At 45.4% G+C, this 121,896-nt stretch overlaps 5 protein-coding genes and 1 long non-coding RNA gene across 13 annotated transcripts in view; 3 read left to right on the forward strand and 3 right to left on the reverse strand.

The window, feature by feature from the left end:
* The window catches only part of LOC309539910 (putative E3 ubiquitin-protein ligase HERC6), a 112,934-nt gene extending 92,121 nt beyond the window's left edge, over positions 1-20,813 (forward strand). For all 4 annotated transcript variants that reach the window (XM_082236347.1, XM_082236345.1, XM_082236346.1 and 1 more), the window contains exons 6-23: positions 1-39; positions 1,439-1,584; positions 2,176-2,249; positions 3,721-3,848; positions 4,966-5,025; positions 5,588-5,684; positions 6,859-7,048; positions 9,535-9,686; positions 10,101-10,217; positions 10,950-11,060; positions 11,829-11,999; positions 13,217-13,363; positions 15,044-15,210; positions 16,665-16,731; positions 17,527-17,597; positions 18,722-18,905; positions 19,042-19,144; positions 19,990-20,813. The exon at positions 1-39 is cut by the window's left edge and continues 89 nt beyond it. In XM_082236347.1, coding sequence (XP_082092473.1) covers positions 1-39; positions 1,439-1,584; positions 2,176-2,249; positions 3,721-3,848; positions 4,966-5,025; positions 5,588-5,684; positions 6,859-7,048; positions 9,535-9,686; positions 10,101-10,217; positions 10,950-11,060; positions 11,829-11,999; positions 13,217-13,363; positions 15,044-15,210; positions 16,665-16,731; positions 17,527-17,597; positions 18,722-18,905; positions 19,042-19,144; positions 19,990-20,204 — 2,239 coding nt within the window. In that variant the 3' untranslated portion in view covers positions 20,205-20,813. The remainder of the gene's footprint in view (positions 40-1,438; positions 1,585-2,175; positions 2,250-3,720; positions 3,849-4,965; positions 5,026-5,587; positions 5,685-6,858; positions 7,049-9,534; positions 9,687-10,100; positions 10,218-10,949; positions 11,061-11,828; positions 12,000-13,216; positions 13,364-15,043; positions 15,211-16,664; positions 16,732-17,526; positions 17,598-18,721; positions 18,906-19,041; positions 19,145-19,989) is intronic.
* Positions 20,814-23,645: 2,832 nt separating this feature from the next.
* On the forward strand, positions 23,646-62,529 carry LOC309539915 (E3 ISG15--protein ligase HERC5-like). Of its 3 annotated transcripts, none has more exons than XM_082236360.1 (23): positions 23,646-24,935; positions 27,537-27,669; positions 27,872-27,948; positions 29,906-30,127; positions 31,372-31,463; positions 32,866-32,996; positions 37,502-37,635; positions 39,236-39,312; positions 40,976-41,079; positions 42,693-42,752; positions 43,778-43,883; positions 44,895-45,078; positions 46,542-46,705; positions 48,010-48,108; positions 48,438-48,530; positions 48,615-48,719; positions 55,073-55,216; positions 56,550-56,716; positions 57,394-57,460; positions 58,164-58,246; positions 59,708-59,891; positions 60,380-60,479; positions 61,694-62,529. In XM_082236360.1, the coding sequence occupies exons 1-23, from the start codon at positions 24,677-24,679 to the stop codon at positions 61,906-61,908; spliced, it is 3,000 nt and encodes a 999-aa protein (XP_082092486.1). In that variant the 5' UTR covers positions 23,646-24,676; the 3' UTR covers positions 61,909-62,529. The 3 variants fall into 3 exon arrangements, with proteins under 3 accessions (XP_082092486.1, XP_082092488.1, XP_082092487.1); XM_082236362.1 differs by having other exon boundaries at positions 43,781-43,883; XM_082236361.1 differs by having other exon boundaries at positions 39,239-39,312.
* Positions 50,679-50,967, reverse strand: PIGY (phosphatidylinositol glycan anchor biosynthesis class Y; the record flags this gene model as incomplete). The annotated part of the gene is made up of 1 exon (XM_082236819.1): positions 50,679-50,967. One exon carries the CDS (start codon positions 50,965-50,967, stop codon positions 50,752-50,754), a length of 216 nt encoding a protein of 71 aa, XP_082092945.1. The 3' UTR covers positions 50,679-50,751.
* PYURF (PIGY upstream open reading frame) lies at positions 51,011-52,870 on the reverse strand (the record flags this gene model as incomplete). The annotated part of the gene is made up of 2 exons (XM_082236813.1): positions 52,653-52,870; positions 51,011-51,152 (listed from the first exon to the last, which is right to left on the reverse strand). Exons 1-2 carry the CDS (start codon positions 52,853-52,855, stop codon positions 51,011-51,013), a joined length of 345 nt encoding a protein of 114 aa, XP_082092939.1. The 5' UTR covers positions 52,856-52,870.
* A 936-nt stretch (positions 62,530-63,465) lies between the features above and the next one.
* HERC3 (HECT and RLD domain containing E3 ubiquitin protein ligase 3) lies at positions 63,466-119,543 on the forward strand. 3 transcript variants are annotated; one of them, XM_082236341.1, is made up of 25 exons: positions 63,466-63,623; positions 77,974-78,238; positions 84,990-85,149; positions 86,139-86,215; positions 88,016-88,237; positions 92,298-92,389; positions 94,085-94,215; positions 95,540-95,700; positions 97,513-97,589; positions 98,068-98,192; positions 99,691-99,753; positions 101,306-101,417; positions 102,506-102,695; positions 103,382-103,545; positions 104,777-104,890; positions 106,742-106,765; positions 106,852-106,941; positions 107,582-107,752; positions 109,130-109,273; positions 109,994-110,160; positions 111,135-111,201; positions 112,062-112,144; positions 112,946-113,129; positions 115,029-115,131; positions 117,893-119,543. In XM_082236341.1, the coding sequence occupies exons 2-25, from the start codon at positions 78,013-78,015 to the stop codon at positions 118,099-118,101; spliced, it is 3,156 nt and encodes a 1,051-aa protein (XP_082092467.1). In that variant the 5' UTR covers positions 63,466-63,623; positions 77,974-78,012; the 3' UTR covers positions 118,102-119,543. The 3 variants fall into 3 exon arrangements, with proteins under 3 accessions (XP_082092467.1, XP_082092469.1, XP_082092468.1); XM_082236343.1 differs by having other exon boundaries at positions 99,694-99,753; XM_082236342.1 differs by lacking the exon at positions 63,466-63,623 and adding an exon at positions 72,142-72,272.
* LOC309540166 lies at positions 98,952-100,853 on the reverse strand. The gene is made up of 2 exons (XR_014223090.1): positions 100,327-100,853; positions 98,952-99,582 (listed from the first exon to the last, which is right to left on the reverse strand). It is a non-coding gene; the product is annotated as an uncharacterized lncRNA (long non-coding RNA).
* Positions 119,544-121,896: the final 2,353 nt, after the last annotated feature.

Consider the following 121,896-nt stretch of genomic DNA (forward strand, 5'->3'; position numbering starts at 1 on the left):
CTCAGTTGAGGGTCCAGTTTCTCATCTGGTGTGTGGAAGGTATGTACCATAGCTTTACTCATATGTAAATTTGGTCTTACAGGGGACACGGGTGGTGCTGTGGTCTATACCACTGAGCCTAGGGCTTGCTGATCAGAAGGTCAGCAGTTTGAATCCCTGCAATGGGGTGAGCTCCCGTTGCTCAGTCCCAGTTCCTGCCAACCTAGCAGTTCGAAAGCACGCCAAAAAGTGCAAGTAGATAAATAGGTACCACACTGGCGGGAAGGTAAATGGCATTTCCGTGTGCTGCTCTGGTTTCGGTGTCCTGTTGCGCCAGAAGCGGCTTAGTCACGGTGACCACATGACCCGGAAAAACTGTCTGCGGACAAACACTGGTTCCCTCGGCCTGTAAGGCAAGATGAGTGCCACAACCCCAGAGTCATCTGCAACTGGACTTAACTGTCAGGGGTCCTTTACCTTTACCTTTTTTAACGTTGGTCTTGGTCCTGACATCATGCAATACCTGCTTGCTGTCTATTGACACTTCTGCTGTGTCTGCATATGTTTCAGGAAGTGGGGCAAGCTAGTAGACTGCCATGAGGGTGTCGGAGCTGGTGAACATCTCATTTCCTGCTTACACCGATTCACCCTACAGAATTTCACCTGGATGGGGGTGTTTTGTGAAAGTGAAGTGGCACATCAGTGAAATTGTAAAGCACAGATCATGGGGAATCTGTGTCTCTGCAGATGCTGTTAGACTACAGTGCTCGTCATTGCTGGCCATTAACATGCTGGCTAAGCAGCTCTGGAGGGCTACAGGTTCCCCATCCCTGCTGTAATGGGACATGGAAATCCTGGCAAGCAAAAAACCACACTTGTCAAAATCCATTGGTATGATGGAAAACGAGCAAGGTCCCAACTAAAGAAGAATGGCAACTTAAGCTGATGGAATATGCGCAGCTTGCAGACTTGTAGAATAAGAGAACATATGTTTAGAGAAGACTGGAAAATGTTTATTGAATATATGAGGGGAAATTATGTACTCTTGAAAACGTTGGCAGCATTAAGATAAATTCAACAGGGTAAATAAGTTTTGATAGACGTAAAATGAAATACTGAATGGTTTAGTTTATGTAAAATATGCAGGGATTTATGGTATGCATAATGAACCATGGAAAGAGAAGAAGGGGATGTTTAAATGAGTATTCTGAATTGTAAAACAGAAAATTATATCCATTGCTGTGAGCTAACATAGCATTTTACAATTACCTTTCTGTACACTTTATTTTTACGTACACTGCTTAGAAATGCTAATGACTGAGCGGGACATGAATGTCTTAAATAATACAAAGGGTCATTTAACTGATACAACAGAAACAAGAGCTTCACTATTGGACCTCAAGTCATGTTCTGTAAGGTGCATCACAGATTAAACTTACACTTTTCTCCCCTCAAACAGCTATCACACTGTTTGTATCTCTGCTTCTGGGCAACTGATATCTTTTGGACGTGGACCCCAGCAGCAGCACAATGGAAGCGGACCGTCTTCTAGCAAAAGCGACGGGAGACGATGTTTTAACATCAGTGCTCTGGTTTCTCCTAATGGTACATCTTTTCTCTTTCAAAAAATAAATTAATTGATTCACCTGCGTTTCTGAAAATTGTACAAAAGACTTAGAAAATAAAAACAGCAACAATGTTTAGAAAAGAATCTGGCTCTGTGAAGACTACAAACATACTCTTCATTATTAAAATGTATATTTAATACTGAATCTACTGTGGTCTGTATCCTGTATCAGGGATGTGGAATCTGTGTGCTTGTGGATGTCGTTGGACTCCATTTCCCATCAGCCCCAGCCAGCCTGGCCAATTGGCAGGGAACTGTAGTCCAGCAGTATCTGCAGGGCCATGGGTTCCCAATCCCTTTCTTTCTGACCCAGGAGCCACCTACCCACAGAACTGTCTTCCCCAGATTCAAACCCAGTTTATTGGTCGTCCACTGCTGCATTAAGCTACTGACTCAGGGCTTGCACAGCTTCTCCTGATTAAATAGTCTTTTGTGGATACCCCAAAATGGTCCCTGTAGAATTTGCTTTGATGATCCCAGGAGAAGAGGGAAGGGAAAGTACCAGGAAAAGAAGCCCAGTTAACATGGGTTGAGCACTTAGGGCTGATCCGCTTTCATGTTCATTGCAGAATTGCTGGGTGTCCGAGTAAAACGGATTTTTGCTGGCCCATACGTCACCTTTGCCACAGTGCTTCGGAAGCAGGTAGATGGCTCACCTTTTCTGTATATTCTGTTGACTTTGGGGTGTTTTCTAAAGGATGGGGGCACAGCCATAAATAGCTTGTTCATGTCGGCTTTCAACAAGCCTTCTCAATGGAGGTTTTTTATCCCAGTGGATATCTGCATTGGATCTGATTTGATTTTATGTATATACAGTAGAACCTTGGTTTTCGAGTGTCTTGGAAGCCAAATGATTTGGAACCCGAATGCTGAAAACCTGGAAGTTGAATGCTTCCATTTGTGAACGCGCCTCAGAACGGCTTCTGAGGCGCATTCCTCCATTTTCTCCCATCAAAATTGCTGTCCGCCTATTGTGCCTTGGTTGTCAAACGTTTTGGAAGTCAAACGATCTTCTGGAATGGATTACGTTCGACAACTGAGTTTCCACTGTACTGTTGTTCTCTTGAGCTCTCTTTCTGTGTGTGTTTTGAGTTTTTAAATATATTTATAGAGCTGTTTATATATGTTTTTATTCTATTGCAAAGCACTTCAGGATGGCTCATAGGAAGCAATGCATAGAGAAATAAAATAATGCAGCAGCATACTTCTAGCTTTGGCGAACTGCTAATAATAACTTTAGTAATAACTGAAGATAATGAGGCTGAAACTCTTGAGTTCAAACCACAGCTTGGGCCTGAACTCACTACATTGTGGCTTGCCTAAGGTGTTCAGCCTTTTCCTCTTTCTCTGCTTCTACGTTCCTCCCCCTGACCCCAGGTGCAGTATGGGAAGAATAATTCTGAGCTTCCTAACCAGGCTGTTTATAAGGATTGCTGAGATAATTCTATCTGGAGTATATTGAAACCTATAGATACACTTGCACATTCTGCATGGCATTTTGTGAATTGTCCCAGTATTCAGCTATAACAGTGAACTGCAGCTGTAGTTTTCACTACAGCTAAGTTTTCACCAGCTGATCTTTTAAACCAGGCTTCCTCAAACTCGGCCCTCCAGATGTTTTGAGACTACAATTCCCATCATCCCTGACCACTGGTCCTGCTAGCTAGGGATCATGGGAGTTGTAGGCCAAAAACACCTGGAGGGCCAAGTTTGAGGAAGCCTGTTTTAAACTATTTGGACCAAATTTGAGCGGCCCGTACCTCATCCCAAACCTGTGCACCGCTTCTGGACAAAACATCAGGAAGAACTTTCTGATGGTGGGAGCTATTCAACAGTGGAACAGGCTCCCTCGGAAAGTGGGAGGGGGACTATCCTTCATTGGGGGGGTTATGGGCAGAGGTTGAAGGACCATCTGCCTTGTTGAGATTCCTGCATTCCAGGGGGTTGCTGTAAATGACTCTTGTGGTGGGAGGTGTCCCTTCCAACTCTACAATTCTGTGAAGATGATCTCTGTCCCTGTTGGGCTTCTATTCTCAATGATTAGCCATGTGACACTGGGGGATACTCTCTGATATGACATTTTGTTTTGTATGTGACGTGTTTTTGTTTCAAAGGATTCTGCATATGCAAATACACCCACCTCTATGGAAACCTTGCCAAAGATTAGCATGATGGACAGGGCACTGATGGAGAAGTGGTTGTTGGCAACAGCTGAAAGTGTGACGCGGCAGACGGCCAAAAGGTTGCAGTCTATATTTTCTTTTCCTTTAATGGGAGAAAAAAACAGAGCATAAACCTTCAATCCTGTTTTTATCAGGCTTTACAACTAAGACATCGTTGGAGAGCCACTGTAGACAGTTCTGCTTTCTGTCAATAATGGCATTCTTAATTCTATTATTGCAACGATCCTTTCCAAAACATTAGACAGATTTACAATTTATTGTATAAGCCGGATGATGATGATGATGATGACGACGACAACAACAACAACAACAACAACAACAACAACTTTATTATTCATACCCTGCCCATTTTGCTGGGGCTGTGGTTCCCCAACTTTCCCCATCACGGACCACTTGAAGATTGCTGAGGGTCTCAGGAGACTACTTAAATATTTTTCTGCCTGTTGTTGCAGTGCACCGTGCTTGATGCTGTCTTATTTTTTATTTCTTATGGCAATTATATCTTGTTGCATTACAACTTGGAATGCCATAGGCTGTGAATCAGTAAGATACAATACAGAAAGTAAAAGAAGCAGTAAAAATGCAATTAAAAATCGATGTGAATATATATAATGCAATGGAATCCACATGAACACAGACACAGCTGAATTACACTCATGGACCCCTAGTGGTCTATAGTCCACAGTTTGGGAACCCCTGCTGCAGACAATTAATTTTATGATGAGTCTTACTTGGGTGTTGGCAACTGGATGTTCCCTTGCTTCTGTTTATGACAGCATAAACTGTGGCCCTCCTGATGTTGCTAGACTACAACTCCCATCAATACCAACCATTGACCATGATGTTTGAGACTAATGTTATTTGGGAGGCCAACAACCTATGGAGAACTGCAGGTTCTCCATCCCAGATTTAAGCTCTATTTAGAATGCAATCCTAAGCGTACTTCCTGGGTCCTGCTTCCAAAAACATAGGATTAATATGTTAATATGGAACACTTCATAATCCAAAAGTATTAACATAGCAATTACTAGGGTTCCTGTAAGCTGGATTTTAAACTATTTCTAAATGATCCACCGGTACCCCCAGACAGAGTGCTTACATGAAATCCAACACGCCTGTAACCAGGCTGACTTGTTGCTGGTTTTTAAAATTGGTTTTCTTCCCCTTTTTCTGCAGAGAAATCGAAGCAATATTTTCTTCCTCTCCTTGTTTAGCAGCAAGTTTTCTGAAACCACGGTAAGTAGTCTTCACTGCATGGGATGAAACATGCAGAAGACGCCCGGATGTTTTGTAAGGAAATTATTTTGATTTTCTTACATAGTCATACCTCGGGTTAGAGATGCTTCGGATTGCGCATTTTTGGGTTGCGCACCATGCTGAACCCGGAAGTGCCAGAACAGGTTACTTCCGGGTTTTGGCACATGCGCAGAAGCACTAAATTGTGCTTTGCGCATGCACAGAATCTCAACCCGTGCGTGCACCGATGCGGTGCTGCGGGTTGCGAACGTGCCTCTCACACGGATCACGTTCACAACCTGAGCATCCACTGTACAGTGGTACCTCGGGTTAAGAACTTAATTCATTCTGAAGGTCCGTTCTTAATCTGAAACTGTTCTTTGCCGGAGGTACCTCTTTAGCTAATGGGGCCTCGCGCCGCCACCGCGCGATTTCTGTTCTCACCCTGAAGCAAAGTTCTTAACCTGAGGTACTATTTCTGGGTTAGTGGAGTCTGTAACTGGAAGCATCTGTAACCTGAAGACCACTGTATAAAGTGTCAAAATGGTAACTTTACCCCCAGATCTGCCATGGAGACTGGCTGCTGCGTAGCAGTGGATCTTCGGAAAGCGAGAGAAATGCTTGAGGAACTTGCTACAAGGGACTGGATTGCTGGCAGGGTAAGGGAGGAAAGACCCCTTTTTCCTAGTGTCAACATTTGGGTTTGAGTGGTCCTCCCCCCCCAGTGGCGAGACTGGTTCCCATGGAGACTTGTAGGGCAGAAGGCGAAGAGGCCGACAGTATGTGGAGACAGAGCCAACCATTTCGAAGTTTGTCTCCATCCTTCTTCTCCCTCTTTGAGTTCTATAAGGAGCAACACTGGGACCAAGGAGCAACTGACTGGCAGTGCCACCCCTTAGACTGATTTTCCTTAGGCTTGTAATCTCTGATGGATTTCGAAGAGCATGTGCACAATGGGTGATAACATGCACTCTGTTCTGGATGCAAGCGCCTTTTTTGGGGAGGGGGTGCTGTTCATATGATATCACCCCCCTGTCCCTCTTGTCAGTCTAAAGCAGCTGGAACGGTTATGATCCAGTTTGTGCTGAGAATGCCCTTCTCAATGGCTTGCTGCATACGTGTGTACACTGAGAGTGCTTTCTCAGGTCTACTGACATTGCGGTGCAGTGACTTAGTTGCCTCTAAGTCTAATCTAATCAACCTCTAATCAACACAACAGTTTAAAACCCCCTTATTTGAAAGAGAGAGAGTATTAAAAATACCACGTTAAGGACTCGGCTACATTGGTAAAGAAACAGCAATTTGAATGCGCTATAAACATGCAACACCAGATGGTGCTGGAGAGCAGGAAATTTCAAAATGTGGTTTTCCGTAGAGATTTTTTCCTTTTGTTATAACAAGCTAATTTCTGACTTACTTATAGTGTGTCCCCCGCCCCGTGTCTAGATCCACCTTAAGTGAGGGGAAGAGAGATCACCGTTGCACACTAGTTTGAAAACATGCCCGCCTCTGTGTACAGACATCAAGGATGTTAGTACTCAACGGTGTGTACAATTACAAACAGCTACGTGCAAAAGTGCCGTGTGCATTACAATTGTACACAGCCTTGGCTTCTGTTGGGTTGTTTTGCTGCTGCCCTTTGAACTGTCTAGCCCTACAGATGTCAGAGCCAATAGGAAGGCCTTAGCAGTGTGCTCCAATTCCTACATGTAAAGTTATTTACAAAAGTAAAGCTAAAAAGAAGTTAACTGTAAGGAGGTAGGAGCTGGTGTTTGCAATCCATACCCAGTTAAACACGCTGTTTTTCTTTCTTTTTTGCAAAATCGGCTGTAGATCTTTTCTTCTTTGCTGGACAACCTGATTCCTGCCCTTCCACTGAACTCTCCTCACCAGGAGGCTCTCTCCAGCTTCCTCCTGCTGCCTGAGTGCTGTGCAGCGCTGGAAGCCCAGAAGATGCAGCATTTGGCTATTCCCTTTGCAAAGGCTGTCAATGGCCTGAGCAAACGCTCTTTGGACATTCTAGGTAATTGGAGGGTTGGTTTCCTCCCCACCAACTGGTCACATGAAACCGCAGTTTAGTGTGATATCGGTATGTGGTCACGATGTGAGCCTGGATTTCCAAAATGTGACGTCCCATGGGTTTGGAACAGGCTAGAGGTAAAAATAGGCTCCCAGGAAGTCCTTAGTGCAGCAGTTCTTCTTGCTTAGGTAGTGTCAGGATACTGCCATCGGAACAGGGTGGGGAAGCAGAGGGGTAGTTGGGTTACAGGGATCCTCAGAAAATCTTGCAAAGCAGTTCCTCTTCCTGTGGTGAGGAAAGCCACACCTCCAGCGGGGAAGAGGGGAAAGGACCAGAGGATGCTGCTGGGAGCCTCAGCACTGCTCCACGCCCACCTTGCGCAGAGGTGTAAAATGCAAAGAAGGAAGGAAAAGGCTGGGGGTGACGAAGCTCTTATGCTGGGGGAAGACCCGGAAATGACCACTCCTGGATTCCGCTAGCGACTGAGGCAGACATGACCTTGTGGCTCTGCACTGTAAATAGTTTTGCACCAAAATAAAACCTGTAAAAGACAGGTCGGAGTCCTGACTGGTTACTCACGAGCAACCACCATTGCCATCTGACAGGTAGATATGACAACTGTTGGGAGTATGCTCATGAAAAGCTAGAGTCTTGAAGGGACACAAACCTAAGCAGTTCTTTTCGTGGGGTATGCATGCGTCCTAAGAAGTAACATATATTTGAAGCCCCTGCAATTAGCAATTCTGCAAAGAAATTCTGGACTCCTGTGACCTGTGTAAATCTTGCTCAGGGTACATTTGCTCCCATTTTGCATTGACCAGCTTAAGTCGTATTTTGCAATTCATCCTTGGTTTACTTGCCATGGGGAGGTTCAGATAGTTTTGCTGAGAGCTGAACTCCCATGTCCAGCTGCTGCAAGTCTTGCTTGGCCAGCTTTTGAGATTTTGGTTGGCATTGCTGCCTGCACAATGCCACTCGTTAAAAACTTGCAGCATCTTTACAATGAAAGCGCTGATTCCCAGGAACCATGAATCTGTCTTCTCTTGGGCTTCCATAGAAGGATAGCAGACACAGTCCTGTCTGTCTTAGAAGCCAAGTTGACATCATTCCACTGTCCTTGCACAGAACTTGGTGTGGATAATGGAATTCTATAAAATCCAGTGATTTATTTGAGGAATGGAGATGGGAGTTTCTAGGTTCATAACGGTCGGAAGTGAAGCTTGCAAGTGAGTTGGTGTGCCTGATGAAATGGGGTCAGCTTCAGTTTTGAGGCAAAATGCCCTCGAGGAGACCCCAGTGTTGCCCCACCCCCAAAGATTTCTAGATATTTTGATGAGAAGCAGAATGCCAAGTGTGGTGCAGTGATTAGTGTGTCAGTCTTGGACCTGGGAGGCCAGAGTTCAAATGCCCACTCAGACATGAAGCTCACTAGCTGACCTTGGGCCTGTCGGCATGCAGAGGGCCAGGAGGCCAGCTGGTTATCCCCGGCTGGGCCGTCTCCTTCCAGCCATCCCACTCCTTCCAGCCATCCCACTCCTTCCAGCCATCCCACTGCGAAGACCATCACCTCTGCTCCGATGTAAATCAGCAACCCGGGCTTCTGAGCCAGGGCACACTATAAGCAGATCAAACTGCTCACACAGAATAGGCGTGAGGCTTGTGGAAGCATACTACAACTACAGATTTATTAAGCATAAATCAGGACAAAGAAACATGTCGTCTCTCTCTCATGTCATCTCCCAGTACGTTTCAAGCACAATTCAAAGTGTTGGTGCTGACCTTTAAAGCCCTAAACGGCCTCGGTCCTGTATACCTGAAGGAGCGTCTCCACCCCCATCGTTCAGCCCGGACACTGGGATCCAGTGCCGAGGGCCTTCTAGCGGTTCCCTCATTGCGAGAAGTGAGGTTACAGGGAACCAGGCAGAGGGTCTTCTCGGTAGTGGCACCCGCCCTGTGGAATGCCCTCCCATCAGATGTCAAGGAAATAAGCACCTATCTTATCTTTAAAAGACATCTGAAGGCAGCCCTGTTTAGGGAAGTTTTTAATATTTAATGCTGTATTGTTTTTAACACTTGATTGGAAGCTGCCCAGATTGGCTGGGGAAACTCAGCCAGATGGGCGGGGTATAAATAATAAATAATAATAATAATTATTATTATTATTATTATCATGTCAGAGAGAACAGCAAAAGCAAAAACTATACACACAACGGAAGTTCCCAGCATACTGTGCTGGAATGTGAACAGATATGTGACACGTAACAATCCCATGTCTGTTCCTTAAGGTGGAATGGAAATGTCGACAGGGCCTGCACTGCCTCTCAGCCTAACCAACCTCAGGTAATCTGATGCACTTTAAATAAGAAGTTTGTTGCAGCAGGACAACAAGCAGAAGAAAACAGGACTGCTTGTGTGGGGAAATATTCCTATCTGAATAGTGAGCTGTGGGGAAGTAGAACAAGATTTGCATGTTCTTTTTCTTCTTTCAGAAAAATGTTGGTCCTTCTTGCCAGCCTCGCATTTAGACCGAATAGTTCAGATGCTGAAGAAAGTGGTGCTCTCTCAGCTGCCCTGTTACTCATATTACCCTGCCTGCCAGGTGTTGTTACCTCTCCTGGAAGTCCTGAAAAAGCTTTACAAGGTAGGCAACATCTTGTAAATGTGGGCTGATGATCTGGTAGCTATCGTATTTTTCTCTCTATAGGATGCACTTTTTCCCCTCCAAAAATTAAGGGGAAATGTGTGTGTGTCCTATGGAGCGAATGCAGGCTCCTTGGTTTCAGGGATAGCAACGCGAAGCCTCCAGAGCGCGGAGGGAGCGCTTGGGTTCCTTTTGCTGAAGCCGGGAGAGCAAGACTCTCCTGTCTTCAGCAGAGAGGGAGAGCTGCGCAGCGCCCCCTCAGCCAAGCGGGAAGAGAAATGGAAGGGGCACCTTGTTCTCCCCCTCTAAAACAAGGTGTGTCCTATGGTCGGGTGCATCCTATTGAGCGAAAAATACGGTATTTCTAGGTGTAAAATCATACGGACCTCAACCTTCTTCTGCTTGTCCTTCAAGGTCAACAAGAGGGCTAACTGCAAGCTCCCGCTAAGCAACTTCTACATTGATGAAATCCGTCAAATAATTAATCCCTTTGCAGATTTGGCAAGGTGGCATGTATGGGTGGAAGCCATGGTAAGTATGATTGCTTTGTGTCAAAAAGCTAAGAAATGCCAAGCTCGTGTATCTTGCACAAATTTGATAAGGGTGAGAGAATTTATTTCATTTTGGGTTAGAACGTTGAATTATTTCTAGTTCACCTTCAAGTGCAATCGCTTACATGTGTTTTTTGCTCTTAAAATCTTGGGGTCTAAGCTTAAAGATCATTGGGAAAACTAAACAATTCTCATTCCAGTGTGCATGTTTTGATGTTCTATTAGTCTGAACTTTATTTTACATAGCAGTATATGTGAAATTACATATACAGCAGCTTGTCACATTCTGAGGATCCTTTGGATGAATTGAACTGAACGTGAGCCGAACTAGTTTGTTTTGTAAAGGGCAGAACACAAACTGAAGTCGGCTCCTATTTAGATTTTTGTCCCTTATTCAAAGTGAACTTTCCAAAGTGAAGAAGCTACCTTGTTTGAGTTAGCTGTTCACACGTTAATAAACAGCATCCATTGTGGAAGGGTAGCCATTTTGTATCAGTGTAATCAACGTTTGAATCACACAGGGATGAAAGCATTTGAGAATTGTGGTAATGGCTGCCATATGGCAAACGACACCATCTTTATTCTTGCCACAGAAAAGTGTATGTGAGAGAGTCAAAGTTGGGTGGAGACCAAAGACTGCTGGAAAAGGGAGTATGTTTGTTTGACCTACCACATGAACCCATTCTTTTAAACAACATTCTTTCTTTGCAAGAAATTGGACAAAGAGGACAACTGTCCCATCTCTTTGTGCTGCTTTCCTTTTGTCTACAATCCGCTGACGAAGATGGAAATATTTGATTACGAGTCTTATAACCTGCAAGAGGTAAGGGTGATACCTAAATGATTGTTAACCCAGCCTTGCTCTTCTACTATTTCTTGTGAGACGAAAGGCTACGGTGGATTTGGTTCTTATTTTCCCACTCTTCTTAGTGTGCAGGAGTCTCTGCATGCAGAGACGGGTGCATAATGGAGGAACAGAATTGTGTTTGCTCCTCCAGGCCATTAGCTATGTGGAAGTGACTCTTCCAGAGGACAGGGATGGGGAACCCTGTCCGAGGGAGGGCAATATATAAATTTAATAAATAAAAAAATGTATGTTTGTCTCTTCCCCCATCCCTCCAGCTCATCATTTAAGTGTTTTGTGCAGCCGCAACTGGATTTTAAAAAATATAACCTCCCACTCTTCTCTCTCATTGGAATTATTTCTCATTATGCCTTTCATTCCTTCAGGGACTCCTGCCTGCCTTGAGTTTCTTTCCCGATTAGTATATGGTACTTAGCAATTTGTTATGTACTGAAGTTCTCACTCTGGGCCAGCAGGGGGATACTGTAGATAGATATGCAAATAAGGGATCGAAAGTGACGTTCAGTGATTGGATAGTTTTAGAAAATTGTTACAGTTACATTGTACTGGAGCTTTATATAAGCAGGCTGACTGAACCCTTCAGTTCAGTTCTGTTCTGGCCTCTGAATAAAGAAGAGCTGTTTGAAGAATCGGTATGCCGTCTGATATGTCCACCCACAACTTAACACAATGAATGCCTACCTAGCTTCTCTGAAGCACTTATTAAATATGTGCCGCTTTCCGCAGATTGTAAAGGCCAATGCTTGTGATACATTGGTACGCAATAAACTCCTGAGAAAAGGCGAACTCCCTAAACTGCCTGTCTTCCCTTTGAGGGTACGACGCAAGAACCTTGTGGAAGATACTTTGCGCAAACTGAGTCAAGTAGAGGACATTAGCCTGAAAATGCAACTCTTGGTAAGCTGCCTAAGGCCTGCTAAAGTAATGCATAGTCATGTTGTTCAGGGCTAAACTCTGGAACTAGGTGAAACGACCTCAATGACTAGGTCTGGATTGGGCAAACTGGGGATATTCCGACAAGGAAAGACAATCCTAATATCAAATAGCATGTCACTCAGCTCTGGACAAATTTGAAGCACATTATTTGGTGAGGTTTGTTTGTTTCGTTTGCTTTTATTTTTTTACATGTGTGACGTTGTTTTCCTGGGTGCTGCCTATTTCCATTTCCACAACTCTGGGCGGCTTTCAACAGAATATTAAAATACAATAGTCAATTAAAGATTAAAAGTTTCCCTTAAGAGGGCTGCCTTCAGATGTCTTCTAAAAGTCTGGTAGTTGTTTTTCTCTTTGACATCTGGTGGGAGGGCGTTCCACAGGGCGTGTGCCACCACCAAGAAGGCCCTCTGCCTGGTTCCCTGTAACCGCCAGAAGGCCCTCGGAGCTGGACTTCAGTGTCTGGGCAGAACGATGGGGATGCAGACACTCCTTCAGGTATACTGGACCGCGGCCATTTAGGGCTTTAAAGGTCAGCATCAACACTTTGAATTGTGTTCAGAAATGTACTGGGAGCCAATGTAGGTCTTTCAAGATGGGTGTTATATGGTCTCGGCGGCCGCTCCCATTCACCAGTCTAGCTGCCACATTCTGGATTAGTTGTAGTTTCCGGGTCACCTTCAAAGGTAGCCCCACATAAGCGCATTGCAGTAGTCCAAGCGAGAGATAACTAGAGCATGTACCACTCTGGAGAGACAGTGCACAGGCAGGTAGGGTCTCAGCCTACGTACCAGATGGAGCTGGTAAACAGCTGCCCTTGACACAGAATTGACCTGCGCCTCCATGGACAGCTGTGAGTCCAGAATGACTCCCAGGCTGCGCACCTGGTCCTTCAGGGACACAGTTACCCCATTCAGGACCAGGGAGCCTCCACACCTGCCCACGTCCTGTCCCCCAAAAACAGTGCTTCTGTCTTGTCAGGATTCAACCTCAATCTGTTTCCTACAGCCCCAAATATATCCCATCTTATATCTCTCCCATGTACAGACTCCTGAACAGGGCCTCAAAAAAAGGGGCCCCTAACAATTAAAGATTGGGTGGCCTAGTAAATGTGCTTTTCCTATTTTCTGTTCTCTCCTTTTGTGAGGTTAATATGGTTGGTTTTTATTTTTGGCTTGTAGGTTGAATTTGAAGGCGAGATGCCTGGTCACGAAACCGGAGGGGTCTTGTTTGAGTTCTTTTCCTATGTGTTTGAGGAGATGGTGCAGCCAGACTATGGGATGTTTATGTGCTGTGAGCAAAACTCCCCCATATGGTTTCCTTCTAGGGTAAGTATTTCAGACAGAGGACCTGGCCGAAACAAACATCTAGGTCAGACGTAGGTGACACCCCCCAACCCCTTTTTTAAGCCAGTGGGCACATTCCCTTCTGATGTCCACATGCCACAGGTGTGTGGGGCCAGAGGTGAAAGTAGACAGAGCCCAAATGAAATTTTTATTGCTTTTCTACAGTAGGGCTGTGTACATACAGTGGTACATTGGCTCTCAAATGGCTTAGTTGCTGAACAAATCGGAACACAAACGCTGCAAACCCAGAAGTAAGTGTTCTGGTTTGTGAACATTTTTTGGAAGCTGAACGTCCGACGCGGCTTCCGCTTGAGTGCAGGAAGCTCCTGCAGCCAATCGGAAGCCGCGCCTTGGGTTTCGAACGGTTTCAGGAGTCAAACGGACTCCCAGAATGAATTAAGTTTGAGAACCAAGGTAGCACTGTCCTATTCCTCTGAAGCATACTCAAAACACATTCTTTCCTTCAAAGGATTCTGGGCACTGTAGTTTGCCCTCACAGGGTTCCAGTGCCCAACAACCCTTAACAAACTACAGTGCCCAGAATTCTTTGAGGGAAACATAGGCGCCGACTCCATGGGGCCTGAGGGGGCCCAAGCCCCCTCAAAAATTTGTTTGGGGGGGCTCTGCCCCCCCAATAATCTCGGGCGCCCCTCCAGCATCAATCCCCACACCCGCGCCGCCAGCCCCCGACGGGCGCCCCCTCCCCGGCTTGCCAGCTCCGCGGGTGCTCCGCCTCGCCTGCCAGCTCGGCTCCCTCCTTCCCTCGCGCAGCTTGTTTTGAAATTCCCCTTCCAGCTCCGCCGCGGCTCGCCCGCTCCCTCCGCCCTCGCCGCCGCCTCCTCCTCCTCCTCCAGTCCCCTCCCCTCGGCTGTCCCCGGCACAGGCTGCCTCACATACGCGGCTGCAGGCAGCCCCCGGAATGGAGTCCCCGTGCGTGGAAGGGAGTGGCGGGCGCGCAAAAGGAGAGAAAGCCGCCGGCGCGCGGAAGGGGCCGGTGGATGGATGGACCGGCGGGCGGCGGAGTCACCTGGCTGGAGGGAGGTGGTGCGCAGCGGAGCTTCCAGGAGCGGCGGCAAGCATAGGTGCCGACTCCATGGGACCTGAGGGGGCCCGAGCCCCCTCAAAAAATCGTTTGGGGGGCTCCGCCCCAATAATCTCGGGCGCCCCTCCAGCAGAGCACCACCGCCGCCCCTCCCCCAGCCAAAAATGCACAGGGTCGGGCTGCATGCCTCCTGCCCTCCCTCCCAAGCAAAAGCTCCACCCAATTTCCTTCGGAGCTGATTAATAGGCGCAGCACGCTCTCCCCTATTCGCTCACGAGGAGGCGGCGCCACTTTATTTGCATATTCATGAGCTTATTAATTATTCATGAGCTTTCGTGGGCTCCCCCAATGTTTTTTATAAGTTGGCGCCCCTGGAGGGAAAGAATGTGCTTTAAAAGTATGGTGTGTAGTCAGCCCCAAGCTACACTCACATCCCCCTCTGTATCCTCCCATACAGAGAAACAAGAGTTCTAGGACACATTCCAGCCAGGTAAAATAAAACACTCCCAGGATGTCGCTCTGCCGCTGGCCTTGGTTTGTCCATAACAGACCAGTTTCCTTCTTAAGGTACATCTGCCTTAGAACATCCAACCCATTTCTGTGATCTTGTATCCTTGCAGCCCTCGGTGGAGAAGAATAAATATCTTTTCTTTGGGATCCTCCTCGGGCTCTCCATGTTCAACAGAGTCACTGCCTACGTGCCTTTCCCGCTTGCTGCCTTTAAAAAACTGCTGGGCAAGAAACCTACCCTTGATGATCTGAAGGAGCTAAGCCCTGTCTTAGGGAGGTAAGTGGCTTGAATTCTTCCCACCTTTTCCCGTAGTTTCCAGTTTCTTGTTTTGCTTGGTAGGACCAGGCTGAGTCTCCTAACTATAGGATATTCTATCCATTTAAACTTACAAAGGCCGTGTCACATTCAGCCCCAAGATTCAGCCTCCACAAGTAAAGGGAACCTCAGTACTGTGAGATGATTTTAGGCAAGAGTAAGGAAGTTCTGGCAGCCTAGATGTTGCTACATGGCAGGCCCTGACCATTGGACATGCTGACCACCAGGAGTTTGGGGAGTCTAGCAAAATCTGTAGGGATGCCTCCACCCCTGATTTGAAACAAAATGATGCAAGACATGGAAGTCACCAATCAGATCTTCTGATATTTGTCTTGTTTTGGTTCCCCACCCCCACTGAGTTCTTATAGTACCTTGGGAAACAGTTTAGGTAGGAAGAAACTGTGTGTGGAAAGGGTTAAATCCATTGCCCCACTTGGAGGCACTGCTGCAATCAAAACAGGGCTCCCCCCAAAAAGCCTGGCATCAGGCTATTAGAAACCACATAAGCCACTTAGTTGTCTAACAGGTGCTCAGTTGAGCATCTTACCTATAGACAAGAACTTGCTGCTTCAAAGGAAGGGTTTTCAGGAACAATTGTACTAGGGCCTCCTAGGAAGATTGGGACCGCACCATTTCAGTAAGGAATTTACCACCTCCTGGAGCCAGACAGCCATCTCTTCCCTGCCAGATGCAATGAGCCCAGGAGCAATGATAGATTGATTGACATGTGCTTGATGAGGTATGTCCAAACACATGGACATACACTTGGGGCCCTAAACTGAGAATCAAAGAAGAAAATAAGACCAGATGGATGGGGAATTTCTGAAACAACAGTGGGATATTAGCTCTGCCCAAGGCATGATGGAGAACAGCAATAACCAGGAAAAGATAGACATAATGTTTTACAAGGACAGGAAGAAACATCACGGACAGAATCATTGCCACACACAGGAAGAACAAGGATATAGTTTGAGTGCCTCACCTGTACTTTTATAAATCATTTAATGTGTCAGTATGAATGGAAGTTGTTAATATTGCAATTGTTATATAAGGGATTGTTATTGTGACCGGAGTGTAATTGAAATTAATAAGATTTTGGAACACAGAAATAAAGTAAATGATCAAGCCATCAATTCTAGTACGCAGGGTACCACTAAACTATATAACTTGGTATCTGAATGATTGGTACAGTATTAGTAATTGTATTATAATTTGGCATTGTTACAATGAGTCTATTACTGGATTATTGTAATTGAAAGCTAATAAAAATGATTATAAAAAGAAAGAAAATAAGACCAGATGGGTTGGCCTTTCCCACTCTTTTAACTGTTTGAGTAAGGCTTCAAAATATATGCTGTAAACATTTTAGGGGTAAAAATATATCCATTTCTATTTCCTTTTGTTTTGTTAACAAGGAGTTTGCAGGCAGTTCTTGATTATGAGCATGATGACTTCGAAACAATCCATGAACTGACTTACAATGTGAGTACCTAAAAATATATATATATTCTCTTCTTGTGACGTGGTCACCGTGTCTCTTTCACCTGGTAATGTCTAAGAATCGCTTGTCTTTTAAGTTAACAGCAAGCAAGCAACTCCTGAAATGTGCTTTGCCTCATTGGCTAATTTTCTTCTTCTTCACCCTACTCCATTGTGGTATATTCTGGAGTGCTTCTTCCTGCAAGTGATGGTGGCTCTTTTTTGGAATGTGGCTAAAATATGATATAAAAGCAACAGTCATGGGAATTCATTAAAAAAAATCAAATGGTTCTCCCTAGAAATATAGCTGTTTCAACAGAAATACAATGGTACCTCGGGTTAAGAACTTAATTCGTTCTAGAGGTCCGTTCTTAACCTGAAACTGTTCTTAACCTGAGGTACCACTTTAGTTAATGGGGCCTCCTGCTGCCACTGAGCGATTTTTGTTCTCATCCTGAAGCAAAGTTCTTAACCCAAGGTACTATTTCTGGGTTCACGGAGCCTGTAACCTGAAGCGTCTGTAACCCGAGGTACCACTGTATAGCTATTTCAACAGGCGTGGTGCTTGTACCTGGTCCATGAACCCCTAAAATGGCTTTTAATGACTGCATCGTTAGCCAAAAGCTGTTCATAGAATTCCCTGTAACTTAAAGGTATTGTATGAAGCTTATCAAGTGTTAAGTGACAAAATTACAGTGTGTGTGTGTGTGTGTGTGTGTGTGTGTGTGAGAGAGAGAGAGAGAGAGAGAGAGAGAGAGACTTTGTTTTCAGTACCTTTCCTTAAACATATATTTCCAGATATCTTGGGACAACGTGGATGTCGACTTAATTCCAAATGGCAGTTCGGTCGCTGTGAACAATTCAAACAAGTATGTGATGATGCCCGAGGATGTTGGCAGGAAATGTGTCAGGGTGGGTCTGAGGGCGATTGGCGGGTGAGGGATGGGACCACAGCTGGAATTTGTTTATTTTGTTAGGACTTTTAAAGACACTATTGTGTTTTAGATTCATAAAACTTCAAAATGACATGATTTTATTAGTGAGGGTTTTTTTAAAAAAACCTTTTGACCGTGAACTACTTTGAAGAGGACCTTTGAAAAGCAGTATGCAGGTTGGACTGTTATGTTGGTGACATCTTACCATATTTTTCGCTCCTTAAGATGCACCTGACCATAAGACGCAACTAGTTTTTAGAGGGGGGAAACAAAAAAAATAATATTCTGAATCTCAGAAGCCAGAACAGCAAGAGGGATCGCTGCGCAGTGAAAGCAGCAATCCCTCTTGCTGTTCTGGCTTCTGGAATAGCTGCTCAGCCTGCATTCGCTCCATAAGACGCACACACATTCGCCCCTACTTTTTAGGACGGAAAAGGTGAGTCTTATACAGCAAAAAATACGGTACATTTCAGATTTTCAGTTCGCCCTATCCCCAAGGACTCCACGTGTGGATAACAACAGTCGTTCGTCGATATCTGCAAGGGTTCCTTTCCCCAAAAATCCAAGTCAAATAAGTGGAATATAGAAAAGGAAAGCAGTAGCTAGGCTAAAGGAAGAGACACAGGTGTTTCAATCTGCAGTTAAAATAGCCCTAACCATTTTGAATTGCATCTCCTGGTCTGCTGCCATCTTGATCAAGACATTGTTTCATTATGGTGTCTCCCCGGCCATTCAAATCTTCTGGGCCACTGGTACATTTTACATCACGGTATATCCTAGTAGGCCCAGAACATTAATTTTTAGGAGTCCCTAATAGCTCTGTTAATGATCCTGGCAAAGGAACTTGTACATTGCTATTAAGTGAACATATGCAAACATAGTATGATTGAATAGAGTGCTGGATTTGGACCAGGAAGACCTAGATTCAAATCAGAGTTTGCCTGTAAATGGGTCTGCGGCCTTCTGGTGGCTGCTAAAGTATCTATCTATCTATCTATCTATCTAGGCAGTCAAATTACCTACCCACTTATTAAATATTTTACCCTCATTTCTTCAAGGAAGGAGTTTGTCAACAAGTATGTGGATTACGTCTTCAACAAATCAGTGGAGGGAATTTTCCAAGAGTTCAAGAGAGGGTTTTACAAAGTCCTCGATGAACGGATGGTTGCCTTCTTTGAGCCTCAGGAACTGATGGATGTGGCGATTGGGAACGCAAATTATGACTGGGAGTTATATGAGAAGGTTGGTGGAGAGGGGTGGGGCGTGTGGAACTACTTGCTAGGCCATCATTATATTGGGTTTATTTTATTTTTTTCAAGCTTCACTTATTCATCTTTCGCTTTGTCTGATTTCATTTTCCTTCCCCTTTTCTGTGAAGAACACTATGTACTGGGGGATATACAGTGAAACACACCCTACCGTAAGGATGTTCTGGAAGGTTTTCCACGAACTCACTTTGGCGGACAAAAAAGGCTTTCTGTGTAAGTATCCCATTCGCAAGGCCCAACCTTCAAGCGGTCATTCATTGAAAGCCCCTCTTTTTCTGGAAATGAACTGGTGTGAGCCTGTCTTTCAAGCATTGCGCTTGAAATCCTGCACTGAAACCTCAAGTGATTCTCTTAATTTGTATATAGAAACAGCACTGGACCTAATGGTCAGGGGTCCCTTTACCTTTACCTTACAGATGGTTCTTAAATTTGGAATTTCCTTAATTTGCACAAGAACACAAAGTTCTGCTTAAGGAAACAATAAGCATGATTTACCCCTGTTGAATTTTCTGCCAATAGGAAGAGGTATCAGTCGGTCACATTTCCCTTCCTGTCCAAGCTGCCCTTCTGCTCCAGTTCCAAATGAGTAGATTTCCCCCAGGTCCGCGATGTAGACAAGAGTATGCTACCTGTTCACAGAATTAAAGTTGAGTATGTTATGTACTGAAGTTCTCACCCTGGGCCAGCAGGGGGATACTGTAGATAGTTTTCACTCAGGTCCACATATGCAAATAAGGGATTGAAATTGACGTTCAGTGATTGGATAGTTACAGAAAGTTGTTACAGTTGCGTTGTAGTGGAGCTCTATATAAGCAGGCTGGCTGAACCCTTCAGTTCAGTTCAGTTCTGTTCTGGCCTGTGAATAAACAAGAGCTGTTTGAAGAATCGCTGTGTCGTCTGATACGTTCACCCACAACTTAACACTTTTGATCAAAACTCTACTGGGGAGGAAAGACAACTTGCAAAGCTAGATTGTAGCATTAAAAGATGTTTGGAATGGTCTGAATATTTTCTGTTTGTGCCCTTGCATTGTCTAATCCTCCTCCTTGTCGATTTAGTGTTTGTTTTAGGAAGTGACCGGGTCCCTGTGGTAGGAATGGACTCCTTGAAGCTAACAATCCACTCGCATAAGTCACTTACAGAAGAACATATCCCTGAGGCCCAGATCTGCTTTCACCTCCTTCTTTTGCCACCTTATTCAACCACAGGAAAACTGAAGGAGAAACTTCTCCAGGCTATTGAGAACAACCGTGGCTTTGGCAAGCAACTCTAATACAGGGACTTGCAAGATGTGTAGCTTTTGTCTTCAAATGAAGGAAAGTTTGTCTTATCAGGCAGTCTGCTCACTGGCCTTTTACCTGGCCTTTGGTCAGTTGATTGACTGATTTCTCTCTCCCCACACCCACAATTTAAGAAAAAATATTTTAGACCTTAGTATAGCCTGCTTCTATGTGTAATCACATCCACAGTGGCCTCATTACTCCAGGGCTAATTCATCCACCCAGTTATTTCCTAAATTGTTATATTCCTGTAGTTTTCTTATTATCCCACTTTCAAGGTGCATTTTAATGATTACTTTTAAAGGTACCATTGCAACAACAGCACAGATATTTTAATGTGTGAACAGACAGGCTGGTGCCTCACTCCATTTGGAGATGCAGAATGTTATCTTTTATTGTTCTTATTTATTTATATGTACCAAAATGTAAGTGAGAACACAGAATAGTTTCAAATCAGCACACATTATTCCGGAAAGAGTACTAAAAGCAAAGTATATTGGAATTATAGACTTTCAGGCAAAACAGACTGTTCTAAACTGTGTGTTTAATATTTTACGGTAAAAACCCTGCTAAATAAATTCTTAGCTGCTTATTGTCTCCTTTCTTTCCAAAGTGTCACTGTCTTAACTTGACCCATATGCAGCTAGTTCTATTGAAGCAATCTTCAAAGGATCATATGGGAATTTCTGTTTACAAGACAATTGAGGAACAGTTGAGGGAGCTTGGGTATGTTTAGCCTGGTAAAGAGGAGACTGAGGGGAGATATGATAGCTATCTTCAAATATCTAAAGTGCTGGCACATGGAGGATGCAGCAAGCTTATTTTCTCCTGGTCTGGAGGGTAAGACACTAACCCATGGGTAGCCAAACTAAGGCCTGGGGGCCGGATCTGGCCCAATTGCCTTCTGGATCCAGCCTGTGGACGGTCCCGGAATCAGCACATGGATCGGAATGGGGATTCTGATCGTTTGGACTGTGCCATTCCCTCCCTCCCACACACACACCGCGGTGGCAGCGCCTCCTCCCTCCCTCCCTCCTGGTTTCTCCTCGCCCTGCCTAGAGGATGAGGGGTATCCAAACAAACCCCTGCATTGCAAAGAGAACGTCAACAATGTCTAGGCAATGTCTTGGTCATCGTGTTGCCTAGAGGAGGAAAGGGGTGTCGGGATTCACAGAATGCTTGCTGTGTAAGATAGTAAGTCTGCAGGCTTGAGTTTGCTAGTTGATGCAACAGGCTGATGCAATACTTTCTATGGAGGTGCTGGGTCAGAATGACTCAGTAGTAATGTGCTGACAGTTGACTGTATTAATTGCTTCTGTAGATATTTGTAGATAAAGGTAAAGGGACCCCTGACCATTAGGTCCAGTCATGGCCGACTCTGGGGTTGCGGCGCTCATCTCGCTTTACTGGCTGAGGGAGCCGGCATACAGCTTCCAGGTCATGCGACCAGCATGACTAAGCCACTTCTGGCGAACCAGAGCAGTGCACAGAAACGCAGTTTACCTTCCTGCCGGAGTGGTACCTATTTATCTACTTGCACTTTGACGTGCTTTCGAACTGCTAGGTTGGCAGGAGCAGGGACCGAGCAACGGGAGCTCACCCTGTCGCGGGGATTCGAACCGCCAACCTTCTGAGCGGCAAGTCCTAGGCTCTGTGGTTTAACCCACAGCACCACCCGCGTCCCATTTGTATATATAGCCCACAATAAATAATACTGTACTGAAGAACCTGGAACTCTGAGCATTTCTGCTAAAGCAACGCAAAGAATTCACGACAAGGGGCTGGGCTTTGTTGAGCCGCGGTTGGCTGAGCGCTATTTTAAGCAGCCCCTCTCCGGAGCCCGCCCTTTCATGCCGCTCATTGTCCCTCCACCGCCACCAGCCCCTGCCGCTCACAAGGCACAGGTAAGCAGCCACTGGGGCTTGTCCAGTGCTGTGGAGAAAGGAGGGGAGAGCTGGTAGGGGGGGATTATCCCCCCCAATATAGTCCTGCCCCCCACAAGGTCTGAGGGACAGTGGACTGGCCCCCTGCGGAAAACGTTTGCTGACCCCAGCACTAACCAATGGATTCAAGTTCCAAGAAAGGAGATTCCGACTAAACATCAGGAAGAACTTTTTGACAGAGCAGTTTGACCATGGAACTGACTCCCTTGGAAGGTGGCGGACTCTCCGTCCTTGGAGGTTTTTAAACAGAGACTGGATGGCCTTCTTACATGGATGCTTTGGTTGAGATTCCTGCATTGCAGGGAGTTGGGCTACATGACCCTTGGCATCCCTTCTGATTCTTTCATATAAAATCAGGTTGGTGACTCTTGAATGGAGAGGATGGGACACAAAGCTCAAATTGGTAGAGCATGAGCCTTTTAATCTCAGCATCGAGGGTTCCAGACCCATGTTGGGCAAAAGATTCCCAGATGACCCATGTGGTCCCTTTCCAACTGTACAATTCTATGAATTCGACCACTGCTAAACTAGCAGACCACTTGCAACTCTGCCACTGCCTTTAGCAACCCCTCTCTCTCTCATGTATGGGGGGGGAAACAAACACCTCATTCATTTTTATGTCTCCACTTGAAGGGGCAGGAACCACCAACTTGGGGTCCTCAAGATGTTCTCGAGCTACCATTCTCGGCCCCAGCCATTAGGGCTAGTGATCGTGGAAGTTGTAGTTCAACAACAGCTGGAGACACCTCATTGGTTATCCCAACTTGGCAAAAACCCTTGTCATATTTTCTGCTGTTGTGTTGCAGCAGCACACCTGCCCTGCATACAGAAGATCCCAATTTTATTTTTGTCAGACTTACCGTATTTTTCGCTCTATAACACGCACCCAACCATAACACGCACGTAGTTTTTAGAGGAGGAAAATCCGTAGGCATGCCACCCGTAGGCATTCCCTCCATAACACGCACAGACATTTCCCCTTACTTTTTAGGAGGAAAAAAGTGAGTGTTATGGTGCAAAAAATACGGTAGTTAACTGGGTTGGGTAGCAGTTGTTAAAGAGAGTTGTCTGAGAGTCACTGCAAGTCAAAGTAGGCAGGATGAGGCTACATGGGCCTAAGGCAGCTTCCTGGGGACAGAGAGGGACAGGTGAACCATTCTGGGTCAGGCCTGCTTTCACAGCGGTCAACCAGATTGCCAATGAAAGCACGACCAGAATGCAACAGTACTGTCCTTATTTGTGATTCCCAGCTGCTGGTGTTCAGAGACATTGCCTCTTGACAGTGGAGGGGAGAACATGCCCATTTATTTATTTCATGAGATTTGTATACATGAAACCTCAAATCAGTTTACAGAAAGAATAAAACAAAGGATCAGAAAACGCTTAAAAACAACCACCTAAAGCATTATAAATAATTAAAATCAACGATAAAAAAAAGTTCATGTCAACATTCTACATGTCTGTGTCAAAAAGAGTATTTATGAACAGCGGTCCCCTTCTCAGATGCATGAACCTTGAGTTGCCATATACAAATGATTGAAAGTGGGTAGAGAGAATGTAAACAATGAGGTCAGAGAGAAATTTAAAAAGTATACAGATAATTAGGAACTGGCAGTGTTCATTCACAAAACTGATTTTTGTTGATAACACAGACAACCTGGCATAAGTTGACCTGATTAACACGCATGGCATGAATTTATAACAACCTTTGTCCCTGTTCGATTGACAAGGTGACAGCACTGAACCTCTTAATAAATCAAACTGTTGTTGTCTCCCTTTGAAGTTCAACTGTATAGAAACAGGGCATATATTTCTTCATAGAGAAAGGCATCACCTCAGTGACAATGCCACAGCAAGCAATGTTCATTTTTCTTACGGCATGCTTCTTTTGCGAAGAGCAGTGAGAGCCTGTTGGCACAGCCTTTACACATTCATTATACTGCATAAGCTTTTGTGAGCTGCAATCCATAGATATATCTGATTGGGTGAACTGTTGTCCACAGACAGTTTTTACCTTAATAAATGTGCTAGTCTTTAAGCTGGTGACACCAGACTCTTGCTTGTTCTGTTGCAACAGGTTAACAGGGCTTCACTTCTGGGATTTGCAGAGAGAGAATCTTTCTCACTGTCAGCAGTAGCAGCAGCAGCAGCAGCAGCAGCAACGGTTTCTGTTTCCTAGGAAGACCCGCCTCCTACTCTGTTTCGAAAGCAAATGCGTAAACAGAAACTAGAGAGAAACAGCTCTCTCTTTTTTTGGCTCCTTTCCCCAAGAAGTCTCACTCTTTGGCATTCCTTAGAGCAGAACTCGGGTGACAACTCAGAGAGGAGCATCAGCCATCCATCCAGATTGCTGACATCCTGAACGCTTGTGCTCCTTTTGCATCTTTCAATTCTGGCCAAAGTCGGAAACCTTTCTCTCTCTGGCAGAGACACAACAATGGTTTGCGTCCCAGAATAAAGGGCTGGCGCTGGTGGTCCTAGTTCTGAGAGTGGACTGCCTGCGAGGAAAACCGGGAGAGAAGATGACAAGGAGGTCCAAAAGCCGTACGCCCAGGACTGAGGTGGGCACCCGGTCGGACTTGCCTCCTCCCTCACCCTTGCGATCCAAAGCCTTGCTGCTGTTCCCAGAGGCTGTGGGCTACCATCCCAGCCTTTGCAAGGAGGACCCTGGAACCATCCGCCAAGTCACCTGCAAACAAGGCTGCTTGGCTATAGTGAAGACGGACAGGACTGTCATCGTTTATGACAGGGCAGGGGACGGAGGATGCCAGGGGGGTCCCAGTGAGTAGCTCATGACGTTTGGGAAAGTTGCTTTTCACAAAATAATAATACTAATAATACTAATTTATTATTTGTACCCCGCCCATCTGGCTGGGCTTCCCCAGCCACTCTGGGCGGCTTCCAACAAAGATTAAAAATACATTAAAAAAATGTGTGCATTAGGCGGAATTGCATGTACGTGTACATTTGAGACTAAAATGCTGGTGAATTTCCGTGAGGATTTTTAAAATAAGAAATTGCAGACTTATGTGGAGATTTAAGACTGGAAAAGTGGGGGGGGGGGAGAGAGATGATAAACTGGCAGATTCTCTAATTGCTAAGGTGCTCTCTGCACTATGCATTTAAAAGCACATTTATACCATAACTTTCCCCCAAACAATGCTGAGGACTGTAGTTTAAGACCGCTGCAAGTTGATAGGAGACCACCTCCACTTGGAGCTATAATTCCCAGCACAGTTAACAAACTACGGTTCCCAGGATTCTACGGGGGAAAGCTATGACCGTTAAAGTGATATAAAAGTGTTTTAAATGTATGTTGAAGGATGTGACATCTCTTGAGCCAGTGTGGTATAGTGGTTAAGAGCGGTAGTCTCGTAATCTGGGGAACTGGGTTCATGTCTCCACTCCTCCACATGCAGCTGCTGGGTGACCTTGGGCCAGTCACACTTCTTTGAAGTCTCTCAGCCCCACTCACCTCACAGAGTGTTTGTTGTGGGGGAGGAAGGGAAAGGAGAATGTTAGCCGCTTTGAGACTCCTGAGGGGAGTGAAAGGCGGGATATCAAATCCAAACTCTTCTTCTTCTTCTTGGTCTCATTTGAAAGGAAACTCTCCAGTGATTTGCAGGCATCTGATGTACGTAGCCCTTCTTGTGTTTCTTTTTTTCCTCGACATCCTATCAACTCATTCCTGTCATCTGCAATATGAGGTTTACATCAGCACCAGTTTCACTTTCTATTCTGGAGTCACAGCAAATGTCCAGCTCATGTCATCATCCGCTGGCTTGTGCAAATAACGGTTGTTGTTTTTTTACAAAAAGAGAAGGAAAGAAAGAAAGAAAGAAAAAGAGAGAGAGAGAGAGAGAGAGAGAGAGAGAGAGAACAGACTAGGCCTTTAGCTAGAACAGCCACAATGGAAATATAGGAAGCTTAAATTGTTTAAAGCTAATTGTACTGAATGTTAACAAAATAAAATTTAAGTTTTGTTTTTGTTTTTTTAAATAAGGGCTTAATACTTATCAATTATCCTGGTGTCTTTCAATTCATTTTCCATATTGGAAGACAGGGTCAAATTCATGTCTGAATGGACAATAGAGAAAAAGTACTAGGACCTGCAACATAATTTTGTGTGGAGTGCTTCTGTTCAGGTTTCCAGCCGCCTCGTTCTTTTTCTCTGCACACACCTCAATGTTAGTCAGTTCTGGGGTGTCCCCTCTTAGTTTTTTCCCCAAAGGGTTTTTTTAAAAAATTAAAAAAGGTACTTCTTCCCACTGTACATACTTCCCCACCTAATGCATAGATCATGCCATTTGTTTTGAGGGGGAAAGCACCAGACAGCAAGCAGTATTTGTCAAGGAACTGCAGGGTCAATATGGACTGAGGGTGACATCTTGTGAATGCTGTTTCAAAAAATAATAATACTAATAGCAATGGGAGATTTCTGGATGTGGAGCAAGTGGTAATGTGAACATATCCTTCGTCTTAGAACTGAGCAAGCACTCCCTGCATAGTTAGAAGGTGGAATGATGGCAAAGACTATGAACATCCAGTTAAACTATGGAACTCATTGCCACAGGAGGCAGGGATGGCCACCCACATGGATGGCTTTAAAAGAGGATTGGACAAATTCACAGGGGACAAGGCTGTCAGGAGCTTGTCCTACACTCAAGTAGGACCCTGGCAGAGACACATGCCCGACTGGCATGTTCCCTCCCTCCTGGTCAATCGTTTGGAAGCTTCAAAAGCTTTCTTCAGCCCGAAAATCAGAGCGACCGATGCCAACAGACATCGGCAGACTTAGGGATCCGCAGAGTCTTCGCAGCTTGCGTGACAGACCTCAGCAACTTAGCATTTTGGCTAATCTACTTTATTTACATATAGACACACACGGAGCACTGCAACATGGCTCCCTCTCTCTCTAGCATCAGACAGCAAAGAGAAAAAGAACAAAGGACAATAGTCCCACTTCACGGAACACAGTAACACAAACATCCATCACTTCCCACTTTGTGGAGTCAACATATATACTGTCATGTGATAGACAACAATCCCATGACTGCAATCATGGAGCAGGAATTCTAACAAGGGCTGCCCATGACTACTAGCCAGGATGGCTATACTCTGACTCCACAATTGGAGGCAGTACTTCTTCTGAATATCATGTTCCTGGAAACTGCAGGAAGGGAGGAGCGTTCTACTTGAGGGTTTCCCACAGGCATCTGGGAGGTCACTGTGAGTAAAGGATGCTGGACAGGCCAGTTGCCCTTCTTATGTTCTTATGTTTCCACGTTGTCAGTCCTGCTGAACACCAGCCACCACTGGCGCTCCTTTAAGTGTGATTATGCATAAAAACAATTTCTGTGCTTATCTTGTTCGATCTTCCAGAGCGTATCAAGTTAACCAAGGGAGCCAAGGTAGATTTGCTAGACGGCGAAGCATCTCACCTGCTCATTCTCTCATCAGAAGGAAAACTTTCTGAGCACAGTATTGCATCCAGAGGTGTTCATTCAAAGCCCAGGTAGGAAACCTGAACTTGACTGACTGACTGGGGTGTTGTTGTTGTTTTTAAAGCAGCAGAATTATATTGAAAAATAATAATAATTCCTTTGTGATCCACACATCTCAATAACGCATGTTTACACTTGAAATACTTGCTTGGATTATACATGAGAAATGTCATTATTTGATTGGCACTGTTTCTACTTGCTTTTTGAAAACAGGTTATTGAAAGAATTGGGAGACAAACGCATCGTCCAAATTGCATGTGGTGACCATCATTCCCTGGCATTATCAAAAGGTACTGAAAAATTCTCACACAGCTTCCTTGGGTGTTTTGGTTGTTGTTTTTTTGAACATATATACCCTGCCTTTCCGTTCCAGCTGGCGTACCCCAGGTAGCTCACATCAACTTTTGCAAAGCCCTCAGCTAAAAGAAATTAAATCCTTGAAAAAGACAAGGGATGTGGCTAAAGAAGAAAATCAGCTGCAAGTGCAGGAAGCTTGTGGCTTTCCCACATGCATCTGGTTGGCCACTGTGAGAACAGGATACTAGACCAAATGAGCCTAATCCTGCAGGCTGTTCTTGTGTTCCTGGAGCCCGGACATCAACAAATCATACCCTGATCAGGCCAAAGGGCTGCTGCAGATTTTGATGTGGGAAATCATTAATCCCAGCTATTCCTTCTGAGCTGCGTTCTGAATGGTACACTGTTTCCATAAAATTCTGTGTAGTGGGGGCACATCGTGACCTCTCAGTTTCACCTACCTTGGGGGGAAAACATGTTTCCCAGAGATCCTTGGAGGAGGGGGTGAGATAGACATAGGAGGGGGCAAGTGGGTGGGCTTGTATCTCCCCCTAGCAACTAGCTGTTCCTCTGTTCCTCTCTGCCCCATAAAGGTAAAGGGACCACCGACCATTAGGTCCAATTGTGACCGACTCTGGGGTTGCGGCGCTCATCTCGCTTTATTGGCCGAGGGAGCCGGCGTACAACTTCTGGGTCATGTGGCCAGCATGACTAAGCCGCTTCTGGCAAACCAGAGCAGCGCACGGAAACGCCGTTTACCTTCCCGCCGGAGTGGTCCCTATTTATCTACTTGCACCTTGATGTGCTTCCAAACTGCTAGGTTGGCAGGAGCAGGGATTCAAACAGCCGACGTTCCAATCAGCAAGTCCTAGGCTCTGTGGTTTAACCCACAGCGCCACCCGAGGGCCAAACCAGATGTTACATTAGCACATGTAAGTGCAGGGTCCCTACTCGGATTGGTAAGAAAGTGTAAAGTCAGTGGGTCATTAACCCATTGTCCCCCTCCCTCCTAGGCTTCTTCTGATTTGGATTGAGGGTCCAGCCCCTAAAATTTGCACAGGGAAAAAAACTCCCCCCCCCCGTTCTATTTTTTTTACAAAAAGAGGTACTGGAACTCACCATGAACATCTCCAACATACTCTCAGAATGGCAATGGCACTCACCTGAGAGGTGCCGGAACTGAGTTCTGGCTGGGGGGAAAAGCCCTGGTTTTCCCTACCCCACGCAAATTGCAGGTACAGAGCCCCCAATCTGGATCAGGACCACAGAGGGTGGGTATGTTAAAGGGTTAAAGCCCGCCACCGCTGCCACCGCCCAGCATATAAAGTCATAGATCCATAACTAAAATGATGTGCAATTTGGCCCTGAGATCAACTGGTGTGGACCTTAGTCACTAGGTAGGGTTTAGTGGGTGTATACATGCCCAGTGCTTTTTTTCGGGGGGGGGGGTGCGCAGGGGTATGCATACCCCTAAACATTTTGTGAATCTAAGTTTGGCCTCATTAAGGGGCAGTATTTCAATACGAGTAGGAAAATGAGAGTACCACTAAATGTTTTTTTAGGGGGGGGAATCTCTGTATATGCCATCTCAGAGATATAGAGTGGCCCAGACCACTTCCAGCTTTTGAGGCCCTAGCTATAGTAAAAACTGAAAATGCTGACCCCAAAAACCAGTGTGTGTGTGTGTATACCAAATGATTAATGATTTTTCCAGTCTCATTCTATGCAGATGCATTACTTTGCAGCTCTAAGGCGAGAGTGTTTTGCCCTGGTGCTCACATAAGCACATTGCAAAGCTTACCGAATGCCAAAAAATGAACAATTTGATGCCCTTTTGAGCCTGAGGCCCAAGACAAATGGTGCTCCTCCACCTCCCCGCCCCAATTGTCCCATTATATATATATAATGGCAAATACATCTGTTGTACTTCCTTTTGTATGTTGGGTTAAGGAGGAGAGCTCTTTGCCTGGGGTCAGAACGACTACGGCCAGGTTGCAGCGGGAAGGGAGATCGATGCTGTTAAGGAACCACGACTTGTGTGGGAGCTCGGAGGCATCCCTTTGGCCAAGATTGCAGCTGGATCTGCTCACAGCGTGGCCCTCTCTGTGTTTGGAACTGTCTATTCTTGGGGAAAGAATGCTTTTGGACAGCTGGGCCTTGGAGACACAGAAGGTAAGGAAAAGTGCTATCCATGTGGTTGAATCTGAGGAATATTTATGAAATGCTGGGCTTATATGGCTAGGGCCCAGGCTACCTGGAAGACCACATCTCCCTACTGGTGTTTCTCAAACTTGGGCCCCCCAGCTGTTGTTGGACTACAATTCCCATCATCTCAGTGGTCAGGGATGATGGGAGTTGTAGTCCAACAACAGAGGGGGACCCAAGTTTTAGCAACACTGCTACAAGCCTACCTGGATGTTAAGATCTTTGGGTGAGCCCCTTCTCCCAGTCCCATCAACATCAGAAGCCCGGTTGGTAGTGACACAAGAAGGAGACTTTACTGTGGCTGCCTCCAGATTGTGGAATTCTCTTCTCCGAGAAGCTTGACTGGCTCCCTCTTTGTTGTCCTTCTCCCAAGAGGTTAAGAGCCTATTCAGACGTAGCCATTTGAAAACTAAGGTGCAGGTGATTCTGATGACCAGGCTGCTGTCAGGGCAAAGTGTACTTCTATGCTGTGTTTTAGCCAAGAGTCAGATTTCATAACAACTCATTCCCATAGCTGGAATAAATGCTTCATTTGCCTATACATACAAAATGGGATTCCTTGAGAAATGGTTTATTTGCATTCTATATTTGGTTTGCGGCGTTTGGGAGCGAAAACATTCAAGAGCTAAGCTGTTTGAAAACCAAGGTATGACTGTATATGCATATAGCTATTTATTTGTTTAACGTATTTGTATCTCACTTTTCTCCCAAGACAGCTTGCAATGTTTAAAAACATCTTTATGAATACAAAGTAATGAAACATTTTTCTTTAAAAGCAGGGAGGAGAGTTTTTTCAGCTCAAGGGCCACATTTCATTTTGGGAACCTCCTGGGGGCCACTTGCCAGTGTTAGGTGGGTGGAGCAATGTACAGGACTTAACATTTGTGCAGTCGGCCACATTCCATGCATGCAAAAGTCAAGAGGTGTCTACACACAGACCCACACAGACTGTTCCATCCCACATTCAGTCACACTGCATTATCACAGTCCAAGGCCACATTCCCACCAAGCAAAAGCACCTGAGGGAGTAGAGTCCAAGCTACCAGACTTGAGCGAAGGGGTGGCCTGAAGAGAAGCAGGTGTGGTCTGAGGAACATCCCAAGGGCTGGAGAAGAGAGGCCTGAGGAACCTGAGGTTTTCCAACCCTCTTTGAAAGGATCTCTTGATGCCCTCTCAAACTGGTTCCATTTCACTTTTTGTTCCCATTTCAGACAGATGCTCCCCTACAATCGTGAAGGCCTTAGAGCATGAGAAGACAATGTTTGTTTCGTGTGGCGGGGAGCATACTGCCGTTCTCTTGAAGGTTTGCCTAGTTGCCGTTGTTTTAATTTAATAATAATAATATATAATAATAATAATAATAATAATAATAATAATAATAATAATAATTTATTATTTATACCCCGCCCATCTGGCTGGGTCCCCCCAGCCACTCTGGGCAGCTTCCAACAAAACACTAAAATACAATAACCTATTAAACATTAAAAGCTTCCCTAAACAGGGCTGCCTTTAGATGTCTTCTAAAGGTTTGGTAGTTATTTTTCTCTTTGACATCTGGTGGGAGGGCGTTCCACAGGGCAGGTGCCACTACTGAGAAGGCCCTCTGCCTGGTTCCCTGTAACTTGGCTTCTCGCAGCAAGGGAACCACCAGAAGGCCCTCAGCACTGGACCTCAGTTTAGTTTTGCTATCTCCTTTACACTCGCTCTCTGAATCATCTCTGAGAGGTTACCTTAAAAAATAAAAAATAAAATTAGAAGATGTTTGTGGCACATCTTTGAGAGAAGAAAGGGCTAAGGAATAAACCCTACACAAATCTGGATTGGAGTCCCTAAGATAGTTGCACATCTCCTTGTGGCAACACCTGCAGCCAAGCTAGTGCCAAACGTATTGCTGTGCTTTCCTTTGGACCACATCAACCTGTCATCTGGGCAGCCCAGGGCCTCCATAGACAGCGCCCAGACTTGTGCCCTAGTGCTGCTAACACAGCAATTGGACTACACCAGGAGTGGTGTAGTGGTTAAGAGCAGTAGTCTCATAATCTGGGTTTGCATCCCTGCTCCACATGCAGCTGCTGGGTGACCTTGGGCTAGTCACACTTCTCTGAAGTCTCTCAGCCTCACTCACCTCACAGAGTGTTTGTTGTGGGGGAGGAAGGGAAAGGAGAATGTTAGCCACTTTGAGACTCCTTCGGATAGTGATAACTAAAGGGTAAAGGGACCCCTGACCATTAGGTCCAGTTGTGACCAACTCTGGGGTTGCGGCACTCATCTCGCTTTATTGGCCGAGGGAGCCAGCCAGCTTCTGGGTCACGTGGCCAGCATGACCAGCGAACCAGAGCAGCGCACGGAAACGCTGTTTACCTTCCTGCCGGAGCGGTACCTACTTATCTACTTGCACTTTGACGTGCTTTCGAACTGCTAGGTTGGCAGGAGCAGGGACTGAGCAACGGGAGCTCACCCCGTCGTGGGGATTCGAACCGCTGACCTTCTGATCGGCAAGTCCTAGGCTATGTGGTTTAACCCACAGTGCCACCTGCGTCCTAGGATAGTGATAAAGCGGGATATCAAATCCAAACTCTTCTTCTTCATTATCCAACTGCCTTGCCCACCTTCATAGAAAACTTTCTTATCCCCAGCTTTGTAAACAAGATATGTTTATGCTGATGCATCTCACTTCTCTCTCTCGCTCTATCTCTCCCACCAAGGATGGATTAGTCTGCACCTTTGGAGATGGCAGCTGTGGACAGCTTGGCCACAACTCTAGGCGCAACGAGCTGTTACCACGACTTGTAGCTGAGCTGTTTGGTGCTCGGGTGTCTCAGGTGGCCTGCGGAAGGTATGGCACTTTTTATGGAGATAATGTTCTATCAGCTGCGGTCAGGCAAAGACTTCTCTGCCTTCCAATGTCGTAAAGTGTCTTACCCGGGAGACCCGAGTTCGAATTCCTAGTCCATCATGAAGGTCACTGGGTGAACCCATGCCATCCACCTTCTTTCAGCTCAACCTCCCTCTCAGGGTTGTTGTGATGAAGGGGGGAGGGAAGGGAGGCACAGAGAACTATGTATGCCACCTTTGAGCTCCTTTCTGGAAACCTAGGATATAAACGTAATAATAAATAATATGAATGACAAGTATGCCAGGTTCTAAAAAGGCATACCCCAGGATCCCTAGGGATCTGCAAGCACCGATTCCCTGCGTACTGGCTCCACAACCAGAGGAATAAATTCTGGGCAATTCCAGGTGGGGTATTCACAAAACAGCCTATAATCCTCCTGGCCTAGGAAATCATGTGGCACCAGAGAGCCTATCTGATGCCACTGACTGATATAAATCTGTCAGGCTGTGCGTATATTGCTGGCTTAAAATGCAGCTAGGATGTTATTTTTCTCAATTCAGATTGAAGCTAGTTTGGGTTAGAAATGCATCAAAACACAGTATTTCATTTAAAAAAACTACCCAAAGGGTAGATATGAATTGTGGTGAAAATCATATTCATATCACTTCCCAAACCAGTGGTGGGAGCACATTGGATGCAGAGGAAACAGGAGTGTCCACACAGCCCTAGTCTGGGTCAGTGCTGGATATCCGTATAAGCTAAACAAGCTATAGCTTAGCGCCCCACTCTCTTGGGGGGCTCCCAAAAAAATTAAAGAAAAAAACCCTGGATGTACATTTTCCAAAATATAAGATTAAAAAAACAAATAAAATAAAACCTACATACAGCAACAGTGTTTTGTGTTGTGCAGGCTCCTGTGATGTAAGTAATGGGCCCCGCCTGCTCCCTAAACTATCACTGGTTTGCTCATTTCTCTATATAGGGTGCCTACATTCTGCATGGACTGGTTGCATGGCAACATGAAGCATGCAGCTGCAGACTGCAGTGCAGCACTGTTGAATGTAGGTCAAGCTGTTGTACCTAATATTAAAGAGTGCTTGTAGACTGATGATCAGGCAGCATAGACTAAGGGTATGAGTCTTATGCCTACTGATTGATTTCATGTAATACATAATTTATTTATTTTGATCTCATTATAAAATTACTTTAGGGGAAAAAAATTCATCTTTATTATTTAGTAGGCCTATATAATTATTTACTAGTACAGTTCCCTATTACCTCCACTTGCTACTATAATACTATAGATAAATATTATAATTATGTTAAATATTTTACTTTCACTATTAATATTCTTCTTCTCTATTGTATTTCAGTTCAACCATTACTTTGATAAAATACATATTTTGTAATGTGCTAATGACTTTAGATACGAAAAATTAGCATGTAGCATATATCCAACACAAAAAACAGCGACAATTTGTTGTTGACAACGGACAGCTGGACATATAAAGGGCCCCATTACCTTCAGTAGCTTAGGGCCTCATCAAACCTAAATCCAGCCCTGGCCTGGACAATGTGTTGCTGAGGTCAGAGTTTCTCTCTGTACCACCACACTACTGGCCTTCAGCTTGCTTGACTTTCTAATAATAATAATAATAATAATAATAATAATAATAATTAATACCCTGCCCATCTGGCTGGGCTTCCCCAGCCACTCTGGGCGGCTTCCAACAAAATATTAAAATAAAGTAATGCATCAAACATTAAAAGCTTCCCTAAACAGGCCTGCCTTCAGATGTCTTCTAAAAGTCTGGTTGTTGTTCTCTTTGACATCTGGGGGGAGGGCGTTCCACAGGGCAGGTGCCACTACTGAGAAGGCCCTCTGCCTGGTTCCCTGTAACTTGTCTTCTCGCAGTGAGGGAACCGCCAGAAGGCCCTCGGCGCTGGATCTCAGTGTTCAGGTAGAATGATGGGGGTGGAGACGCTCCTTTAGATATACTGGACAGAGGTCGTTTAGGGCTTTAAAGGTCAGCACCAACACTTTGAATTGTACTTGGAAACGTACTGGGAGCCAATATAGGTCTTTCAAGACCAGTGTTATGTGGTCTTGGCGGCCGCTCCCAGTCACCAGGCTAGCATTCTGGATTAATTGTAGTTTCCGGGTCACCTTCAAAGGTAGCCCCACGTAGAGCTCATTGCAGTAGTCCAAGCGAGAGATAACCAGAGCATGCACCACTCTGGCGAGACAGTCTGCGGACAGATAGGGTCGCAGCCTGCGTACCAGATGGAGCTGATAAACAGCTGCCCTGGACACAGAATTGACCTGCGCCTCCATGGACAGCTGTGAGTCCAAAATGACTCCCAGGCTGCGCACCTGGTCCTTCAGGGGCACAGTTACCCCATTCAGGACCAGGGAGTCCTCCACACCCACCCACCTCCTCTCCCCCCAAAACAGCACTTCTGTCTTGTCAGGATTCAACCTCAATCTGTTAGCTGCCATCCATCCTCCAACCACCTCTATTTTTTTGAATATAATATTTTATTAGGTTTTATCAATAGAAAAGTTTAGAAAAATACAAAAACGAAAAAGATACAAAATACAAAAATACAGACATTAAACACAAAAAAGAAAAAGAAAAAACACATATAAAAGGAAACAAAAATTCCCTCTTTCTTAATTTCTCATCTTTAGTTAACTTATTTTCCTGACTTCCTCACGTCTCCCATTTTTGTATCCCTTTTAAAAATTGGTTCAGCAAATTCATGTCCTATTAGTTTATCTATTATTAATCCAATCTTACATTTTACCTTGTTGCTAGAACCCCTGCAATTCGTTTCAATGTCATCAGCATTCAAAAATTTTACAATATTTCTGCAAATAAGTTTTAAATTTCCTCCAATCTTCTTCCACCAACTCTTCTCCCTGGTCTCGGATTCTGCCAGTCATTTCCGCCATCTCCATATAGTCTATTAGTTGCATCTGCCATTCTTCCAAGGTGGGTAGGTCTTGTGTCTTCCAATGCTTTGCGATGAGAATTCTTGCTGCTGCTGTAACATACATAAAGAAAGTTCTATCCTTCTTTAACACCGATTGGCCAACTATGCCCAGGAGAAAGGCCTCTGGTTTCTTCGGGAAAGTATATTTAAATACCTTTTTCAGTTCATTATATATCATTTCCCAGAAAGCCTTGATCCTTGGGCACGTCCACCAAAGGTGAAAAAATGTACCTTCAATTTCTTTACATTTCCAACATTTGTTATCGGGCAAGTGATATATTTTTGCAAGCTTGACTGGAGTCATGTACCACCTGTACATCATTTTCATAATATTCTCTCTTAGGGCATTACATGCCGTGAATTTAATCCCGGTGGTCCACAACTTCTCCCAGTCAGCAAACATAATATTATATCCTATATCTTGTGCCCATTTTATCATTGCAGATTTTACCGTTTCTTCCTCAGTATTCCATTTCAACAGCAGATTGTACATTCTTGAAAGTATCTTAGCATTGGGTTCTAACAATTCTGTTTCTAACTTTGATTTTTCTACCTGGAAACCAATTTTTTTATCCAAGTTATAAACCTCCCTTATTTGAAAGTAATGTAACCAGTCTCGCACCTTCTCTTTAAGTTTGTCATAACTCTGCAATTTCAGTTTGTCACCTTCCTGTTCTAAAATTTCCCAATATTTTGGCCATTTAGCCTCCATGTTGAGTTTTTTCAAAGCTTTCGCTTCCATAGGTGATAGCCACCTTGGGGTTTTACTCTCCAAAAAATCTTTGTACCTTGTCCAGACATTGAACAATGCTTTCCTGACAATATGGTTCATCCCCCAACCACCTCTAGACACTCACACAGGACCTTCACCACCTTCACTGGTTCTGATTTGAAAGAGAGGCAGAGCTGCCTCAAAGTCTCACCCAAACTGCAGAGCACCCCTACAGATGCCAATTTGTGTTTGGCAAATTTTAAAAACGAGATGCCTCTGTGGGGTTTTTGAAATAGCTGGGTGGTTATTGAGGAGTGGTAGAGGAACATGAGGCATTAATTCAGGGTGGGGGAAGCTCAGCCCCATGTGTGGGGCAGTATGCAGTGTTTGGCCCCCAATCAGGAATTGCTACCAATAAAAAATGACTGCCCCCAAAGCAAAGGTAGTGGGAAAATTAAAAGCAACCGCTGGGTTCAACTTGAGTCAGTTGCACTTCTGCACATAATCTGTTAAGTTGTGGGTGAACATATCAGACGACACAGCGATTCTTCAAAGAGCTCTTGTTTATTCACAGGCCAGAACAGAACTGAACTGAAGGGTTCAGCCAGCCTGCTTATATAGAGCTCCACTAGAACACAACAGTAACCATTTTCTGTAACTATCCAATCACTGAACGTCACTTTCAATCCCTTATTTGCATATGTGGACCCGAGTGAAAACTATCTACAGTATCCCCCTGCTGGCCCAGGGTGAGAACTTCAGTACATAACATACTCAACTTTAATTCTGTGAACAGGTGGCATACTCTTGTCTACATCGCGGACCTGGGGGAAATCTACTCATTTGGATCTGGAGCAGAAGGACAGCTTGGACAGGAAGGGAAATGTGACCGACTGATACCTCTTCCTATTGGCAGAGAATTCAACAGGGGTAAATCATGCTTATTGTTTCCTTAAGCAGAACTTTGTGTCCTTGTGCAAATTAAGGAAATTCCAAATTTAAGAACCATCTGTAAGGTAAAGGTAAAGGGACCCCTGACCATTAGGTCCAGTCGTGACCGACTCTGGGGTTGTGGCGCTCATCTCGCTTTATTGGCCGAGGGAGCCGGCGTACAGCTTCCGGGTCATGTGGTCAGCATGACTAAGCCGCTTCTGGGTAACCAGAGCAACGCATGGAAACACCGTTTACCTTCCCGCCGGAGTGGTACCTATTTATCTACTTGCACTTTGATGTGCTTTAGAACTGCTTGGTTGGCAGGAGCAGGGACTGAGCAACAGGAGCTCACCCCGTCGTGGGGATTCGAACCGCCGACCTTCTGATCGGCAAGTCCTAGGCTCTGTGGTTTAACCCATGGTGTCACCCGCGTCCCAGAACCATCTGTAAATTACAATAAAGACAGTGGCTGCTGCTACCATAGGCGCCGACTCCATGGGGCTTGAGAGGGCCCGAGCCCCCTCAAAAATTCGCCCCCCCAATAATCTCCGACGCCCCTCCAGCAGAGCGCCATCGCCGCCCCTCCCCCAGCCCAAAATGCACAGGGTCGGGCTGCCTGCATGCCTCCTGCCCTTCCTCCCGAGCAAAAGCTCCACCCAATTTCCTTTGGAGCTGATTAATAGGCGCAGCACGCTCTCCCCTATTCGCTCACGAGGAGGCGGCGCCACTTTATTTGCATATTCATGAGCTTATTTATTATTCATGAGCTTTCCCGGGCCCCCCCAATATTTTTTATAAGTCCGCGTCCCTGGCTGCTACTCATCATCCTCTGAGCCCAGGGAGAAGTCCCTCTTCATTTTCTCTTTCCCTGATGGTAACAAAGTACAGAGCCATTGGGGTGACTATGGGGAAGGGGTAAATGGTCCAGTTGCACCTAACAGTAGCAGGATAATGCCCTACTGAAGCAGGGAGTGGCCCTCAGGGCAAAATTTTAATGGTAGCTTTTGAATTTTTCTACCCTTCTAATTTTGTCACACCTATAGCTTTGCCGGCTTGTTCACATAAGTGGAATCTACACACACGTTAAAAAACGCTGTGAAGATGCTTTTTTAAAAAAGGTTTTGAAAAATACATTGAATTTGCCATAGCTCACTGTCGCCATCTAGCGTCACATTTGTATACTGCACTTTACAACACATTTAAAACGTTTTATTTGCACCTGCATAGCTGAGTCCCTAGTGGTTAACTATATGCCCATGATGTTGTACGGATACTGCAAGAAACTTGCATGCATTCAGAGCACTGATCCCACAATAAACAGCCACCTGGAAGCTCCTCCATCTTTTTGACTTGCATCTATAATTGTCAGTTTTAAAGGACAAGCTTTTGCTGTCAAAATGTGTTATAAATAGCTTTTTATGGTGGTTCATGGTTTATATAACTAAATTCAGATGACACAGTGTGAGATCTCTCCTCGCTGTACTGAGCTATGCTAGAATTCCTAGCCAAACTTCTATATACCACGTTGCAGATGGAAGAGTTCTTAACAATAACGGATGGCTACTTGAATGGATGGCTTCTTTATGATCTGTCACCCTAGGGGACACGTCAGAGGAGCTGGTTAAAATCATCGCTGGAGAGAACCAAAGTATTGTACTTCTTTTAAAGGAAAAGGTAAGCAAAATTTGAGGATCTCCCCTCCAAAAAGAAAAGAAAAGAATGTTGTGTGTAATTGCAAATGCCAGAATTATGGTTGTGGTTGCTTGTGTGTAGTTACCAGAAAAAATACAAACCATCCTTTAATCTAGAGATGGGGAAGCTTTGGGTCTCCAGATGTTGTTGGGCCTCAACTCCCATTAGTCCCATTCAGCATGGGACCAGGGAATGATGGGAGTTGTGGTCTAACAACATCTGAAGAGCTGCGTGTCTCTCTCCTCTGCTTTGATCCCATCCAGTGCCAGCCTTGCCATTAGAAAAGGAGAACATTTGTCCAAGACTCCAGGCTTTGTAGGAAATGCTGCTTTGCCAGCTGTTCGCATCTGGACCCAGAGTTGTATCCAGGGTTCCAAAACATCTTATTGGTTATCCAGACAACTGGCAAACTGCTGTCTCACCATGTCTTGTCCTTCACATAACAGCCCCTATTTTAATAATAGCAATAAAAGGTAAAGGGACCCCTGACCGTTAGGTCCAGTCGCGGACAACTCTGGGGTTGCGGCACTCATCTCGCTTTATTGGCCGAGGGAGCCGGCGTACAGCTTCCGGGTCATGTGGCCAGTATGACTAAGCCGCTTCTGGCAAACCAGAGCAGCGCACGGAAACACCCGTTTACCTTCCCGCTGGAGCAGTACCTATTTATCTACTTGCACTTTGACGTGCTTTCGAACTGCTAGGTTGGCAGGAGCAGGGACCGAGGAACGGGAGCTCACCCCGTCATGGGGATTCAAACTGCCAACCTTTTGATCGGCAAGCCCTAGGCTCTGTGGTTTAACCCACAGCGCCACCCACATCCTAATATAATAATATCATATCATATCATATCATATCATAGCAATAATAATGTATTCTGTACAGTCAATGGTTCTATAACGTTGTTGTTGTTAAAGACTAACTTACTGCTTTACCGTTGATGTGAGACAGCGGTGGAACACTCAGGCACAGAAATAAACTTCTCACACACAGATGTGAGCGTGGAGAGGAGCTAAAGTTGCGTTGCTTGTCCCTGATCACACAGTTGGCAGCATCCATTACCCAAGAATGTCTTTGGCATTGATCCAACCACATTCCATATACAAAAATTCTGCAAATGCAGTATCGGAGGGAAGAATCACATTTTCCATCTGAAGCAACAATCGCATTTCCCCAGCTACTGAATATACCATAGTATACCCAGTATGAGGGAATGTAGGAAGCTCCTTTCTACAAAGCCAAGCTATTGTTCCATCTAACTCCGTATTGTCGACAGACAGAGCCACTGACAGTCGATCAGGCAAGAACCTTTTCCAGGTCACTAGGGATTGAACCAGGAACCATTTGCATGCAAAAAACAAAACAAAAACGCGCTGTGTCACTGAGTTACTGTCCTTCCTCAAAGGAGGACAACTGCCCTAACTTTCTACAGTGCAGTTTAAAGTCTAGCTTTTCACTTTGTTCTAATGCCATGATTTTTACATTATCCCGGTTGCACTGCCCACATGCAGGAATAGAGACACAGACTCTCACACATTCACCCAGCCACTATTTCCTGTGGGACTCTGGCCCAATGACAGATCACCAGAGAAGACCTCTTAATAGGCTTCTGAGAGAATTTCATGTTCTTTTGTCTTATTTTGCACAGAAGTCATACGCAAATTTAAACCGAACGATTGCCAGAGTGGAGGAGGAAAAGACAGAGAAGTGGGTTTCTAATTCGGATCCCAATTGCTGGCAGACTATGAAACAGTAAGTAAATACACACACACACACACACACACACACTATGCAGCAAGTGCAGGAATCTAGCCATCGTTAACTTTTGAAAGATTTGTTTGAAGCATGCCCCGGTCTCATTTTAAACTTTGTGGGGTTAGCCTTAGAAATTCCAATTTAAAAGGCAGGTTTTATGCACTATATCATCGTTGCACAATGGACTGGGGTGAAGGATGTAGTCTGTTGGGGCAACTTCTAGACAGTTGCTGTTTTGTGGGTGGGCTTTGATCACAATGAAAGTGGACAACAAACCCATTTTCTCAAAAAGCAAACAGACTTTGGGCAGTAAAGAAAGTGATGGGAAATGCCCTGGGAAGTGTGGTGTAACAGTTGTCAAATAATCTCCCTGCATGTTTATGCTGCTGTGGCGCCTCTCCCACCTTTTTGAAAATTTCAGCATTGTATTTCAGGCTTGATTATTGTAACTCGCTCTACGCGGGGCTGCCCTCGAAGCTGACCCAGAAACTCCAGCGGGTGCAGAAGGCCGTGGTGAGGCTCCTTACGGGGTCCTTGCTGCGGGATCACATTCATCCAGTGCTTTAGCAACTGCACTGGCTCCCTGTGGAGTATAGGGTCAAGTTTAAGGTGCTGGTTTTGACCTTTAAAGCCCTATGCGGCCTAGGACCCATGTACCTACGGGACCGCTTCTCCTGGTATGCCCCGCGGAGGACCTTAAGGTCCACAAATGACAACGTTTTGGAGGTCCCAGGTCGCAAGGTGGTTAGATTGGTCTCTACTGGAGAGCCAGTGTGGTGTTGTGGTTAAGAGCGGTAGTCTCGTAATCTGGGGAACCGGGTTCGCGTCTCCGCTCCTCCACATGCAGCTGCTGGGTGACCTTGGGCCAGTCACACTTCTCTGAAGTCTCTCAGCCTCACTCACCTCACAGAGTGTTTGTTGTGGGGGAGGAAGGGAAAGGAGAATGTTAGCCGCTTTGAGACTCCTTCGGGTAGTGATGAAGCAGGATATCAAATCCAAACTCTTCTTCTTCTTCTTCTTCTTCTTCTTCTTCTTCTTCTTCTTCTTCTACTACTACTACTACTACTAGGGCCAGGGCCTTTTTAGTACTGGCCCCGACTTGGTGGAACGCTCTGTCACAAGAGACTAGGGCCCTGCGGGACTTGACATCTTTCCACAGGGCCTGCAAGACAGAGCTGTTCCGCCTGGCCTTTGGTCTGACCCTTATGTTTCCCTCCCCTTATGGTTTTGATCTATGGGCTACTTTTAAAATGAGGCTGCATTTTAAATTGCATTTTAACCTGTATCTTAAATTGGTTTTTTTCTCCCCTATTCTGTTTTTACTGTAATTTTACTGGTGTTAGCCACCCTGAGCCCAGCTCTGGCCAGGGAGGGCAGGGTATAAATAAAATCATCATCATTATTATTATTATTATTATTATTATTATTATTATTATTATTATTTCCACTATAGCTGGGGGAGAGAGGGTGAATCCTTGTCCTGCAAAGCAGGGACTCATCAGGAAGTTTAAAACTTAAATCAGATGTCCTTTGTCCAGTTGTACCTCTGTTGCGAGTCAGTTTCTCAAAGCAAAGTCTGAAAGATCGCTTTCTTCCTTTCCAACAAACAGGGATGTAAAGTTGATCTTCTCCTCAGCAGCTTGCATCAACGGAAGCTTCGTGGAAAAGAGGTAAATGGCACTCATTTGAGGACCAGTCGTAAGGACACAAGAAGAGCTTGATGGATGAGGCCAGTGGTCCACCTAGTCTAGCATTTTGTTCTCACCGTGGCTACCCAGATTCCTGTGGGAGGCCTGAAAGCAGGACCCAAGGGCAACAACACTTTCCCCGCTTGTGATTCCTGTTGGTGGCGAGGAAAAATAAAATAGGTCTAAAAGGAAAATTTCTGGATGCCAAAATTCAGGTTGGGGCAAGTACTCTAGTGAGAGAACCCCAGCAGAGATTTAAAAATCACAAAATATGCAGCCAAGTAAAGTTTGGAAATATACGCTATTGGACATTTAAAAGATGCCCTTGTGAGTTCCAAAACGTCCCTCTCCCCTTAGCATAGAAAAAGACCACACATTTGGTAAGCTTAAAATGGTGTACTTACAAACTCCCCAAAGGTCAGATTCATATGATTTTCCATACAGCATTCAGAAAAGGTTGCACAGGCAGTAAAACTGAGCTTAGTTACACTGGTGAAAGTTCCTAATTTATGGGTATAGGAATTGCAAAAATAGCTTGTGAGAGCCGTGGAGTCTGAGCTTCTTTGGTAGACTGAAGGGGAACAATAGGTTTGATTACCTTCCTCCCAAGGAGAGGTGGAGTGACCTAACTAAGCCTGGTAGGACAGCTTACTCTATGGCATTAACCCCTTCATGCATTAATTCGACTTAAGCATGTTGGTTATAGGAGGTTGGTTATTTGACAGTTCTCAGCAATTGGCACTCAGGGGCATACTGCCTTCAACAGTGAAGTTAGAACATAGAAATTATGGCTAGTAGCCATCAATATTCCTCTCCTCCATGAATTGTGTCTAATCCTCTTTTAAAGCCACCTAGATCCAAATTTATGAACTAGGGAGAATGTGCTAAACACAAAGCTAACTAGAGCCCCTTTCAGATATTCACACCCACATATAGCTGAAAGTTTACGCAGTTTGCAGATTTCCACAAACAAGGGAAGGGATTGTGATCTGCCTGTTTCTTTCTAGCAGAGCGAAACATTTCAGGACTTCTCAGGAGGTTGCGGCTGTGGACATGTCCGCTGTGTTACTTTTCCATGAGAAGATTTCTACTAAGCCTAAAGTCTTCACAGCGGTAAGATATGGAATGCAGAGGCAAACAGTGTTTCTTGACTTTTATCCAAAGGCAGTAGTTTCCAGATAAATAATGTAAGAGCAGACAAGCCTACTTATGACTGTTACAAGGAAACCACTATTACCAAGGTTTTCACTTCAGGATGTAGGATAGTATTGGTTTAGTTCTAGGACAGGCTTCTCCAGGCTGGTGCTTCCAGATGTTTTAGAATATGACTCCCATGGGCCCAGCCAGCATGGCCAGTGGTCTGGGATGATGGGAATTGTAACCTGGCAACATCTTGAGGGCACCATGTTGGGAAAGCTTGCCTAGGACTGGGATAGTCAACATGGAGCGCACATGTGCATGCACACACTCTCACTATGGAGAAAAATAATGGTAAGAGCTGGGACCAAATATCCATTAAATACAAAAGTACTGTCTTCAACAATTTTGTGTAAGCTTACATTTATAGAAGGTACACACAGTGATCATTCACAGCAGTAGTTGGTGGCAGCCAGCAGAGTCATCCTAGCTTTGCTGTGTTAATACACCTGCATTGGGACAAGAAACCATTGTCTCAATCTAACCCTAAACTAATAGAATCAAACTTCTTGATGGGTTCTAGGTCTCCCTTTGAAATCCCTTTGGTGAAGAATGTCATCTTTCAGGCTGGCTGCAGAATGACCTGGGAAAGCAAAATATCCCCTTACTGGTTTCTGAGTTTTGCTGTTTCTCAGGCTAAAGTTACTGAAGACTATGACATGGAACCATAGATTTGTAGAGTTGGATCCCATGCAATACAGGAATTTGCAGTTGTCCCATACGGGAATCAAACCTGCAACCTTGGCATTATCAGCACCACGCTCTAACCAACTGAGCTATCCAGCTGGAATGGTGCACCAAAGACTCTTGGGTCTACCTCTGGTAGTTTATGCTGAAGCAAAATGAAGTTTGTTTCCTTCTGTTGAACTAAACTTACTACAAGAAAGTAAACGTTTAACTTTTATATTCTTCCTTCATCTCTTCAAGGTGATAAATGCCCTAAAGATACTCCTGCAGTCTGTCCTTGACTTCCCTGGCTCTCCTGAAGCGCTCAGAGTCTTCCTCATTGTGCCCATACTCTTACGGAGGCAGGACAGCCAGTCAGATCATCTCCTCCTTGAACTGGCACAAGCCGTATGGTTTCGCCCACAGAAAGAGAAGCAATTGCTTGGTGAGGCGGGTTCACTAAGCTTGGTAACTTTGCTTCATTCCAGAGGTGGGGAGCATGTTGATGGGCCACACCTCCCATCAGCACCAGCGAGGCCAGTGCTCAGGGATGCTTGGGGCTACAATTCAACAACATCTGGAGGCTACAGGTTCTCCATCCCTGTTCTAAACGCATTCTGAAAGGCTCTTGAGTAAGTGGGCTTCTGGAAGTTGAGGACTGAGCAGCGCCCAATCTTAAGATTCAGCGTTGCCCTTGTAGAACTCAGCTGGGATGCAGACAGAACCAAAAGAAGTTGGCTCTGGTTCCAACTACTGTTTGGGCTCCCTGCCTTTCGCCCTGCCAGTCCCAATGGGCACCAGCCTCCAGTACGTACCTCTCCAGAGCCCTGAGGTCTTGCTTGTGGCCCCACCAATGGGCATGGCCTATTGCGTAGGCAGGGCCTTCTCTGTGGCATCACCCCGTTTGTGGAATTCCCTCCCTGTGGAACTACATGCCCTCCAGATGCCCTTTGTACTGTGCATTCGTGATGCTGTCAGGGAGGTCATACGCAGGCCTACTTTCAATACCGTTTGCGCCTGTGAAAGTTGCAGAATGGCCACACGGCTTCATTTCCCATCAGTGCACACACCCTGTAACTTTCTGTTAAAATCCTTTAACTTTTTCAAACCACAAGTGGTTTGTTTTTTCCACTGCTTTTGCTGTTCTGTAACCTCTCCAGAGATGGGACGCGGGTGGTGTTGTGGGTTAAACCACAGAGCCTAGGACTTGCCGATCAGATGGTCGGTGGTTTGAATCCCCGCGATGGGATGAGCTCCCGTTGCTCGGTCCCTGCTCCTGCCAACCTAGCAGTTCGAAAGCACGTCAAAATGCAAGTAGATAAATAGGTACCGCTCCAGCGGGAAGGTAAACGGTGTTTCCGTGTGCTGCTCTGGTTCGCCAGAAGCGGCTTAGTCATGCTGGCCACATGACCCAGAAGCTGTATGCTGGCTCCCTTGGCCAGTAAAGCGAGATGAGCGCTGCAACCCCAGAGTCGGTTACAACTGGACCTAATGGTCACGGGTCCCTTTACCTTTACCTTTAAACCTCTCCAGAGAGCAGTAATGCACTAGCATTGTGGGAACACCTCAGAACAAGCTAAAGCAGAATAAATTTACCACTAATGTGCTATCATCATGCATTGGTCTGGGGAGGCCCAATACTTGTCCCTTTCCATGGTTTGGCATCATCTAAAGACACACCTGTTCTGTCTTTCGGGGTCTGAAGGAAATTCTGTGCCTTTTTAGTTTTGGGGTTTTTGTCTGCTGCATGATGAAAGTGTTTCGGTTGTTGTTTTAAGCAGGTGGTTTTAATTTATTTTTTTTTTAGATTTATTGTTGTATTTAGGTATTTGACTACGCTGTAGACCACTCTGGGAAGAAGGGTAGTCTAGGAATAAACTAAGACAACAAAAGTTTATTTCTTTACAGAATCTTTGTGGGCCAACCTAGAAATTGCCTTCTTCAAGGATCTGGTGTGCATTTATCAGAGGCTTGCAACTGCCAAGCTGTCTTCTCTCATTGAATGTAGAAGATATCCTGAGGAAACACTCCAAGTTGTTTTGCTTCTCCATGTCCTCCGAATGCTTTATGAGGTAGGGAAGCGCTTGAAATGAAGGCGTGAGGCGTCACATGAGAGATCTAACTGGTGAAGGGACCAGCTGTTATTGTAAACCAGGGAACCAGGCAGAGGGCCTTCTCGGTAGTGGCGCCCACCCTGTGGAACGCCCTCTCATCAGATGCCAAAGAACTAAACAACTATCTGACTTTTAGAAGACATCTGAAGGTAGCCCTGTTTAGGGAAGCTTTTTAATATTTGATGAATTATTTTTCGCTGGAAGCCGCCCAGAATGGCTGGGGAAACCCGGCCAGATGGGCGGGATATAAATAATAAATTAATAATAAATTATTATTATTACATTATATTATTATAAACCATGTAAATGGTCCCAGTGTCAGTCCCCAGCATCTCTAGGTGGAGTTGGGGCGATCCTGTCTGGAATTGCGGGTGCTGCCTGCTGGTCAATGTTGAAGCAAACAGAGCTAGTCTTGAGTATACACACTGCTGCCGAAACACTGTAAATTGATGGGCCATTCGCTTGGCACCTCACTGTTCTTTCTCGTCCCCATGGTGGGAGCAGAGGAGGCCGAGGACCACATCCTGAATCTCTATGGCATACCCTTCCATTAGGAAGTATAGCAGTAAAGTCTTTTAACTTTCCTACTAATAGACACACTGTGGCATGTCTAGAACAGTCTACGTCTTTAAAAAGCCAAGAGGATCTTGCTCAGAATAGCTTCTGCATGGTGACTACTCCATTCAGTAACCAGCTGCTATCAGGAAGTCTTGAGGTGGGGCAGAAACTTCATCCACCACCTTGGAAATGTGAAATCTGAATTCAGCAGGGGAATCCCTGCTCAGGGTGTGAGAATCTACTGCTTTTGGGGGGTACACTGGTTGGACTTGGAACTAATGTCTTCCCAATAGCTGGATGAACCCTTTGAAACTCCCTACAAAGCTCACCTTACTACAGTGGTACCTCGGGTTGCAGACGCTTCAGGTTACGGACACTTCAGGTTACAAACTCCGCTAACCCAGAAATAGTACCTCGGGTTAAGAACTTTGCTTCAGGATGAGAACAGAAATTGCGCTGCAGCGGCGGGAGGCCCCATTAGCTAAAGTGGTGCTTCAGGTTAAAAACAGTTTCAGGTTAAAAACTGACCTCCAGAACGAATTAAGTTCTTAACCCAAGGTACCACTGTACATCCATATATTTCCTATATTCTTATGAGTTGGTTAGCTGGTTTTATTTTTGTATTAATTGAAGCTACTAAGTTATGGTGTCTTTCTTTTGTAATTAGCTAATTTTGGTTTTTAACCCTACACTTACAAATGCAGGTAAATTGTAGAAGAAGCTTCAGAATCCAGGAAAGCAACTTCCAGATCCCTGAAGTGATGAAAATGCTGGCTTTTCCAGATATTCTTAAAGGAGCTGAGGTAGTTTAACATTCAAGTGTTATGTTACTCTTGCCATCTCGAAGTTGTTTTCCAGTGTATAAAAAAAAAGAAAAGAAAGTCTCTCTCTCTCTCTGGATAAACCAAACTTCCTTTACATCCTCACTAGGAAGTTATATTTTTAAAAAATCAGTAATTGGCAGATCCTTTTTTTGAGAAGGGCAAAAATGAAAGTGCTAATTTTACATTTGGAACAAAATGTATTTAATCTTCAGAGAATAGAGCCATGTTTCCATATTCTCCACTTTCTTCATACTGATTTTTAAATACTTTTATCTCATGTTGTAAATTACTTCTCTGTGTCATTTCAGTTGCTCAGAGAACTCTTTGAGTTCCCTTTTATCTTTGAGATGGAAGTTAAGGTTTTCCTGCATCAAGCAACATGCAACACTCTAAAGATGATGGTATGTATACCCCAAAAATATTACATAGCATGTAGGGTCGCAAAACACTAACAACTAGTAACACCAACATTTGTATCCTCATAGGCAAATTTTGGCATGACCAGTGAACTACTTGTAAGGAGAAAACATCTGGTACAGGATACCTGGCAGAGTTTAAGAAATGCAAACAGAGATCACCAAGCCCTTAGGGTAAGAAACCAAATTTCATACCTATACTCATGACTGTGGAACATTCATTTAGGTGCATTGTGAGTATTTATGATCAAAAGACTGCATACATATTCCCAGATTTTTAGAGATCCATGTGGACAATACACTCGCACCTTGCTGGGTCACTAAGCTACTTCTATGGGAACAGAACAGTGGACTTTAGCCAACAGGTATAAAGAAGCATTGCAATTTCATCATAGAATATGCACAAGTGATCACTAAGAAAGCTGAGTTGTTAGTCAGGGGTATTGTATACATGAATCCAACTCCTTGAAGGATTCCATCAGTGGTGTCTCCGAAAAATTTTACACATCACTTGGGAAGACAGGTGTACTAATATCAGTGTACTGGAAGAAGCAAAGATCGCCAGTGTTGAAGCAATGATTCTTCAACATCAACTTTGTTGGACTGGTCATGTTGTGCGGATGCCTGATGATCGTTTTCCAAAGCAACTACTCTATTCCGAACTTAAAAAGGGAAAGCATAATACTGGTGGTCAACAAAAGAGGTTTAAAGGCTGTCTCAAGGCAAATCTTTAAAAATGTAGTATAAACACTGACAACTGGGAAACACTGGCCTGCGAGCGCTCCAGTTGGAGAACAGCCTTTACCGAAGGTGTCATGGGCTTTGAAGACATTCAAACTCAGGACGCAAGGGAGAAACGTGCTAAGAAGAAGGCACGCTTGGCAAATCCACACCGTGATCAACTCCCGCCCAGAAACCAATGTCCCCACTGTGGAAGGATGTGTGGATCCAGAATTGGCCTCCACAGTCACTTACGGCCTCACTTTTAAAACCGTGTTTATAGAAGACACTTACTCGGCTATGAGTGATCACCAGAGAAGAAGATACATGAATAGAATAAAAAGACAGGCAGCCTTCTTTAAAGCAAACTCAAAGTACAATACTAAGCAGTGCGTTTGTTTTCATGGGTACTTTACCTGCTATTCAATGTCATTTTAATCTACACTAGCTCAGGTGTCAGAATCTCAATTCTGCTGCATGCATGAATCCAAAGATGTACGTGTGACAACAGCGCAGCTTTTAAGAGTGAGAGAAACCCCGAGCCTTAGCCATTATCACCATGTTTACTATTAGATAGACAATAACCTGAGAATTCAAGAGTTGGCACACCTGGAGCCATCTCTTACAGTATCTAATTCCTGTATGCAAGACCCTTCTGCCACAGAAATATTTTGCATCTAGAGCACACACTAGGCCAGGCTTCCTCAAACTCGGCCCTCCAGATTGAGACTACAATTCCCATCATCCCTGACCACTGGTCCTGCTAGCTAGGGATCATGGGAGTTGTAGGCCAAAAAACATCTGGAGGGCCAAGTTTGAGGGAGCCTGCTCTAGGCAATGCACTGCTTGTCAGCATTAGGTAACATGTGACCATTATACAGTGGTACCTAGGGTTACATACGCTTCAGGTTACAGACTCTGCTAACCCAGAAATAGTACCTCGGGTTAAGAACTTTGCTTCAGAATGAGAACAGAAATTATGCTCTGGCGGTGCAGCGGCAGCAGGAGGCCCCATTAGCTAAAGTGGTACTTAAGGTTAAGAACAGTTTCAGGTTAAGAACGGACCTCAGGAACGAATTAAGTACTTAACCCAAGGTACCACTGTACAGCTCTGCACAGAGCTTTCCCCTGCCCCAGGGACCAGAAAGGATGCATGACTGCATCTCCTGTCGCCCCATTCACACAAGCCGACCCCTACAGCAGCTGTCCTCTTGTGCATGTGTCAGAAAGGAAATGAAGAATGCATGAGATGCTGTTGACACAAGGCTCGCCTGCCTTGCTCCCTTAACCGCTTCATCGGCTAACTTAGTGTGCAATGTTCTAACAGGCACTTAAACCTTATCCAAGCAAGCTTAGCGCACACTGCTCCTAACTGATCATTTCAGAGCCTTGGGACAAAACATTAGCCGTGGATAAAGAAAGCCAAAACTACATTCTTTATTTGACACCCGCACCCCAAGAGGTCTGACGCACTTCCGAGCCTAAGCTAGTTGTGGCGGAAGAGTTTAAGGCCCATCCAGGTCCAAAGGTGGAAGAACACATAAACTGGGATCGTAACCGGAAGGAGCAGGCTGTAGAAACACAAGCTGCTTGTGCTAGTGCAGCCCTGGGGAAAGTTTTCATCCACGCTGGCCGAGTAAAACAGACCCGCTAAAGACAAGAGTGGGATGAGCACGGTCATTGTAGGGAGTGACAGGAACATTCTTCTTCCGCTTGTGCTTGTCTTTACGCCCAAAGATAATTGTCTAGGCCTGCCCAGGCTCCTCTTCCTGCTTCTCTTTGCCAATCATCCTTGCAGCCTGGGGTATCATATTAGGAATGCCATCAGTGATGGGGTAGGCAATACCCAGTTCTTCGTTAATTAGTTCATTGGTGGATTCTTCGTACCTAGTAAATATAAGCAAATACTGCATAGGTCAGACTTACTGCTTTCACTGGTGTAAAGTATATTATTATTATTTACAGAAAGGCAAACTCAAAACCAAAACTAAAAATGAGTAAAAACAACCTAAAATGCTCACCAATTATATATCTATATCTGTATCTATCTATCTAGATAGACAGACATATATATATAGATACAGACATGAGAATGATCCAACACAACTCCATCCCACTAAAATATAACCAGAAAATTAAGGTCCCTAAGCTTGGGTGAATAAAAACATTTTTGCCTGGTGCCTAAAAACAAATAAAGGTAAAGGGACCCCTGACCATTAGGTCCAGTCGCGGATGACTCTGGGCTTGCAGCGCTCATCTCGCTTTATTGGCCGAGGGAGCTGGCGTACAGCTTCCGGGTCATGTGGCCAGCATGACTAAGCCGCTTCTGGCGAACCAGAGCAGCGCACAGAAACTCCGTTTACCTTCCCGCCGGAGCGGTACCTATTTGTCTACTTGCACTTCGTGTTTCTGAACTGCTAGGTTGGCAGGAGCAGGGACCGAGCAACGGGAGCTCACCCCGTCGCGGGGATTCAAACCGCCAACCTTCTGATCGGCCAGTCCTAGACTCTGTGGTGTAGACCACAGCGCCACCCGCGTCCCTCCTAAAAACAGATAATAATGGCAAATGCTAATACTATAGAAAGAACGCATAATGGGCAACTTATTATTCCGATATGTTATGGTCATCATGTTTGGTAAGCCAGCGGCTTACAATTTCACATCTTATAAGAACATTTTCTGCATTTGCTGAAGGCTCCTCCCCCAACAATATGGGGGGTGGGAGGAGGTTTGCTGCACTTTCAGAAAGATGCAGGTGAGATCAGTTGGGCCTCCCTGTTGCCATGTGCCAACCGAATGTTCTAGAATAGGCATGTCACTGTCGCGTGATTTTACACTGCACTGTTACCTCTCAGGAAACCTTACCCTTCCCTTTACTGATCTTGTCCTACAGGAGTTCCCGAGAAGCTCCTGACCTTAGAAAAACTATTCTCTCTTGGCCTCAGTTCTCCACCTGCAATATGGATATAATGCTGGGCTGCCCCTGCAGGGCTGTTGCAAGAACTTGCAGCAAGATGGGGCCTGTGAAACGCTACGTCCTTTCTAAAGTGCCGTATCCTAACCGCGCATTGCATTGCAGTGCGCGCGCGCACGTTAACACTGAAGCCAAAGGCGCTCGAGAAATTTATACCAAGGAACCGCTTTTTGCAGAAACCGATGAAGGGCGGCCTACTAAATCTAATAAATAAGAAAGCAATAAAAAGGAGGCGAGGGCAAGGTGGAAGGTGCATTCGGAAAGGGAAGGACGCAAGCAAGCGGAGAAGGGCAGCTGTAGGCGACACGGGTTTAAAATTGAAGCGAGGGACCCGGGTTGCAAGAACGTCTGGAAGCAGAATGACAAAGGCCTTTGCAGAGGTGTAGAAATCAACGCCAAGGCAGCCGGCTAACCTGAGCGGCTTCTTGGACAAGGGGCACGCGAGGATCTCCAGCAGGGCAGGGTCGAAGGGCGGGCGCTGCTGTCCTTGGGCGCCGCCCGCCTTGTCCTCGCTCTCGGCCGCGGAGCACCACGCGCGCCGGGCCGCTGCCGCTCGCGCCGCCTGCCCCCTGCGCGGAAGGCGAATCAGGAGCCGGAGCCCGGGCAAGGCTTGCATGGTCTGCAGCTGCGCCCTGACGCTGCGCTTCCGTCTCTGCAGCGCCGAGGCCAGCCAGGAAGGGCAGAATCGTTTCCTGGGTCAGGCGATCGCTGCTGCTGTTGTCACATAGGGGGAGAGAGGGAGTCTGCGTAGTAGGTTCCTCGTAGTCGATCGCGCGACTGCTAGGTGGTGCTGAAGGACTGCATACGCTGCATAGTAGTAAGCCGTGGAAACTTTTGTAGAGGACGCCTTTCAGAGTAAAGCGCAGGGCATTTGTGCATTTACTTGCAAGGAAGCTTCGTTGACTTGGAGTAAGATGCATGCAGGGGATCGTGGCTGCTGCATTTGTGCGTTTACTTGCAAGGAAGCTTCGTTGACTTGGAGTAAGATGCACGCAGAGGATCGTGGCTGCTGCAATTGTGCGTTTACTTGCAAGGAAGCTTCGTTGACTTGCAGGAAGATGCACGCAGAGGATCGTGGCTGCTGCATTTGTGCGTTTACTTGTAAGAAAGCTTCGTTGACTTGGAGTAAGGCGCGCGCAGGGGATCGTGGCTGCAAATCCCAATGCGGGCTTGCTTTTCAGGAAGCCTCTTGGAACCCCCTGGAACTTCTGAGTAAACGTGCATGCATTCGACAGGGGCTCCGCCGCTGCAATCCTGTGCATAAACTTGGCAGATCCTAGGCATGTTCCTTCCAAAGTTTGCCCCACTGATTTACGTAAATGGGTCTTTCTCCCAGATGTGCAGGGCATTGCAACCATACTTCAAAATGAATGAAGAGAGGGGGACTTATTATTTCTGGGTAAACAAATCTAGGCTCGGATCCTCAATACCTGAGTAGCTACAGTCAAGGATTGCAGCTTTACATGGGAGCAAGTCCTTCTGATATGAGTGGGGCTTATTCTGAGTAAACCTTTGTACGATCAGATAGCACAATTTATGCAAAATCGATTTAATACATGGATGGGGAAGTAGTGTCCCTCCAGATGTGGTTGGATCCCAATTCACATCAGCCATAGCTTGCAAGGTCATTGGTTTGCATTATGGGAATTTTTGGAGCCACGCTTTCCGCATCCCTGAAATCAATCAAGCCTCTTCCAATTTCAGCTGGCTTAAGGGGAGTCACGACAACTCAGACACAGTTTTACATCTGCACAGTCCTCTTGTACCCCACACTGTCACAGGAGGCACAGCTAATTGGTAAAAAAAATGTTTTTACCAAGTTATTTTGCTAAGATGGCTGCAGTCATTCCTGGATTGAGAAAGCTGGACCACCATTGTCCATGCATTGGTCACCTCAAAGTTTGGTTACTCTGCAAGAGGCTCTAGGCAGCTGCCCTTGAGGTTGGTGTGGAGGCCACAGCTGCTGCAGAACATGGCAGCTACAGATGGCTGTGCAGGCAAATGACTGCCAACGTATAACACCTTGCTCACGGGATTTGTTCAGGCTGCCAGGTGAAGTTCAGGGATGTTCACCCAAATGCAGAAGGCCTGTACAAGTCAGGATCAGATTATTTATGCAAACCTTATACAGTGGTACCTTGGGTTAAGTACTTAATTCATTCTGGAGGGCCGTGCTTAACCTGAAACTGTTCTTAACCTGAAGCACCACTTTAGCTAATGGGGCCTCCTGCTGCTGCCGCACCGCTGGAGCACAATTTCTGTTCTCATTCTGAAGCAAAGTTCTTAACCTGAAGCACTATTTCTGGGTTAGCGGAGTCTGTAACCTGAAGTGTATCTAATCTGAAGCGTATGTAACCTGAGGTACCACTGTACCTTGCATACCCAGTAGGTCACTGCACTCTGTGGGGGAGCTTCTCTTGCAATTCCAAAGCTTTCAGTAGGCCAGGCTTCCAGTGTTTCTGCCCTGAGATACAACAGGTGCCCACTTTCTGCACTTCCCAGAATTGCAGAGTTGGAAGAAGAAATGGAATATTTTTTGCCCTGGTGAGCTTTCACAGATGGATGAATGGGTTTGTATTTTTTTTTAATGCTGTTTTCTATGTGTTTAGTGGGTGTTTTTTTTTACTAGCTTATTGCATCTTGTATATTGCCTTGAGAGGTATATGTGTGAGTGTAAGACGATAAATAAAAGAGGATCTAATTGTGATGGACCACATAAAGCTGTTAGTGCTGCTTGAATTCGACAAAGAAGCACTGCCCACACTCAGTCTTTGTAAGAGAACCACTCCTACAAATTGCATATAAATAATTTGCTGGGTCGCCCCCCCCCCAGGTGCGTTTTGAAGGTGAACCAGGGATTGATGATGGTGGGCCATCCCAGGAGTTCTTCACCATCATCAGTAGGGACCTTTGTGCTCCAGAAGAACAGATATTCAGGCACTTCGAAGAATCACATCTGATTTGGTTCTCCCACAAGGTATGTATGGTTGCACTTCCATGATGTGCTTAATTTATGTTGCGTCCCCAACATAGAGTTTTTCTGCAGGATCAGATCTCAAGGACCATCAGTTCCAGAACTGTGTTTCCAACAATGGCTATGCAGATGCCTCTGGGGCCTCACGAGTAGGGCTTGAAGGCAATAGCCATTCCTTGTTTTTTGTTCCTACATCTGGTACTTACAGATATACTGCCCCTGTCAGCGGAGCTTCCATTTAGCTAAGATAGATAATAGCCTTTGAGAGATGTAACGGTAAAGGGACCCCTGACCATTAGGCCCAGTCGTGACCAACTCTGGGGTTGCGCGCTCATCTCGCTTTACTGGCCGAGGGAGCCGGCGTACAGCTTCTGGGTCATGTGGCCAGCATGACTAAGCTGCTTCTGGCAAACCAGAGCAGCGCACAGAAACGCCGTTTACCTTCCCGCTGGAGCGGTACCTATTTATCTACTTGCACTTTGACGTGCTTTCGAACTGCTAGGTTGACAGGAGCAGGAACCGAGCAACGGGAGCTCACCCCGTCGCGGGGATTCGAACCGCCGACCTTCTGATCGGCAAGTCCTAAGCTCTGTGGTTTAACCCACAGTGCCACCCGCGTCCCTTGAGAGATGTACGCCTCCTGAATTTGCTACCACTTTTCAGGCCATCACATGGCGGAAAGAATAATGCTTCTCTTATACTGCAATTGGCTTCCTAAGTCTATTTTTCTTTTCTTTTCTGAACTGCAGTTTATCACCTAGCCCAGGGGCCAGCAAACTTTTTCAGCAGGGGGCCAGTCCACTGTCCCTCAGAACTTTGGGGGGGATGGAAGGACTATATTTTGGAGGGGGGGGTGAACAAATTCCTATGCCCGGCAAATAACCCAGAGATGCAATTTAAATAAAAGGACACATTCTACTCATGTAAAAACACTCTGATTCCTTGACCATCCGCCGGCCAGATTTAGAAGGCGATTAGGCTGGATTCTCCCCCCGGCTCCTAGTTTGCCTACTCATGACCTAGCCTGTATTGTCAAATGAGGGCATACGGGAAGGGATTGTCTCTGCACAGGATCCAGATTTCAGAGCACCAGTGTTGCGCACAGATCCAGATATTATGAGCCCAGCTGCTTCCATAGCTACTTCTCAGTGGCATCTGGTTCCAGGGATGCAAGTCAAGTCTCATCAGCCTCAACCATTGGCCATGTTAGATGGGGCTGATGGGATTCAGAGCCCCCACACCATCGGGGTGGGGGTGGGGATATAGGTTCTACATCTCTGACCTAATCTGCATTTTCCAATATATGCACATATATATATGTTTTTTTTCAAATTAGGTACCAGCGCAGGAAGACATATATTTTCTAATCGGGAAGCTGTTTGGGATAGCTCTCTATAATATGAAGATAGCTGCTTTCCCTTTCCCCCTTGCTCTGTTCAAGAAGATGGCAAACATTCAGCCAACTCTGGAAGATTTAAAAGAGCTCTCTCCTGTGGTAGGAAGGTATGGAATATTCTGCATGTCCATGTGAAATCGCCTTGTGAAGAAGTACCCTTCCTTGTTTCATTACCAGAATTGCAGGGTTTACTCTGGGGTGACTAACCTGTGTTCCTTCAGAGGTAGTTGGACTCCAGCCCAGCCAGCATAACCAGTGGCCAGGACTGACCATTCGCATCAGGAGGAACACGGGTTAATCACTCTTGGGTTAGATAGACCTTATACAGTGGTACCTCGGGATGCGAACGCCATCCATTCCGGAGCCCCATTCGCATCCTGAATATAACGTAAGATGCAACAGCACGTGCGCGGGTCGCGTTTAGTCGCTTCCGCACTTGCGCATGACGTCATTTTGACTGCGCATGCGCGAGCGGCGAAACCCGGAAGTAATGCGCTCAACCTGAATGTGCTCAACCTGAAGCGTATTTATCCCGAGGTATGACTGTATGTTGAAATCCTTTTTGCATAGTGGGGCATAGACTACAACTACAGTTTTAAACTCGCTTATTTGGAGGGCTGCAATCCAAACCCCATTTCCTTTGGAGGGTAAATTCAGTAGGATGTTTGAGGCGGCATGGTTAGGACTGTGCTAAAAATTCCCTTCAAATCAGTCGGAGTAAATGTCAGCAAATACATTTAGGATTGGAACCATTCTATTTCCCCTTTTCTCTTTTACCCATTAGTAATCTTCAGGCAGTCTTGGATGAAGATTATGAAGATGTCATTGAAAACATGATGTTGGATTTCACAGTAAGAGATGTTGATAATCTAACAATCCCTCCCTATGTTTCTCCCATGCACATGCGAGCAAGCACATTTCCTTTTTTGTGGCTGAACGGAAAGTTTTTTCATCCATTAACAACAACAACAAAATCAACCCTACTTTCCCACTCTGAAACATGCAAACCATGCAATAAACATTACAAATCATAACAGTAAAAGTACCTGTAGTCTTATGGTACTAAAACAGAACGATAGAACACTTTTTATGAACCCAACTTTACAGGATAAAGGTTGCGGGTGTCAATTAAAAGCTCAGATCACTAGAACATTGGGAGTCTATAGTGGGGTGAAGGAGCATTTTGCTATTGAGTGTCGTAATTTATTGGGGGCCGTACCTGAGCCAAAAGTTGGATGGCTACCCCATTTTCTCTATTTCTCCTACCCCCTTTTCTATCTCTGTCACCCCCTTTCCCTTTACGAGATTAGCCCAAGGGTTGCATGTTGCCACATCTTCTGCCTAAAAGACAATAATTCCAGAATGAGGGTGCCACCACAAACAAAGCCCTCCTTTCATTTGCCCCCTCTCAGAAGATGACCTTCATTCCCAGGTAACCCAGTGCAGAAGGCATTCCTACAAACTGCTTACGTGCCTTTACACAGTACCCAGCTTTCAAAATAAAAGAACGGAATGGCTTAACGACACACGTTTGTTTGTTGTATCCCTTTTTAGATAACAGAAGAACGTGATGGATCCATAGTTGACGTTGAATTGAAAGAAAATGGTGCGAACGTTCCAGTTACCAAGTGCAACAGGCAAGATTTGTTAAGTCCTCTCCACCCCACCCTGTTTTTAATCAGTTATACTTGGACAGAACTATGTGTTGCAATGAAAACTCTGGGTTCTCAGTTCTGTGTTTCCCTTATAATGCTAATGGAGGGTTATCTGGAGGTGGCCAGAATGAATCTGGCGGTGTGTGGGTGGGTTCTTCATTGATCCCCCCCCCCCCGAAAATGCTCCTGCTGGAATGTTTCCTTCCACCCCTCCAAAATCACTAGTGAGACTGGCTGTGCTGGGGGATTTGCAGGGGAGAAATGGCAAGCTCGGGACTGGTTAAGCACCCCTCTTTCCTTTCCACCAATGCTCCCCCGTAACTGGAAACCAGGCATTTGTCGATGCCAAAACACAATACAACAACATAAATGCTCTTAGATACCTTTCAGGGGTCAAAGCTTTGTTTCAGCAAAGCCGGTGGCTAACTCAGATCTTTGGTTGGGCGAGGGGGGAAAGCAACCACATTTAGTCCTGGGGTTTAAATCACCTTTCTGCTAAAGATGCTAGGTAATGTTGTTGTGAGATTGTGCTATCCTCTGTGGCCCCTTTGAGCTTGAAAAGCTCCAGAGATGGTACCTGGTACCTTTGCCAGAGGGGAAAAAGCATAGGTCAAGGTCCCAGGGCCATACATATGGCAAAACATAATAATCATGGATGTTGGATGTTGAATCATATGGGTGATACTCATGCATGCTTATCGTAACCCACTGCTACAAATTGTCCATGGTTTCACTGGCTCCAGGATGGCTGCTAGAGGAGAAAAGGCTGAGGAAGCCATGAGCAAATCTTAGATGGAAACTTTTCAAGACTTTCAAACTTCACACACGTTTTTAGGGGAAGGGGGCATGGAGACCTGGAATGCCCCCATCTGACATTCCAACAATCAGGTGACATGGTTGTAGCAATAATACTACTTAGCAGTTATATAATTTTTTTCAGATACCTACCCCAACTCACATAAATTGCCTTCTGTATTCTTGGCAACAACCCTCTAAACTCGGGTTCAGTATAATCTCCTCTGATTTATGGGAAGCTGAGAGGGTGGTTTCCCCGAGGACACCCAGTAATTTAACAGGAAAGGCACAGTTCAAACCAGGGACTTTCCAATTCCCAGCTCAGTCGCTTCGGCTGCTGTTCTGTGCCAGCTTACCTGAGGTTGGCACCATTGAATTCAGTGGGACTTAGTTCTGAGTAGTCAGGCTTAGGTTTGAGCCGAGAGCTGATCTCACCAGATAGTATGGGCACAGTTGCTTTCTGCAGACTCCCTAAATATACTCTCTTCAAAAGTTAAGAACTCAAGTTACACTGCTTATCTGTTTCATGAACTGGCGAGAGTTTATTTCGATACTTTTACATCTGTATGTATAGACCACTTTGGGTCCTTCACAGAAAATCAGGCTATAAATATAGTAAATAAATGAACCGCGTTAATCTGTTTCCAGGAAAGAATACGTTGATGCTTACGTGAACTACATGTTCAGTACTTCAGTAGAAAAGCAGTTTGGGGACTTCGTGCGTGGATTTAAAACAGGCTGCCCGAATGAAATTTGGAAAATATTTCTTCCTGCTGAGCTCCGTGTCGTTCTCCTTGGACATACAGAATATGACTGGGAACAGCTAGAAAAGGTAAAACATAAATTTACCCAGGGCTCAATTGACTACTGGATGAAATATGCTATAGGAAAGGGATTGGGATGCCCTGACACTGTTATGATTTGTTTTTGTGGTTCTGCATAATTTTATTTATGTACATTGTTTAGAGGTATTAATTATTTTACTGAAATTGTGGAATTTTTTATTCTTCGTAGTTGTAGTAGTAGTATTGTCCAATTGTGAATGTAGAATTTGTATTGTATTGTATTGTATCAATTCATTTGGCTGGGATTTAGAAACAGCTTAAGAGATTTCGGGTCAAATATGAAGAAATATATAAAGTAACTAAATATTTAAAAAGGCAAAATAAAGGGAATGTGTGGAGCAGCCCTCAGATTCCCTGCACAAAGTCATAAGGTGGACTGAAATATCTCGCGGAATTATGTTGGGCAACAAATGTTGATTTATGTAAAGAGAAACTGAAGGATTAACTGCAGGGCTATTTTTATTTCCTATGACAGAATGCGAAGTACCATGGTTATGAAAGGTCGGATGAAACAATTGAGGATTTTTGGGCTGTGTTTCATGCTCTTCCTGAAGAAAAGAAGAAGAATTTCCTCTGTAATAACGTATTTCTTTTAAAAAGTCAAAATGAATCATTTGTTTGATATTAGAATAGGAGAAGATGATGCCAATATATTTCACATCTGGCAAATACTGCACCAGATTTGGTTTCATATAGTACATGGGTCTAAAAGCAAGTAAGGTGTTCCAATAGGGACACATTCCAAATATTCCTTACTCAGATTTCAACAGGGATTTCTATAGGTTATTTCCAGTATTGGGCTATTGTTAGTCTGCATAGACTTGAAAGCCAGACATCACTCAGCCCTAACACACATCATTTGTAATATATTGCCAGGTCAAAAATTATGAAACCAGTATCATAATAAGGACTTCAAAGCAGTTTGGGACGATATATCAATATATCGCCCAGCCCCAATGGACATCCTGGATTCTCACCTGCCAGCTAACCCACAGAAATAGACAGGAAAAAGAAGCTGCTGAATTACAACTTATTACCCAACTTAAAACCATATTCGATTCTCATCTCATTATACACGATAAAGCATTTTTCACCATCTCACCCCTTGCTTTTTTCTGTAAGACCAATTGCAATCGTTAACAGTCGCACCAGGTTTACCACACCTGTCAGCCAATCACCCATTCCCACTACCTTTCTGAGTAATACCCTTCCCCACCCTCTCACTATATATAAAGGTCTGGTGACTTCCATTTCAGTGTATCTGAAGAAGTGTGCATGCACACGAATGCTCATACCAAGAAAAAACTTAGTTGGTCTCTGGTGGCACTGTGGGTTAAACCACAGAGCCTAGGACTTGCTGATCAGAAGGTCTGTGGTTCAAATCCCTGTGATGGAGTGAGCTCCCGTTGCTCTGATCCCTGCTCCTGCCAACCTAGCAGTTCAAAAGCACGTCAAAGTACAAGTAGATAAATAGGTACTGCTCCAGCGGGAAGGTAAACGGCATTTCCGTGCACTGCTCTGGTTCGCCAGAAGCGGCTTAGTCATGCTAGCCACATGACCTGGAAGCTGTACGCCGGCTCCCTCAGCCAATAAAGTGAGATGAGCGCTGGCTGCAACCCCAGAGTCGGCCACGACTGGACCTAACGGTCAGGGGCCCCTTTACCTTTAAGGTGCCACTGGACAATTTTTTAAAATTTTTTATATATATTTCCACAGGGTTGGGTCATCATCATTATTTGCTAAGATGCGTTCTGGCTATGTGTTGTTTAATTTCTACCATCTCTTCCAGCTTTTCTCACAGGGACCGACTGCTTCCCAGCTCATGGAATGGAACGATTCACAGTCACTATTGCGGATTTGAGAAAAGAAGATCCAGACCTGTGGTACCCTGAGGCCTCCACTTGCTACCGAGTCTTGCATCTTCCTAGATACAGCAACAGGGATGTTCTCCAGAAAATGCTCCTCATCGCTCTAGAGAACTATGAAAAATTTGGCCTCTCTTAAAAAGCCTGGGTGTAATTTCGCTGTCCTCTGCACCCCACCTCGAAACTGCTGTCGTTTCCCACAATTTGCTTAAGCAGCTCTTTCCATACAAGAGATATAGGTCACTGAAACAGTCCAGCAGAGTGTATGGTTTAGTTTTTATTAAGTTTATGAATCGCTCCCCACAGCCAATGGAAGTCTGTGTTGAAAATGTATTGGCACCAGGGAGAGCATTCCATATTTTTTTGGGGGGTGGGGTGTCAGCACATAAAAGGCCTGTTTCCTTGTTGTCACCCTTTGAACGTCTCTTGTAGGGAGCATCTAGAGAAGGGCATCAAACGTTGACGGGTCCAGTATGGGGAGAGGTGGTTATAGAAGTATTGGGCTCCTCAGCCACAGAAGGGCTTGGAAGTCAGAAGCCGCCCTTTGAATTGGGCTTGGAGACAAATTGGTAGGCATTGGAGATGGAGCAGAACCCAAGTTGCATTTCCACCCAGCTCACTGGGTGACCTTGAGCCAGTCACTCTATTTGTCACCTACCTCTCAGGGTTGTGGTGAGGATAAAAGCTGAAGGGGGCCATGTTCACTGCCCTGTGATCCTTGAAAAAGTTATAAATAAATTATATTTTCATGCAAGTCGAAGATGCACTCTGAGTCTGCTTTTATCTGGAAGGCAATGGAGTGTATTGGCTTTGCTCTACCTTTGCTTCAGATCCTAGTTGCTGGCAGGAGGGAAGAGGGCATTTGGGCTCATCTTTTGCTTGCTGGTTTCCCTCAGACATCCGGTTGGCCACTGAGAGAGCAGGATGTTGGATTGAGTGGGCCATTGGTCTGGCTCAGCAGACTAGTCTTATGTGTACTTGGTGAAGACTGGAGTATAGTGGTACCTCGGGTTACATATGCTTCAGGTTACATATGCTTCAGCTTACAGACTCCACTAACCCAGAAATAGTGCTTCAGGTTAAGAACTTTGCTTCAGGATAAGAACAGGCGCGGCAGCAGCAGCCGGAGTCCCCATTACCTAAAGTGGTGCTTCAAGTTAAGAACAGTTTCAGGTTAAGAATGGACCTCCGGAACGAATTAAATACTTAACCTGAGGTACCACTGCACAGTGGTACCTTGGTTTACAACCGCTTTGGAATACAACCGTTTTGGATTACAACCACGTCAAACCCGGAAGTGCGTGTCCCCTTTTTGGATTACAACCCATTTTTTTGGGAGGCCCCATTGGTGAAAGTGCGCCTTGGGTTACAACCTGTTTTGGTTTACAACCGGACCTCTGGAACGGAGTATGGTTGTAAACCAAGGTACCACTGTATTGTGTCCAGTTCTGGACACTACTATCATCTCTAGCTAGCAGGACCAGTGGTCAAGGATGATGGTAACTACAGTCCAAAAACAGCTTGGAGACCCATGTTTGGGAAACCCTGATGTAGAGGACTGAGAAATAAATTCCAGATGTACCGTGAGGGCAACAGGTTAGCTACCCTGGCTGCAGACAGGCACAGCCCTGTGTTGCTGAGTCAAAGGCAGAGATCTGTGAGGTCACTAAATCGGCAACAGCTGCTACAAGCCTTTGTGAACTCATTGGCTTAGCCATCCTTTGCTTGCAAGCGGCAGAATGAAACACTGGCCTCTGTGAGGCTGGTGGCTTGGCTGGAATTCGGGGGAAACACCTGACTGAGAAGTCACCATGTCATCTTGAGCATGGTCAGTATGCATCGTCTTGTGTTCAGGTATGAGGCAGCACAGGTTTTAAGAAAACAGAAGGGCAAGGTCATTTAATAGGTGATTTCTACGTCATCTAGTATTTCTCCAGCAAACAAACTGGTATGTTGGGGGAAAGGCATAGGGCACAGCTTGGGAACCTGTGACACTCCAGACATTTAATTTTTATTTATTTATTTATTCAACTTAAATGCCACCATTCATCAAAAGTTTGCCAGGTGCTGTACAACATTAAGAACACATTTTATGGAGCATAATAAAAATACCAGTAACAAACAGAATAATAAAATAATAATAGGGCTCCCCCACCCAGCTTTAACAGCCATATATTATTTACTGGCCAAAGGCCTGGGGTGAAGAGGGATGTTTTCACCTGCCACCTAAAGAGATGTAATTATGGCATCAGGCATGCCTCTGGGGAGAGCATTCTGCAGACGGGGAGCCGCCAAAGAAATTGCCTTTGATGTGATGCACTCCAACACCCATCAGTCCCAGCCAGGATGGCCAATAGGGAAAACTGGATTTGTAGTCCAACAACATCTGGAAAACCACAGATTTTGCATCCTTGGTGAACAGCACAATGAAGGAATAACTTTGTGTGTGTCTACAAAGGATACATTTAGGGGTAGCAAAAGAAGTGGTCTCCACCCTCTATTCGAAATCTTACGTGGTTATATATGACCTGTATCGGAGACTACTGACAAACTGGAACGTGTCCAGAGGAGGGCAACCAAAATGGTCAAAGGCCTGGAAACGATGCCTTATGAGGAACGGCTAAGGAAGCTGGGCATGTTTAGCCTGGAGAAGAGGAGGTTAAGGGGTGATATGATAGCCATGTTCAAATATATAAAAGGATGTCACATAGAGGAGGGAGAAAGGTTGTTTTCTGCTGCTCCAGAGAAGCGGACACGGAGCAATGGATCCAAACTACAAGAAAGAAGATTCCACCTAAACATTAGGAAGAACTTCCTGACAGTAAGAGCTGTTCGACAGTGGAATTTGCTGCCAAGGAGTGTGGTGGAGTCTCCTCCTTTGGAGGTCTTTAAGCAGAGGCTTGACAACCATATGTCAGGAGTGCTCTGATGGTGTTTCCTGCTTGGCAGGGGGTTGGACTCGATGGCCCTTGTGGTCTCTTCCAACTCTATGATTCTATGATTCTATGACTAATGTACTGTTTCTACAGATTTTGGTATCTTTTGGTATGTAGGTATCTTTTGTCAACAAGTCTGTAGTCCTATAATTGGGAACAAGCCCCACTGAACCTGGTGGGTGTTCCTTCCAAGTACAGTGGTACCTCGCAAGACAAAAAACTCGCAAGACAAAAAGCTCGCTAGACGAAAGGTTTTTCCGTTTTCGATTTGCCTCGCAAGACGAATTTCCCTATGGGCTTGCTTCGCAAGACGAAAACGTCTCGCGACTTTGTTTCCTATGGGAAACCGTGCATCGCAAGACGAAAAATTCGCTAGACGACAAAACTTGCGGAACGAATTAATTTCGTCTTGCGAGGCACCACTGTATCTATACCTAGTATTGGGCTGCAGGGATGCGGCTTTATAGAGACTCTGTACAATCATAGCCCTATTTAGCTGGGAGCAAGCCCCAATGAATTCAACAGGACTTCTGAGTAGACATGGTTAGGATCGCAGAGTTATTTAGAAAGGAGCACCACCGAACTCAGTCTTAGTGGGAGACCCTTTGTTCAGCTTCTCTTCCATTCCATCGTCCTCCGGAAAACCTTCCCAAGGGTCCTCTAGTACAGCCCATTGAAATGCAGGAATCACGGCTACATAATCCCTGACAGATGGCCATTTTTCCATCTCCACCGTATTAGGCAGTTGGTCCCTTACCTTTCTTGCCCTGATTTGGCCACAGTGATCCATGCGACGGTCACCTCCAGGCTTGATTATTGCAACTCGCTCTACGCGGGGCTGCCCTTGAAGCTGACCCAGAAACTCCAGCGGGTGCAGAATGCTGCGGTGAGGCTCCTTACGGGGTCCTCGCTGCGGGATCACATTCACCCAATGCTTTACCAGCTGCACTGGCTCCCGGTGGAGTACAGGGTCAGGTTTAAGGTGCTGGTTTTGACCTTTAAAGCCCTATGCAGCCTAGGACCCATGTACCTACAGGACCGCCTCTCCTGGTACACGCTGCGGAGGACCTTAAGGTCCACAAATAACAACACTTTGGAGGTCCCGAGCCTCAAGGAGGTTAGATTGGTTTCAGCTAGGGCCAGGGCCTTTTCAGCACTGGCCCCGACGTAGTGGTGACAGTGGAACGCTCTGTCACAAGAGGCTAGGGCCTTGCAGGATTTGACATCTTTCCGCAGGGCCTACAAGACAGTTGTTCCGCCTGGCCTTTGGTTTGGACTCAGTCTGACCCTTATGTTTCCCTCCCCTTATGGCCTTGATTTGTCAGCTATTTTAAAATGAGGTTGCATTTTAAATTGCATTTTAACCAGTATTTTAAATTGGTTTTTTTCCCCCTCCCTCTCTTTTCCCCCTATTATGTTTTTACTGTGATTTTATTATTGGTGTTAGCCGCCCTGAGCCCGGCTCTGGCCGGGGAGGGAGGGGTATAAATAAATTTATTATTATTATTATCATCATCATCATCATCATCATCTAAGCTCTTGTTTGAAACCCACCACTGAAGGAGAACCCACCTCCTTCTGAGTCAAACAGCCTTTACTGTCAGAAAGTTGATGCTAATGTTTCGTCAGAATCTCTTTTCTTGTAACTTGAATTCATTGATTTGGGTCCTACCCTCCAGAGCAGGAGAAAACAAGCTTGCCCCATCCTCCATGCGACAGCCCTTCAGGTGTTTGAAGATGGCTATCATATCACCTTTCTTACTTTTCTTTGTCATCTGAAGGGCTGTGTCACCACCCTTTTCAAATTAGCTGCTTCTGATGCGTGTTTTGAAATATTGTTGGTTTAGTCCTAGCGTGTGTTCATTTTACAGTATGTGCTTTAGTTTTGGGGGTTTTTTTGGCTTGCTTTCTGCATCTTATCATCAGACATGGTTTCAAGTACTGCCAGACTGTAGCTGTCGGCAACTAGGATGAGACTGAGGTTGCAACTTGAATGTTAACATGGGGATCTCTGATGTGTTCTGTTGGAATGTTTGTCTTTCATGACAGCCTGTCCACATTATGTCAGGACATTATGAGCATTTTCGTTTCCTCAGCGTGCTGCGTCTGATTCAAAATGGAAAGGAAGTTATCGTGTGCATGCTTATGAGCACGAATTAAGTACTTAACCCGAGGCACCACTGTGCATCTCCTTCATGAAAGTTGTTCAATGGGACTGGTACTCAGGACCCTGCGCAATGGGGCATCCTGACTGGCAGAGCTTTCCCCATATGAATAAGAGATCTAGGTGCATAGAGACCCTTCACACGCTAGCCAAACATACTGATGGCAAGGATGCATGACTGCTGAGACGGTCTTGCAATCCCTTAAATCTCCTGTTACAGTGGTACCTCGGGTTAAGAACTTAATTCATTCTGGAGGTCTGTTCTTAACCCGAAACTGTTCTTCACCTGAAGCACCACTTTAGCTAATGGGGCCTCCTGCTGCTGCCGCGCCGCCGGAGCACGATTTCCGTTCTCATCCTAAAGCAAAGTTCTTAACCCGAGGTACTATTTCTGGGTTAGCGGAGTCTGTAACCTGAAGCGTATGTAACCTGAGGTACCACTGTACTTCTGTTGCAAACAGTCACAACGCTCCGTTTGCCTGCATGTAGCTTTAAGCGAATTGCTTTTCGCATCCCTTGCCACACACACACACACACACACACGGAAGTGCCAACTGAGGAAAACGCTTTTTACATCTGGCAGAGTGGACTCTATCGTCCGCCAAAAGCTTATGCCATAATAAATCTGCTGGTCTGCAAGGTGCCAAAGGCTCTTTGAAGTTTTTGGTATCAGAGCTTAAATGATTATAGGTCTATTTACAGGTTAAGATCGCTTCCTTCTCCTAGTCTGTTGCAATGCAACTGGCCTATAGGAGATAAAGCTGATGGGTGGGTGGGGGTGGGGGGAGAGACTTTATAGGCCATTAAAACCTTCCCTCCATAATCCCTGTTCCTGTAAGAACTGCCTCTTTGCAAGCAAATTGAAAAGCCTGCGGCTCTTTTCTTCTTAAATGGTTTTTGGAACGGCTTAATCTCTGCTTTCACTAATACATTCTGCCTAGTGCAAAACAAATGAATACTATATTACACTATAGGAGAATCAATGCATAGGAAATCGTTTCAGGTGCAAACTACTCTACAGCTGTTGCTATCTACCAGAGACAAGCCCTCTTTTCTGGATCCCGTCCCAGAAAAATCACTGGCCCCATTTTTGCCTTTTTGTTCGGGTGAGCTTGTTTCAAAGAAGCATTCAAGATCCACCTTTCTGGAAAGGTTAGACAGGCAGGGGGGCACAGTCTTTGTATCGTACCGTACAGCACTTTCAGCACCTCCTTCAGTTCCCTGACTCGGAAGCAGGAAGAACTCTGGAGCAATGGGATTTGCTGAACAAGTGAATAGTTACCAAATCATCACAAGTTAAGTAGCACGGAATCAAAATAGCTAGGCACGCAAACGCCACACGGCCTGTGGCTTAGCAAAAGTACACTCACGGTTCAATTAAAAGTTGATTTACAGTGTAATCCTGCGCATATCTACTCAGATGTTCAATGGGGCTTAGTCCCAGGAACATGTGGGTACAGGATTGCTGCCTTTAAGATCAATAAAAGCGAGAAATAAGAAAATTTCACGAAAGAACACAGTAATTTCTAGCTAATCCGGGCTCAGATGCAATAACTAAAAGCTCCTCCAGGTTAATTGACTATGCATCCTGATTTGTTTGCACAAAAAGGTGTTTTTTCTAATCCTTTACAGCCCAGGTCTCATACCCGCTATCACAGGGGTCAGCAAACTTTTTCAGCAGGGGGCTGATCCGCTGTCCCTCAGACCTTGTGGGGGGCCAGACTACATTTTGGAAAATAAAAATGAACAAATTCCTATGCCCCACAAATTACCCAGAGATGCATTTTAAATAAAAGCACACATTCTACTCATGTAAAAACACACTGATTCATGGACTGCCCGCGGGCCGGATTTAGAAGGCGATTGGGCTGGATACGGCCCCCGGGCCTTAGTTTGCCTACCCATGCGCTATCACTTCAGCTTGGAGATGGATCTCTCCAAGCCCTACCTAGAGATGCCACTGATATTTCTGCATGCAAAGCTCTGACCTTTCCCTAAGAAACGGACTTTGTACCATGCATTTAAAGCACGTTTAAAAATAAGTGCAGCCATGTATTCATGCCCTTCCTTGAGCCAGTGAGTCATGCCTGGCGTTCCCCTCCAATTAACTCAAGAGCGCTTGCCTCCAGCTCTTCCCCTGCGCCTGAAGGGCTCTCTTCTGATTCATTTGTTTGTTGTCAAGCTGAACCCCCGGCCTCAAAACGACATTGCACATCTGCCACATTATTGTACATCAGAACGATAAGTGCATTTTGCAATCCTTTTGTGTCGTGCAGCCCAAACCTGTAACTTTTGTCCTCAGAATTAAATTCTACTGGGTTAAGCATATGCACAGGATTACAGCTTTCTAGCAGGCTTCTGTGCATGTTTACCAAACGTATGCCCCACTTTGTTCAATGGGGCTTTACTTCCTAGTAAACATACTTAGGGTGTCAGCCTAAACACTCCAGGTCTTTATATTTTCCTTCAAATGCAAAGCTAAAATTTTCATCCATGCTTCTATCCAGAATACCCAGCAACCGAAGGGCCCTGCAAGAAATCATTAGCAGAGGAATCCTATACATGCCTACTCAGAAGTAACTACCAGAGAAGTGGGCATAGGTTTGCTACCCAAGTATCCAGTGCATCATTTCTGAGTGTTGCTAATGCAATATAAAAATGCAAGAGCCATTTAAGAACAGACTGTTCCTTCTAATCAATGCATCTCTCTTATTCAGTTAACAAGCACAGCGAATTCAAAATATAGGTTGTTGGTTTTTTAAAGCATCCCTTGCCAAAATATTTAGCTGGAATATGGCCTGGGGATAGATTTCAAACTCACCTGGAAATTAATTCTCATCAGCTGAGGGGACATTCTTTCACCTATGGTGGACTTGTCCAAGATTGAAGGCCTTCTGGGAAATGATTTATAACGAGTTAAAAAAGGTGTTTAAGTACACCTTCCCCAAGAAACCGGAGGCCTTCCTTCTGGGCATTGTCGGCCAGAAGGTGTTAAAAAAGGATAGAATTTTTTTTATGTATGCTACAACAGCAGCAAGAATCCTTATCGCTAAGCTTTGGAAGACCCAAGATTTGCCCACACTGGAGGACTGGCAGACGCAATTGATGAACTACATGGAACTAGCCGAGATAACTGCAAGGATCCGAGATTTGGGAGAAGAGGCAATGGAGGAGGACTGGAAAAAATTTAAAGACTACCTGCAAAAGTACTATAAGTTATATGAATCTTAAGATGCCGTATGACTTTGAATGTTAGCCCCAGCAACGAAAGTTTAATTATTTATGAAATTGGATAACATTTATGAAAGAATCAAAGTTTAAATGGGTAAAAATGACAACATGTTATATTTTTAGAGTAAATGGAAAATAAGAGATTTAAACTTAAACTGCAATTGAAAATATAAAGAAACACACGAAATAAGGTTATAATTTGCTGATAACTTTATTGTCAAGAATGCACTATGTGGGAGACGTGGGGAAGTCCGATGGAAATTTGACATAAGTTGTTGAAATGGTTGTGATTTTCTGTTTTTTTTTCTTTCTTTTTATTCTTTATGTTATTTCTCTTTTCTGTTTTATCTGTAATTTGGAAAAAAATGCAATAAAAATAATTATAAAAAAAAAGAAATTAATTCTCATCAGAAGTTACTCTTTGTGGCACGGCTTATACAGTATAGCAAAGTAACTTGCAGGAACATAAAGGTGTTCATTGTCTACTTCAATTTATCAACCTCCTTGGAGCTTATATGCAATCAGGCTCCCTGCTGCCTGTCTCTGTCAGAAGTATTGTTAGAGGGCTGGGCTGTGGATCACCTGCCCTTGTTCCAAAAATGATTTTAACTTTACTTCCAGGGCTGGTTCACATACTGTGCTGTCCATTCACTTATCCTCTTAATTTGCTCTGGGACCAACATATGCAGCTATACATATGCAGTGCCGTGCTGAGTGTGTCGAACTAGGACCTGGCAGAATCACGTTCAAATCCCCACTCAGCCCTGAAGCTCACTTGAGCCTATCAGACTCTCAGCTTAACCTATTCCACAGGGTTATTGTTAGGATAAAATTGGGGAGGGTGGGGAGAGCCACATTGAGCTTCTGGGAGGAAAAGTGTGCTATAAATCTAAGAATCATTAACAAAATTAGCATATGCAAATTGGAGCCTCAGGCCCCTGAGTCTTTTGAGTGTTTAGCAGAGCCTCTGTACACTGAATAGGGGCGCGGGTGGCGCTGTGGGCTAAAGCCTCAACGCCTAGGGCTTGCCGATCGAAAGGTCGGCGGTTCGAATCCCCGCGGCGGGGTGCGCTCCCGCTGCTCGGTCCCAGCGCCTGCCCACCTAGCAGTTCGAAAGCACCCCCGGGTGCAAGTAGATAAATAGGTACCGCTTACCAGCGGGAAGGTAAACGGCGTTCCGTGTGCGGCTCTGGCTCGCCAGAGCAGCGTTGTCACGCTGGCCACGTGACCCGGAAGTGTCCCCGGACAGCGCTGGCCCCCGGCCAATAAATGTGAGATGGGCGCACAAACCCCACAGTCTGTCAAGACTGGCCCGTTCGGGCAGGGGTACCTTTACCTTTACCTGTACACTGAATAGTTATGATTAGTCTCTGAGAGAACTGCCCTCTGACCTGTCAAATATTTCCATCTAAATATAAAATCTGCACACTTTTAAGTAACCTCCTGCTGCCTAGTTTAGCTTGGTGCCAGTAATAGTGGTTAAGAGTGTCGGACTAGAACGTGGGAGACCTGGGTTCGAATCCCCTACTTGGCCACGCAGCTCACTGAGTGACCCTGGGCTGGCCTCTCATCTTACAGGGGTGTTGTGGGGAATTAAATGAGGGGGAGAACAAACCAAAAAAGTGGGATATAAATGCAAACAAATATCTCAGTTGGTTAGAACATGGTGCTGATAACACCAAGGTTGCAGGTTTGATCCCCATATGATACAGCTGTATATTCCTGCATTGCAGGGAGTTGGACTGGATGATCCTCAGGGTCCCTTCCAACTCTACAATTCTATGGTTCTGTGAAATAAATATACAGTGCAGTTGCACCAGCACAATATGGACTTCACATTTTCCTCCAGCGCCTCTAGGGTTAACTGTCAGGCCGCCTCTCTCCCCCCCCCCTCCAAAACTAGAACTCTGGGCTCAACCTACCCCTCCTTCCCCATGTCAGCCTCTGGTGGAAGCAGCGATTGGTTCAGCCGGAGAGCCTCCGCGGCTCCCCATTGGGTGCGGCTCAACACGTCAACCACGTAAAGGCGGGGCTCGCGCTTGGCTCTCTCTGCTGGAGGAAGGAAGCAAAACTTCGTTGTTATTGTAAGCGCGCAGCAGGAAGCAGAGCACAGAGGTGGCGCCTCCGTCTCCGCACCTGGGACTCCCGGGGCGCAGCAGCAGCCAAGAGCCGGTGAGCGTTCCAAAGGCGTTGCTTTGCGTTCCCCGGGCGCTGCGTGCGATCCTGTTGTGCTGTCGCCTCCTTTTTTTGCAGGCTTTTTTATAGAAGGGGGGGGGGTAGCTCCCTTTCGCTCAGCTTGGATAGCGGACGCTTTGCAAGCTTCCCGATCTCTTTGCGTCGTGCAATTCAAGCTCTCCCATTAGATCAATGGGATCTTTTGCCTCCCGGGTATAAACGGGGGTGATAGGCTTGCATTTGGGGGGCGACGAATAGAGAGACCCACAGCAGCCTCCTAGCAAACCCAACTCCTTTCCGATTCCTGTTAATAATGGCCTCGCTGCCGCCTTTCTCTTTTTCTCCAGACGGGGCGGGTGGAACGAGTAATAATTTCATTTAGCACTCCACAGCCCTGGAGTGACAGAGCCTGACTTTGAGCCCGCGATCCAATACGCACACTTAACCTGAAGGGGTCAGTCGTATTAAGAAGAGTCCACCCCACCCCTCTACTGGATCAGGCGAAAGGCCCACCTCGTCCAAACATCCGTCCAGGTAGCACTAAGACGCCCATGAAGCACGGCACGGGCGCAGCCTGTGGGTCTTGCTGCCGAGTTAGGCGTGCCTAGGCTTGGGTTGGTTTGAAGACTGGAAGATGAGGATACCCCCCCCCCCCGTATTGTCACACGGGGCCCCCAATAATCTCCCTTTCTGCGCTTGATGCTCCCATGCAATGGGGCAAAGAAAGATTGCTGGCTGCGTGTTGCGCATCCGTGCAATATTATTTCTTCCCCCTTTCCAGCAAGACATTTTATTCTACGCGGCCACTGGCACCGATGGATGGGAGGCAGCTACGAGATCTAATAGCAACCGTAGCCGGGGGAAACCCGGAAAATCCTGCGCAAGCCATATACGGTCTCCTTGCATCTCGGCTGCTGCTGCGCAGGAGAACTTCCCGCTGGATTATGCCCGCAGGTTGGCCGTAGAAAGAGCTCTTGGGAAAGCAGTTATTACCCTCGGACTTTTAATTTTATTTTTTAAAAAATGGCTTCTTAAATTATTTGCTGGCCTTTAAATGATTTTATTTTGAAAGGTTGCTAAAGATCCCCTCTGTCTGTGACGTGTGTGTATGTGTGTGTATCGAGGGGTGGGTGGGAATGACAGTCAAACCGCTATTTCAGTAACTCTTGCACCGCGATGCAAGTCATGGCAAACACCGGGCAGTATGTGCAGTTGCGTGCATTGGAAAGCAGAAATCCTAGAAACCCGGACAGCAGGAATCGGGGCTTTCCACGTCACCCGGGGCAGATATTTGGAGGCTAGTTTCCGGGACTTTGCGAATGGAGGTGATGACGGTGGTAACAATCGTGGACCCGCGCCTGTTTCCCGGTTACCCTCCGCGCAGTAGGACCGAGGAGGTGTGCTTGCTTGTTCCCTCCCACCAGCCGATTTCCAGTAGCTCAGGATGAGCTCATTCCAGTGCCTCTTTGAAGCATGCAAAAGAGAATACAGCAAAGCACTTTTGCAAATCGTCTCCCCCAGGCTGAAAACCTTAAAAAAAAAAAAAGAGGAGGCATTTCCGGGGGGTGGGAGATGTTCAGACGTGGTGGGCGCGGCGTATTTTTGTCGGGGTTGCATGAGGAAGAAGCCAACGATGGCGATTGCTTGAAACCCCAATCCTGAACGTCTCGAATGCAAAAGGGGAGAAGGAAGGGTGGCGTCGCTTTTTCTGTTTGCTTTTCGTGATGGGTCGGCTGCCTTTGAGGGATCCCGCAGCCGGCGGAGAGGCACCAGGCGACCGGCTGGCTGAAACATAAGCAGGGAGAGACACGTGCCCGCGTGCGCACGTGCCCCTTCCCTGGGCTTGCAAAGCTAGCTGGGGTGTGTGTGTGTGTGGCTGGCTGCGCGTGCCCGCGCGTGTTGGCTGTACGTGCTTCTGCTGGCGTCTCCGTGCATAGACAGGCATCCTCTGACCCCTCTTCATTCCCCCCCCTCCCATGCCTCTTTCTTTAGCAGAGGCTAGTTTATGGGATGCATTTGAGCAGGCTGTCAGCAGAAAAGTGGAGCTCTCCAAATCTTCAAGAGTTTGGCAAATCTCAACGTGTTTGTGGCATTACTGTTTGCATATAGATGCCCTGGCAGCTTCAGCTGGCAGATGCACACAGAGGTTTATTAGAAATAGCTGAGAGACAGGGATAGGAGTTTCCTGAAAACTCGTTCATTGAGCATTCATCCCAGGGAGACTTATAGATTGCCTGCTTAGGTTAGTAATAAGGGGCAATATTTATTTATTGATTGAGATTGTTTTTCAAAAAATACATAGAACTAGGGAAAAAACATGTCTGAGTTCCTGAGTTATTGAATATTTGGGGGCAAGTTGGGGTTATTGGTTTGTTTGTTTGTTTGTGTTCCTGTTTTTTATCATGTATTTGGTGGTTTTACATTGTATTTTTATGTTGTGAACCACTCTGAGATTTGCAGTTGAAGGGTGGTATACAAATTTATAATAACAGGTATCCAAGGCTGCAAAAGGCTAAATAATATTTCACTTGCACCTGGTGATGTATTTATTTTTTTAAAGGTAAAGGTACCCCTGCCCGTACGGGCCAGTCTTGACAGACTCTAGGGTTGTGCGCTCATCTCACTCTATAGGCCGGGAGCCAGCGCTGTCCGCAAACACTTCCGGGTCAAGTGGCCAGTGTGACAAAGCTGTTCTGGCGAGCCAGCACAGCACACGGAACGCCGTTTACCTTCCCGCTAGTAAGCGGTCCCTATTTATCTACTTGCACCCGGGGGTGCTTTCAAACTGCTAGGTTGGCAGGCGCTGGGACCGAGCGACGGGAGCGCACCCCGCTGCGGGGATTCGAACCGCCGACCTTTCGATCGGCAAGTCCTAGGCACTGAGGCTTTTACCCACAGCGCCACCCGCGTCCCTATTTTTTTTTTTTTACATCCCTGCAATTACCAAGGGTTGGTTCATCAAGATGATTCTCCTTAAAGTGTTAGGTATGGCAGCTAGTTTCGCCTGAGCACAGGCTGACCTTTTAAGGAAATCACTTGTTTCCAAGTAATCCACACTGTTTTCACTCTGGGGCCTGCAGCTCTAGGGCTAGGTAGCATCACACTCATGGCCTGTTTTGGCCTAGGGGTTGCCATTTGCCGCCTTCGCTGCTAGTGTTTGGATATTGAATTAATACTGCAAGGAAATGACTCGTATATTAAGGACATCTCAGTATTTGCTTTGCTTTTTAAGGAAATAACTTGCTGAGAGCCTACGGTTGTGCTGCCCATAGAACAGAGGTTCAGGGATATTGCTGTTGGCACAAGAGGAACCTCAGTACAGTGACCTGGCCCCACTAGAGTCCTGAAACAAAAGTGAATGCTTCTTCTGTTTCAGCATCTGCGTAGGGAAGGAGCTGTTACATGATGTAAGGCAGTCTCCTTCAACCTAGTGCTCTCCCAAAGCATAGGAAGGCCACCAAGTTGCTGAAGGCTGATGTAGGAGGAGTATAGTGTAGATTGGGTGCAAAACCATGGTTTAGTTCTACACAAGTCATCTATGGGCCTGTGTAAAGGTAAAGGGACCCCTGACCATTAGGTCCAGTCGTGGCTGACTCTGGGGTTGCGGTACTCATCTCGCTTTATTGGCCGAGGGAGCCGGTGTACAGCTTCCAGGTCATGTGGCCAGCATGACTAAGCCGCTTCTGGCGAACCAGAGCAGCGCACAGAAACGCCATTTACCTTCCCGCCAGAGCAGTACCTATTTATCTACTTGCACTTTGACGTGCTTTTGAACTGCTAGGTTGGCAGGAGCAGGGACCGAGCAACGGGAGCTCACCCTGTCACGGGGATTCGAACTGCCGACCTTCTGATCGGCAAGTCCTAAGCTCTGTGGTTTAACCCACAGCGCCACCCGTGTCCCTATGTACCTGCCTGTGTACTCCCTCCTTTATTGTGGCTGCAAGGAAGAAATCAGAAGAACCTGCCTACGTTTGCAACTAACCAGTTTGTTTGGTCCCAATGGGATAAACTGTGGTTGATCTTAGCTAACAAACATACATATCGTGGTTCCTGATTTTGGCTTTTTGGAATCAAAGCAATCCATAGTTCCCTAGTCTGGACAAAACAACAAACTGGCTATTTGAAAATGGAGGCAGGTGCTTCTGGTCTCCACGCTGCAGAAGTGCAATGGGGTTCTCATGAGCCCGAACCTTGTTCACTTAGTATGGCAAGCCGTACTCTTTCCAGATCAGCTCAGAGTGTCCAGCCCTACTTAACTTGCCCTATGCAGGCTGTCGCTGCCCATGTCACAGCCTCTACTTATACCACAGCAGCTGTCGTTGCATAGCTTGCCCTGCCTTCCTCTTCTCCCCCTGTTAAATAACTATGTTATCAGTGGCCATTACTTCCCCATCAGCAAATAAATTGCTAGACAGCATTCTGCATGGGAGCCAGCCCTGAATGCATAAGACTGGAATCTGGATGCTGACAGTGTCTCCCACCCCACCTGTTCCAGGTTCCTTGGCTATACCATGGCAGACAGCTTCCCATGGAATAGCCCATTTGGTCTGGGGCAGGGGTCTGCAACCTTTAAGACAAAAAGAGCCACTTGGACCTGTTTTCGAAGAAAAAAACAAACCTGGGAGCCGCAAAACCATTGCGACATTTAAAACAAATATATCTCCGGAGCCGCAATCTGACAGCGGGCGGGAAGGTGACGTCAGGACGGTGCGTGACTAACGCACGCACCGCCCCCATGCGATGTCACAGCCAGTACAGTGCCCGCCACAGTGGGGAGTGTCGGGGCGCACAATGCGCCTCCTCCCCTCGCTAGTATCCACCCCGGAGCCGCAGCAAAGGTGTAAAAGAGCCACATGCGGCTCCGGAGCCGCGGGTTGCAGACCCCTGGTCTGGGGTGATGTGCAGTTGTTATTAGGAGCATCTGCCTTAAGTTCAGATGCTGACCTGCGGTGAAACGTGAACACCGACGAGGACATGAAGTGCTTTCCATGTAGAGAGAGTTGTGGAAGGAACAAGCCGTCAATTTACATAACAAAGGCACTGTCAACAGAAACAAATTTGTTCTGGCATTAATGTCCCAGCGAACAAGAGCGTTGAAGTTTTATTTGCTGCTGTGGCTACTCTGCCAGCTGGCAAGCTGCATTCAGAGAACACTCGCCACCGAACATGGTGGTATTTGTGTGTGTTGTGTTTTTGACTTCTGGAAAGGGGGGGGGGGGTTGTATTAGCAACACGTGATCCATCACACCAAGTTCTGAAGGTGCAGCATGGAGGATTATTATTATTATTATTATTGCACTTGGTTTTCATGTGTATTTTGCTTACCACGGTGCCCTTTGGGTTGCTAATTTGGTTTTCGATTGTGGATTATTAAAAATTATTTGATTTTTAATCAGTGTTTTAAGATACGTTGTATACTGCCCAGAGGCCCGCTCCCCTATCCCAAATATTAGCAGTATATAGTAAATTGCTTAAATAAATGAAATTGAAACTGTTAGAAAAATAGTTTGCCGCTGGGCATCTTTCAGGAAAGTTATTCCATGGAATGGAAGCTGCAGAAGAGAACTACTGCTCCTTTGTTTGCATGATGGGACAGGAAATGGCTCCTTTTGCCAGCATCACTTCCTGTGGTCCTGTTTGCCTGGTCTGCAGATGATTCCTGATTTATGGATTGGTTTCCCCTCTTCTCCTCCCTCAGGAAAAAACCAAGATACATGACTTGCTAAAAGAAGAGAAGATGTTATGTTGGGGATATTGGTCTTTGGGACACCCTGGGGAAGGTAACGTGCTGCAAGCGATAATCACCGAGCCCCGGAGCAGCGGGTTCATTCACGAGAAGAGCGTCAAGGAAGTGGCTTGTGGCGAGAACCATTCTATCTTCCTGCTGGAGGATGGCGAAGTGTATACATGTGGCTTGAACAGGAAAGGGCAACTCGGCCACGAGAGGGAAGGAAGCAAGCCAGGTAAGGTTGTGTCACCACACCTGCAGCCAGGTGCTTGTTCACATTTAATGAAATAGCTCTGCTGGTAGCTGGTTCTGGGGTTCAGGTTTGGCTTGTCTATGCTACTCCTTCCATTTTATTATTAATTGTACCCCATCGTGGGAGGTTTATACTGAAGGGTGACCTAGAAATTATATTGAAATAGGAGTACAGTCTGGCAATGACGCCAGCCTGGAGGTGTATAGGGCAGGGCCACAGTCCATTCTGGGTAACCTCCTGGGGGCCACATGCTGGTGCTGAGCAGTAGGGATGGGTGATAATAGCGACATATCATCCGAAACCAGTTTGAAGTCCATATCGTGATCATCGGTTTTCACTATTTTTGACCTAGCAATATATTGCGAATCATGGTGTGTGTGTGTGTGTGTTATGCATAAATCACAGCATGGGGGGAAACGTGATGTCACCCAATGCCTCTCCATAGCCCCATCCTTATTTCAGACGTCATAGAAGCATGGAATCAAAAGAGTTGGAAGGGACCACGAGGGGTATCTAGTCCAACCCCCTTGCAATGCAGGAATCTTTTGCCCAATGTAGGGCTCAAACCTACAGCTCTTGAGATTGAGTCTCATGCTCTACTGACTGAGCTATCCCAGGATATATTAGTATATTTCGGATGTTTTCCTGGTGATACATCGCGATGCTGAAAACCAAATATTGCCCAGCCCTGCTGTTCGCTTCTACATAGTTCCATCTTTATTTCAGACATCGTCATATATTGATATAAGGATGTGGGTGGCGCTGTGGGTTAAACCACAGAGCCTAGGACTTGTCGATCAGAAGGTCAGCGGTTCGAATCCCCGTGACAGGGTGAGCTCCCATTGGTCGATCCCTTCTGCCAACCTAGCAGTTTGGAAGCACGTCAAAGTGCAAGTAGATAAATAGGTACCGCTCCAGTGGGAAGGTAAACGGTGTTTCCGTGCGCTGCTCTGGTTCGCCAGAAGCAGCTTAGTCATGCTGGCCACATGACCCGGAAGCTGTACACCGGCTCCCTCAGCCAATAAAGCAAGATGAGCGCTGCAACCCCAGAGTCGGCCACGACTGGACCTAATGGTCAGGGGTCCCTTTACCTTTATATATTGATATGTCGCAATGTTTAGCTGGTGATGTATCACAGTGTTAAAAACCCAATATCGCCCAGCCCTGCTGAGCAGGCAAAAGTGGGCTAGAGCAAGAATCATAAATGTCATCCTCGTGTAGTAGGCTAGTTTCTCCTCCCTCTCTGTCCTGCAGGAGGCACTGTCATAGTTCAAGGGCACTTTCCCACCGTGGATCAGGGCCTGTGAAGGGAGAGGTTTCCGAAGGCCAGGTAGACAGGCCCCAGAGGCTTTCCTGACAGTGTTCCATTAGTTCTTGCGGCTGGTGCTGGGAGTTTCCATTTCAGCCACCGGCTCCTGTTTGGCTCACATTTCATTCTGGCTGATCCCAAAGTAACCTTTGACAGGAGATAGTAGGCTAGTGTGTCAGGAGAGTGTCGTGTTCAGGTGATGCTGCCTGTCCCTTTACTCTTGAACGAAGAGATGCGTATGAGTTTAGTTTGGTCCATACTGCTGTCCAGATGCTTACTAGAAGGCTAGCAGCCCCCCCCCCCCGTCTGTGGCCATGTCTGCACTATATATATTTCAAGTGGAATCATACCACTTTAAACAGTCGGGCTTCCTACAAAGAATCCAGACAACTTCAGTTTAAGGCAGCTGAGAGCTGTTACCTTCATAGAGCTACAGTTTTCAGAGTTCCCTGGCAATAGGAACTGGTGGATAAACCACTCTGACCACCTTTAACTGGAGGGCCACAGCTTACAGATTCCTGCCTTCGAGGGTCATGGTTCAGGGATTGGGTCTGGGGGGTGGGACTTTTTAGTCTTGATACTCCCACCATGGATAGGGGATTGCCAGTTTGGCAAGTATGCCTGAGATCCCTAATTGTTGTGTAAAAATATCTGGGTGGGAGGTAGAGGAAACTCAGGTCGGAATTACCAGTGAAAGTATACTCTTGGCTAAATTTAGCTTGTGCTTTTGAGTTGCAACCCAAAAAAGTTCTTTTCACAAACTTCCTCTTGCAGATTTTCATTCCTGAGAAGTTTGCTCTTGAAATCCTGTTATTCCATTTCTGTTCCATCTTCTTGTAGGGATTATTTAATCTGCCCCAAGCACCATGTTTTTGAAACTGTTTGTCCTTAATGTGTTTGCAGGGTGGATTTTGGGAGGCTTTGCCAGCTGGCTGTAACAGACTGTGCTTTTTTCCCAACCAGGATGCAGAAAGTTTTCTGGCTTGGTACTGATACGCATAGCATTTGCACTAACTAGCTGGCAATCTGGTCAAGCTCCCAGGTTTGAACTGTGTGCTTCCGAGATCATGATAGTGACAATTCATTTCTCACTTTCTGCACCAAATTGTCTCGTACTGATTTGCGTGATAAAAATAGCAGGAAACTTTAAAATCAGGTACAAAAACACATAAGACTTAAAACACTTATCCATAAATATATATACATCAAAGGAGCACCCCAGTTACAGGCATGAATACAAAAAGAGGTCACAGGCATTGCTTGTTATTCTCCCAATTAAGGAACAAAGCCCTGGGTAAATAGAAATGTTTTTGCCTGGCACATAGAAGAAGAAAAAAGAGAATGATATCTGTCAGGGAACTGACATCGGAGCTAGAGGCGGAGGGAAGGCTCTCAAATGATGCTGGAGAAGGGCCCAGCCGGGAGAGAGGCAGCTCCGCAGATGGGGAAGCAAATCAGCGCAACACCAGGGATATAGAGGGGCTGATGGGGGAATCGGCGAGAGGGCTCCAGGAGTCTTCACCGGACACCAGCGGGGAGAGCACGGGTCCTCCGCTACCCACGCCCACCCTGCGCAGAAGACTTCCGCGCAGAGAGAGCAGGAGGAGACTGGGTGTCAAACAACTTTTATGTTGGAAAAGATTTAAGAAACGCCCACTGATGGATTCTGCTAGCGACTGAGGCAGCCACGAAGTGAAGGGCTGTCCAGACTGAAAGGTTTAGCAAGGCAACATAACCAGGAGAGGCGGCAACTTATGCACGAGCAACCCATACACATTGCAATATCACTAGGTGTACTTCTTTGGAGAAGAGTGTACCACAAGCAGGTAGACACGACTGAAAAGACCCACACCTCCCTCAGAAAATGCACAGGCCTCAGATGAGGAACGCAGGGTCCAGGTTTGTGCTTCTTGAGGCACTGAAGTCTTGAGCTGCATAAGGCTTTATAGGCCAAAGCCAGCACCTTGAATTGAGCTGGGGATTGTGAGCAGGAGAGCACAGTAGCACTCAGATCCTGCTGGTGAAATTTCTGTAATCATCTGGTCGCAGTGTTAGAAACTCAGATATATGAGCTAATCGCTGAATGGCACCTTAAACCCAGGTTACGGTTGCCGCAACAGAGTATTTAGGTGCCATTTCCTCCCTGTTTCTATGCTGCTTTATATTTCAAAGAAAATATCTTGAGAGTGGTTTACAAAACATGAAAATTTCAAACAAAACAATCCAGAATAAAACATATTCAAGCTTCAAGGAAAATATTTCAGACTCTTCTCTTAATGTGACGTTTTGCTTTCTCCATATTTATTTACCAACTTTATATAGCTGTCCTGTAGCAGAAGTACCCTCCAGGAAGCCAGTGTGGTGTAGTGGTTAGAGTGTTGGACTAGGACCTTGGGAGATCAGGGTTCAAATCTCCACTCAGATATGACCTTGGGCCAGTCACAGCCTCTTGATCTACCTCAAAGGGTCACCGTAGGGATTAATTGAGGAAGGCCTCTTGATCTACCTCAAAGGGTCACTGTAGGGATTAATTGAGGAAGGCGTGACAGGTTGGCCAGTTGCCAACCTGTCGTCCAGAGATCTCTGCATGGTCGCAGGTGGACCTGCGCCATTTGCAAAAAGTCCCTGGGCAATTACTAACACTGTCTGGTTGGTCACTGGGGGAACAGAATGTTGGGCTAGACAGTCCTTTGGTCTGATGCAGCGGGACTCTTCTTATGTGTTAGGATCTGACCATACAAAAAAACCCAGCTGTAATAGGCTATCTGATGCCAATCATTTGTCAGCAAGAAGAAGCTCATGGCTGAGGATGCCTCAGGTTTCTATGCCCTCGTGTATCTTGGAGGGATGCAGGATGGAAGTTTGGAGGGCCTGTGAATGCTTCTGTAGATATTCCTGCCCATTGAAATGTCCACATCCGAAGATTTATCCTAGCAGCTGCAATTAAGATTAAGTAACGGGTGTTGTAGTGCAGCAGCTAGGAAGAAAATAAAGTAAATGATTTATGAATCGGAGACGTGTCCTCGTTTTGCACCCCTCTGCTCTTGCAGGACTGAAATCTTTTCCTCCCTGGGATTTTCGCTTGACGGTTTCAGGGACCCTGCGGCAATTAATTGTGCCTCCTTTTCTCCAGATCCCAAACGGCATTAAAGGGACAAGTTGATAGACCAAAAAGCACATTCCATCTGGGAAGGAACTGTTCCATCTGCTTGTGAATCACTGCGATGCGCATAGCAGCTGAAAGTGGGGAAGGGAGACTGTTCTCCTGGACAGCTATTTTCAGTTTTAGCAAGCTCTTAACAGCGCTGCCAGCCTCTTAGCGGGGCACCATCTGTACAAAAGCCTTTCTGTTCTGCCTGGTGTGCTCCAGCAAACTGAGCACCTCCTCTGCTGCTCAGGATAGCTAAATAGTAGTACGTGCCCCTTTCATGCAGAATACACTTCTCTCCATTTAAAACATCTTTACAAGCAAGAGACGGGGAAATCCTTTAGCCCCGAGATCTTAGCTTCCACCAGTCATTATAGATGGCATTCCCCCCCCATTTTTTTATTCATTTTATAGCACAACTAAACAACACAAACAGAAAAACAAACAATACAAACAAATTCTTGTCTTATCCTTATTTTTTCTAAACATTGTTAGGCAAGCTTCCCCAAGTCCCCCCATCCGATTTTCATCTTTAGCAGTTTACATATATCATAATTTCTAGCCCTTTTTTATCACACTTGCTTTTACCATAAAAATCTTTTTATCATTTACAAATAAAACTACTTTAAAATACACTTTCTTCTACTTCTAACCCTACAGCCTATATCCACTTCTAGAGCTATTCTAAGATTTAAATCTTAACATATTTTTTCAAGTATTCTTTAAACTTCTTCCAATCTTCTTCCACCGTCTCTTCTCTCTGGTCTCAGAGTCTCCCAGTCAGTTCGGCAAGCTCCATATAATCCATCATCTTCATCTGCCATTCTAATTGGTAAATCTTGTTTCTTCCAATTCTTCGCTAGTAATATTCTCGCAGCTGTTGTGGCATACAGAAAAAAAGTAACATCCTTTTTGGGGATTTCACCCCCCGTTATAGACGGCATTGGTTAAACAATCACTGCCCAAGTTAGATTGGAGTTACTTTGCAGATGAAAGTGGTCTGTAATGGTTCTAGGGGTTGCTTGTGTGTAAATCAATGCCACCCTTGGCTGGTTGCCTGAATAAACCCTTTCTGTCTGGACAGCCACTCGCCCGTGGCTGTCTCAATCGCTGGCAGAATCCGTTAGTGGGTGTTTCTTGAACTTCTTCCAGCAAAGAAGCTCTTTGACGCCTAGTCTCCGCCTACTTTCCCTGCACGGAAGCATTCTGCGCAGGGAGGGTGTGGGCATCGGAGGACCCGTGCTCTCCCCGCTGGTTCCCGGCGAGGAGTCTTGGAGCCACCTCGCCGATTCCCCCATCTGCCCCCCTTCTTCACTGGTGTAACGCTGATTTCCTTCCCCAGAAGATGTGCTGCTTCTCCCTCCCGGGACACTCTCCGGAACCCCTCTGGAGCCCTCCCTCTCCCTCTGGCTCCGATGGCAGTTCCCTGACATGGTCAGAGGCTTGTTTTGTTCTGTTGTCCCAGGAGGCTGTTCTACACCTACTGGACTTAAGTTATGGGTGACTGTTTCTTAACGGTAGTTAAGAGAAGCTTCTTGACAGTCAGCTCCTACTGCTTGCTTATTTGCTAGGGGAAAGGGCCATAGCTTAGTTGAAGAGCACCTGTCTTGCATGCAGAAGGTCGCAGGTTCAATCCTTGGCAGCTCCCGGTAGGGATGGGAGAGTCTCCTTCCTGAAACCCAAGCAGTTTGTGGTGAGGGGTGGGACTCCTGAGGAAAAATTCTTGCTCTAAGTTGACGGGCTGTGAAGTAGCTCTCTGCATCCTGGCTGTGTGGCTGCACACAGTGCGCACACATAAACACTGCACATGTCTGCTGCATCTAACTAACATGTTTCTCATCAGCCTCTGTATCATTTCAAAATGGGTGAAAGCGAAATGACTTTATTTTCATACACCTCATACCTGGCATTGCTTGTGAAGTCTTAAAAACCAAAAATCAGTGCAGTTTTGAGTTCAGTGACTAAAGTTTGTGCCTTTGTGAAAAGGCTCAGTCTGCCATCTTGATTCAAAATGGCGTCCGGTGGTATCCAAATCCACACAGAAAATCTGATCCTAAACCATCACACAGAATTTGGTTGTAATATATTAAGACCCTGTCCAAATGCGTAGCTGGCAAATGAACAACTTTCCAAAATTTATATTAGATGAGATATTTTTTTAAGGTGTGTATATCTCTTTCTGCACACATACACCCAAACTTTGCTTTGAACGATAATCGCATGTGTTTTGTCGCTTAGCGTGTTCCACCAGCGTTATTCTTCTCTTTTCCCCTCAGAGCAAATTGACGCTTTAGCTGATCAGCGCATAGTCCATGTTGCCTGTGGGGAATCTCACAGCGTGGCCCTCAGTGACCAAGGCCAACTCTTTTCCTGGGGGGCAGGTAGCGATGGACAGCTGGGCCTCACAACGGCAGAAGACTCGGTGGCTGTACCAAGGTAATCGGAGCGGTTACCAAACGCCATGCTTTGCTATGTAGCTTGATACCAGCGGTGTTCAGACTAAATAATCCCTTGTCGCTTTTTAGGGTGTGTGTGTGTGTGGAATGAAATTCTACGCACTGACTGGGCACGCACCCATACCCTGCTGAACTTTATAGTACTACAAGGGACCCTAAATGTGCATATTAGCACACCAATGCACATGTGAAGGGGAAGGCGATGGCACATTTCGCCTCCTGTCATGTGGAAGAACTGTGTGCCTGTACATTGGCGCATGTGTGGTGGGAGAGTAGCTGTGCAATCCTGCAACCCCTTCTCACTTTATTTTAATGTGTGCTTGAGTTTGTGGACGCACCTCCCCTCTTAGTCTCTCGTATTTGCCTTCTCTACTGTTGCCTTGACCCTGGACCAACATTTTGGACCAATGGGCACACTGAATTTTGAGAGAAAGCTGTGGGCATTGGACACAAAATGGCCGCCATGGAGTTGTGACATTACGCAGCAAATTAGATAGCACATGCATGGTGCATCTTTTCCCATAATTTTCTTTTTGTACTTGAAAAGGCTCCACCTGTTGAATTTCTGCAAGCTTCTGTTCAGCCTGCAGTAGAAATCTTCACTCTCCAGTAGTTTTATGTGTTCATTTGCACTGTGCGCTCTGGTACAATCTAAAAGTGCACCAGAGACCTTAATTTAAGAATCTCATCCCTAAGGTGATGCAAGAGCCAGGCATAGTTAGAACACCAAATGAGAGGATACTATAAAAAGGCTATTTTTATCTAAAGCTCTTCTTGTTGTCTGCACTGAACTGCAGTGTTTTAAAAAGCAAAGCCATTTTTGCTTAAGCTTCCAGGTGATGCATTCTAAACTGTTTAACATAAGTTCCCTTCATAACGACACAGTTGTTATTATTTTAGTGTGTGCTTCTGCTGTTGTGTTGTTGTTGTTTTAAAAAATAAAATAAATGAATTGTTTTGCTGTTTTAGGTTGATAAAAAAACTGAATCAAGAGATGATACTTCAGGTCTCCTGTGGCAATTGGCATTGTCTTGCTCTTGCAGCTGGTATGGTAATATTAACTTATAATAGCTAAGCTTTCTTTTTTTAAATTTTTTATTTTATTAACGTTCTTAAGTCACATATGTATACATTATCATATTACATTACAGGGCATATTATAATATAATTTCCAACATGTATATAAAGTTTATATACCAAATTTATGTACCTAAAGAAAGAAAAAATAAAATAAAATAAAAAACAAAGACATAAAGCCATTTCAAAATAACATTTGTACCAACACTATGGACTTCCTGTCAATCTCATTGTATATTCTTTTTTTACAAATGAATGTACTCTTATTATTGTTTATTTCTTTATATTTTATCTAGTACATTCCTATATCAATATGTACCCTTAATGTTGTTTCTCAACTCAATTTCTCTCCAATGTCAATCGAATGCTAGCATAGATAGTGAACCTTTATTATATTTTTGAACATATATGTTATATCTATCCCATTTTTCCATAATTTTTTGTTCTGAATTGCCTCTCAGGCTATTTGTCAACTGCGCCATTTCAGCAAATTCTTGTAGTTTATTATGCCAGTCCATTATTGTCGGGGCTGCTTCTTCCTTCCACCCTTTTGCCACCTCTAATAGCTAAGCTTTCTTACTAGTTCTGCAACATTACTATTAGTAGTATTAGTAGTAACAATTATGTTTTAGATTCTGCCTTTCCTCCCAAATGAAGTACAGTTGTACCTTGGATTCCGAACATTTTGGTACTTGGACCTTTTTGGCTGCTAAACGATTGAAACCCAGAAGTGAGCGTTCCAGTTTGTGAACGTTCTTTGCAACCCAAATGTCTGATGGGGCTTCTGCGGCTTCCAATTGGCTGCAGGAGCTTCCAAACTTGGGTCTCCAGCTGGGTTTTTTTGAATTACAATTCCCATCATCCCTGACCGCTAGTCCTGCTAGCTAGGGATGGTGGGAGTTGTAGTCCAACAACAGCTGGGTTTATTCCTTATCCGTTTCTTCTCCCAAAGAAGGCAAGGCAGTGAAGGCTTAGAATCAGAGTTTCCCTTCTCCTAGATGGGCTCCCTTCCCAGGGTGGCGAGCCCCATCTGCTCCTCACCTCCCTCTACAACATGGGCAGAAACCATCTTCTTGACCACTGGACCCGCTATTGGTCTCATCTGTTCAGTCCACTATAGAATCATAGAATCATAGAGTTGGAAGAGACCACAAGGGCCATCGAGTCCAACCCCCTGCCAAGCAGGAAACACCATCAGAGCACTCCTGACATATGGTTGTCAAGCCTCTGCTTAAAGACCTCCAAAGTAGGAGACTCCACCACACTCCTTGGCAGCAAATTCCACTGTCGAACAGCTCTTACTGTCAGGAAGTTCTTCCTAATGTTTAGGTGGAATCTTCTTTCTTGTAGTTTGGATCCATTGCTCCGTGTCCGCTTCTCTGGAGCAGCAGAAAACAACCTTTCTCCCTCCTCCATGTGACATCCTTTTATATATTTGAACATGGCTATCACCAGATCCTGTCTTTGCATGCAAGGAAAGTCCCTCACTCACTGTGGGTTTGAGACCCATTGGCTACCCTCACCTGGTTTAGCCGGCCAGTTGAAGCCGTTCCCGGGGTGTGGCATGCTGACAGCTCCTAGGAGCTACAGGTGAGCTTGAGTGCAGGGTGGGGACCAAAGGTGGATGGAGCACGGCGTGTCCCTCACCAGAGGTACTACCCCTCTCTTAACACCTCACACACTCATTCTGTCAACACGCTGCTGTAATATAACAGGGGGTTTATTTTTCTGACCGCTGTCAACCTGTGTCTTGGTTTCTTTTTTTCCAGATGGACAGTTCTTCTCCTGGGGACAGAACAACCACGGACAACTTGGGCTGGGCAAAGAGTTCCCCTCCCAAACCAGTCCTCAGCGCGTCAGATCGCTTGAAGGGATCCCTTTGGCCCAGGTGGATGCAGGAGGGGCGCATAGCTTTGCCTTGTCTCTCTCCGGAGCTGTGTTTGGTTGGGGGAAGAACGCCTCAGGACAACTGGGCCTGAGTGACGAGAGAGGTAATTCAAGCAGTCGTCCGTAGACATTGACAGTTTTTGTTTTTGGAATTATTCTTGTGCTGCTCACCCAAAGTGAAAGGAGACCTGTGCTTATTAGTTTTAAGACGTGTAGACTACTTTTCGTTCCTTGGTCCCACGGGGCAGCTAATTTGATTCTAGCCCAGCTTGGTTGCAGAATTAAATCACGGTGTGATACATACTACAGTGGTACCTCAGGTTACATACTCTTCAGGTTACAGACTCTGCTAACCCAGAAATTCATGGAATTTTGAAGTGTCAGGCATAGCTCTAATGGCTTTAGCCCAAACGTAGCAGAGTTTTCCTGCACAGCGAAGAAGCTAGTCGAGTTGGAAATGACTAGTCAGCTAGACTCAGAATAACTATTTACAGGATTTATTAAAAGGAAAAATAAAACCAGCAGAGTTTCTGCATACAAAACAAAGCAAAATAAATCCTTTCTTTCTCTCTCTCTCTCTCTCTACCATACACAGCACTTCTACTCCTAACACACCTAACACCAAACTGTGCTAGCATTTCTAGATAACAGAGTTGAGTGCTGGTCGTTAACCAATCAGAGTAAGTAGTTTCTAGGTCAAGCAGACCTTGGCTTTCTGCCAAGAGTAAATTGACACTGCCTTGAGTTAATTGTGTGAAGCCAGAATCTGTAAGTTCCCATGAGAATCAATTAACAGAAACTGAACAGAAATAGTGCTTCAGGTTAAGAACTTTGCTTCAGGATGAGAACAGAAATCGTGTTCCAGCGGCGCAGCAGGCCCCATTAGCTAAAGTGGTGCTTCAGGCTAAGAACAGTTTCAGGGTAAGTACGGACCTCCGAAATGAATTAAGTACTTAACCTGAGGTAGCACTGTACTACTACTACTACTACTACTACTACTACAGCAGCAAAAACAACAGTTAGTTAGTTAGTTAATAAATTAATTAATATGCTGCCCATCTGTGTTGGCCTCCAACAAATGAAACACATTAAGCACAATAAAACATCAAACATTAAAAAAGCAATTCCTATACTGGGCTGCCTTCAGATGTCTTCTAAAATGTGAACAGAGTTTGGCTGTCTCTTGTGTGACCTCACTGCTTGGCTTTGGGAATAGTATACGTAACTGAGTTGATGGCAACAAGTTATTTTGTTAGTCCACTTCTTTAGCAGCTTACTTTAATTAATATTATTATATATATATATATATACATTGGCTTTCGTAGATTTTCACGGGTACAGGAATGCAGGTTTTGGTGTCTTCGGGTGTCTTCCCGTGTAAGAGTCGGGGTGTCTGGGCGACGTTTCGACGAGGTCTCACTCGTCATCTTCAGGCTGGAGCTTTCGGCTTCTTGTTACTGGAACAGAGCAGAATCTGGTGTTTGAGTTCCTATAAATACTGTTGAGGGGTGTGGTGTATAGCCTCCAACGTTCTGGGCAGAGAGGAAGTTCCTAGATTAGTGTGCCTTTTCTTCTTTTGTTCCTTAATTACTTGAGGGATATCTTGAGTGATTTCATGAGTGATATTCTGAATACCACTGGGTGGGTCATTAAGTGTAGATTAGTGGTAAAGCTTTCGTGTCTTGACCTCTTGAGCTTGTGAAGAGTTTTTCTGAGAAGATGGCTGTGCTGCATTTAGTTGTGCTCTGGCTTGGCTTCGTGTATAGGGGCGAGCTGTAATTTTGTGCCTTGTGCCAGCCAGATCTGTGTAGGGATTGCAGGGGGGTGCAGCATCAGGAGGTGCCACTATAGTTTGGCTACTGGATGGAGTCTGTAATATGTCTGTGGAGAGGGTCTGGGTTTGGGTCTGGTGTGGTTGATTGGTGACGGCGTTCTGTGTGCCTCTGGTTCTGGTGTCGGTTTTTGTGGGGAGGGCTAATTTCCAGATGTCAGGCAGGCGGGACGTGTCGTCACGCTTGTTCATGTTGTGAGGGTGTTTCTCTATCTCGATGGCTTCCATGATTATTCTCTTGTGGTGATGTTCCATGTTAAAGAGCAATTTGGAATCTGCAAAATTAATTTCGTGTCCTGTTTCTTTCATGTGTTGGAAAAGAGAGGAAGTTTTTTCTTCTTTTTTGACGGCATTCTTGTGTTCTGCGATACGTGCATTTATTCGTCTGTTTGTTTGTCCAATGTACGTGGCTGGGCAGACTTTGCAGGGTATTTCATAGACCCCTTGGTTTTCGAGCTGGATTTTGTCTTTTGGGTTTCTGAGGATATTGGCTATTTTTTGGTTGGTGCAGAAGGCTGTTTTGATATTGTGTTTATGGAGGATTTTGCTAATTTTGTCTGTAGTGCCCTTGATATAAGGAAGGAGGGCCATGCCATTGTTTTCTTCTGTGTCTTGGTTTTTGGGGGGTGTTTCTTTTTGGATTAGCTTCGTAACCTTGTTTTTCTGGTATCCATTGGCGATTAACACATTTGAGAGATTCTGTAACTCAGTTGTCAAGTGGTCTTTGTCAGCCAGGCGTTTGGTTCTGGAGATGAGAGTCTTGGCTACGGAGTTTATTTGTGCAGGGTGGTGGTGTGATTGTGCATGTAAGTAGCGGTTGGTGTGTGTTTTTTTCCGGTAGATAGTGTGTCCTAGGGAGCCATCAGGTTTTTTGTAGATTAGGACGTCAAGAAAGGGGAGTTGGTTGTTGTCTTCTATTTCCATAGTGAATTGTATTTTGGGGTGTAGGCTGTTGAGATGTGTGAGGAAGCTATCTAGTTTTTCTTTCCCGTGTGGCCAAATTACAAAGGTGTCGTCAACATATCTGAGCCAAAGTTTGGGTTTGTGTTCTGACTTGTCTAAAGCATTGGTTTCAAAGTGTTCCATGTACAAATTTGCGATGACCGGTGAGAGGGGTGATCCCATAGGTGCTCCTTCTATCTGTTTGTATCTTTGTCCATTGTGGATGAAGTACGTGTTGGTTAGGCAGTGGTTGGTCAGGTCCAGAATGTATTTGGGGGGATTGTATTTGTTTTGAATGGCTGTCAAGGCTTCATTAATGGGCACTTGAGTGAAGAGAGATACAACATCGAAGCTCACAAGTAGGTCATCGGGATGTAGGTATTGCTTCTTTATTGTTTCTATGAACTGGAAGGAGTTAGTAACGTGTGAAGCGATGGATTCTGCATAGGGCTGAAGTTGCTTAGCGAGAAATTTAGCGAGATTTTGTAGAGGTGAGCCTATGGAGCTGACTATTGGTCTGAGTGGTGTTCCTTCTTTGTGTATCTTGGGGAGACCGTAGAGTTTGGGGCATCTGGATGATTTTTCTCTGGGGATGATTTTTAGCTGGATTTCTTCACTGATAGGAGAGGCTTTTATTTTGGATTTGGTAGTTTTTTCCAGATAGGTGGTGGGATCTGTTTTTATAGGTTGGTAGGTAGGGTCTTGGAGTAGATTTGATAGTTTTGCTTGGTAGTCCGATGTGTTCATCACAACAGTGGCGTTGCCTTTGTCTGCTGGGAGAATGATTATGTTGTTGTCTTTTCTCAGGTTGGTGAGTGCTTTCTGTTCTTCTTTGTGTAAATTGGCTTAGCCAAGCCAGAGCACAACTAAATGCAGCACAGCCATCTTCTCAGAAAAACTCTTCACAAGCTCAAGAGGTCAAGACACGAAAGCTTTACCACTAATCTACACTTAATGACCCACCCAGTGGTATTCAGAATATCACTCATGAAATCACTCAAGATATCCCTCAAGTAATTAAGGAACAAAAGAAGAAAAGGCACACTAATCTAGGAACTTCCTCTCTGCCCAGAACGTTGGAGGCTATACACCACACCCCTCAACAGTATTTATAGGAACTCAAACACCAGATTCTGCTCTGTTCCAGTAACAAGAAGCCGAAAGCTCCAGCCTGAAGATGACGAGTGAGACCTCGTCGAAACGTCGCCCAGACACCCCGACTCTTACACGGGAAGACACCCGAAGACACCAAAACCTGCATATATATACATTATCTATATAATAATCTTATAGGCTGAGAAACTGAGTTTAAGAGACCAAGACTTGCCCAGAGCTGCCCTGTGAGTATTGCAATATTTCACAACCTCGTTCTTTGTTTTCTCCAACTGCAGACCGGGAGTCTCCCTGCCACGTGAAGCTCTTGAGGACTCAAAAGGTTGTCTATATCAGCTGTGGGAATGACCACACAGCAGTCCTGACAAAGGTAAAGGGAAAATCCTTATTAAGCATCATCTGGGGTACAGGTGGAGGAGACAGGAGGATTACTTGCAGGTTTTGAGTTTCCACACTTCCTATAGCACCTCCCATCTATGACTAGGCTGCTTTAATGAAAGCAGTATTCTTCTATAATGAAGAGAAATATTCCAGAATGCTTCTCCCTCACCACTGAGAAACTGTATGTACTGTCCCTTGGGTGCACACCATCTGTCTGCTTTGACTTGTTTATAATTTGTCTGCTAGATCTAAAACGTCCTCCTTTGTCACTTCTGTCTGACTTAGTTTTTATGACCTCCACAGAGACATTGGTTTGGGTATGGGCATCTTACTGTAATGCTTCTGTCCATTAAAAAAACCAAAACTAAATCAACAGCTGCCTGAGGATAAAGACAAAACAAGCACACCCCAGAGGTAGAATAGGTCTCCCCTTCTTCTTAGATTTATGTATATTACTTAATAATACTTCATTTTCTTCTACTACTACTATTCATTATTATTACTGTGGTACCTTGGTTCTCAAACGCCTTGGTACTCAAACAACTTGGAACCCAAATACCGCAAACCTGGAAGTAAGTGTTCCAGTTTGTGAACTTTTTTTGGAAGCCAAACGTGCTCGGTTTTGAGTGCCACACTTCTGTTTTGAGTGTTACTCTGAGGTCTGTCTGCTTTTGCTATTTATTTTGTGTTTTGGTTTTTGTGGCTTCTTTTTTTCATTTTTGTGACTGTGTGGAATCCAGTTCAGCAACTGATTGATTGATTGTGTGACTGCAGTATGTTGTTTATTGCTTTTGTTTTATGGATCAATGGTCTCGTTAGATAGTAAAATTCATGCTAAATGGCTGTTTTAGGGGTTCTTTTAAAAAGTCTGGAACGGATTAATCCATTTTGCATTGCTTTCAATGGGAAAGCTCGCCTTAGTTTTGAAACTAAGCTTGGGTTTTGGAACGGACTTCCGGAACGGATTAAGTTTGAGAACCAAGGTAGCACTGTAATATTATTAGTACCTCACCCTTTTGACTGGTTGCCCCAGCCACTCTGGGCCACTTCCAAAAAATATAAAAGCATAATAAAACATCAAACATTAAAAACTTTCCCACATAGATAGTTGTTTATTTCCTTGACATCTGATGGGAGGGCGTTCCACAGGATGGGCACAACTACTGAGAAGGCCCTTTCCCTGGTTCCCTGTAGCTTCACGTGAGGGAACCACCAGAAGACCCTCGGAGCTGGACCCAGAGGCGAAGCAACCTGCTCCTGTACCCAGAGCGGCGCTCATGCCAGAGGGCTTGGTGCACCACTGGGGGCTGGCCACCGAACAGGGGTCGGCATTTTGTCCGCCCGCCTTTGTAACGGCACCCCCTTGGAACGCCCCGGCTGGACCTCAGTGTCCAGGCTGAACCATGGGGGTGGAGATGCTCCTTCAGGTATACAGGGCCGAGGCCCTTTAGGGCGTTGAAGGTCAGCACCAACACTTTGAATTGTGCTCGGAAACATCTTTGGGTGCCGGCAAATAACGTCGTTTGCTACTGGAGATGATCTTTGAAATTCCTATGGCTGCCTGTGGTTTGGCTGCGGGACTTGAGCACCGCTAAAGCAGCTTTCCTGTTCAGCTGGGCGAGCAGCCGGTGCTGTTGTGAGTTCTCTTAAGTGGACCTATTGTTATCTGCCCTTTCTTTGCCAGAGTGGAGGGGTGTTTACTTTCGGCTCGGGCTCCTGTGGGCAGCTTGGCCACGATTCCTTGAACGATGAAGTCAACCCCAGAAGGGTCCTGGAGCTGATGGGCAGTGAGGTGTCCCAAATCGCTTGTGGTAGGTGAGTGAGCGCTTTGGTTCTTCCTTCGCAAGTGTGTGGCGCGGCGACAGGGGAATGGTCAGCCTTGCTTGCCCCCTAGCACAGTAGAAACCGCAGCAGCTGGAATCTGCCGGGCTCAGAGTAGGATAATGGCGCTGCACGTTCTTTCATATATCTTACATGTTCTCTGTACAGTGGTACCTCGGGTTACAAACACTTTGGGTTACAGACGCCGCTAACCTGGAAGTAGTACCTCGGGTTAAGAACTTTGCCCCAGGATGAGAACAGAAATCGCATGCCGGCGGCAGTGGGAGGCCCCATTAGCTAAAGTGGTACCTCAGGTTAAGAACGGTTTCAGGTTAAGAACGGACCTCCGGAACAAATTAAGTTCGTAACCAGAGGCACCACTGTATATAAATCTGTTCTTAAATTAAGTGGCCATTGCTGTTCTGTTGCAGCGAGAGGTTAGGATGCGCAATGGCATCCCTGAAAGCTGCAGGTTCGTATTTGGAATTTTGAAGACAGCTCAGTGCATTTCTTTATATCCGTTACGGCCAGATACATACGAGGGTGGAGGGTGGGAAAAGTAGTATACTGAATAAGTGTTTAAATTGTAATATGGTTGGGGGAAGATAGTATTTATTGTTTATTCAGTTTATGTCCCACCCTTCCTCCCAGAGGAAGCCAAGGTGGCAAACTGATCCACAGCTTTAAACAAAGCATTTTGTTCCAAAACATTGGTTTTATTCCCTGCAGTGTGGTGAGAGCCAGTGTAGTGTAGTGGTTAAGAGCAGTAGTCTCGTAATCTGGGGAACCGGGTTCGCGTCTCCGCTCCTCCACACGCAGCTGCTGGGTGACCTTGGGCCAGTCACACTTCTTTGAAGTCTCTCAGCCCCACTCACCTCACAGAGTGTTTGTTGTGGGGGAGGAAGGGAAGGGAGAATGTTAGCCGCTTTGAGACTCCTTCCGGTAGTGATAAAGCGGGTTATCAAATCCAAACTCCTCCTCTTCTCTTCATTGCAGGGGGTTGGATTAGATGAACCTTGGGGTCCCTTGCAACAGTTCTATGATTTAAAACATTCCAAAAACAAGAGTTAAAAGCTTTCCACCCTTTGATCCCGGGGCTGGCAGGAACCGTTTTTTCCAGCCACCAAATGTATGCACAAAGATGAATGTTTTCCAATCCCTCTTAACAGTTAATAATGAAAGAACAAAACACTTTCTCTACTCCATTATTTTTTTTTACTGATTTTATTCCTGCTTTTAAAAAAGCAACTGTAAGCAGAAATATATATCTGTGCAGACTCTTACGAACTTTGCAATATTTTTGTTCTGTTGTTTGCAGGCAGCACACTCTCGCCTTTGTGCCTTCTTCAGGAATTATCTATGCATTTGGCTGCGGAACCAGAGGCCAGCTGGGAACTGGACACACCTGCAGTCTTAAATGTCCGTCCCCAGTCAAAGGCCCCTGGGCAGCTCACAATGAACAAATCTCTGGTAGATCAGGTAAGTTGTGACTTGAACAGAAGCAAAGCTGAGATTCTGACAATTCTGACACGTGCTCAGTGGGTGTAGGCGAAACCAGTAGGTGTAGGTGAGACCAGTTGAGACCAGTCAGAGTGCAAGTAAGCCTGAATATGCTGTTCTACCTTAGATATCGATCAAGCCATCACATTGCTTATTATTGACGTGTGTCATGTCCTTCTAGATTGTGAGCCTGAGAGCAGGGGGGCTGTCTTAGTGCTGATTTTTGTAAGCTGCTATGGAAAGGGGTTTTTTGTTTGGTTTTTTGCTAAAGGGTGGGTTATAGTTGCCATAAATAAATAAATAAATCACACATTTGTTTCTGAAGCAGCAAATTGATAATGCCCCAGCTTTACCATCTGTTGGGAATGTTGAAGAGTGACAGCTAGTGTGCTGTCACTTTTTTCTCTCTCTGTGCTGACAAAAAAGAGTCCATTATGGATGAGAACTTAAGGCCTCCATCTGCACTAAACATTTAAAGCAGTGTTAAACCACTTTTTAAAATCAATTTTTTAATTTGATTTTCCAAAAAAAAGAAGAAGAAAAGAAAGAAAAAGAATAAAGTTACATCAAAATGTCATACACATTCATGTATTGAGATTACTCTGAATCTCCTGACTCTCCCCTCCCCCTATCCTATCCGTGGGTCCTCTTAATTCTGTTTTCATCTGCATATCAATATTTCTCCAAGTTTTTCATCTTCCTAAATTATCTGTAGTTTCTATTACATTACAAATGTATTTAAAATCCTGCTAATGTTTTGACCTGTTTGCAGTGATTTTGTACATACGTTATAAACATTTCCCATTCTTTTTTAAAATTTCTTGTCTTCTTGGTCCCTGAGCTTCCCAGTTAATTTTGCCATTTCGGCATAGTTCATCAACTTGATCTGCCATAGTGTTACACCACTTTAGACAGCCATGACTTCCCCCAAGGAATCCTGGGAACTGTAGTTTTGTTAAGGGTCCTGAGAGTTGTTAGGAGACTCTTCACATGCAGAAAAGCCCAAGTTTGATCCCCTGTGTCTCCAGTTAGGAATGGGAACAACTCTGGCCTGAAACCCTAGAGAGCTGCTGGCGAGCAATGTAGACAGTACTGAACCAGACAGATCATGGGCCTCCCTTGGTGTAAGCCAGCTTCCTGTGCTGCTGCTCTGCACTGTGTCACAGTATGCCAAATAAAATTGAGTCCTCAGCTAAGTTTCAGAAGAGCATGCTGCTTAGAGGGGAGACAGTCCACCATTTCACAGTTTCTGAGACAACAGTTAATGCAGCAAAGAGAAAGCAGTGGCATAAATTCTAAATAATGTAAATTAAGAACATTGAGTTGTGCCAGGCAGACAGCCACTCCAAAGAGGCATTATGATCTATAGCATGAGTAGGCAAACTAAGGCCCAGGGGCTGGATGCGGCCCAATTGCCTTCTAAATCCAGACCACGGGCGGTCTGGGAATCAGTGTGTTTTTACATGAGTAATATGTGTCCTTTTATTTAAAATGCATCTCTGGGTTATTTGTGGGCCTGCCTGGTGTTTTTACATGAGTAGAATGTGTGCTTTTATTTAAAATGCATCTCTGGGTTATTTGTGGGGCATAGGAATTCGTTCATTATTATTTTTTTCAAAATATAGTCCGGCCCCGCACAAGGTCTGAGGGACAGTGAACCGGCCCCCTGCTGAAAAAGTTTGCTGGCCCCTGAATAGCTTTTGTGATCCTGGTTTGCAAGGGGAAAGGAAGTACGTAGGGTGTTTGTGAGTACTGTGCTGTAACTAATTTGCTTCGTTCTTCTCCCAACAGATGCGTGTAAATATTACATTGTTAAACATATCTTCTCTGGAGGAGACCAAACGTTTGTGCTTTGCTCTGAAACAGAGGTAAATAGGGGCCACAGCTGGTAGGGACGTTATTTGGCTGCTTCTCCTTTCTTCCCTGAGTGGGTCTCAAACTCATGCACTTCTGATAAGAGGGCAAACTTTATATGCAAAGGAAAGGCAGGTCCCATATATGACACAACTGTAACATCACTTGGCTTGGACGAACACTCCAGCATTCAGTGACAGGACCAGAATTGGGCAGGGCAGGAGAATGAGATGCTGTCCATAATGAGGTTGGAGAGGACATCCAAACAGTCCCCGGGGAGGATGGTTCTTGGAGCTGATACATATCATCTCTGTTTAAGTTATCTAGTTGTAGGCATGGCCTATTCTGGGGTGGGGGTGGCGCATGGTAGGAAACCCCAGCCAAAAGGGCCTCCCTAGAGGGAAGCTCCCCTTGCATGTTAACAAAAGCTGCAGTGAAGCCCCTCCAATCCCACTTGGCGAAATCCGCGTTGAGACCTACCTCCTTTTCCAGAATTCTCAGCCAGCGGATGATTTCCGGGCCATAAATCAAAGTGACTACACCTGTTTGATTAATGACGATACAATAGACATGTGGAGACAAAAGCTTTCGGAAAAGAACAATCCTAATTCAGTGAAGTATGTTCCTTTTTTGCTTTTCTGACGCACTGTTCAGTATTTCTTCCTTGTGGCTTCGTATGAAATCTTCACAGGTGTTCAAGGGTTGGGACGTAACCTCTGGAAACAGTATGGTTGCCCTTGGATGGGATGTGTTTGAGCTGCTCCTCCTGTTCTGAAATGACCCTGTAAGCTCATCCGTGGCCTATAGGCTCCTGTAAACCTCATTTTTTTGTCGTCTCCACCCCTGAGATGTGTGTGCCATAATTTCTGCCTTCCAGAGTGGAACTGAAAATCAGAATCCTTTTCTTGCATCACGCACCAGTGAATGTGCTGTTCTCTCTTGGCTGCTGGAGCAGCGGACTTGCAGCTCAGGGTAGACAGAGGGCCTGCTCAGATTGTTGCTTCCACTGAGTGATGTAATGGCTTACATCAGATGCTGCAGAACTGCAACTCCCATCAGCCCCAGCAAGCACGGCCAATGGCCAGGGATGATGGGTATTGTAGTTCATCAGCATCTGCATGGCCAACATCCTTGGCTTACATCAAGCTGTCGATGGAGACTCTGCAGCTCTCTGCTGTAGGCGCGTTCTAGTGTTGAGTCAGAGTTTGTTTCCAAGTATCACTTTCCAAATTTCCCAGCTACTTGTTTAGTCGTCTTCTGCCAGGCTACAATACTTTATGGCATTTCTAAAATAGATGTGGGTGGTAGACCACACATGTGTAAAAGCCAGAGGCTATCTAAGGAGATGTAGACAGTCGTTTAGGCAACCATTGCCATTGTTTTTATTCTTTTTATTGCCAGTTTTTTTTCTACTCTGAAATCCCTTTGTGATATTTTATGGGAAGTGATTCATAAATGGAATCAAATAATTTGTTGATGGGTTTCTGAAAGCAAGGAAATTCTAGGCACTTGTTTTTTGGGGGCACCAGAGGAAGCGACTTAACTTTTAGAAATACTTCACGATCTTCAAGTGAGGGCTAGTCAACTAGTTTCCCAAACTTGGTGAAAAAAGTTCAGTGGGTAGGGGAGCTGCTGCTGTCTGGATTTCTGTTATGGACTCCTCTGCATCACATGGATAATTTTCATCCTGTCTTCAGAGGTCCCCAGCAACATTTGGCAGTGGCCCTGAAGAAACCCCTCCAGAGATGGGCAGGTGGAATCCATGCTTTGAGTTGTTTGATTCAGTACTTCTGAGGCGTGACACAATTGTCCCATGCTGAAGCTGCCTCAGTCAGCCTCCACAAGGCGGACAGTATTGAGGCTGGGTTTGGAATTCCCTTTCTCGTGCAGCTCCAAAGGGAGAACGGGCCACCTGATGTCATAGTGACACCACGAGACTGACCCCTGGGCAGCCAATCTCCACAGATGTCACTTAGGCTACCCTTGCTGGTTCCATGATAATTTCACCTCAGAGCAAGGGCAATGGAACTCAAAAAGTAAATATACTATGTGAAAAACAACAGCGTGGCCATATAATCCATGTCTCTCTCTCTCTCCTTGTCCCTCCACTCTAAGCAGTGAGGTTGTGCAGATCCTGTCCTCGGCTGCCTGCTGGAACGGGAGCTTCTTAGAAAAGAAGTAAGTGCCTTAAACTTACATAGGGCAGGAGGAAACATAGGCTTAGTCCCTGCAGTGGTGACTCTTGATCAAGCAGATGTAAAGCAGGTGGCCAATGAGGTTTCAGTCTATGAGGGCCAGTGTGGTCTAGTGGTCAGGGTGTTGGACTAGGACCTTGGAGACCCGGGTTCAAATCCAGGGAGCTCACTGTGTGACCTTGGGCCCAACCATCATCTCTTAGCCATTAACCTATGTCACAGGGTTGTTGTGAAAATAATACAGAGATGGGGAGAGCCATGTTTTTGCCAATTTGAGATCCAGAGGGGGTGGGGAAGGTGAGAATTATTATATTTTAAGCAATAAGAAGTAGTTGGTGGCTTCCTGACCAAGGAGGGTGGAGGCATAGAAGAGGGGGAAATACTTGGACCCCCAAGACTAGCTGTTCTGCAAATCCTAGTGACGGTTACATAAGAGGCCTCACAGCCTAGGGCCAAACATGTGGAGGGGAGGAGGGACACTGCCTGACCTAGCAGCTTTATGTAAGATTTTTGACGGCTGATGCAGGCATAGAAAAAGCTCCCTGGCTGAACTTACATCCTGTCAGAACCAATTCTGTGTGCTGGCTCTGTACCATTAGGATAACATGATCCTCCAGGCGCCTTGGAAGGAACCTTCTCGGGTCCATTGTCTGTGTTGCTATGGCAATGGTAGCTAAGGTATCAGGGGCTACGTTTAGCTCTCTATGCATCCTATGAGCTTTTAGCAGTCAACTGGCAAATACAGTACATGATTTAAATGGAGCTTCTTCCCCAAGAGGGCACCTGCTGTTGCACCTCAGCAGCTAACTTAGCAGCATGTTTGTGCTGGGGAAGGAATTTGTGGTTGGCGTTTGGAGCACTGACGTGCTCATGGAACGGCACTTCCACCTGTAAAATGCTTCAGACGTTGCTTGTGATGTAACATCTCAAGAGCGTGTTAAGCTGCAGGTTTTTTTTTTGTTTTACTAGAAGGATTGCAGGTCTAGATTACTGGGTGTCGTCTTTCCTCGCTTCACATCAGCGAGAGAATCTCCAGCTGGAACTAGCAAATACTCACGTAATCTATCATCCTTTCCCCCACCATCAGGTGCTTCCAGAAAGCCAATAAACTGGGCATGAAAGCAATTCCCATTCTTTGCAGTTGGTATTCCTTTACAACTGGCATTCAGTTGGCAAATTGCTGCCGAACCTACAATCGGCACATGGTTGCTAAATAAGCTGTGGTTTTATACAGCTCCCCCAGGGGCAGTCAGATTCTGTGGAAAGAGTGCTAAAATTCTGCTGAGTGACAGAATTCTACTGAGAGAAGTGCAAGTCCCTTGCGTGGTTGTAAGTTGCTCGTTGGTCTTGCTGATACTCCTGATAAGGATTCATCTTCAACATAATAGGAAGTTTCTATGGGCAACTATTAATTACAGAGTCTGGAGCTGCGTATAGGTTAAGTAGCTCAAACGTTAATAATTACTGTTTGTAAATACATTGCACACCAGGAATATTTCTCCCTCTGTCTCTCAATTTTCATTTTCGTTTTGTAGAATAGACGAACATTTTAAAACGAGTCCCAAAATTCCAGGGGTCGACTTGAATTCCACCAGACTGATGTTTGATAAGCTGATGACGTCCCAGCATTCCATCTTGCTTGACCAGGTGCAGACTTCAAAGGCGTTAAATTTTTTAAGCTTTCTGCTTTGTACAGAGCTTTTGGGAGGAGATCATGGGAAAACTCATAAGAGAGCAAAGCCACAACCTGTTCATTAGTATGACTCAGTACCGTCCTAAGGGCATACCTTGGCAAACATCTCGTAGGTCCCCCCCCTTCATGTGCAAAATACAAAACATTTTGCCTCGAGTGCATGTCTGAAACCTGGATGCTGGTTCTCCTGATGAAGCCAAACTTTCCCAGTTTGGAATACAGTGGCACCTCGGGTTAAGTACTTAATTCGTTCCAGAGGTCCGTTCTTAACCTGAAACTGTTCTTAACCTGAAGCACCACTTTAGCTAATGGGACCTCCAGCTGCTGCCGCGCCGCCAGAGCACGATTTCTGTTCTCATCCTGAAGCAAAGTTCTTAACCCGAGGTACTATTTCTGGGTTATTTCTTGGTTAGCATAGTCTGTAACCTGAAGCATATGTAACCTGAAGCGTATATAACCCGAGGTACCACTGTACAGTGTGCAATCGCAAGCCAGATCTAAACGTTCCCAAATCTGTTGTACAGTGGTACCTCGGGTTACATACGCTTCAGGTTACATACGCTTCAGGTTACAGACTCCACTAACCCAGAAATAGTACCTCGGGTTAAGAACTTTGCTTCAGGATGAGAACAGAAATCGTGCTCCGGCAGCAGCGGGAGGTCCCATTAGCTAAAGTGGTGCTTCAGGTTAAGAACAATTTCAGGTTAAGAACAGATCTCCGGAACGAATTAAGTACTTAAGCCGAGGTACCACTGTAGTTGTTTGCCATGACACCACGGCACTCCCTGTCACTTTCCCTCCTCTCTTACCTAAACCAAGCTCCAACACCTACTTTGGAGATCACTAAGTTTCACCATGACTTTGTAGAATTCCAAATACACTGGTTGAGTCTCCATTTCTGGAGGCCTGTCGAATTTGCTCCTTTTGTGACTGGTTCATATACTTGGGTTGGCTCCACAGTGCCAGAGTTGAGCTGGAACAAACCTGTGTGGCTGCAGTAGAGCTATGTTTTGAGCCTCATTTCTTTCCCCCCTCTTTGCAGATCCTGAAGAGCTTCGAAAGCTTTTTGATCCCAGGGCTGCCCAGTTCCCCACCGGATGTTGAAGCCATGAGAATCTACCTGATTCTCCCAGAGTTCCCGCCGTTTCAAGACTCAAAGTACTATGTCACCTTAACTCTTCCCTTGGCGATGGCGATTCTGCGTCTGGACAGGAACCCCAGTAAAGTCTTAGGTAGGAGATGCACACCAAGTCCCGCCCCCCTGTTCTTCACACCACTTTTGCTCTCCTACATTGCTGTGGCCATTAACTATGCTTGTAGGGTTGATGGGAATTTTAACATCCAGAGGTCCAGTTTTCCCCCATACCTGGTGTAAAGCGACTGCTTGTGGGGTTCAAGGCGTATTCAGCCACACTACCATAAACTAGGGATGGGGAACCTGCGGTCCTCCAGATATTGCCGAGCTGCAACTCTCGGCACCCCTGCCATCAGCTGTCTTTTCGTCAAGTGTGAAGCTTGACAAAGAGCGAAGACCTTTTTGCACTACTTACTTGGGAATATAAGGCCCACGCAGTTCAGTGGGACTTGCTCCTTAAGTGAACATGCTGAAGATCTGTAGGAATGCATTTATCAAACTGCAAATCTGACCCCATTCATATGCTGGGATTTTAGTGTTTACAAATAGTATAGGCATCATACATTGGTGGTTCTTCCCTCCCCCCCCCCCCAGCAAATATGCCTGTTAATAGGATCATCATAATGCTCCTGAAGCCTTGGAGGTTTTTAAGCAGAGGTTGGATGGCCATTTGCCATGTATGATCTAGTTGAGATCTGTCATGTTTGATCTAGATGACACTCCAACTACGATTCTGTGATTAAGCTAATAGCTACATGTTTTGCTTTGTGTAACCCTGTTTAGATAACTGGTGGTCTCAGGTGTGTCCAGGGTACTTCTTGAGGCTGGTGGATCTCTATAAAGGTGCCGTGGTTTACCTCTTGAACGGAAGAAAAACATTATTGATCCCTGTCTTGTATGGCAGTTACATCACAGCTGCACTCAAGCTTCTGGAGAAACTTCATAAAGTAAGGAAACTGCGGTGGTTGTGTCCCTGTGCAGAGTGGCCGTTTTCGCACGTCATGTCAAACCACCATTTAACTTTACACGAATCGAGCCCCTGTGAGCACGAGCAAGACTCACGAACACCCCATCCCCTCTCCAGCTTATTTCCCGGAGGAGAAATAAACCAGGGTTCCGTTTCACTTCTCCTGTCTTGTCAGCAGCACACATGAACCAGGAATTGTGGTTTAGCAAGCAAGCCCACTTCAAAAACCAAGTTGGTTTTGTTTTAAATTGGCTAGGATGTAATTTGAGCCACGTTTTATGGCGTGCACATAATGATCGGCCAAGAATCTATCAAAGCAAATCGGAATCCTGCTTTGTTCCTCTTCCTACCAACCCAAGAAGAGGGAGGGGAAGGGGAAGCAGGTGTGCAAGGCAAGCCCTTTGCATGGGCTCCTTAGAAAACGGTGCCAATCGTTGGTTCATCCAGCTCCACTGATTGGCAGTGGCTCTCCACAATTTCAGACAGAGCCCTCTCCCAGCCCTTTCTGGGAGTGCTACGTATTGAACTTGGGATCTTCTGCATGCAAAACATGTTAGTAATCACAATTACCATGCGTTAACCTACCCTTCACTATCAATTCCCAGAGTTTGGGGCCGGGGGTGTCGCAGCAATTTAAAATCACAGCATTAAAAACAGTTCAAAGCAAGTTAGTCGCAGGAATAGGGTGGGCCCTAAGATCACCTATCTCAGGTGTCAAAAGTCAAGGTAAAGAGCTGTTTCTTCCACTATTGCATGCTCTACCACTGAGGCTCAGCCCTTCCCTTTTCCTGCTAGGGTTAAACTATGGTGTCGCCTTTGATGCAAATGCTGTCAACATGCACAGTGGAAGTTTGTCCTTGTGCTGGGCCCTTTTGGTGTCTAGGCTCAGACCACACCTTGTTTTGATGTACAAAGGTTGTGGTTTGTTTTGCTATGCGCCCGTGTAGGCTCTTCTGCAAAGGTTAAATCTCCTTTGCTTTCATTATGCACCTAGTTCTGTGCACTGGGCTTGTGTTGACCACTCATTCCTCCGCTGTGACCTTTCTGTTCTCGGTGTTCCTTCTATTCCTAAACTTGTTCAGCACGTGTCTGTACTAGTACTGCTTGTAACTGACTTAAATGTTGGGTTTTCATGCCGTTTTGTTTGAGGGAGCTGGTTATTATTCTCTGCTTCTTCAAATAAGTGTTTTACTTCTTCTTTCCCAAATCAGGTAAATCAGAAAGTAAAACACGTAGAATATGACAAGTTTTATATCCCAGAGATTTCCAGTCTGGTGGATATCCAGGAAGACTACCTGATGTGGTTTTTGCATCAAGCTGGAATGGTAAGAGGTGTCATGCAGTTGTTTGTGAGGGGAGGGAACAATCCAGGGTTTGCAGCTGTAAAGCTATGAGCGTTGTGTCAAAGTGGATCACGGTACAAATGCAAATTCCACAGTCGTTATAAGATTTTATTGTAAGTGGTCAGCGTGCATATGTAGCTTGTTTTCAAGATTTGGATGTCAGGGAAACATGGAAAGTTTAGGGATTATGTGGTCTCCCAGTAGGATCCAAGAGAGACGGGTTGATGTGGACATTAGAGATAAAGTGGTAGACAGCAAAGAGGAAAGAACAGTTGTTCAGGATATTGAAATCCCATGTGGAACCTTAAACTTGAGTTCCAAGTCTGTTTTCAGATCATTCTCCTCACAAGGGCTAGAAGCTGGGGTTTTCCCCCCATTTCCCCCATTTTTTTAAAGAAAAAACCCAGCAATGTTCTCAAAATAGCAAGCGTTTGTGTGTATAAGATATCTATACATGCATGCATGTAAAATATCTCCAGTGTAGGTAGTATAGAAACCAGGTGGGCTGCTAGGCTGTTTGGGGCAAACCATGACCATCTTCCCCATGTTTGGCATCCCATATGGTCTCAGGTATGGGAAACTTCAAGATGCAGCTAAAGATACAGTTAATGGCCAATATCCCAAGAACTGCAAGATTAGTTGTGTGTCCGGTGGACCTTTTAGAAATGTGTTTCTTGAGCAGCAGCTTCCTCCCCCACCCCAGTGTTGTGTGACAAACTTTCCTTTGAAACGTGGGAGGGGGAGGCACTGGGAACTGAAGGAGAGACACCCTCCTGTTGGATTAGAGGCCAGAGGAGAGGCCTAGGGCATTGGGTAGGAGCGAGTCCCTAGCCAGCAGGTGAGGTGAGGTGATGGTGGAACTCTTGAGTCTTTAAGACGAGAGCCCTGAGCCCAAAAGCAGGGTGGGGAGCGAACAAAAAGATGTGGGAGAAATGGAAACGCAGAAGGACTTGTCTGTGAAAGGAACACTGGACCCTAAATAAAACATATCTGGCACTTCTCTAGCAGGTTCTGTTCATTCTTGGTTCGAGAGGCATGAACCAACCTTCTCTACCAAATGGGTTTGGGTGGGTCCTAGAGCCACTACTCCACAGAGAGGCAGCTTGTGTGTGTGCATGTAGTTTGCAAACCACAAAAAAGACTTTGTTTTAATCTAGCGCATGGGTAGGCAAACTAAGGCCCTGGGGGCCGGATCCGGACCAATCGCCTTCTAAATCCAGCCTGCAGACAGTCCGGGAATCAGCGTGTTTTTACATGAGTAGAATGTGTGCTTTTATTTAAAATGCATCTCTGGGTTATTTGTGGGGCATAGGAATTCGTTAATTCCCCCTCCCCAAAAAACAGTCCGGCCTCCCACAAGGTCTGAGGGACAGTGGACCGGCCCCCTGCTGAAGCAGTTTGCTGACCCCTGATCTATTGCTTATGGTGTAGAACTTGGACAGAGGAGCCACATATCTTATTGGGGGTGGGGTCAGCCACCCGCATTATCTGCTCCTAAGCCTACCTCATACCGTATTTTTTGCACCATAACACTCACTTTTTTTCTCCTAAAAAGTAAGGGGAAATGTCTGTGCGTGTTATGGAGGGAATGCCTACGGGTGGCATGCCTACGGATTTTCCTCCTCTAAAAACTACGTGCGTGTTATGGTCGGGTGCGTGCTATAGAGCGAAAAATACGGTATTGTTGTTGTGAGAACATAGGCTACCCTTTGGGGGAAGGATAGGATTAAAACATAACTGGTGGTACTGCTCTAAGTAAAAGCTCACACATTATTCATTCTCTCTCTCTCTCTCTCTCTCTCTGTCTTGCCTCGTCCTTTTCCCTCTCCCCAGAAAGTCAGACCATCAATTATGCAGGTAACCATTCCAATTACTCTTGCCAAAGTAGTTCTCAGCAGAGGCCCGGGCTGCCACCGCTAAATTGAACTGCTCCTACTTTCCAGGATGCCGTGACTCTGTGCTCTTACCCTTTCATCTTCGACGCGCAAGCCAAGACCAAGATGCTGCAGACAGATGCTGAGCTGCAGATGCAGGTAGGGCGGCCAGGTCTCCTCTTTCTGCCAATCCCAGCCGTTTTCATCCATGCATTTATTTATTAACATATTTTCTGCACTGACCTTTGCCCCCCCCAAAAAAAAACGGTCACAAGGGTTTTCCGTATTATGAAAAGCATTAATCAAACCCTTGAAACAACAAGGAAAACGTCACAGCATAATGAAAGTAGTATCAATTTTGGAGGGGGACTTTTTCCCTTTTTTGGGGGGGGGGATTAAAAAATGGGATGCCAGATTTCCTACTGGCTCTTGATCTTCAATAACTTTTGCAAAATCTGTGCGGAGGCACACGGCACACCTTTCCCCAGTCCTCCTACGTGGATATTTTTAGCAGGGAAATAGGCACTCTTCCTGGCCCAGTCAAGATATTTCCAAACACTAGGAAGGGGCAAAGCGAGTTAGGAGGGCATCCTTGCAAAGCAGCTGGTTTTACAGGAATGTTGTTTTCAGGAGGCAACACAACATCACTTCTACCCCCTGCCCAAAGCGAATTGCCAGTAAACCCTGTTTCCACAGATGCCACTTCCTCTATGCCGGGAATGGAGAACCCAGGGGCTCAGTACATTTGTTGTTTGTCGTTGCTGCTGCCGCTCTTGACTTTTGTATGTGGTTTTGATAGGTGGCCATCAGTGGGGCGAATCTGCAGAACGTTTTCATGCTCCTCACCCTTGAGCCCCTCTTGGCTCGAAGCCCCTTCCTGGTCCTCCATGTTCGTAGGACCAACTTGGTTGGCGATGCCTTGAGGGAGTTGAGCATCCATTCGGATATTGACCTGAAAAAGCCTCTGAAGGTAAGGCCCAGTGGCAGCTCCTCGCTGCAATAGTTTGTTTGGTGTTTGGCCCTGGCCCTCCTCAGGTAAAGGTAAAGGTACCCCTGCCCGAACGGGCCAGTCTTGACAGACTCTGGGGTTTGTGCGCCCATCTCACTTAAGAGGCCGGGGGCCAGCGCTGTCCGGAGACACTTCCAGGTCACGTGGCTAGCGTGACAAAGCTGCATCTGGCGAGCCAGCGCAGCACACGGAACGCCGTTTACCTTCCCGCTGATAAGCGGTACCTATTTATCTACTTGCACCCGGGGGTGCTTTCGAACTGCTAGGTTGGCAGGCGCTGGGACCGAGCAGCGGGAGCGCACCCCGCCGCGGGGATTCGAACCGCCGACCTTTCGATCGGCAAGCCCTAGGCGCTGAGGCTTTTACCCACAGCGCCACCCGCTGGCCCTCCTCAGTGAGGCACTAAATCTGTGTCTGGCCTGTATCACTTCAGTATGAAAGTGACCGCTCACACAATGGAGTGCATATGAGTGCATTTGTTGTTGTTGTTTAGTCATTTAGTCGTGTCCGACTCTTCGTGACCCCATGGACCAGAGCACGCCAGGCACTCCTGTCTTCCACTGCCTCCCGCAGTTTGGTCAGACTCATGTTTGTAGCTTCGAGAACACCGTCCAACCATCTCGTCCTCTGTCATCCCCTTCTCCCTGTGCCCTCCATCTTTCCCAACATCAGGGTCTTTTCCAGGGAGTCTTCTCTTCTCATGAGGTGGCCAAAGTATTGGAGCCTCACCTTCAGGACCTGTCCTTCCAGTGAGCACCCAGGGCTGATTTCCTTCAGAATGGAATATGAGTGCATATCCATATGTAAAAAGTCTCCCCACATAGAAAAATTGCCTAATCTACTGAGGCCTTGCTCCAAGTTTCCCACAGCAAAGCATACTGAGGTTTGTTTATAATTCTCTGGGTGCTGCCTCAAACAGAAGAATCACATTAAGACAGTAGGCAATAGTAGCCACACATTTAAAGTAGTAACATACCACTTTAAACACCCAAAGGATTCTGGGAACTGTAGTTAAGGATGCCAGAGTAGTTAAGAGACACCCCTGTTTCCCCTCAGAGCTACAATTTGCAGAGCGGTTTAACAATCAATCTCTCTTCCCAGGGAACTCTGGGAATTGTAGTTCTGTGCGTGGGGAATAGGGGGTCTCCTAACAACTCTCAGTACCCTGGGAAAACTTCAGCTCCCAGAATTCTTTGAGGGAATCCCCTTCTGCTTAAAATGGTATCAGCAACTCATTGAAATTGGTGCACTTAAGTCTATTGGATCTGCTCGGAGTATGGCTCAGTTGGCTGTTACTCGGTTGCAATTGCTGAAGTTCCTTTTTGGGCATTGTGGCAGGTGATCTTCGACGGCGAGGAGGCGGTTGATGCTGGCGGCGTCACAAAGGAGTTCTTCCTCCTGCTGCTGAAAGAGCTCCTGAATCCCATCTATGGGATGTTCACCTCCTACCCTGAATCGAACCTGCTGTGGTTTACGGATACCGTAAGTGTGCTTGGTTTATGCACTCACAAAGACTTGGTTTAAATCTTTTTTTTTTTTTTACAGAAAGACTCATTCTTTCTGGTATAATCTTAATATTTACAACCAGATGAAGGTTTCATTTTTGGAATAAAAAATTTCCAGAGTAGTTTTTACAGTTATATAAAAAAAATTGCTGATTATGGTTATACTATTAGAAATACATGGACAAATAATTATGAAATTATTGTGAGGTTTAATAAGTTAACTTTACATTTGGACAACTTTTCTGCTGTACTTTATTGGAAAGGGAGAAAAAATTATTTCCTTAATAACAATTTAAACAATTTATTTAACTAAAACAATAACATTATAGCATATGTATCCATGCTTGCTAACTGATGTGGTTAATGGTTTGTTTGTTTTTTAAAAAAACAGACTTGAGTTTTAGCACACATGAAAAACTTAAAACAAATCCTTATTTCCTGATGAATAGCCTTTGGACTATAATGTAACTTAAATAGAAAACTATCTTTATAAAGATTTTCCCTCCAAAAGCATTTTATTTTAAAAACCTGATTAAAATTTTAAAAATTTGATTTTTTTTTTGATATTTTTTAAAAAAGCACTGATTTTTATTCACCCTGGGAAGGGATTTTTAGCCGCTTTCCAGCTCTAAACCCTTCCAGCTCCTCGCTGACGCTTTCCTCCTGCTAACTAGTCCTTCTCTTTGTGTTTCCGAAGTGTTTTGTAGAGCACAACTGGTTCCACCTGATTGGCATCGTCTGTGGTCTGGCCATATACAACTTCACTGTTGTGGATCTTCACTTTCCATTGGCCCTCTACAAGAAACTCTTGAATGTGAAACCGTGCTTGGAAGACTTGAAGGAACTTTCACCCACGGAAGGAAGGTAGAAAGTATTGGAATTTTGTCTTCCTGTCCGCTTCGCGGTTGGCCTAGAACATGGGTTGGCAAACTAAGGCCCATGGGCCGGATCAGGCCTAATTGCCTTCTGGATCCTGCCCGTGGACAGTCCGGGAATCGCCGCGTGGATCGCCAGCGCGCGCACATTCTTCCCCCCAAAAAATATAGTCCGCCCCCCCGCAAGATCTGAGGGACAGTGGACCGGCCCCCTGCTGAAAAAGTTTGCTGACCCCTGGCCTAGAATTTGGCAATCACACTTTAATAAAATTGGGGCAGTGCTGGGGGTTGGGGATGGAAGGCAGGATGTGTCCCTGTTATGAGGGGGAAAAGCAAACCATTGGAAGAAGGAATACACCTATGTTTCCATCCTTCTCCAATGAGAATATTTTGTGTTGGAGTTCTGTTGCCCCAAACCGATATCAGTGTTACTTTTGGGGATGAGAATTTTTAATTTTCATTACACCCGTTAAAATAAAAAGCAAAACAAAGTCATACAAACATGACATTTACAAAACAGAAAATAATGTGTGAGGTTGAACGCATTCCTGAAGCCTACCATTTTTACGTGCTATAGATAATCTAGATACTTATATAATGTGAAAGTGTTTGGGTGTGACTCTTTGAGTTCTTATCATATATCCATCGGTTAAGAATTCTGCATTTCACATACAGTACTGTTTCTTTTACACTGTTTTAATGTAACTGGAAGATTCCAGTATGCAGCAGTGTTTCAGTTTTTTTTGCCACTGTTAATGAGCAAATAATTCAAATTGAAACTCTCTCCTGTAACTTTTTTTGGATCTGATTGTATTTTTTGGCCGCTTTCCCCCAATTTCATCCTAAAACTTGATACCATAAATCCTTATAGCAGGGCAAGGAAGAGGGTGTGTCTCAGATTCAGATTTTTTTCTTCTCTCCTAATGTCTTTCTGCCTTTATGTTTCCTTTACCTTATTTCTAGGAGTCTTCAACAGCTCTTAGATTACCCTGGGGATGATGTTGAAGAGACATTCTGCCTATATTTCACGGTAAGACCATCTATCTGTCTGTCTCTTGCGTTTACCGTATTTTCCCGTGTATAACATGACCCCATGTATAAGACGAGCCCTATTCTGGGGAGCACCAAAATAAGAAATCAGTATTTTAAAGTGAGCTGAAAAAGATGGTTGAGCTTTTTTTTTTTTATAAGGTCGACCAAAAGGTTTTTAGCTTTTTTTGGGGGGGAAATAGGCTAGGTTGGTTAGGCTGAGAGACAGCAACTGGCCCAAGGTCACCCAGTGAGTTTGATGGCCGAGTGAGGATTTGAACCTTGGTGTCTCAGGTCCTCATCCGACACTCTAACCACTACACCACGCTGTCAAAAGAACACCCATTTTTGAGGGTGTACTTCTTGGCTCACATCCATGTTCATGAAATGGACACCACAGAGAAGGTTTAGCTGCATTTTGAAGTTCTTCCTGGTGTCGATGGAAGTGGAGCTCATTTGATTTTAATCTGGATTGTGCCTCATTGGCTACAAGCCAGCAGTATGCCAAGGGTGTGGAAACGTGGTCAGAGATAAACTGCACATTGCTCTCAAATTGGTAGAGCGTGGGACTCTTGATCTCAAGGTCATGAGTTCGAGTCCTGAATTGGGCAAAAGATTCTACAACTCCCATCACCCCTAGCTAGCAAGGCCAGAGCTCAGGGATGATGGGAGTTGTAGTCCAGCAACATCTGGGGACCCACAGATTGAGAACCGCTGGACTAGATGATTCCCCCATGGGTCCCTTCCCACTCTACAGTTATATGATTTAATGTCATTTTTTATTGAATTAAGCTGTGTTGATGAGATACAGAATGAAGCAATTTTGTTGTCTTTTTCTGGGGTGGGAAAACAAACAAACAGATGTGCAGAGAAAGCTATGGAGTGGCGGAGCAGAAGAACCTCATCCCTGACGGAGACAAAATTCCAGTGCAGAACGATAACAGGTGCATACCATCTGATGCCTAAAGATGCTCTCTGTGGTAATCTCACAAGTGGCACAACAGGGTCCTTCGTAGCAGCTGTTTTGGGATGAGCCTAACAAGAGGACTCTGTATTGGGCTCTTCAGATTGGGAGGATAGAAATGTTAAGAAAATAAAAGTTGGGGGGGGGGAGAAGTACTGTTGTGCAGGAGCCACGAGGGACCGTGCGTGAAAAAAATACCAGACTGTGTTGGGGGGAAACAAAAAATGCAATAAGGTAGAAAAGGTTCTGCTATCTGCTCTTCATCCTTCCTTGTTTCCTGACATTTGGTTTGGTCCAGAGGGGGAACGCGAAACAATAAAATGGATCCAAAGTCTTTTAGATTAACACCGCATATTTTGTTTGGTAATATTTGCCATAGATTTGCATAGGCAAACATCGCCCAGAGCTTGGTTTGAGGTTTCTTTTTTTCTGGAGTCTGAAAATATGATGGAAGGAGAAGGGGAAGTTTCCCCCCCTCCCCAGCTGGTTCATGCAATTGACCACTAAGGGAAGAGGATACTGGACTAGATAGGCCTAACTAGCCTGATCCTGCAGGCACTTGTTATGTTTTTAATTTTAAAAATCCTGTGCCGAAGTAGTGCAGATTGTACAGTGGTTTGCAGTGTACATGCATTTTATGAAATGCGTGTGATCTTCCAAACAACTTTTGGAAGCGGTACCCCTTGCTGTCTGGGTGGACAGTGGCTTCAGCCGACAACACCCTTATCTGCCACTGTTTGCTTCTTTGTAATGACCAGTGCTGTTTCCTTGAATCCCCCAGGGAGGAATTCGTCGACGCATACGTTAATTATGTCTTTAACCTTTCGGTAGACGAGTGGTACATGGCTTTCTCCACGGGCTTCCTGAAGGTGTGTGGGGGTAAAGTTCTAGAAATGTTCCAGCCCACCGAACTGAGAGCCATGATCGTAGGGAGCAGCAACTACAACTGGAAGGAACTGGAAGAGGTAAGCAGGCACATCCTTCTGTACATTTTGCCCTTTGCTACTTGTTGTGTTCCGAAGGCAAAGGAAGGATTGGACCCTGATTAATAAAATAGATACGAGGCTTGGCCAGCAAGACTCTGGGAGGAAGTGTCAATAGCCAATCCCTCGTCCAGGCCGTTTTATTAACAAAAGAACTCTTACGCAGTGTTTGTAAGAACCAATCAGATTTCCCATGAGCATTTCAAAAAATCACCACGTGGGGACAAAGGTAGATCAGAGAAATCCTTTTAACTACAAAGAACTACTTTGAGCATGCATACATGTTTTAGGCTAAATAAACAGGAATCAAGGAGGAATGCATTTAGCAAACCCGGAGGTCATAAACGGGCAGTAAACAGGAAAGGAAAGTCAGGCATTTACCGCCTTCTTATAAACTCTCTTCCTGGCCCTTAAAATCTACCTAAAGATTCACAAAAGCTACATCAAAGCTACCTCCTTATCTTACGTACTGAGGATGCCTGGTGAAGCAACCGGTCTGTGTACATGACTTGTCAGGCAAGAGAAATGGGGCAGAGATGCAGGGGCTTGGACTGATCAGAAATCATGTCAAATGGCTCAAGCCCAGCCAAAGCAATGCTTTCATTGCTGACACAGTGGCTTGCTTCATTTTTCATAATTCCTCATAGCAATCCCACCTGACCACCACACTACTGTCCTGAGCAAAACCTTAATCTTTACCTTCTGCGAATCTGTCTGGCTAGGATGTGAGACCTAAGAATGCCCCCATCTCTCTCTTAATTATTTACTGTTTTCTCCATCCCCCCCCCTCACCTGTCCTCCAAAGTGTGCATGGTTCTCCTCCTCTCTGTTTTATCCTCACAGCCACCCTGCGAGGTAGGAGAGGTTGAAATATCAACCTGTTAGCTTCCTGACTTAAGTAGGCGATATGAACATGCACCTTCTTGTTCCTAGTCTGACACTCAGGAGAATTTTGCTGAAAGGTTCAGTTTGTTGGAGAAAGCACCAAACAGTAAACTAAACATGAAAGCAAAGCCCTTGCTCAAATGATTCTTGAAGTAAAATAATAACAAGGCTTGGCTTTGGTTGGGTTTTTTTGCAATATGCTGTGCTCAGTGCATTTCATTGTGGTGCCTCCTTTTCCACTGCCAGCCCAATCCTGTGCGTGTTTACTTGGAAGTAAGTCCCACTGTGTCCAATAGGGCCGACTTCCTAGCTGGGTATGTTTGGGATTGGAGCCTTACTGGAAAGCTGCAGAGGTCCTGTTCTTAAAAGAGCGTGTTGGTTCAAAATGGTTCAACATCCTCTCTGAGTGAACAGCTGTGTCAGAGGAATCAGCATCCAACAGCTTTGGAATTCAATGTGCTTGCATCTCTAAATTATGAAGATATTTATAACCCTCCTGGACCAAGCTAGAGAATGCAGTTTGAGCATTTGCAACCTTCCGAGTCCTTTTACAAAGTTCAAACTATGTATATGCCTTTGGAAGTTATTACATTGTTTATTTGGAAGCATCTCTAAACTTCTTAATATTTTAAAAATCTCCAAGCACAATACAAAAACACAACATCCATTAAAACAAGAATACAGCCTAAAACCAATAAAATGATATAACATTAAACAGAAATTCAAGGGACTCATACACATAAATCAGGGTTCTATATTAATGGGTCAGGGAAAGGCTGGACAGAAAGTTAAAAGTCCTTACAAGACGTCTGAAGCAATTGGTAGTTGCTGCTTTACACATGGCAGAGGGAAGGACATTCCATAGAAGGGGCAACAGCATAAAATACCCATTTGGGAGTTATTGCCCTATGATGTAAGTGTTCTGACAGGTCCATACAGGGGCAGGCGGTCTTTCAGGTTTGCCATGAGTTCTTAAAACTAACCCTTTTTTTACAGAGCGCAGTTTACAAAGGGGACTACTCGGCTACCCATCCAACCGTGCAAATGTTCTGGGAGATCTTTCACGAGTTTCCTCTGGAAAAGAAGAAAAAGTTTCTCTGTAAGTAATTAGTTTTGGTTTTTTTAGTGCGATGGCAGTTTCCCCTTGGATTTCGGCAGTCAAAGCCAAAAATAATAATAATAATAATAATAATAATAATAATAATAATAATAATAATAATATCTTTATTGTCATTGCCCCCTCTCGGGGACAACAAAATTACTTGGCTGCTCCATCCACCCAGGTAGGGCACTCCACACAAAATCAAAACAACTATAAAAACACTAATTAAAACAATACAGTATAATACAGCAAGGAAGATTAGATGACTTTCAAAGTCCAGGCTTCCCATTCAGGGCCGAGATCGCTCTGGAGAAGAAGCTGTTCTTAAGATGGCTCGTTCTTGTCTTCATCGTCCTGTATCTCCATCCCGACGGCAGGAGCTCGAAGAGACAGTGACCAGGATGCGATGGATCTTTTACTATGTCCAGTGCCTTCCTATGGCACCTTGTGGCATAAATCTGCTCTAAGGTGGAGAGTGGGCAGCCAACAATGCTCTCTACTGCCTTAACAACTCTGCACAACCCCAACCTGTCCTGGGTTGTTCTTGCTAGCTTAATATATACAGTGGTACCTCATGTTACGCACCGTCCCCCTTACGAATGCTGTGGGTTACGCGCTCCGCTAACCCGGAAGTAGATACCCCTTTTTGCAACCTTTGTCCCAGGATGAAGGCGGAAGCTGCGCTCCGGCGGTGCGGCAGCAGCAGGAGGCAACATTAGGGAAAGCGTGCCTCATGTTACGAGCGGTACGGACCTCCAGAAAAGATTAAGTTTGCAACCAGAGGTACCACTGTATGAAACACACCTGAATGCCTTCCACCAGGTGGCAGGCTTCTCTTTACCTGTTCTCTGGCATGGTGGTGAAGGGAGTGAGCTGCTGAGATTGGAACTTCCTGTCCAGATCTCACTTCTGCATTGTGGTGAAGCTTTTGATACTGGCCCTCTCTGCTTGTGGGGAATCTTCCCTTGTGCCTGGAATTTTCTCTGCAGTCGGCTGTCCAAAGTGGCCAAGGAGGAGACTCAACATGTGGCTTTTGTTGAATGTGGAAAACAAGGGTGGGGAGCTGCCGGTATTGTTGTTGTCACACTTCACTGCCCAGGGCAGCAAACACTTCAATTATTTTTTAAAAATGCCGTAAAAACTCCACATACAGTGGTGCCTCGCAAGATGAAAAGAATCCGTTCTGTGATTCTCTTCGTCTAGCGGTTTTTTCGTCTTGCGAAGCAAGCCCATTGACGGATTAGCACTATTAGCGCTATTAGCGGCTTTTAGCGGCTTATCTGCTGATCGGATCAGCTGATAAACGGCTTAGCGGCTTAGAAAAGGGGGGGGGAAGGAAAAAAAACCAGCAGGAACTCGCAAGACATTGTCGTCTTGCGAAGCAAGCCCATAGGAAATTCGTTTTGCGAAGCACCTCCAAAACGGAAAAATCTTTCATCTAGCGAGTTTTCCGTCTTGCGAGGCATTCGTCTTGCGGGGCACCACTGTATTTAAAATTTCTAAAAAGAATAAAGCACAAAACATTAGAAACAAATTTAAGGACAGATAACACCAAATATTGTGCCTGAGCAGGCCCACCGAAACAGAATAGTTTTCATCAATTTCTTAACTTGTTCAGGAAGCAGAAAGAATGAGATGAGGGAAGAGTGCTGGTATTTTAAAAAGGGAATTGTTATAAGAAAAACTGCTCCTTTTCCCTTATGGGGTACCCAAGAGCCCATATAGAGTCCTTATGTAGGTTCTCTATCGGTAGGAGAAAACAACAGAGGCCAACCAGAGAATATTGAGAAGCAAAACATCTAGTAAGCCTGATATTTATTAAAATATTGCAACAGGGTGCTCACCCCCCCCCCCACGCAGGAGGGAGAAGGAACAATGGTGCGCAAGCCCTTATACTGTATAGACTTTTGAATTTGCACCCTGTAGCTCAAGACACCCCACCCAATACATCATACATACACCACAGGAGGGGCGGTCTGCAGCAGAATCCTGTCTGGCAGGAAACCTGTTAAAGGGTTTACCTGGACAGCCTAGCCATTCTTTTGTGATGATAAATACTTAATTCCTGAGTCCAGGTCACAGGCTCACCCTATTCATACCCAAATGTGCCCTTAAGGCAGGATTTGTGAGCACAGAGACAATGGGGAGGCTTTTCCCATTGCCATCCAAACTGCAGAGGAATATTTGAGGTCACTGCAAGAGTCAAAATGGTTTTAGGACTGTTTTCCTGTACTGTTTCAGACAGGTGGTTTATGTATTTACCGTATTTTTCGCTCTATAACACGCACGTAGTTTTTAGAGGAGGAAAATCCGCAGGCATGCCACCCGTAGGCATTCCCTCCATAACACGCACAGACATTTCCCCTTACTTTTTAGGAGGAAAAAAGTGAGTGTTGTGGTGCAAAAAATACGGTATGTATGTGTTTGCCCGATACATTTATGAACATTTATTTTATATCTTAGACCTTATCTCATACCAATAACTAACTTAGTTGGTCTCTAAGGTGCTACTGGAAGGAATTTTTTATTTTATTTTGTTTCGACTACGGCAGACCAACACGGCTACCTACCTGTAACTAGAATGATAGGTGCTTGGGATGGGTGAGCTTCCACTGCCTGATCCAGGATGCCTTCGAATGCCAGCTGGTGGCCCCTCAAAAGCTATTGTCCTGAGGTTCCATATCATCTGTTTGGCCACTTGCGAGAACAGGACACCCTCTTCAGGGCTCTGCTGATGCTTTTATGTTCCCCCTTCCAGTGTTTCTGACCGGCAGCGACCGCATCCCCATCTACGGCATGTCAAGTTTGCGCATTGTGATCCAGTCCACCTCCAGCGGGGAGCAGTACTTGCCGGTGGCACACACCTGCTACAACCTCCTCGACCTCCCCAAGTATAGCAGCAAAGAAATCCTGAGCACGAGACTCACTCAAGCCATCGACCACTATGAGGGCTTCAGCTTGGCCTGAGGGGAAGCCGCCCCCAACACAGACAATTCTTGTATAGAAAGGAAATACTGTCTTGTTTTTATTTTTGTAAGGGAAATGGGATAAAGATACTCCTTGAGATAGGGAGGGTGAGTGCAGGGAGGAGAGAAGGGAAGAGCATAGGATCAAGGACACCCCCCCACCCCCCAGTGAAGTCTGGTCAACGTTCCTCAGGATTTTGACTTTACTACTTTTCAAAAACAAAAATCTGTTGACACGTCGTCTTTCGTCTTACTGGCTGATCGATGCCTTTTTCTTCCCTTCCTCGCCCGTCCTCTTGTTTAAAAATACCTTCAATATTTTGAGATGTCTCTTCACAGTTTGGAAATATAAAGCTGTTTGAAAGCTTTCCTTGTCTGCACACATACGGGTTCCTTACCACCTCTCCAAACATAGGTAATTTCTGTGGTAAAACAAGCCTGCTCCTTGGGTGTTCAACAGTACCGGGGAGCTAAGAAATGGATAATTTAACACACAGAAGATTAGTTTGTGAATGTTTGGGCAGAAATGAAGGTTTTATGAGTTGAATTTTCTAATGTATTCTGCTCCTTGTTTCCCATTGTCTACAAAAAAATGGGAGGAGGGGTAAATAATTTTACTGCCTTCTGTGTTACCAGAAGAATTTCAGGGCCTTGCATGTAGAGGGATGGGAATGAGCAATGCTCATGAAGACCTAGGTGGCCTACCTGAATTATTTGATATTTTATGCTGTTGGGTGTTTTTTAACAGCTGTGTGTGTGTGTGTTTTGAAATACAGTGATGATTCCCTGCCCCCCCCCCCATTTCAGTGATGGGATTCTCACAGCAATTCCTCCACAAAACACACCTCATGTCTCCCCACCCCCCACTATCTCTGCACTTAGGGGTCTTTTGCAAGGTAATACAGAAGCCCTTTCCCACCTTCAGCCCAAGGGTGGGCAGCAGCCACCATCCTGCCCCATCAGGGATGGGATTTCCATGGCTCTCCAGATATTGGATGGACTCCAACTCCCATCAGCCCCAGCCAGCCTGGCCCAGTGGTCAGGGATGATGGGACCGTGAGTCCGGCAACATCTGGAGGTCCACAGGTCCCCTATTTCTGAACTGGATGTTACTATCTCTTGTCTTCTGCAGAGAAATGCAGGACCCTGACACACATTTACACTGAGAGAAGCAGTTTCTGGACCCCTGCCTCTTGATCCCCTACCCCAGAAGAACCCATACCCATCATAGATGTCATGATGAGCACTCTCCTCTCTTCCAAGGTCCATTGTTGATCTGAACTTGTGATCCTGGAGAATGGATTTATTTATATAACAAGGTGGCCTGGGTCCTGCTAAATCAGCCTCTTTCTACTACAGCGTTAAATACAGCTCTATCAGATGTTTATTTTCTATGTGTGTACATAGCCCAGTATTATGCAATAAATGTAATGTTTCCTTCAAGCGTGTTTTCACCTAAGAACAAAGGAAATTCTTGACTCCGCTTCAGAATGGTACAACTGGGTGGTTATAGAACTATGATCTGTAATGATGTGCTTGAACCAGAAAGTCTCAGGATTGGACAAGGCTTGGACGTATGAAGGAGAAACATCACAGTCACCCAGTGCTTGCAGCTATTCCTGTGCACCTACCATAGATCCATGTTACAACACTTGCATGTGCAGGTAAAGGTCATTCATGACACATAGGCCCAAGCCACATGGAGATAAACATCCCAGAAACATCCAGCTTTGGTGGGGGGGGGGCAGTCCTGGAAACAACAAAATGGTTCAGGCCTATAGCTACAGTGGTGCCCCGCAAGACGAATGCCTCGCAAGACGGAAAACTCGCTAGACGAAAGAGTTTTCCGTTTTGGAGGTGCTTCGCAAAACGAATTTCCTATGGGCTTGCTTCGCAAGACGACAATGTCTTGCGAGTTCCTGCTGGTTTTTTCCCCTCCCCCCCTTTCTAAGCCGCTTATCAGCTGATCCGATCAGCAGATAAGCCGCTAATAGCGCTAACCCGCTAATCTGTCAATGGGCTTGCTTCGCAAGACGAAAAAACCGCTAGACGAAGAGAATCACAGAACGGATTCTTTTCGTCTTGCGAGGCACCACTGTATTTCAATTTATGAAATCATGAAATCCACCGAACTATTCACAACCTATGGCAAAATCAGATGGCTTTATTCCCAGCTCTGTTCAAACTTTTGATAACAGAAGCAATGGGACTTGTGAATGTCCTCTCTCCTAATCATTCTTCCATCCTGTTTGGTAGTATAAGGGGAAGATAATACAGTGGTACCTCAGGTTACAGACGTTTCAGGTTATAGACTCCACTAATGCAGAAATAGTACCTTGGGTTAAGAACTTTGCTTCAGGATGAGAACAGAAATTGCGCAGCAGCAGCAGCAGGAGGCCCCATTAGCTAAAGTGGTACCTCAGGTTAAGAACAGTTTCAGGTTAATAACGGACCTTCAGAACGAATTAAGTTCTTAACCCAAGGTACCACTGTATTACTATTACTATTTTTGTTATCAGGGCTCCCCCCCCCCCCCGAATTCACAGGCACTCAGTTCCAGCACCTCTCAGGGTGTGCCCTATTGCCATTCTGAGAGAACAAGGGAGGCATTTGTGGTGAGTTCAGGCACCTCTTTTTCTAGAAAAATAGAACTGATTGTTCTTTATGAAATTCGTATACCGCCCTTCATCTGAAGATTACAGGGCAGTTCACAACATAAAAATACAAAATGAGAACACAAAATACATAATGAAAACAATCCACAATTAAAGTTTGTGTGAGGACCATGGACTGGATAGCTGGGGAGATTCATGTTTGTCATGAAAGGCCCTCATGTTTCTAGCTTGATGAACGGTTGGGCGTGTGTTTGAAAACGGGTAAACAACCAGAAAGTGACTTCTCACATGGTTTCTGGCCATTTCCCAAAGCTGGTTTTAGTGCGACTAATCCCAGTTAGCGTGCAATTTGCTGGCATTAAGGGAAGTTCCAGTGTAGGTTGAACTCTGTTCCTGCTTACATTCCAGTGCTGGGAAGCAACACAATATCAGCGAAAGCAACGCCTTCTCCTGTTCCTCATAATACCCCCTCCTGATATGATTTGTAGAGCAGGACAAGCAAGGGGGGGGGGACTTGCTTTAGAAAGCGTTAGTGGCATTTGCTGTGTTATTCCAGGAAAGTTTCAGTGGCACCTGAAACACATGTTAGTTCTAAAGCGTGTATATATATATATAAATAAAAATAACACCTCTACAAAAAACATGCCAAAATGAACAGCTGAGGCTTCTAACCCACCAAGACAAAAGCTTGTTAGGTTTGCCCACAAATGATACTGCTACTGTCTAGTAAATGACATGGGACTGAAAAGTACCCAAATTATGTTTATCCAAATCCTTACCAGCTGAGAATAGGATCCCCTCTCACCCATGGGCATGGCTTCAAAATATGGGCTGGAAAATACACTTCTTTTTTGCAGCTGTAATGAGCGAGGATTTGATAGTGGTGGTCAGTTAAGTGTTTTTATATACATTAGGTCTTGTAAGGTAAAGGTAAAGGGACCCCTGACCATTAGGTCCAGTCGTGACCAACTCTGGGGTTGCGGCACTCATCTCGCTTTATTGGCCGAGGGAGCTGGCGTACAGCTTCCGGGTCATGTGGCGAGCATGATTAAGTCACTTCTGGCGAACCAGAGCAGCACACGGAAACACTGTTTAACTTTCCGCCAGAGTGGTACCTATTTATCTACTTGCACTTTGACGTTCTTTCGAACTGCTAGGTTGGCAGGAGCAGGGACCGAGCA

This window comes from Podarcis vaucheri (assembly GCF_965113315.1).
Source record: "Podarcis vaucheri genome assembly, chromosome: 9".
Lineage (NCBI taxonomy): Eukaryota > Metazoa > Chordata > Lepidosauria > Squamata > Lacertidae > Podarcis > Podarcis vaucheri.

Coding starts and splice junctions, on each gene's coding strand:
- HERC3 (XM_082236341.1), top strand. CDS start 78,013: ATGTTATGTTGGGGATATTGGTCTTTGGGACACCCTGGGGAAGGTAAC. Junction 102,696..103,381: donor GAACCCCAGTAAAGTCTTAG/GTAGGAGATGCA, acceptor AACCCTGTTTAG/ATAACTGGTGGTCTCAGGTG. Junction 106,766..106,851: donor TCAGACCATCAATTATGCAG/GTAACCATTCCA, acceptor CCTACTTTCCAG/GATGCCGTGACTCTGTGCTC.
- LOC309539915 (XM_082236360.1), top strand. CDS start 24,677: ATGACAAGGAGGTCCAAAAGCCGTACGCCCAGGACTGAGGTGGGCACC. Junction 32,997..37,501: donor TCTCAGGTGGCCTGCGGAAG/GTATGGCACTTT, acceptor TTCTGTGAACAG/GTGGCATACTCTTGTCTACA. Junction 48,531..48,614: donor GCAACACTCTAAAGATGATG/GTATGTATACCC, acceptor GTATCCTCATAG/GCAAATTTTGGCATGACCAG.